The sequence below is a fragment of the Coregonus clupeaformis genome, chromosome 6 (genome assembly GCF_020615455.1).
Source record: "Coregonus clupeaformis isolate EN_2021a chromosome 6, ASM2061545v1, whole genome shotgun sequence".
Classification (NCBI taxonomy): Eukaryota; Metazoa; Chordata; class Actinopteri; order Salmoniformes; family Salmonidae; genus Coregonus; species Coregonus clupeaformis.
Genome location: NC_059197.1, coordinates 36,905,295 through 37,046,132, shown reverse-complemented (window position 1 = coordinate 37,046,132; position 140,838 = coordinate 36,905,295). Strand labels below are relative to the sequence as shown.

General features: G+C 44.3%; 10 protein-coding genes, 1 non-coding gene and 1 pseudogene across 24 annotated transcripts; 6 read left to right on the top strand and 6 right to left on the bottom strand.

The window, feature by feature from the left end:
* Positions 1–10,729: 10,729 nt before the first annotated feature.
* Positions 10,730–31,705, bottom strand: LOC121567883 (calpain-5). Of its 2 annotated transcripts, none has more exons than XM_045220329.1 (13): positions 31,286–31,705; positions 25,457–25,619; positions 23,364–23,495; positions 16,505–16,713; positions 16,194–16,386; positions 15,907–16,100; positions 14,651–14,728; positions 14,314–14,509; positions 12,245–12,367; positions 11,947–12,143; positions 11,741–11,862; positions 11,506–11,642; positions 10,730–11,360 (listed from the first exon to the last, which is right to left on the bottom strand). In XM_045220329.1, the coding sequence occupies exons 2-13, from the start codon at positions 25,610–25,612 to the stop codon at positions 11,181–11,183; spliced, it is 1,917 nt and encodes a 638-aa protein (XP_045076264.1). In that variant the 5' UTR covers positions 25,613–25,619; positions 31,286–31,705; the 3' UTR covers positions 10,730–11,180. The 2 variants fall into 2 exon arrangements, with proteins under 2 accessions (XP_045076264.1, XP_045076269.1); XM_045220334.1 differs by having other exon boundaries at positions 25,457–25,616.
* On the top strand, positions 18,762–20,083 carry ompa (olfactory marker protein a). The gene is made up of 2 exons (XM_041878239.2): positions 18,762–19,052; positions 19,552–20,083. Exons 1-2 carry the CDS (start codon positions 18,960–18,962, stop codon positions 19,978–19,980), a joined length of 522 nt encoding a protein of 173 aa, XP_041734173.2. The 5' UTR covers positions 18,762–18,959; the 3' UTR covers positions 19,981–20,083.
* An 11,196-nt stretch (positions 31,706–42,901) lies between the features above and the next one.
* Positions 42,902–52,517, bottom strand: LOC121567882 (DCN1-like protein 5). 5 transcript variants are annotated; one of them, XM_041878231.2, is made up of 11 exons: positions 52,381–52,467; positions 49,955–50,025; positions 49,795–49,837; positions 49,591–49,693; positions 48,810–48,901; positions 46,476–46,546; positions 44,414–44,505; positions 44,193–44,301; positions 43,896–44,000; positions 43,529–43,631; positions 42,902–43,424 (listed from the first exon to the last, which is right to left on the bottom strand). In XM_041878231.2, exons 4-11 carry the CDS (start codon positions 49,659–49,661, stop codon positions 43,366–43,368), a joined length of 702 nt encoding a protein of 233 aa, XP_041734165.1. In that variant the 5' UTR covers positions 49,662–49,693; positions 49,795–49,837; positions 49,955–50,025; positions 52,381–52,467; the 3' UTR covers positions 42,902–43,365. The 5 variants fall into 5 exon arrangements, with proteins under 5 accessions (XP_041734165.1, XP_041734167.1, XP_041734168.1 ...); XM_041878233.2 differs by having other exon boundaries at positions 49,979–50,025; XM_041878234.2 differs by lacking the exon at positions 49,955–50,025.
* A 12,268-nt stretch (positions 52,518–64,785) lies between these two features.
* LOC121567876 (cullin-5-like) lies at positions 64,786–76,269 on the bottom strand. 2 transcript variants are annotated; one of them, XM_041878225.2, is made up of 19 exons: positions 76,202–76,269; positions 74,842–74,951; positions 74,636–74,735; positions 74,231–74,407; positions 73,926–74,067; positions 73,669–73,814; positions 73,479–73,559; positions 73,263–73,356; positions 73,032–73,162; positions 72,666–72,773; positions 72,443–72,507; positions 71,968–72,100; positions 71,581–71,712; positions 71,367–71,490; positions 71,029–71,204; positions 70,680–70,841; positions 70,414–70,532; positions 68,231–68,354; positions 64,786–68,026 (listed from the first exon to the last, which is right to left on the bottom strand). In XM_041878225.2, the coding sequence occupies exons 1-19, from the start codon at positions 76,223–76,225 to the stop codon at positions 67,832–67,834; spliced, it is 2,343 nt and encodes a 780-aa protein (XP_041734159.2). In that variant the 5' UTR covers positions 76,226–76,269; the 3' UTR covers positions 64,786–67,831. The 2 variants fall into 2 exon arrangements, with proteins under 2 accessions (XP_041734159.2, XP_045076247.1); XM_045220312.1 differs by lacking the exon at positions 64,786–68,026 and having other exon boundaries at positions 68,236–68,354; positions 70,355–70,532.
* A 202-nt stretch (positions 76,270–76,471) lies between these two features.
* Positions 76,472–80,923, top strand: LOC121568366 (annotated as a pseudogene).
* Positions 80,924–81,315: 392 nt separating this feature from the next.
* Positions 81,316–87,645, top strand: kbtbd3 (kelch repeat and BTB (POZ) domain containing 3). Of its 2 annotated transcripts, none has more exons than XM_045220979.1 (10): positions 81,316–81,593; positions 84,063–84,321; positions 84,404–84,569; positions 84,789–84,971; positions 85,332–85,505; positions 85,591–85,881; positions 85,988–86,230; positions 86,296–86,368; positions 86,511–86,725; positions 87,182–87,645. In XM_045220979.1, exons 2-10 carry the CDS (start codon positions 84,077–84,079, stop codon positions 87,455–87,457), a joined length of 1,866 nt encoding a protein of 621 aa, XP_045076914.1. In that variant the 5' UTR covers positions 81,316–81,593; positions 84,063–84,076; the 3' UTR covers positions 87,458–87,645. The 2 variants fall into 2 exon arrangements, with proteins under 2 accessions (XP_045076914.1, XP_045076913.1); XM_045220978.1 differs by having other exon boundaries at positions 86,508–86,725.
* Positions 87,646–88,697: 1,052 nt separating this feature from the next.
* LOC121567875 (PHD finger protein 13) lies at positions 88,698–106,598 on the top strand. Its single transcript, XM_041878224.2, has 4 exons — positions 88,698–89,133; positions 103,663–103,749; positions 105,062–105,983; positions 106,259–106,598. Exons 1-4 carry the CDS (start codon positions 89,122–89,124, stop codon positions 106,486–106,488), a joined length of 1,251 nt encoding a protein of 416 aa, XP_041734158.2. The 5' UTR covers positions 88,698–89,121; the 3' UTR covers positions 106,489–106,598.
* Positions 106,599–108,731: 2,133 nt separating this feature from the next.
* On the bottom strand, positions 108,732–127,367 carry LOC123490118. Of its 3 annotated transcripts, none has more exons than XM_045220290.1 (4): positions 127,295–127,367; positions 110,274–111,003; positions 109,732–109,987; positions 108,732–109,574 (listed from the first exon to the last, which is right to left on the bottom strand). In XM_045220290.1, the coding sequence occupies exons 2-4, from the start codon at positions 110,969–110,971 to the stop codon at positions 109,326–109,328; spliced, it is 1,203 nt and encodes a 400-aa protein (XP_045076225.1). In that variant the 5' UTR covers positions 110,972–111,003; positions 127,295–127,367; the 3' UTR covers positions 108,732–109,325. The 3 variants fall into 3 exon arrangements, with proteins under 3 accessions (XP_045076225.1, XP_045076224.1, XP_045076223.1); XM_045220289.1 differs by lacking the exon at positions 127,295–127,367 and adding an exon at positions 127,017–127,105; XM_045220288.1 differs by lacking the exon at positions 127,295–127,367 and adding an exon at positions 125,286–125,417.
* On the top strand, positions 127,162–129,558 carry LOC121567873 (dual specificity protein phosphatase 14). 5 transcript variants are annotated; one of them, XM_045220295.1, is made up of 2 exons: positions 127,162–127,250; positions 128,635–129,558. In XM_045220295.1, the coding sequence occupies exons 1-2, from the start codon at positions 127,229–127,231 to the stop codon at positions 129,180–129,182; spliced, it is 570 nt and encodes a 189-aa protein (XP_045076230.1). In that variant the 5' UTR covers positions 127,162–127,228; the 3' UTR covers positions 129,183–129,558. The 5 variants fall into 5 exon arrangements, with proteins under 5 accessions (XP_045076230.1, XP_045076239.1, XP_045076240.1 ...); XM_045220304.1 differs by lacking the exon at positions 127,162–127,250 and adding an exon at positions 127,675–127,821; XM_045220305.1 differs by lacking the exon at positions 127,162–127,250 and adding an exon at positions 127,675–127,839.
* On the bottom strand, positions 129,550–131,218 carry LOC121567874 (DNA-directed RNA polymerase II subunit RPB4). Its single transcript, XM_041878221.2, has 4 exons — positions 130,913–131,218; positions 130,406–130,586; positions 130,174–130,269; positions 129,550–129,988 (listed from the first exon to the last, which is right to left on the bottom strand). The coding sequence occupies exons 1-4, from the start codon at positions 130,986–130,988 to the stop codon at positions 129,910–129,912; spliced, it is 432 nt and encodes a 143-aa protein (XP_041734155.2). The 5' UTR covers positions 130,989–131,218; the 3' UTR covers positions 129,550–129,909.
* Positions 131,219–131,226: 8 nt separating this feature from the next.
* On the top strand, positions 131,227–137,960 carry LOC121568155 (integrin-linked kinase-associated serine/threonine phosphatase 2C). The gene is given in 14 exon segments (XM_045220306.1): positions 131,227–131,616; positions 131,773–131,869; positions 132,297–132,443; positions 132,606–132,723; positions 132,974–133,080; positions 135,039–135,136; positions 136,173–136,256; positions 136,468–136,489; positions 136,492–136,540; positions 136,629–136,673; positions 136,851–136,973; positions 137,207–137,288; positions 137,393–137,468; positions 137,471–137,960. Coding segments are annotated over 14 exon segments (1,251 nt in total). The 5' UTR covers positions 131,227–131,460; the 3' UTR covers positions 137,518–137,960.
* Positions 131,508–131,579, bottom strand: trnag-ucc. The gene has a single exon. It is a non-coding gene; the product is annotated as a tRNA-Gly (tRNA).
* Positions 137,961–140,838: the final 2,878 nt, after the last annotated feature.

Genomic DNA, 140,838 nt, shown 5'->3' with positions numbered 1-140,838 from the left:
TGGGGATTTGGCTATTGTGTTCAGTAAGTCGAGGGCGACGCAGTTGCCTCCCCCCATAGGCAGGGAGATTGTGCGATAGACCTCCAGGCAGGAGCTGCGCTCCCACGGAGCCATGTGTATCCTCTGTCTCAGGAGGAGAAGAGAGCTATGGAGACGTACATAGACGAATCTCTGAGACAAGGATACATACGGCCCTCCACTTCCCCTGCGTCCTCGAGTTTCTTTTTTGTGAAGAAAAAGGATGGAGGATTACGCCCGTGCATTGATTACCGTGGTCTCAATCAGATCACGGTGAAGTACAGTTATCCACTCCCGCTGATTGCGACCATGACGGAGTCATTGCACGGGGCGCGTTTCTTCACTAAATTAGATCTCAGGAGCGCGTACAACTTGGTGCGCATTAGGGAGGGCGATGAATGGAAGACAGCCTTTAGTACCACCTCGGGCCATTACGAGTATCTTGTCATGCCATACGGGTTGATGAACGCTCCTTCAGTTTTCCAATCATTCGTGGATGAGATCTTCAGGGACATGCAGGGGCAGGGGGTGGTCGTGTACATCGATGACATTCTCGTGTACTCGCCTACCCGAGTCGAGCATGTGGCCCTGGTGCGCCGAGTGTTGCGGAGGCTGTTGGAGCACGACCTGTATGTCAAGGCAGAGAAGTGTCTGTTCTTCCAGGAGTCGGTCTCCTTTTTGGGTTATCAGTTGTCTGCGTCAGGGGTGAAGATGGAGGTAGACCGGGTGTCGGCCGTGCGTAATTGGCAAACGCCAACCACTGTGAAGGAGGTGCAGCAGTTTTTGGGGTTTGCGAATTATTACCGGAGGTTTATCCGGGGTTTTGGACAGGTGGCAGCTCCCATAACGTCTCTTTCTAAGGGGGGTCCGGTGCGTCTGCAGTGGTCAGCCGAGGCGGACAGGGCGTTTGGGAGGCTGAAGGACCTGTTTACCTCGTCTCCGGTGCTGGCGCATCCGGATCCCTCTTTGCCATTTCAGGTAGAGGTGGACGCGTCAGAGGCCGGTATAGGTGCCGTGCTGTCGCAACGGTCCGGCGCGCCACCTAAACTCCGCCCCTGTGCCTTCTATTCCAAGAAGCTCAGTCCGGCGGAGCGAAACTATGACGTGGGGGGACAGGGAGCTGTTAGCCGTAGTACAGGCCCTAAAGGTGTGGAGGCACTGGCTTGAGGGGGCTCAACACCCTTTCCTCATTTTGACGGACCACCGTAACCTGGAGTACATCCGGGCAGCGAGGAGGCTGAACCCTCGCCAGGCGAGGTGGAATATGTTTTTGACCCGGTTCACATTTAAGATCACGTACATCCCTGGGTCACAGAACGGTAAGGCAGACGCACTGTCTCGGCGGTATGACACGGAGGAGAGGTCCGTGGAGCCCACTCCCATACTGCCGGAGTCGTGTCTAGTGGCACCGGTAGTGTGGGAGGTCGATGCTGAACTCGAGCGGGCGTTACGCACCGACCCTAGTCCACCGCAATGCCCGGAGGGTCGGAAGTACGTTCCGCTCGAGGTTCGGGATCGATTGATCTATTGGGCTCACACGTCACCCTCCTCTGGACACCCTGGTATCGGCCGGACAGTGCACTGTCTTAGTGCCAAGTACTGGTGGCCCACGTTGGCGAGGGATGTGAGGGTTTATGTTTCCTCCTGCTCGGTGTGCGCCCAGTGTAAGGCGCCTAGACATCTGCCTAGGGGGTAAGTTACTACCCCTGCCCGTTCCACAACGACCATGGTCTCACCTCTCGGTGGATTTCCTCACTGACCTTCCTCCTTCACAGGGGAATACCACTATACTGGTCGTTGTGGACCGGTTTTCTAAGGCCTGTCGTTTGCTCCCTATGCCGGGCCTTCCTACTGCCCTGCAAACCGCCGAAGCACTATTCACCCATGTGTTCCGGCACTACGGGGTACCCGAGGATATTGTGTCTGATCGAGGTCCCCAATTTACCTCCAGAGTCTGGAGAGCTTTTATGGAGCGGTTGGGGGTCTCGGTGAGCCTCACCTCGGGTTACCACCCGGAGAGTAATGGGCAGGTGGAACGCGTGAACCAGGATGTGGGTAGGTTTCTTAGAACATACTGCCAGGATCGGCCGGAGGAGTGGGCAAGGTACGTTCCCTGGGCCGAAATGGCCCAAAATTCCCTACGCCATTCCTCCACTAATCTAACCCTTTTCCAATGTGTGTTAGGTTACCAGCCGGTTCTGGCACCTTGGCAGCAGAGCCAGATCGAGGCTCCTGCGGTGGATGAGTGGGTGCGGCGCTCGGAGGAGACATGGAACGCTGCACACGTCCACCTGCAGCGGGCCCTCCGTCGTCATAAAGCGAGCGCCGATCTCCACCGCAGTGAGGGACCGGTGTACGCACCTGGTGATCGAGTCTGGCTCTCTACCAGAAACCTGCCCCTCCGCCTGCCCTGTCGGAAACTGGGTCGGCGGTTTGTAGGGCCATTTAAAGTCCTGAGAAGGTTGAACGAGGTGTGTTACAAATTACAACTACCTGTTGAATATAAAAGTATTAACCCCTCGTTCCATGTGTCTCTTCTCAGGCCGGTGGTAGCTGGCCCACTCCAAGAAAGTGAGATCAGGGAGACTCCTCCGCCCCCATTGGACATCGAGGGGGCACCGGCGTACTCCGTGCGGTCCATCTTGGATTCGAGACGTCGGATGGGGGGTCTCCAATATCTAGTGGAGTGGGAGGGGTACGGTCCGGAGGAACGGTGCTGGGTGCCGAGGAGAGACATTTTGGACCCGTCTCTCCTGACGGAATTCCATCGTGGGCACCCGACGCACCCTGCTCCGCGTCAAGTCGGCGCACGTCTGGAGCCGCGCGTCAAGGGGGGGGTACTGTCACGGTTTCGGCCGAGGCTGCCTCTCTCCCTTGCTCGGGCAGGCTTCGGCGTTCGTCGTCTCCGGAATACTAGCTGCCACCGTTGCATGTTTCTATGTTCGTTTGCTTTTGTCTGTTTGTTGTGACACCTGTTATCGTTTAGTGTAATTAGTGTCCTATAAGTTCTCGTTGTGTTTGTCTAGTGTTGTGTGTGATTGTTTTCACTGTCTTGCGTATAGCTTATGTATTTTGCAGTCTGCCCGGTTGAGCTGCTCTCCATTCTGTGTTTGGAGTATTTTGTCGCACGTGTTTTGTGCGCCCGCTTTATTTCGCCTGCGTGCGGAGTTTCTCGCCTCAGGGCATTTGGTTTCGTGCTGTGTTTTGTTGCTAAACTACTAAAGTCTGTTGGACTTACTTTGTGCATCCTGCGCCTGATTCCACCACCACACCCACCTACAGCTACACTGACACTTAGTAATCTTTTGGAAAACGTAACAAGCTGATTGGTCGGCTATTTGAGCCAGTAAAGGGGGCTTTACTATTCTTGGGTAGCTGAATTACTTTTGCTTCCTTCCAGGCCTGAGGGCACACTTTCTAGTTGGCTTAGATTGAAGATATGGCAAATAGGAGTGGCAATATCGTCCGCTATTATCCTCAGTAATTTTCCATCCAAGTTGATAGACAACAATAATTTCTTCACCTCTTTACGGAATTCAGAATTAAAATACTTGTCTTTCATAATTTGATCAGTCATACTTGGATGTGTAGTGCCAGCGTTTGTTGCTAAGTTTGCTTATCTCGCCAATGAAAACGTCATTAAAGTAATTGGCAATATCAGTGGGTTTTGAGATGAATGAGCCATCTGACTCAATGAATGATGGAGCTGAGTTTGCCTTTATGCCCATTTAAGGTGCTCCAAAGCTTTTTACTATCATTCTTTGTATCCTTTATCTTTGTTTCATAGTGTAGTTTCTTCTTCTTTTTATTCAGTTTAGTCCCATGATTTCTCAATTTGCAGTACGTTTGCCAATTGGTTGTGCAGCCAGACTTATTTGCCTCATCCCTCTCAACCATACCATTTTCCAATTCCTCATCAATCCACGGGGATTTAACAGTTTTTACAGTCATTTTCTTAATGGGTGCATGCTTATTAGTAACTGGAATAAGCGATTTCATAAATGTGTCAAGTGCAGCGTCTGGTTGCTCCTCATTACACACCACAGACCAACAAATATTATTTACATCAACAACATAGGAATCACTACAAAACGTATTGTATGACCTCTTATACACTATATTAGGCCCAGCCATTGGAACTTTGGTTTTCCTAGATATGGCTACTATACTGTGATCACTACATCTGATGGATTTGGATACTGCTTTAAAGCAAATTACTGCAGCATTAGTTGAAGAGAGGGAGAGATGTTTGGGGGAGACAAGGAGGGTTGGGAGAGACTGAGGTTTAGGGGGAGGGGAGGGATGTTTGGGGGAGACAGGAAAATGCCATTCATTGGTTAGTTTCCTGCAGTATATAGATGTCAGCACTGTGCCCCCAAGCCTCTCTGATTAAACCACTGCTGAGAACAAACACACACACAGACAAACAAGTGCGGTAGGGTTAGAAAGGGTAACGGCTCTCCATCAATATTTTAGCATCTAATTACCACAGAAGAGGTCTGGGACAAAGGTTGCAGCCAGGGAGACCTAACGTATGTTGTGTGTATGTATGTGGTGAATATAAAAATACGGATATAGAACAGCAATTCTGGAAAACATGAATATGTACAGTTTATTGTACAACATACATACACACACACATAGAACATAGAGAGAAAGAGGGAGAAGGAGAGAAAGACAGATGAAAAAAAAATAGAGAGATAGAAGGAGAGAAAGAAGGAGATATAATCCTTTCCCTTCGTTCTCTGAGCGACGTCGGTCATTGTTGTTGATCACCTGAGTGTGGGCTTCTGAGAAACAGCCCGTCTGTAATTCCATCACCTCCACCAGCGAGGACCCAGACTTTTATTAGTCAGAGACGGAAAGAGAGGAAGAGAGAGAAAGAGAGACAGAGGAAGCGAGACAGAGAGACTGACTCTGGGCCCTCCTCCGCTGTACATACTGCCCCCCTGAGACCCTATACCTCCTGAAGTAACAAGGCAGAGAGAGAGAGAGAGAGAGAGAGAGAGACAGAGAGACAGAGACAGAGACAGAGAGACAGAGAGAGAGAGAGACAGAGAGACAGAGACAGAGAGACAGAGAGAGAGAGAGAGAGAGAGAGAGAGAGAGAGACAGAGAGAGAGACAGAGAGAGAGACAGAGAGAGACAGAGAGAGAGAGAGAGAGAGAGAGAGAGAGAGAGACAGAGACAGAGAGAGAGACAGAGAGAGACAGAGAGAGCGAGAGAGATGCACAGCATGAGAAAGGATACAGGATATTAGGCTAACCCCCATTGCCCCAATTAAAACTCAATTCTAATCAACACTCTCACGCAACACCAAAACTGTCAGACTCTGATAAATTGATAAACTGATAGAAGAGAGCGAGCGAGAGAGACAGAGAGAGAGATGTGTAGAGAGTGTATAATGATTAGCCAGGATCTGCTTACAATAAGGCTAATGGAATGAGTTTATGGTGATGTAAAACCTCTGATTTGAACTGATTTAAACTCCTGTAGCTAAGTTGGGGGGTAGTTAACTCTGGGATTGAATCAGAAACTCAGCATTTCTGAAGCGTTTCTGATGCAGGCTCACTACCCACTGTGCCAATACAGTTAACGGTAACACCTTACTTAGAGTAGTGACATGTAGTATTCATGTAGAATACATTTTTATGTCATGCATATAAAGGCTTCCTGTTTGCTACATATCACCAAAGTGAAAAGCAGTGGAGGCTGCTGAGGGGAGGACGGCTCATAATAATGGCTGGAACGGAGCAAATGGAATGGCATCAAACTCATGGAAACCATGTTTGATGTATTTAATGCCATTCCACTAATTCCATTCCAGTCATTACCACAAACCTGTCCTCCACAATTGAGGTGCCACCAACCTCCTATGGTAAAAAGTCTTACTGTGTTCTTAGGCAGACACACTACCCACTGTGCCAGTAGAGTTAACCCTCTGGGAGAGGTAGTAATGTAACTGTAGTTTACTGACGGTAGTAACAGCAGAGCCTATAAACACATTCCATGTTATCTGAATGTTATCTGAACATTATCTGAGCTGCTGCAGGAGCACATTTTTCTAAAAATAATTTATACAGTTGATAAAGCAACACTAGCTGTGCGAGTCCAAGGAAGGGCAGGAGAGACGGTAGAGCAGGACTGCCCAACCCTGTTCCTGGAGAGCTACCGTCCTGTAGGTTTTTGCTCCAACCCTAATCTAGCACACCTGATTCTAATAATTAGCAGGTTGATAAGAGGAATCAGGTTAGTAACACCTGGGGTTGGATTGAAAACCTACAGGAGGGCAGCTCTCCAGGAACAGGGTTGGGCAACCCTGTGGTCGAGGGTCTCTCTCTGTAACTAGTCAGTATCCTCAACCCGGAGCAGACAGGATGCTCTAAATGAGATACACTACATACAGGAAGTAGAGTAGCTAAAGTGTGCTCTATCAGTGCTGCTTACACACACAAGGCAGGTCTGCCTATGATTTAATGGTTAGTTAATCATTACTGTTTCTCCATGTGAACACCCTGAAACCACATACTAGGACTAGAGATACGGAGCAGAATAGAATGGACACCGTGTCAGATACAGACCAACATACTGTACTAACACACTCTTCCACAATCAGAAGAGCATGTCATATGGACAAACAAAAATAAGCCTTTTAACACACACATGAGGGAGACGTTAGCAAAAAAGTTGCTTTAAGAGCCAAAGCCTCCATATTCTTACCTCTGTGTACAGTCCTATTTCTATACCCCTCTCTCGTGTTCCGGATGGGTGTCCCAGGTCTATGTTCACTCAGATAAGTCCACAGAATGCAGTGGGGTGGAGGGATGAATGCAGGACGGAGAAAGAGAGGGGCTTCCTGAATCTCTCGCTCTCTCTTAGTGGATGGTCAGAGACCTGCTGCACTGTAGAGGTATTAGTGACTCCCTCACTCCTGCTCTCTCGCTCTGTGACGGTATTAGCTGTGACACACCAGCTCATTCACTGCCACTGATCCCACTTAGAGTTACTGGAGAGAGAGAGAGAGAGAGAGAGAGAGAGAGAGAGAGAGAGAGAGAGAGAGAGAGAGAGAGAGAGAGAGAGAGAGAGAGAGAGAGAGAGAGAGAGAGAGAGAGAGAGAGAGAGAGAGGAGAGAGAGAGAGAGAGAGAGAGAGAGAGAGAGAGAGAGAGAGAGAGAGAGAGAGAGAGAGAGAGAGAGAGAGAGAGAGAGAGAGAGGTGGGCAGGAAACCCAGTGGGGGGCAGTGAGGCACAATGTAGTGGTGGTCACACAAACACACATTCATGATGCACATAGAGAAAATAAATTGCTTCACATTTAAAAGACACACAGTACATACTGTATACACACACTACTAACAGGGTGCTTATTTCTGTCTTCTGATGGTGTCGCTGTATTAAAGGTCAGGCTGTTCTGAAAGAGACATTGATCAGTGTCCCTCACACCTCACTGAACCTAACAGCACACACACAGTCACACAGTCTCTCTCGCTCTACACAGCACGGTTGATAGTGGACACCAGCCAGGCAGACAGACAGTGTTTTAGCTATTTATTACAGTATACATTCAACTGAAACCAGCCAAAAGGTTTTAAAGAGAAAGAAACAGAGAAGTATAAAACTAATAAAATCATCCATTAAATAGCCTTTAATTCACCCTGCAGTACATTACAATAAAATAAACCTTTACTTATAAAGATATGAAACAAGCCTGCTCAGATGAACCAGTCTCTCTCTGACAAGGGCCCACTACCATGACAGAGACTGGCACTATGACTGTTTATGACACATGCTATGTCACTTATGACAGTGTTATGAAGCCCTCATGATGACGCGAATGTTATGGATAACTGTGATATGATTTGAAACATGATATACATGGCATTGTAGTAACTGGAGGTAATACAATATGATAGAGTAATACGGGTTATACACAGAGTGTGTGTGTGAGAAAGAAAGGCATGAAGGGGTTGAGTGTAGAGTCCAATGTAAGAGTGGCAGTATTGGTGTGAAACTGTAGCTTAAATCACTCTTCTCCTCTAGTGAATCTAGTCTGTCTGTCTGTCTACTAGTATTGGCAGTGGCGATTTTAGCATGTCAATCTTGGTGGGACAAACAGCAAACAAATTTAGATGGATGACAGCAAAGCCACTACACATCTCTAAACAATACATTAAATGCACTAGAACGGTGACAAACGGTGCCCACAAACTTTTAGGGTCTACATCAAGCTTTCCCGAGAGTGGAGCTTATGGCTGACTTGTTTAAATAAATATGGTTTCTACTGACTCCTTGTAGATTTCTGTAACTGGATAAGAACCGCATTCTCCTTCAATAATAGTGAATGTCGACATGAGTTTTGAACCATACACAAACATCATTAGATTTATGTTCAGTAAATTCACAATGTTTGTTCTTATATAATTAACACTTAGCTCTAAGTATAAGCAAGTGCAAGCAAACGAGCTGTGATGAGGTAGGCGTATTCGTTCTACAATTTCGAAATGGACAGCGATAGAAATTCAGATATATATTAGTTCAGATAAATTCAGCAAGATGTTGAGGCCTTAACATTACTCTTCTTTAAGTCACCACAGAGAGAGAAAGAGAGACCCAGACTCAGCAGTTAGCCTACCATTTGACATATTTTATTAGGCCTATGTGGTCTAAAAAGGAAGGACAATACAAATCACGAGGATCCACTTGTATAGACAATATACAGACGCACAACCCCCGCAATATGAACTGGAATTACATCGGTCTATTACTTAACTTTTTGTTGAACAAAAATATTTGAATGGGAAGAGACTGTCACTGGCAAACATGGTTACGAGGAGGGGATACTATAATTTAATGTTGTTGGCAGTGGCGACTTTAGCATGTAAATCTTGGTGGGGCAAAAAAAGTTAAAAAAAAGTGGAATGCATGCCAGCAAAGCTACTATACAACACTAAACAATACATTAATTGCACTATAACGGTGACAAACGGTGCCCACAAACTGTTAGGGCCTACATAAAGCTGTCCCAACATCTTACCACTGCTACACCTGGCTATCAGCGGAGCCTTTTCTGGCAGCGAAACAGTTCATTCAGCCTCAATTACTGCTTTAAGAAAAAACATGGTTTATATGGCTTACTTGCTAAAACAAATGTGGTTTCTAATGACAGTTGATATGTACAAACTATGGCATAAGGTGACGACAAGCAGGTAGCTTGGTGGTTAAGAGCGTTGTGCCAGTAACGGAAAGGTCGCTGGTTCTAATCCCCGAGCCGACTAGGTGAGAAATCTGTCGATGTGCCCTTGAGGAAGACACTTAACCCTAATTGCTCCTGTAAATCGCTGTGAATAAGATGACTAAAAAGTTAAATGAGGCAATCTGTAATTTCGATTAAGACATTGATGAGCGAGCTACGACGGACATAGTCAATATAACTGTTTAGCACTTTTGAAATGTACAGCGACAGAATTCAGAACATGGGCCGTTCTTACAGTGTTCTCCCTGTACACCAAGTCAGAACCGTAGGATGGGCACCACCAAATCAGAACAGTAGGCGAAATTAAGAGGGGTAAATAGACCAAATTATTAGAGTGAGGCACATGGGCTACTAACGGTTTACTACACAACATACACTTAGTATCACTTTCTTAGCTACATATCTCCCTGGCATATTACATAATTTATGCAGCAGCATACAATACATTTTTGGACTCACCTTGTTGTGCTGTGCCCACTTGAACAGGAAGGTGGCGTGGCGGTCCTTCGTGGCCAAATTGTGTCATCAAATTCTGTCATTCTCTGGAATTATGGTGAAAAACAAGGTCGAATCATGATGACGTCATCGATCAAGTTGTAGCTCAAGAAAGAGGCTGAGTTCCCGAGTTAACTTGACTTCAGTGAGTTCAAGACTTTGCAGTTCCGAGTTAACAGTTGTTTTGAGTGTGGCACAAATCATGCTTCATTGACAGCATGGCCAATGTTGAATGTTTATCAATTTAAACTTGGAAAAGAGACCCTTAATCCCAGATTTGGGACCACACAGCCACTCCACTGAATAGCAGGCTAGTGATTGCTTTTCAATGCTTACAGTTAGTCACTGTCACTGATTCCTTCCAAACCACTTATTGAATTTGCGATTTCCAACTTGTTGTGTAATGTTTATGTCTAATGGCCGATGAGCACCGATACGTTTTACCTATAATTTCTCTTCATATGACAAGGATTAAAAAGGATTTGCCAGTAGATTGTCGACTTGATTCATGATGATGTCTGCTAGCTAAGATTTTGAAAGTATGATGTTGACATGATCAGTCCAATCAAAGCTACTGTAGAGATATAACGTGATTTGACTTCATTTTATCTGTGGCCAATGGCCTTCTTGGATGGGCACTTCTAATGTAACTATGGCAGCACCCAAGTGTCTTGAATTTGAGCTCTCCCTGGCTGCCCCACCATCACAGAAAGCACTGAGCTAGGCTGAAACACCTGCATTTTGGAGCTGCCTTACTCAAGAAAAGCAAAAAAGAGACCATGCTTGTATGCGGCTTTATTAACTCCATATATTTGCTAAACTGATATGTGACACATATTAATGCTAAAATAACATGCAATAAAGGCTAAACAGGTGGGGCTGCCCTGAATGACGCGTCGCCACTGAGTATTGGGCCTCCCACTGGAAAATCTATGTGATACAAAGTAGAGCAACATAGACAGAAATCTCATTTTATTCAAGTTTAATAATAAAGTTATTAACAAAAATAAGTGTCTCTCCTAAAGACTAGAAATGTCAGCAGCTGCTCTTGGCACCCAGACCAACTCAGCTACTTGAGAGACTAGTTCAAAGCAGACTGAAATGTAAAACATGTAAATAAATGTAAACAGGACAACATATACTGCTGAAATACTGGACATGTATTTATATATCTGTAATGGCACAAGTTATAGTGGTTATAAGATGAGAAAGGAGAACAAGGAGATGATCGCCCCAATGTGGCCAGGGTTGGTACTACATTCAGTAAAAACAACACTATACTGTCTGGAAGGCTAACTTTGGTCCCTCAACAGATATGTTTTATGGCAAATTAATGTATATTTATGGCTCTTCTCTCCTATTGGACGGTGGGAGTAAGGCACTGATTGATAGATTGGTTGATTGATTGACGGTTAGTCAGATGTTAGTGAGAATGTTGCTGGTCACCATGGAGACAGTGAGCGTGCCCGGGAGGTCGTTGTCTTGGTGATTACCCTTGTCCCTCAGGTGGACGGTAACCTGCTGGGGGTCGCCGGGTTCAGAGGTCAAACTGACCTGACCCAGGAAGGAATCCATCAACACGTTGTTGTTATACACCTGGGGGATGAATAAAGTTGTATTGAATTTAATTGAGAGAACGGTTACTTATAGAAACAACCCAAATTGTGACGTTCACTCTAACTCCTCTTTAACCCACTGGCGCGCACACACAGACCCCACCCCCCCAGCCCAGTCTCCTCACCTCTATCAGTATTGGCTGGTTAGTTTTCTTCCTGTAGAATAGAGCCTTGGTGTCGAAGGTTGGGCTGCGAGTGTCTTTAAAGACGGGAGAACAAACCTTCTCCCCCTCACAACGAATGATCACGTATGGGTCTGAAGCTGCAACACACACATACAGACTGTCAAGAGGAGAAGAAGACCAGACCAGAGAAGAAAAGAGAACAGACGGAGAAGGGAGAGAAGAAAGGTTTGTATACCTCCATCAGAGTCTTGTCCAGCCAGTCCATCTGCTCTGTGGACATGGATCTGAGTGACCAGGGAAGGGAAACCACACAGTCCTGACCAACACGTCTGGGCTGGCTCATCTAGGGTTAACTCTCTATGGGGGGGGGGAGAGAGAGAGAGCGAGATAATGAGGAGAGTGAGTGTGTGAGTGTGTGAGTGTGTGAGTATATGTGTGTACCTGCAGTCGGCGGGGACGTCAGTGAAGATGCGTAACAAAAAGTCTCCTTCCAGAGCGGGGTCAAAGGTTGTGGGTATGACAACGTAACGACCCTCCTTCAAGGCATAGCGTAGGAACACACACCTGGAGTTGATGTACACACTCCCACACACCTTCTGCTGCCGAGTGTGCATACGGTACTGCCTGTTCAACTCCACCTACACACACACACACACATTTTAATTAACACATTAATACACACATTAATAACACTTCCACACACCATGAGGTGATAAACACGCGCACACACACTTCTCACCCTGTGTATCTCAAAGCCTATAGCCAGGTTTTCTCCCTTTCCCTCTTTAGGTCTGGCTCTCCTGTCTGTCTGCTGTAGACATACCAGCACCTCATCCTCTGGCTTCTTCACGTTGAACACATACTGCAGGGAGACACACACACGTCCTACAGTTGAGGTCGGAAGTTTACATACACTTAGGTTGGAGTCATTAAAACTCGTTTTTCAACCACTCCACAAATTTCTTGTTAACAAACTATAGTTTTGGCAAGTCGGTTAGGACATCTACTTTGTGCATGACACAAGTAATTTTTCCAACAATTGTTTACAGACAGATTATTTCACTTATAATTCACTGTATCACAATTCCAGTGGGTCAGATGTTTACATACACTAAGTTGACTGTGCCTTTAAACAGCTTGGAAAATTCCAGAAAATGATGTCATGGCTTTAGAAGCTTCTGATAGGCTAATTGACATAATTTGAGTCTATTGGAGGTGTACCTGTGGATGTATTTCAAGGCCTACCTTCAAACTCGGTGCCTCTTTGCTTGACATCATGGGAAAATCTAAAGAAATCAGGCAAGACCTCAGAAAAGAATTGTAGACCTCCACAAGTCTGGTTCATCCTTGGGAGCAATTTCCAAACGCCTGAAGGTACCACGTTCATCTGTACAAACAATAGTACGCAAGTATAAACACCATGGGACCACGCAGCCGTCATACCGCTCAGGAAGGAGACGCGTTCTGTCTCCTAGAGATGAACGTACTGTGGTGCGAAAAGTGCAAATCAATCCCAGAACAACAGCAAAGGACCTTGTGAAGATGCTGGAGGAAACAGGTACAAAAGTATCTATATCCACAGTAAAACAAGTCCTATATCGACATAACCTGAAAGGCCGCTCAGCAAGGAAGAAGCCACTGCTCCAAAACCGCCTTAAAAAAGCCAGACTACGGTTTGCAACTGCACATGGGGACAAAGATCGTACTTTTTAGAGAAATGTCCTCTGGTCTGATGAAACAAAAATAGAACTGTTTGGCCATAATGACCATCTTTATGTTTGGAGAAAAAAGTGGGAGGCTTGCAAGCCGAAGAACAGCATCCCAACCATGAAGCACGGGGGTGGCAGCATCATGCTGTGGGGGTGCTTTGCTGCACTTCACAAAATAGATGGCATCATGAGGAAGGAAAATTATGTGTATATATTGAAGCAAGACATCAAGACATCAGTCAGGAAGTTAAAGCTTGGTCACAAATGGGTCTTCCAAATGGACAATGACCCCAAGCATACTTCCAAAGTTGTGGCAAAATGGCTTAAGGACAACAAAGTCAAGGTATTGGAGTGGCCATCACAAAGCCCTGACCTCAATCCTATAGAAAATCTGTGGGCAGAACTGAAAAAGCGTGTGCGAGCAAAGAGGCCTACAAACCTGACTCAGTTACACCAGCTCTGTCAGAAGGAATGGGCCAAAATTCACCCAACTTATTGTGGGAAGCTTGTGGAAGGCTACCCGAAACGTTTGACCTAAGTTAAACAATTTAAAGGCAATGCTACCAAATACTAATTGAGTGTATGTAAACTTCTGACCCACTGGGAATGTGATTTAAGAAATAAAAGCTGAAATAAATCATTCTCTCTACTATTATTCTGACATTTCACATTCTTAAAATAAAGTGGTGATCCTAACTGACCTAAGACAGGGAATTTTTACTAGGATTAAATGTCAGGAATTGTGAAAAACTGAGTTTAAATGTATTTGGCTAAGGTGTATGTGAACTTACGACTTCAACTGTATACACTACCGATCAAAAGTTTTAGAACACCTACTCATTCAAGGGTTTTTCTTCATTTTTAAATGGTGTTCTCGGGGTGATGAGAGGTGTTCGGTTTGCGCCAGACATAGCGTTTTCCTTGATGGCCAAAAAGCTCAATTTTAGTCTCATCTGAGCAGAGTACCATCTGTGAAAAACTGAGTTTAAATGTATTTGGCTAAGGTGTATGTAAACTTCTGACTTCAACTGTATACATTAATACACACATAGATAAACACACACAAATGCCCCCCCCCCATCCCCACCCCCACTCCTACCTGAGGGTTCTGTAGGAAGGTGTGTTTGTTGTTGGTGCAGCCCCCGGCGCGGTTGCTGAGCGGGTTGTCATGGTTCTGCCAGGCGCCCTTTAGAGAGCCCTCCTCCCAGGTCTTGTGGAAAGACAGGTAGGAAGTGTTGATCAGACGACACATGATCAAATCACTGAAGTACTGACAGAAGTCATCAAATGTCATCCTGGAGGGGGGATGGATGAGGAATGGGGGGGGACAGGAAAAGGGATGTCATCAAGCTTCATCATCCTATGGCCATCCATTTTCTCAGCCGTATGGAGGAAAGGTTAGGGGTCATGGCTAGAGGTCATAGGTTAAAACTCACCAGAATTCTCCATCGTCCTGCACCGTCACTCCGATCTTCTCTCTTTCACTCTTACTCACCTTCCCCCACTCCTCTGAGCTGAGAGAGACAGAGGAGAGAGGAGAGAGAAGTTCTCTATCACTCAGTGTTTGTCTGAAGGGTTTGCTGTGTAGAGTGAAAGAATGCTAACCGAACAGAACTGATAGAGTAGGGGACTCAAGGTTCTGAGACATGGACACCAACAGTGGCTCAAATGCACAGTTTACCCAAGACCTTCTGCTGCCGAGATGCTTTTTTTGAATTTTCCTATGATACAGGATATAAATTAAACAAACATTCTAACAGGAATAAACAATCTGTGCTAAAGGTCTCCGGTTCCCTGTTGGCCTACACTACCTCTTTCCACCAGCAGAGGGAGCAGTGAGTAATGAACAGGCCTATATATACATACACACACACACCCAGTGACTTGGGGGTTCCTCCAAATATTAAATTATATATATATATATATATATATATATATATATAGAAGCTCATTTACTGCAATTCTACACAATTTAAAAACTCTCAAATGCAATTTGGAGAACAGCAAAAACAGGCAAAATGTACTCCAGCATTAGCTGCCTGCTATGCACTAGATCAGCACCGGTATTAAAACTTGTTTAGTTACATGTCTAGTCAAACAGCAGTTACCTAGCGAAACTAATCTACTACAGCCATCTTTACCTCTGCAATGTGTTGGAAAAAAGTCATGCTGTTCCCTGCAACTGCATTGATGTGCTTTCCACAGAGAGGAAGAGGTGAAGCGAGAGGTTTCACACTTGCAATGCGTTTCAATGGGCTTATTTTGGACATAAGCTTGTCGCCTCCTTTCCCGCCTTTGGGGCAACAAATCCCATTGTTAGGGCTTAGACACGAGCATCTCGTCATTATATACAGATCTCTGCTCTCCATAAAGCCAGCCAGCCATACAAACAGCGTTTCCTCCCGCTCCCAGGCATCCGCATCGTCCTAAAGTCAGACGACTAATGCCGCAAAACTGCATTTTCTTTTTAAATGGGATTTGAACGATTTTCGTTGCCTATTTTAAAATTGTTGGTGTTGAGCTAGCTAGGGTATGGCGACTCCCATACCCTGCCATACCCAATTGACACCCTGCACACATTCTCCTCCTCCCCCCTTCTACCAGGCTAGGTCTTCCTTGTGAAAGAGGTATTTTGACCTCAATGGGCCTTCTTGTATAACTAAAGGTAAATAACAAACATTTTAAAACCTACCTGTCGCTCCAAGCGCCGTTCCACTCTCGCTCTCCCCAGGGGTTTCGGAGTCGTATCATTGTGAGTTTGTCGGACTTGAAGTAAGCCATGAGGCCGTGGCCCAGCCGGACCTTTCTAACATCTGTCACAGCGTAGGCATGACCCTTCACCAGACCACAGGCCAGACGAGCCTCCATCTCCGCTGAACTGGCCGCCTGGAGGGAGTGGTGAACGGTCAGGACTATAGGTGTGTGTGTGTGTGTGTTTGTGTGTGTGTGTGTGTGCGCATCTGTGTGTGTGTGTTATACCCGTATGGAGGCGCTGATGAGGCCTCCTCTGCTGTGGACCTTGAGGACTCTGTCGAAAAGCACTGAGCGTTTCTCCTCGTCCGTACTCAACCCTTCCTCCACAAGGTCCAAGGGCTCCGAGATGCCACCCGTGAAATCCACCAATGCATCCGCTGTGTTGCCCCCGTCCAGTGCCTCGTAACACCCATACATCCTACACACACACACACTCAGCAAAACCAATACATCCTACACAAACACAACAGTCTACTATAGCACTAACTTGGCGTAAGCCTTCCTCACCAAATCATTGTGTGTGTGTGTGTACTAACTTGGCGTAGGCTTTCTCCACCAGGGCGCTCCAGAACTCATTGCTGTCATTGGAGTGACAATACACCAAGTTGCCGTTCGCCGTGGGCAACCGGTCGTCGATGACAACATCCACCCATTCTCCAAAGCGCCAGAAGCGGAAGTGGAAAATTCCGGCGTAAGATTCCGGCTTCTCCTCATTCCATTCCTGGTCGTTATGGTCCGGAATCACCTGGGAGGGAGAGAAGATGCTTAGAACACATCACAGCTGTATGCCCTGGCTGGTCTAGCGGTAATGCTGCAGCCTCCGGCACAAGTCTTCAGTATCGGCATAGGTTCGGATACGGCCTATTACACTTTGATACAATCTCCCTCCAACTTTCCCCACTGCCAGTCTCTCTCACTATCTGCTCAATACAAAATCTGAAAATACCTTAAAGATATATATTTAAAAGAACACGTCACAGGTCATGACATTTATTCAGCTGGTGATTGTCAAGCAAATAACTACTGGTCTCACGGTAATTGACCGTTAATTAACATAAACACATTTAGCAGGTCGAAGGAATTGTCCGTAAAGCTCAGAGACAGGATTGTGTCGAGGCACAGACCTCGGAAAGGGTACCAAACAATTTCTGCAGCATTGTAGGTCCCCAAGAACACAGTGGCCTCCATCATTCGTAAATGGAAGAAGTTTGGAACCACCAAGACTCTTCCTAGAGCTGGCCACCCGGCCAAACTGAGCAATCGGGGGAGAAGGGTCTTGGTCAGGGAGGTGACCAATAACCCGATGGTCACTCTGACCTACGGTGAAGCATGGTGGTGGCAGCATCATGCTGTGGGGATGTTTTTCAGCGGCAGGGACTGGGAGACTAGTCAGGATCGAGGCAAAGATGAACGGAGCAAAGTATATTTACATTTTAGTCATTTAGCAGACGCTCTTATCCTGAGCGACTTACAGTTATAGTGAGTGCATACATATATATATATATTTTTCATACTGGCCCCCCGTGGGACTCGAACCCACAACCCTGGCGTTGCAAACGTCATGCTCTACCAACTGAGCTACATAGGGCCCTAGTACAGAGAGATCCTTCATGAACCTGCTCCGGTGCTCAGGACCTCAGACTGGGGCGAAGATTCACCTTCCAACAGGACAACGACCCTAAGCACACAGCCAAGACAACGCAGGAGTGGCTTCGGGACAAGTCTCTGAATGTCCTTGAGTGGCCCAGCTAGAGTCCAGACTTGAACCCGATCGAACATCTCTGGAGAGACCTGAAAATAACTGTGCAGCCTCGCTCCCCATCCAACCTGACAGAGCTTGAGAGGATCTGCAGAGAAAAATTAGAGAAACTCCCCAAATACAGGTGTGCCAAGCTTGTAGCGTCATACCCAAGAAGACTCGAGGCTGTAATCGCTGCCAAAGGTGTATCAACAAAGTACTGAGTAAAGGGTCTGAATACTTATGTAAATGTAATATTTCAGTTTATTTTTAATAAATTAGCAAAAATTTATAAAAACCTGTTTTTGCTTTGTCATTATGGGGTATTGTCTGTAGATTGATGAAGGATTATTTTTTTTTTTATACATTTTAGAATAAGGCTGTACAAAATGTGGAAAAAGTCAAGGGGTCTGAATACTTTCCGAAGTATTCTCTTTTTAAGAGGCTGCAATAGAATAGAAATGTTGCGCAACATGAGCTCATGGGCTCTCATTAAGTATTTGATTACATTTTCAGTTAAATTTGCATTGATATCAGAGTGATTAGAGGGACAATAGAGTGCTGAGTACCAGGCAGTTAGCAAGTTTGGTAGGCTACTAATGACCAGCAGCAGCATCAGAGCTTGGAGAAGCCTAATTACTGTGACTAAACGGTCACATGGAATTTGACTGCCATCATGACTCGTGACCGCCGATGTGGCGATAATGCGGTCACCGTAACAGCCCTAATCACAGCTAACTAAAACAGAACAAAAAAAGCAACCTTCTAGTGCATCATAACAACCAAACTCCAACAATACACACATACACACCACAAACAGACATAGGCGCATACCCACACAAATAAACACACACACACACACACACACACACACACACACAGCCAGCTAGCCCTGTGTGTGTATTAATAACCAGCCCATCCAGCTATGATCAACCAGTTCCCAGAAGCCCTCAGGAAAATCCCTGGTTCCTCTTCTGATGTCATCACTTCCTGTTGCCTAGCGCCACCACACACACCCAGTCCTCACTTCTGTTCTCCATCCCTCCCTCCCTCACTGTACATGCCACACAATCAATAGTCCCAACCAGAGAACTAACCCAACCATACTACCCTCTGGGAAAGGGAGGGGAAGGGGAAAGAGATGGCATAAGAGACAGAGGGGGAGAGGAACACAGCAAAACTATCTGCAGGCACAGACACAGATATCCATCCAGAGAGACAAGCAGGCCTCACTCCCTCCCCAGCACAGAAAGATGAGCTCTCAGATTAACACAGACCTGTCCGCGGCCCCCTCGTCTGGCTCAGCCCTGGAGCTACGCTTTGCAGAGGACACCTCTCTCACTGAGGTAAAACTGTTCATGTGGTTGAGATGAGGTTGAGATGGTTGATGATTGAAATAGCACGATGGTTCAGTTGGATGTGAGTTTGATTCTTGCATGGGTCTGATATACTGCGTAATGTGTTTACTGTAAGTCACTTTTGCCTAAAGTATTTTCTAGTAGACATAAAAAATTCAAATTGGCTTCTGCTACGTGTAGTAGTTTGGTACCGTCTTAAATATGTGCTTATCTAGAACAAAGTAGCCTATTTAAATTCGGACCGACAAATGCTTGGACAGTTTTCAGGAGTCGACTTGTACTGAATGGTACCTGCGTCTGAGTATCCTGCACGTCCAGCATATTATAGTTATACTATTATAAAAGTATTATTATAGTATTATTATTCTACAATGTGATTCGTCTGGGTGTCCAGTCCCTTCAGTGGAGCGGTGGAGTGGCCAAAAGGCTAGTTATATTATATTATTATTCTATTAATTATGATTATGATTATTATTATTGTTGCTAGGTGATGCGGCTGCGTTTCCAGTCCCTGCAGCGGAGCGGTCAGAAGCGACAGGAGGGGGAACGGTTGCTCCTCCCCCACGAGGCCGTCTACCGTCTGGACTTCGCCAATCAGGAGCTGACGTTTGTCCACTGGTCAGTGTCTCTGATTGGCCATGGCAGAGTGACTGTCACGGGGATCTCCCAGCTCTGGACCCCTGACCTCACACACCTGATGACCCGGCAGCTTCTAGAACCCGTCGGAACATTCTGGCGGAACGCTGGCGACAAGGAGGACATGCCCCTCAAGTGTCTGGAGGCGGACATCCAGGAGTTTGGGGAGCGAATCGCGGAGCTGGCCAAGGTCCGCAAGGTCATGTACTTCCTGTTTGCCTTCAAGGAGGGGGCGGAGGCTGACAAGGTCAGCATCTCCATGGAGTTCAATCTGGCCTGACCTACAAACCTTAAAGGGATACTTTGTGATTTTGGCAATGAGGCCCTCTGGACACAGAAGTGTGTATTTCTCTGTGTCCAGTATGAAGGAAGATAGAGGTAGTTTTGGAGCCAATGCTAACTAGCATTAGGGCAATGACTGGAAGTCTATTGGTATCTGCTAGCATTGAAAAGCATGCTAGCAGATACCCATAGACTTCCAGTCATTGCGCTAACACTAGTTAGCATTGGCTCACGAAACTACATCTAACTTCCTTCATACTGGACACAGAGACATACAAATGGTCTCCACAAGTTCATCTGATTCTGGGGAAGTAGATAAAGGGCTTCATTGCCAAAATCCCAAAGTATCCCTTTAACTGCTTCCTCTTCCCTCTACTCCTCTAGTCTCCCTCTCTCCATTCTAAGGGAATGCCTTCTACTACAGCCATTCTAGGTTGGACCAGTCTACACTGCTCTCTCTTTCTACATCCCCCGCCCACACACACCCACCGAGTCCCATCTCATCTGTGTGTGTGTGCGCGTGTGCACACTTCCTTCCTGAACATCTATCTATTAGGGGTGTAACGATCCATCTACTACATCGATGTATCGATTTATATTCCTATGATCCAACTACATCGATCTGTGTTCGGCGAGTTGGCCTTTTGGACAACATATATCGATCTAACATCGTTTTAAAATGTAATAAATCGATTGTATCGATACTAGGAAATAACCCATTGGATTTAAGCACGTCAGACTTTATATGGATGTTTTTTCTTAGCACTTTTAATGATAAAGGCTTTAAACATTACTCGATTCAGTCTGCCTATCCGTGACGTCATCGCGCCAGCAGCAGCGCAAAGGCGCCAAGACAACAAAACATAGCATGGCGGACGACAGAGGAGAAGCCGACGAGCGAGAAATTATCAAGCCACCATTGCGGTCCTTACAAGAAACAGGAATCTAGGAAACTTCACCTGCACTGTCCAGTATCCAGGTATTTATTTCAGTCACACTGGTTGAATTTTTGGCTAAAAGGTTACTGAATCGATTTCAAGTCACTGAATCGTTTCGGATCGTATCGTTCTAAATGAACCAATATCGTCCTTGAATCGTATCGACAACCACGAATCGTGATACAAATCGAATCGTTGTTAAAACGAATCGTTACACCCCTACTATCTATGCATGTCACTCAACAACCTGCTAGAAACCATCTTCTGATAAAGGTACAGTAGTTACACAGTAGTAACAGTAGGCTGCAGAATCACTAATTTAGGAGTTTATAATCCTATAGATACAGGTAACTGCCAAAATAAAGGAAACACCAACACAAAGTCTCTTAATAGGGCGTTGGGCCACCACGAGCCAGAACAGCTTCAATGCACCTTGGCATATATTATACAAGTGTCTGGAACTCTATTGGAGGGATGCGACACTTTTCTTCCAGAAGAAATTCCATCATTTGGTGTTTTGTTGATGGTGGTGGAAAACGCAGTCTCAGCCGCTCCAGAACTCAGAATTTATACATGACCCTAAGTATGATGGGATGTTAATTGCTTAATTAACTCAGGAACCACACCTTTGTGGAAGCAGCTGCTTTCAATATACTTTGTATCCCTCATTTACTCAAGTGTTTCCATTATTTTGGCAGTTACCTGTACATTTATATTGAAAACCTGAATGATATGAATAGCTTGTTCTCATCCTTATTTATAGGAAATATTAGAGAACCAATGCTGCAATGTAACTCCAACTACCTACTGTACTATGACTCTAATCTACACTGTTTTACTCTCCTATTACGCTGCACTGATGTAGTAGTTACCATATTCACTTTGCATGAAATATCGCAACAGTATACTTTAAACTGGCCATGTCCTCTACTGCTGTCCAATAAAGAGCTGTAGGTACTCTGTCCTGCTGTGTGTGTGTTAATGGCCAGGACAGGGGACAGGATAGAGACGGCTTAGCCTCAGGCTACAGTAGCTACGGTTGCTGTTCATTCATAGGGCAATCAATACACTCTCTCTCTCTCTCGCTCACACACAATGGACAAGTGGTAGACTACATGCCAGAAGGCAAATGTAACACTTTCGAGACAGAGACAGACAAAGAGAGAGAGAGAGAAAGCGAGTGTGTTCATGTGAGTGATCTGGAGCAGATACTGCAGCACCCTCCCACTGGATTAATAACAGTGTGTGTGTGTGTGTGTGTGTGTGTGTGTTTGTTGGGGTAGAGGGGACAGTAGGAAGGTACAGTCTGGTCCAATTAATTCTACTGTGTGTGTTAACGAGCTGCTTCTAGAACACATCGTTGCTCTCTTGATAGAACATGTAATTAAACACCAGGACTAAGCAACAGGTAATTATGTCCAAAACACACACACACACACAAACCACTACTACTCATAACAACAAGATATTCCCTGGGAGCTAATAATATTGGTAAATACGGTGCAAGTGTAACAGGGGTAGTTTAGTGAAGACAAGTGACCTTGCCTGAGGCTTTAGCTCAGCAGACTAACACAGTCTTGTACCGGACACTCAGTTGGTCAACAATCCCAGCACGAGGGGAGAGAGCTTTATCCAGAGAGCCTGTGTTAAGAGGAAGACACACCAAAATGAACGTCGACACACCATAATGAACGTCGGTCGTGTGCAGTAGATCACCTTCTGGGTGTCGACTAACAGTGGCGATTCAACATGTAGAATAATCCGGGAAATGAACAGAAAATGCTTAGAACTCTTCATCGACCCGGTCTACTTAGGTCTCTCCTGCCAGCTCTGTCTCTGGGGTGAAATCAGCTCTCCAACCCAACAGCAGCTGTTCAGGAGGAACATAATAAACCTGCTCAGTTGTTTCAGATGAAAGATCAGTAATGATTTAGTGAGGTAGGGGTACGGCGTTAGATCACGCCAGTAAGATCACTCCACAGCTTGAAATATCATCAATGGCGCTGCCCAATTGGTACCTTTTCAGTGGTGCAGTCATGTGTGCTTGTAAAGCAAAGGACTACTATTTTGAGCCCTTGAACGGACAGGGACAATGGAGTGACGTCCTTCACACTAGGAGCTAGGGGTTAGGGGTAAGGAGCTAGGCAGAGCCTCTCTGAAGTGGTGGAAAGTTGAACACAAAAATGCTAATGATTCACTGTGAACTCAGTGGAAAAAATACACACTGACATCTCAGAAGGGCCACACCAACACATGCACAAACACAAGCCACTCTTCCAAATAGGAGTCGGAAACAATAATAAACTCCAAATCATTCCGTGTGTTTGTGGTGGGGGAAAAGTGTCAATCCTTCTCGATCAGGTCTCTAATCACATCCTCCTACTGCACGTCACACACCCAAGGCAAACACACGCATGACATGCACACAGCCAGGGAGTCTTACCTTTTGCCACAGACTTTCTCTGGATGCCAGGGAGGAGCAGGCAGCTACGAACCAACAGTTCCCCAGCTGGCCCTGGAGGAGGTCATGAGCACTGATACCATTCACAAACAACTTGGGGTTATCACACAGCTCCTATAGAGAAGGAGAGACAACATGGCGCTAAAGCTAGAATTACAATGCTAAGTAATGTCTCTTATACTGTATGTGAATTAGAGTTCAGAGCAGTCGGACTTCATGCCCTTGTATCAGATTGTAAATTAAAATGAAATTAACACACAGCTCCTATAGAGGGGGGAGGAGACAACATGGGGTTAACACAGAGGGGGAGGGTGGGAGGGAGAGAGAGACAGAGAGATAGATAGAAAGATGAAGAAGAGAGACGGTCTTGTTTCTGAGATGCTTATGAGTAGAAGCCAAGAGAACCATTAGTGATTAAGTTCTCTCTCTTCCTCTCCATCACTATATCCTCCATCATGTTAATTCATGGCACTCAGAGACTTTTTATGTGGCTGTGCTGCTCTCTCTGAGCTGACCACTAATGGAAGGCTTGGGTGGAGGGAGGGTTACCCAACAGTCTGGATGCGTCCCAACTGGCACCCTATTCCCTATAGTGCACTACATATGAACAGGGCCCAAAGCGCTCTGATCAGAAGTAGTGCACTGTGCAGGGAATAGGGTGCAAGTTGGGACCTCTAGAACCACAGATCATTAACTCCCTTCTCCACCCCTTCCTGCTCCATCCCTCAGCCTCAGCAGAGAGTAGCCTCTCTGGGCAGGGTGCGGTAGGACAGGCCCCGGAGCAGGAACAGGAGAGGATGAGGCAGAGGAAGAGGAAGAGAAGCAGACCACACTAAGCTACTCTTTGGGACTACACTGTACTAGACACTACTGTTAACAGGGGGATCAGAGGTATTGTGAAAGACATAGGTGATAAAAACCTCTGGTACACTCCCAAAGAAGATCAGTAAGTCTAACATACTGTAGGGTGGATCTGTTTCTCAACTCGTTCCATGGTTCGCTGCTCTAACCACACTCGCTCTTTCTCTGAACCAGGAGGCCCTCCTAAGGAATCTCACTGGGTGAGAAGTAACCTTTTGCCTTGGGCTTGATCAGCTGCTGTGTTGGAGCAAGGCTGGACAAAAACAGGAATACCATAGATATATTATTTACATTTACGTCATTTAGCAGACGCTCTTATCCAGAGCGACTTACAAATTGGTGCATTCACCTTATGATAGTTAGTGGGACATTTTTTATATTTTTCTAATTTTTATTTTAAGAGTATATTTTGTTAATTTTCATTTGTTTATATATTAGTACTGTTTTTACCATCCAGCTGGTCCTATTGCAAGAGGATAGTGATGACCACAGCAGTGGTTTTTATACTTTTCCTCATTAAATAAGATTAACTACTACCACTCCTGTTTGGTTGGTAATGGCGCAAAGGTTGGGGAAATGCACACACACACACACACATACATACCCCGATCGAAGGGTTCATAGAGAACCACATCTCTTCCGTTCTATTCTTGATTTATCCCCACTTTCTTTCTCATCCTCTCCACCTCTCTCTCTGAATAGCTGTGACATGACGTACCCAAACTGTCAGTCGGATGCTTATTCAAACACCTTAACTCTAGGGCTGCCACAATTACCGTTTAACCGACGGTTACGGATGAAGACTGTGAAAATAAAATAACCGTCATAATAAAATAAGGAACAGCTGACTGAAGACGGGACTGCCAGGCATTTGTGCGGTTGAGTCAGTTTCTGCGTTAACATGGACTCTTAAAAACGGTGATTTTCAAACACTATGAGATTCGTGGTGATGTGGTGAGCAAGAAAATACTCTCCCTCTGGCTAGAAACTCATTGCAAGTTTTGAAAATCACATGTTTTACTTTTAATCCTAACCTGTGATGTCACAGATAATATTTTGGGGACCTTACTTTTCTTTTTAACCACAGATCATAGAAACGCACTGTTTTCACATACGTAGACACTGGTTTGGTGCTGGAGATTATGAATATGAAGTCCCCCCCCACACACACACACACACACACCCCCCCCACCCCTCCCGTCAGTGTGTGGTACCTTAGGTCTCTTCCAGGTGATGGTTCCTATGCGGTTGGTCTTGTAGAACAGAGACTGGTCCGTAGCCGGAAACACAGAGTCTTCAAACAGGACTCGACGCTGCTGACACTCCCTACGCAGGGAGGAATAGCCCTGGTCTTCATATGGTACCACCATCACCCTGCTGGAACACACACGCACACAGTTACACACACTCCCTATGCAGGGCAGCGAAACACTGATTATTATACGGCACAACCATCCTCCTGGAATACGCAGTTACACACACAAACATACGACCAAACAGTGAAAAAATAAGAATTAAAAAATAATGATATACAGTGGGGAAAAAAAGTATTTAGTCAGCCACTAATTGTGCAAGTTCTCCCACTTAAAAAGATGAGAGACGCCTGTAATTTTCATCATAGGTACACGTCAACTATGACAGACAAAATGAGAAAAAAAATCCAGAAAATCACATTGTAGAATTTTTAATGAATTTATTTGCAAATTATGGTGGAAAATAAGTATTTGGTCAATAACAAAAGTTTCTCAATACTTTGTTATATACCCTTTGTTGGCAATGACACAGGTCAAACGTTTTCTGTAAGTCTTCACAAGGTTTTCACACACTGTTGCTGGTATTTTGGCCCATTCCTCCATGCAGATCTCCTCTAGAGCAGTGATGTTTTGGGGCTGTCGCTGGGCAACACAGACTTTCAACTCCCCTCTAAAGATTTTCTATGGGGTTGAGATCTGGAGACTGGCTAGGCCACTCCAGGACCTTGAAATGCTTCTTACGAAGCTACTCCTTCGTTGCCCGGGCGGTGTGTTTGGGATCATTGTCTTGCTGAAAGACCCAGCCACGTTTCATCTTCAATGCCCTTGCTGATGGAAGGAGGTTTTCACTCAAAATCTCACGATACATGGCCCCATTCATTCTTTCCTTTACACGGATCAGTCGTCCTGGTCCCTTTGCAGAAAAACAGCCCCAAAGCATGATGTTTCCACCCCCATGCTTCACAGTAGGTATGGTGTTCTTTGAATGCAACTCAGCATTCTTTGTCCTCCAAACACGACGAGTTGAGTTTTTACCAAAAAGTTCTATTTTGGTTTCATCTGACCATATGACATTCTCCCAATCCTCTTCTGGATCATCCAAATGCACTCTAGAAAACTTCAGACGGGCCTGGACATGTACTGGCTTAAGCAGGGTGACACGTCTGGAACTGCAGGATTTGAGTCCCTGGCGGCGTAGTGTGTTACTGATGGTAGGCTTTGTTACTTTGGTCCCAGCTCTCTGCAGGTCATTCACTAGGTCCCCCCGTGTGGTTCTGGGATTTTTGCTCACCGTTCTTGTGATCATTTTGACCCCAAGGGGTGAGATCTTGCGTGGAGCCCCAGATCGAGGGAGATTATCAGTGGTCTTGTATGTATTCCATTTCCTAATAATTGCTCCCACAGTTGATTTCTTCAAACCAAGCTGCTTACCTATTGCAGATTCATTCTTCCCAGCCTGGTGCAGGTCTACAATTTTGTTTCTGGTGTCCTTTGACAGCTCTTTGGTCTTGGCCATAGTGGAGTTTGGAGTGTGACTGTTTGAGGTTGTGGACAGGTGTCTTTTATACTGATAACAAGTTCAAACAGGTGCCATTAATACAGGTAATGAGTGGAGGACAGAGGAGCCTCTTAAAGAAGAAGTTACAGGTCTGAGAGAGCCAGAAATCTTGCTTGTTTGTAGGTGACCAAATACTTATTTTCCACCATAATTTACAAATAAATTCATTAAAAATCCTACAATGGGATTTTCTGGATTTTTTTTCCTCATTTTGTCTGTCATAGTTGACGTGTACCTATTATGAAAATTACAGGCCTCTCTCATCTTTTTAAGTGTGAGAACTTGCACAATTGGTGGCTGACTAAATACTTTTTTTCCCCACTGTACATTTTCGGGATGGAAAAACCCTTTTAGTGTAAACTTAAACAACAAAAACCAGACAAAGTATGTAGAAATTATAATGCAAATATAACGTTATATTTTTAAATAAGCGAGAACTAACAATCACCTAAATAAAAGCTAGACAATCAGGGAGAATTCAATTCCCAAAACAATTCATTTAGCAGTATTGACTGTTATTGTTTGAACAAAAGAACACTGCATTAGTAATGGAAAAATGCATAGAATTTAGGTAAATTAGCTTTAAAACTGGAACATTTTCTCTCAGTTCCATGGAGAAATGTGTAGAATTACAGGAAATTGGCTTAAAAATGTATCAATACCGCCAAGATGGGGGCCGTTGAGCCACGCCCCCTGCTACAACCACCACCTAAGTCCCTTTTGGATCCAGAAAAAACCCTGGTATCGGTAGCACAGGAGGTTGGTGGACGGGCTCATGGTAATGGCTGTAGCGGAATAGTATCAAATACATCAAACACATGTTTTGGATGGTTTCGCTCCGGCAATTATTATGAGCCGTCCTCCCCTCAGCAGCCTCCTGTGAGGAGGGGCAAGGAGAGGGATAAAGGGAGTGGTCGGTTCACAACAGCTAGAAGGACTAACTACACTGAACAAAAATACCTTAGCTTTAAGGCTACATTTTTGTGGTGGGGAGTCTATGAGATGTATGCCAAGAAGAGGGCAAAAAAGAGAAGGGTATTTGTGTGTGAGTGAGACAGAGTCCCATTATCTACTGACTCCTCCCATTGAAAGTAGAGAAAAATAAGCACTGTTGTTCAAGGATATCCTCTTTTTCAACACACACCATATGAGTCACACCCGAATAACATAATTCTCCAGTCACGTGACACATACAGACAACAGACACTCCTAGTTTACCCATGGATCACTGGGAGTAACCAGCCCCAACTCGAATACTAGATCAGAGGTTCCCAGATCTTTTAGCACAGTGTGCTTAGCATAGAGTCTGTCTGCTAAACACACACAAACTGCTGCTGTTCACTGCTCGGACAGTCAACAGGACTCCCTGGTAGTCATGGAGATGCTTATGGGACGTAGCCAGGCAGTCTGTAATCATGTTAGTGTTTGACAACCCTGTTAGAGAGAGAACATACACTACACAATGCAGACAAACACACTACACACACTAGCACACACACAGGGTTTACCATAGACCTATCCTGGAGAAGAGAGGAGGGGCAAGGAGAGGGATGAAGGGAGTGGTCGGTTCACAACAGCTAGAAGTTCTAACTACACTAAACAAAAATATAAACAGAACATGTAAAGTGTTGGTCCCATGTTTCATGAGCTGAAATAGAAAATCCCAGAAATGTTCCATATGCACAAAAAGCGTATTTCTCTCAAAATGTGTGTACAAATTTGTTTACATCCCTGTTAGTGAGCATTTCTCCTTTGACAAGATAATCCATCCACCTGACAGGTATTGCATATCAAGAAGCTGATTAAACAGCATGATCATTACACAGGTGCACCTTGTACAGGGGACAATAAAAAGCCACTCTAAAATATGCAGTTGTGTCACACAACACAATGCCACAGATGTCTCAAGGTTTGATGGAGCGTGCAATTGGCATGCTGACTGCAGGAATGTCCACCAGAGCTGTTGCCAGAGAATTGAATGTTAATTTCTCTACCATAAGCTGCCTCCAATGTCGTTTTAGAGGATTTAGCAGTACGTCCAACCGGCATCACAACTGCAGACCACGTGTAACCATGCCAGACCAGGACCTCCACATCTGGCTTCGTCACCTGGGATCATCTGAGGGGGGGTGGGGGTGCTGAGAAGTATTTCTGTCTGTAATAAAGCCCTTTTGTGGGGAAAAATTCATTCTGATTGGCTGGGCCTGGCTCCCCAGTGGGTGGGCCTGGCTCCTAAGTGGGTGGGCCTATGCCCTCCCAGGCCCACCCATGGCTGCGCCCCTGCCCAGTCATGTGAAATCCATACATTAGGGCCTAATGAATGTATTTCAATTGACTGATTTCCTTATATGAACTGTAACTCAGTAAAATATTTGAAATTGTTGCATTTATATTTTTGTTCAGTATATACTACTACAGGAATACTGTATGCAGTTCAGTCTAACACCACTACTGGTTGGACTTAGTCTACTGGAGGTCTAGATGGAGCTGTCACGGTTCTATCTGCACCCATCTATTTCTTACAGATCTGAGGGAGTAGGAGCTAGGGAAGGGGACTATAATAATGCTTACATATCTTGCATTACTCATCTTATATGTATATACTGTATTCTATACTATTCTACTGTATCTTAATCCATACCGCTCTGACATCGCTCGTCCATATATGTATATATTCTTGATTCATTCCTTACTTAGATTTGTGTGTATTGGATATATGTTGTGAAATTGTTAGATATTACTGCACTGTTGGAGCTAGAAGCGCAAGCATTTCGCTACACCCACAATAACATCTGCTAAACACGTGTATGTGACCAATAACATTTGATTTGACTAGGGGTATGAATGGAACGTGGCCAGCCTAGCTGTGGGTTCTGTCTGGGAAGGGGACTATTGGGTTCTGTCTGGCCTGACAGGAAACAGTGTCATCTCCACATCCATGTTTAGCCGAACCCAAAACGAAGATAGTATCACCAAGTATGAAAAATGTATGCACTCACTAACTGTAAGCTAAATGACTAAAATGTAAATTAAGGTTGGTCGAAAATTATCTGTGCTACGCCAAATAGTACCTATCCTGTAAAGGCTTATGGAGCATCACATTAGCCCATTACAATCTGCTAGCTACTCTAACCACAACACCAACCCAATGTTAGCGGAGGGTGTGGCTGGCATGGTGTGTGGGTGTTCGTCCGGCATAACACCGTAACAGATATGGCACAGACTGAAATGGCAGAGACAAACTATACTACAACCGTCGCTTTGTTCACAGTTCAATCCCCATTAACCATACTCAAGAGTATAGGACTCCATTGAACAGTTGAGTCCTACACGACTCATCAGGCTTTAGAACTTCTACTGAGAAATGAGGTGGGGGATGGAGAGAGAGAAAGTCAGGATTCATAACAGACCTCCGCAGCCTGGGCCAAAGGTAGTAGCTCTGCTCAGTAAGTCTAAACACTATTGAAGTTGTAAACACATTTTACAGAAGCTGCAGCTGCTGGGAGGAAACACTTACAAAAAAATATTGCAGTTTTGAAACTGCAGTAACTCCAGTCGACTGTGGTATTTTGGAAGCAGTAATAGTGCACTCTTAACTGCAGTTACACTGCAAAATTACTGCAGTAAAAAAAAACGTATTTTGGACGCAGCATACTGCAGTTATACTGCACTCTGACTGTAATCTTTTTTCGTATTCTGCTCTCCAGCGAGGGGATAGTCGGCTACTGAACTGAAATAACGACAAAACGTGTTTTATACTTGCTGATGACACAGCAGTTGGTAGCCAAGATAAACTCAACTCCACGGTGTACTGTACTTCACAACAACGGAGTTGCGCAACGACTAGTGTGGAAGGACTGGAGCTCCGACATCACATACAATTAACTTTTTATATAAAAAAAAAAAAGGTCCTGTCTAATTGTAGGCTATTGTTTGTGGAGTTCAATCAGTCGTTTTTGGAAAAAAAATCATTTTATGTGACGTCCGAGCTCCAGTCCGCCCACTCTCGTCTTCGCTCAACTCGGTTGACTTGAAGTAGGCCAACATCGTGGAATTTACTTGGCTGGCTGTTGGTAAAATCGTATGCTCTAGAAAAGTCCAGATACGTTCACACACACAGACAAAATGATACACATTTGCTGTTGGCTATGCTCTAGAAAAGTTTAAATAAGTTCATCCATCGTAATACATTTCCGTCAAACCGACTGGCTGCTTTAATTAGGCTAGTTTACCTTGGAAGGGTTTACTCCCTCGGTGACGTATTCGTTTCTCTACGGTCCTACTTGTGCTTCAGTCGGTGTGATCCCTGTTCTCTCTCGGAGGCTGCTCTTCTGATGCACGAGCTCCTCAGGGCTTTCTTGCTGTCTCTTTCGCGCTCTCTTTTTCTCTCTCGCTCTCACGCACAGGGGAGGGCTGAGTGTCTTACGGCTGGAGCTGAGCTCTAGCTACTCCGGTTCCCTGACTATGTTGATCAGAAACATATGGTGGTCTATTTTAGTGTCGACTAGACCTACTGCTCCACTGACATGATCAAGTTGAATCAAAGCTCTTGTAAAATATTAATTGGAGCCTACTGTTTTTCACATAAAACATTTGAGAATAAATCCACGTTTCTTTTGGAAAGTGGCTAGTACTGCTAATTTCCAAACAGTAGTCTATTTTTGCCTTGTCGTTTAAAAAAATGTGTGACGTTTATCTTATTTGGACAGCCGTTTCCGTTATGATTGTGGGCAAAACGCCTCTCACTCTTCATAAATAATTTTTTACTCCTAAAGCAACTTCGCAACCCAATATTGTATTTTTTCAGAATTAGGTCTAATTCGTTTCAAAACGCACAAAGAAATATAAAATATTGTCGTACAATGTTTTCGAAATGTATGCCTGCAAAGTGGGATGCGTTTAGGCTGCGTTCACATAGCTAGCCCAATTCTGATATTTTTTCACTAATTGGTCTTTTGACCAATCAGATCAGCTCTGAAAAAGATCTGATGTAAAAAGATCTGATGCGATTGGTCAAAAGAACAATTAGTGGAAAATATACAAGAATTGGGCTACCTGTGTGAACAAATCAAATTGCAGTCAGTATGCATTAGATCGGTCAATTTGCCAGTCTGGAAACAATGTAACACTTTCATGTGGAACTGTTAGATAGTACATGCTTGACATTACTGCACTGTCGGAACTAGAAGCACAAGCATTTCGCTACACTCGCAATAACATCTGCTAACCATGTGTATATGACCAATACATTTGATTTGATTTTGATTTGATCTAATCTACATCAGGTTAGAGTATATTTGGAAACAACATGTTTTTCGCGTCTCTGCTATTTACAGTACTGCAGCGTCCTCCTGTGGCCACCGGGTGAAAGGACAGAAGCGTAATGTACTGCGGAGTAGAGCCAGTGGCGGTGACCGAGGTCGCTCTGTGTCATTAATGTTTAACCCCAAGGGACCGGAGTCACCGGACATATGAAAAGTCATGTGAGAAACTTCACTTTACACTTTACTGAACTGAAGAAAGACAACATTAACATCCGACAACGGGGGAGATGGACATGAAACATCTAACTTGTTAGTTTAATTTAAGACGGTTTGTTGTATAATGAGATATACTCAGAGCAAACTACACAGTAAGTCATAATGATACTGTGATGATGATCAGTGTACTGAAATATTATTTTTCCCACAAAGCCATTACTTATTCACCCTGTGTGTTTTAATGAAGGAGTATGCCAGGAGAAAGTATGTCAAATACTTGATTGATTGGTTAATTGATTTATTGATTGGTTGATTGCTTTATTATTTCTCTGTGGAATATAAAAACATGTTACTCGAAATGGGTCCACATAAACTGAGGTATCTGTGGCATTCTGGGAAACATTGTCCTTACTGTGTGTGTAAAGTGGTGGGGATGGGGAGAATTCTGGGGTCTCTGATGCCAGCGGCTCTGCTGATTGGCTCAGCCCTCTGTATGGGTGTGGTCAGTCTAACCCTAAACCACACCTCCAGGGTGCGAGTTCACAAAGGGAGGAGCTTCACACTAACCTACATGAACACAACACATGCAGGTGAGATAACACACACACAAGACTACCTTTGTGGAATGTCCCCGTGCCCCTGTTATACTGGTGTGTGTGTAGGAGTGGTCCAGTACTGGCACACCCCGTTCGGTCGGGTCCAGAACAGCAGTCTTCATGCCAACCAGAAGGATGTGGTTGCTATGCAACGAGATGGTAGCCTGCAGATCCACATCGCCTCTCCTCACCACAGCGGCCTGTACTACTGCCTCCTACTGGCCGGAAGACAAACTACACTCACACCCTACCTGCTGTAAGTACTGTTGTAAGGCAGTCATGTTGTGTTAATACAGTAGCGCACTATATAATAGGGTGCCATTTGGGACTAACACATTCATTCACTCTTTACCTCCCTCAAGACTGCCAGCAGTCGACAGGACCATGCGGTCGAAGACAGGTGGGCGGTCAGGAGTGTTCTGGGTGGTTATGGAAAGGAGAGGGATGTTGCCGTGGTTTCTGACGATGTGTTTGCGGCGGCGGTGACGTTCCTGGTGGGGTTCAGCTCTGGAGCTCTGAGCAGGACTCTACTGGACAGGTACATGGCTTTATCTACCTATATTAAACATCTATTCACCTTTATTTTACATTCGATAAAGATGAAGTTCAGTATTTTACAACTTCATGTTAGATGGTTCCTTACCCTGAAAGTAGAATATGGGCCAGGAGAAACTAAATCATGGTTAGCTTAAACTTGTAGTGGTTGTTTAAAGAAAACCGAACCATGGATTAGTTTCTCTTGGCCCATAGACTGCTTTGAGTGACAGTAGTCTAGTTGTAAAACACTGAACTTCGCATTTAAACAGAATCAATATTAAATACAGATACATTTTACCACCACTCCTTCTCTAAGGTGTGTGAATTGGGTGTGGTCGCTATGACAGGGACGTCGTAACAATGGTGAAACAGTCAGCGTGGCATTTCGGAAGGATGTGGAACAAGAGGATGAGGATTACTCTGCCTCGACGACAAGCGTTACCATGGAGAATGTGTAGTGTCGAGTCAATGTTGCTAATAACGCTGTAACAAAGGAGTCCGCTTATACTGAACTTTGATCATAAGTTTTATTCATATCACAAGATTTCAGCATAAGTGTACAGGTGTCCAGATCACCCAGAGAGCATTGGTTCCCAAATTGCAATGTCTGCTCTGCTCTTCTTCGTTTAAACCCAGTATATATAATTTTCCCCAAAATATGGGTGGCTCCCTCTACTGTCCAATCCCCTGTCTACAACACACAGCCTTCTCTGTCCTATGTGGCGTCACACTAAAACAATTCCTTCTGACACTAAATAAACATCCTCTCAGGTTCCACTTGAAACCTTATCAAATCATAATCCTTAATACACTACATTCCCCCCTTCGAGACTAACTAAAAGTCTCGAAAACAAAAAGAATAGGATTATGACAAGTAACAATTTATCTTATTGAGTATCTTTAACAATAAACCAAAAACACTTTTCTCTGGAGTGTAAATACCTTTCTATGAAATATGAACAAATCTTTATGAAGTGTGAATACATTACTATGAAATATGAACAAATCTTTATGGAGTGTGAGAGCGAAAAACCTGTCTGGCAGCCTTCTTTCCAAATATCCATCCATCAATCAAGACAGTAAAATTCTCTCACGGCCCCTCTGCCCCAGGCAACCACCTAGGTACTCCAGATCAATTCATAAATCTTTATCAATGCATTTGAAACTATGATGCAATTAAATACACATGAAAGCCCCAGCAAACAAAATACTATCCAAAAAATGTCCACACTAAGGCTGGTCGACCCATCGGACCCCACAGTGGATCTCTATCCCTGCCTAGACTCCATGTCCCTAAGCATTCACGAAATAAACAAAAACATCTACGATCCCCACATGTATTCAATAACATCAAATATCATTCTACAAAAATTAATACAGAAAGAATATGACACAAATGATGTATTACACATGCAAATATGTCTATATTTCATTGCAGACACTGGAATGTAGTCCACTACACTTCATCTCCTCCGTAGTCTCGACTTCCAATGCATCGTTGATGATGGAATCGGAACATTTCCACACCTTCCTTGTTCCATCTCCTCCAGGCCCTTCATATTCTCCTTTCATATTGTCCCTTCATATTGTCCTTGTTTGAGTATTTCAATCTCTACATATTCCCCCAAATGCTTCTGGAAGAAAAGAAAAGACCAAACAGTATCTTTTGCAAAACAACACTTTCAAATTAAAACATCAATATCAACTAAGAATATAAAAATGATATAAAATGATATATGAATCAATATAAAAATGATATAAAATGATAGGATAATGTGATTCATTCATACATTTCCCCCCTTTGATTCATAACAAAATACTAAAATCACACTAATATTGAAAAACATTTGAAAAATGATCAAATAATCAAAAAGGATATTTATCCATCAATACTCCATCCAGTCCCACTTGTCCCTCTTCATTCAGATCAGGAACAGTCAACAACGGCATCTGAGTGTTGTCTCCAGGCATCACAACTCCAACCCATCTCAACATCATAGCTTTCGCAAAGGTCAGTAACAAATTACAAAAGAAAAACATCACACACAGTGCTATCAAAGCTGCTATTAAAATCTGAACCATCACTGCTCCCACTGGGCCTAACTAATCTTGCAACCAAGACTTCGCTGACCATCCAGCTCCTTCAGATCTACCAAATGCATCCCTTATATTCTTCAATGCATCTATAACACTAGTGATATTATCTGAACTATCTGGAATCAAAGTATAGCTAATATTATCAATATGATCTTCCCAAATTTTACACCATACCATGGAAAAATCCCCACTTCTCTCTTAGACTTATTCTCCAATGATAGGCTTCCCAGACTATGAAATTCCTCTAAAATTGGTGCTGGAGCTATCTGCTCAAATGTGATATATTTATGGCTTTAATAACTATCAATGTTGAAAGAGTTAAATTGCTTCCCACTGTTGTTATAATAGACTGAAGTGTTGATGTCCTTGTTGTTACTTCATCCATTCTCCCTAAGCTTTTAACTCCTTACTTGTATTTCCATCTATCACCACTAGTTCTCTCTCTCTTCCTACTAACATTGAAACTTAGCTTACTGTCCTAGAGTTCCTTCAACCCTAGTTCTCCTAATTTTTTTAATCTAATCTTTTCTCCTAACCTTTAAAAACTTCTTCCCACTGATTTATTCACAAAATCCCTTACCACCAATTTTTAGAATATGTGATTGGGTAATCCCCATCTGCTTCTGACTTCTTTACACACAGACTTGGCAAACGACTAAACATCTTTTAGCCTAGTTTGAAATCTCTTTCCCCTCTTGGTGTAGGAATGTAACCAAGAATAACAGTCACCCCTTTTAACTTTATTTTTCAGACAGATTGTCTAATAGGCAGTCTAATAGATTGTCATAGGAAGGAGGACATTATCTTTTCAAGCAAATATGATTCCCAAAAACCCTACTTATTTAAAATCTTCTACCAGACAGCCGTCTAGTGTACATCTTATTGTACAGTTCAATTTACACAATGCATCTCTTCCCAACAATGCAATAGGTATATGTTCTGATACCAGTATGTGTATTTTAATTTCTCTTTGATTTTTATAGCAGAGCTCAATTGGTTCCTTAAGAGTAATTAACTGTTTTACTCCCTCAAATCCCTATCCTAATTAGTTAATTTTACATAGTGAGATGTTTAACCTCTTTAGGCTCAACACAGATAAAAGCTTTTCCACTATTCACCATCACTTCTCATAGTCCTTTGTTTTCACTTCAATTGTTAGATATTTTTCTTCTTCTCCCTAAATCGGTGCTATCAGCTGACACCCCCCTTCGGATCTTCTAGGCACTCTAGAATCCTTGCTCCTTTAAGGGTTCACCTGGAGGACAGGTGATCTTCACTTGCTCCTTTATCTTCCTCAGAAATTTCCTCTGTTGTTTCCTCCTGGCCCATTGCAATCACAGGCAAAGTAACCAACCTGTCCACAATTATAACACGCTTCTGAAAGTTGCTGGAAGTGTAGCTGAAACCTTCCTCCTCCTTCTAAGCCTTCTCGTCCTCTTCCTCTCCAATTCTGTGTCTGTCCAGAAACTGGCTGTGGATATGGAACAACTGGTACCGCCATTGGTGGCTGGTACAATTGCATTTGACCTTGTTCAGTTGAAGCTATAGCAGTGATTGTTGATTTGATTCACTCTGATTCTTCATAACCAAAGCTTCTCTTCTCCTTCTTATTCTCCCCCAGCTGTATTTGATTGAGTAGAGTTTCTTGGTCCTGCTCTTTCTTGTTGTTGACATATCAGTATTCTTCAAAAGGTTATATTCTAAGTTCTGTCCTCGAAATATCATCTTCCATCATCTTCTTCTGTATCTTCAGCTTCTTGAGTTGTTCCTCCAGTTGTGTTACTTCTTCTAAACTATTCGCTTTATCCAGGCATGATACGCATCGGTCTATATCTCTTTCTATTTCTTCTTTGCTAGTCATTGTTGGATAAAATCCTCTTGAATATGAAGCACCTTTAATCTCCAAGTCTTCATCTTTGTCTTCATCTTTCCGAACCTCATTCTTCTCTTAGTTTCCAGACATCTCGTTTTTTCTTACTTCTGGAGATGGATTCATTTTTATGGTCGTTTCTGCTTGTCCTCTCTCTATTATTCAACCACTTTCATCATGTTGATGACGTCAGGGTTAAGATTCCCTCTACTAGCTATGGTTGTTCAATGTCAGGCCAACGTTTGTTCCATTTGCCGGATAACCTCGCAATACTTTAACTAAAGGATTACTATTTTGTACTATATCAACAGGTGTAATTACCTTCATAGTCCTGATATCCTTTTTCCCCATTGTAACAACTCTTTTATATTCCTTTAATGTGAATTATTTTATTACTATTTTAGAATATATAGCTTATAGTGCCCTCCCTTTAATTTTTAATATAAACTAAAAAAAAAAAAACATTGTTTTTTTGTAAATCTAAATAATAAAAATTAATCAATAAAAATATGAATATTCAAAAATAATTAATTTTTTTAAATTAATTTTTTCCAATTAAACAATTACTCAATACATTTATGAATAATCAAAAATATTTTTTTATTTCTATTTCCTATTTTACTAATTTATCAATTAGTGGCTATCTTACCACCTTCAATCAGGAAAAGTATGTATAATACCTATAATCCAGCAACACTACAGTACTCATAAACCCCATTGCTTAATAAGCATCCAATTATCTTAATTTTACAGAATAATGTCAGTACTCGATTTCCAACAGAACTCTAATCAAACCAACTCATGCACAAAAACTCCAAAATGCAATTTTTAATTGATCAGTCTTTTGCCAAATCTTTGTTAAATTGTCATAACATCAAATATCCTGTAGGGGAATGTTTTGTAAACAGAACAGCACTAGCCTGATTTTGACTCGATCCTCTGTCGCGTCACACCTGTCGCGTGATGTACACGTCAGCACCTCTCTTTCTCTCTCTCTCCTCGTTCCTCCTATCGTCTCTCATATGACAAAAGACAAAGAAACAGACAATAATTTAGCAGTTTATGCAGTCACTGAGTCACTTCAACCATTCAATATTCCTCCGTTCACATTCGCTCTAAGAATTAACTCAGGAATCGCATAAATAGCTCAATAACATTTTTATTTTATTTATTTACTTAATTATTTTTATTTTTAATCCGTCAACATCTCTCTCTCATTTATCAATTCAATAGGTCTCAAGAAAACAGTTTCATCTTCAAACAACAGCCGATGTAACAACCAGAATACACCCTTAGACTCTAAATGTCTAATTCTTTGTTCCTCCGTCTGTGTCTCCCCGCAGCACAGTGTAACAGAGGATTGACCTATTTACCCCTACGTCACTCTAGTGTCGTAAAATCACACGTGTCGTAATCTAGTGTCGTAAAATCACACGTGTCGTAATCTAGTGTCGTAAAATCACACGCATGCGCAGTACATTCACCAATACGATTTCACCGTGGAAGGGAGCCCTCTCAGCTCTCTCCCCAAGCCAAACAGAAAGTTAACAGTCCCGCTGTAACTCCGTTTTCTCCTCATAGTCAAACAACATTTAACAGAGCTCACAAAGCATAGAACTTAAATTCTACACACACAAACATAATTTAAGAGGCTTTATTCCATCGCGATGGCCCTCTAAGGTCACATGTTAGCATGTAGCATAATTAGCATTTAGCATTTGCATTTAGCATTAGCATGTATGTAACATGTGGCATGTAACATGTAGCAATGTAACCTACATTGCGCCTTAAATTCCTTTTCCTTTGTCCCTAACTTTATGCTGCCGTGAGTTATGGATATTCTATGAGAGGTTACATCAAACATATACCTCGTCAGATATAAGATGAGCAGTAACTTGCAATAGAATGTATATAACACTCTCCAGTCCCAGACTCACCTAAAACACATCTAACGCGTTATCAGGATTTTCGGCCCATCCTAGAGATCGCCTCCCTGAGGTCTTGCCAGATCCGCAATGCCCTAATTTGTATACATATCTTGGCCTTATTCACTTCCATCGATTGTTCTTGAATTCCTATTCAAGCCACATATCTCTATAGACACTCCATAGATACTCTCCCCCCTTTTGCGCTGTCTACCAGTGCAAACAAATTTATAATGGTTAGGCCAGACCCCCAGTTCTCAGCAATAAAGCAACACAAAGCACACATCGGTCCCCAACGGTACATCTCTCCAGCGCACACTCAAATAGCCTTCGAACTAACAAATGCCCAAAGTGGTGAGAAACTCACCCTTATCTGGCCATGACTTCGGAACGAGAGTCAGCTTGGCGCATGAATGGAACACAGGAGAGACGCAGACCGTCCCTTTTCGTGACGCCATTTTGTAGTGTCGAGTCAATGTTGCTAATAACGCTGTAACAAAGGAGTCCGCTTATACTGAACTTTGATCATAAGTTTTATTCATATCACAAGATTTCAGCATAAGTGTACAGGTGTCCAGATCACCCGGAGAGCAGTGGTTCCCAAATTGCAATGTCTGCTCTTCATCGTTTAAACCCAGTATATATAATCTTCCCCAAAATATGGGTGGCTCCCTCTACTGTCCAATCCCCTGTCTACAACACACAGCCTTCTCTGTCCTATGTGGCGTCACACTAAAACAATTCCCTCTGACACTAAATAAACATCCTCTCAGGTTCCACTTGAAACCTTATCAAATCATAATCCTTAATACACTACAAATGTCAGCCCATTTCCACCGGCCAAACCTCAGAAGCTTCAGGGGCAAACGTCATGAAGAGAACACTGCTTACCTGGAGGGCTGCGACCAGGGGAGAGGAGAGGAAGTGAGGGAGGGGGGAGGAAGGTGAGAGACAGCACAGATGGAAAAGAGAGGAGCAGGGAGGAGACGGGGAGGAAGAAAGGAGTGACAGTGAGGAAGGGAGAGAGGGAAAGGAGGGGAGGAATGAAAGTGACAGGGAGGAAGAAAGGGAGAGAGGGAAAGGAGGGGAGGACAGAGTGTAAGGAGAGAAGGACAGAGAGCGAGGGAGAGGTTGAAGAGGGAGGATCTAGAGGCGATAGTAGCAGTGATTCAGAACAAGGTTCTGTTGGGGCGAGAGAGGGGGGAGAGGAGAGGCAGTGGGGGAGAGGAGAGGCAGGGGGGGAGGGAGGAGGAGCGGGAGAAGAGAGGCGTTCTCCTCCCCGGCCAGCCAGATGGAGCCGTGTGAGTCGTCTGTACCAGTAGGATGAGGAGGGGCATCGCTATGGTCACCTCCCAAACCCCGCCCCCTAGGAACGTGACAAGATCTGGGCCTGTATTCATAAAGCGTCTCAGAGTAGGGCTGCTGATAAATGATCCGGTCCTAACCTGTCCATATAATCTTAATCATGATCTAAAAGGCAAACTGGTTCTAGATCAGCCCTCCTAGTCTTGATAGATGCAGCCCCTGAGCAGAAAGATCAGGGTCATGTTCAATAGGGCATACAGAGACATCGTACCAAAATGGTTTGAAACAGAAAACAAAAATGAGTGTTTCTTACTGGACAACTTTAACAGGTAGTGCCTCGCCATTTCACTCCATTGTAAAACATTTCCTCAATCACAAATTCTCACACACAATTTCCCAGACACATTTAAGATTTTGACTTGTCATCAAATCCAGTAGATTCCATGATTATTTTGTAAAAGCAATTGGAAATAAAACATTACAAGTAAATTTTAACTTTGGATGTGTTGTTAATTAAAAGTTTGTCCCAGTGTATTTAGTTCTAACCTTGTCCCCAGGTTATGATTGCGCATTGCACTAATAAGCCTGGGATAACAACAACTATAGTCTGGCCTATGTAGGAGTGCATTTTTTTGTTTTGTTTGTTTGTCATAATTATTTGACCTTAGCAAATCAAAGACTGCAAGACAGCGGTACACAAATTAGAGGTACACAATACAGGAGGAAGTGTTTGGAGGGAGGTGATTGATTAAATATAAAGCCGATGGCTATTGGCTCTGGACCTTTTCGTGTTCTATTGGGTTGAAGGCCCAGTGCAGTCAAAAACGTGATTTCCCTGTGTTTTATATACACTGAGTGTACAAAACATTGGGAACGCCTGCTCTTTCCATGTCATTAGACTGACCAGGCGAATGCAGGTGAAAGCTGTGATCCCTTATGGATGTCACTTGTGGTCCTATGTAGCTCAATTGGTAGAGCATGGCGCTTGTAACGCCAGGGTAGTGGGTTCAATCCCCGGGACCACCCATACGTAAAAATGACTGTAAGTCGCTTTGGATAAAAGCGTCTGCTAAATTGCATATTATATTATTATTATTATTATATGAAGGGAAGGAGACAGGTTAAAGATGGATTTTTAAGCCTTGAGACAATTGAGACATTGATTGTGAATGTGTGCCATTCAGAGCGTGAATGGGCAAGACAAAAGATGGTAGTAGGTGCCATGCGCACCAGTTTGAGTGTCAAGAACTGTAACACTGCTGGGTTTTTCACGCTCAACAGTTTCCCTTGTCAAGAATAGTCCACCACCCAAAGGACATCCAGCCAACTTGACACAACTGTGGGAAGTATTGAAGTCAACATGGGCCAGCATCCATCCCTGTGGAACGCTTTCGACACCTTGTAGAGTCCATGCCTGACAAATTTAGGCTGTTCTGAGGGCAAAAGGGGGTTCAACTCCATATTAGGAAGGTGTTCCTAATGCTTTGTACACTCAGTGTATATTTCCATACTGAGGTTGGAATAATACTGTGAAATTGTGAACATTTTTACGATGCCCTTTAAGTGTAAGAGCTGTTTGAAAAGACCGCCTGAAATTTCAGCCTGTTTTGGTGGGATGGAGTTTTGGCCTGTCTGGTGACATCACCAGGCAGTACATTTGTTAATAGATCAATAACATATTGTTTTCCCCTCCCCACTCAGACCACTCCCAGACAGTCCTAGCAAAAGTCTTGCTTGAGAAATTGCTATTTGCTAAGTTATTTTTGTTTCTTTTTGAGCATTTTAATTTAAAACAATCACAGTAAGGTACTTAACTGTTACACTGAATTGATTTTAAATTGACATAAAAACAGCTGCATTGGACCTTTAACGAAGGCCATGTTTGACATGTTGATCCACCAGACCATATGAGCATCGAGCAAAAGTGTCTGGTAAACAGGATTAATTTGGTAGTACCAATCACAGCCCTGTATATTTGGTTGTAGCAGTCAGAGGTTAGAAGCATGTTTGGTTATACCAATCAGAGTTTAGAAGCAGGTTTGGTACAATTCCATTCTTTATTCTTGTTCTGAAAACATACTATAAACAAGGTAAGACTCAAAAATGAAGGGAAAATTTTTTCAAGGAAACAGAAACAATCCCCAGTCGATCTTAACACTGGTGAAATATGAAAAATAGTTCTCCCTTTAGTTTATCTTTTTGTTTGTTTTATTTTCTTCTTGTTGAACTTGTTTAAATTAACACTGAAAAAGTCTCTTCAGAGAGAAAGAGAGGACTTCATTGTTTGGCCCACGAAGCACAGAGGCCGTCACTGGAAGTGTGTGTGCTCCGTGACACCGTATGCGTGTCTGTGTGCACAGTCCATGGAAGGTGTGTGTGTGCCGTTTCTGTATATTTCAAACGGAGGCAGAACATCCTCATGTGTGCTTCTCTCTTTCGCTCTCTCGCTTTCCTCCTGCTCCCTCTTTCTCCTCTTCTGTGGTTTGGTGAGTGTCCCCTCCGCTATAACGCTGCCAGCCGAGCTTTCTGCCACTCCACAAACTCATCCAATAACACCGGCCCTGCAGAGAGAGTAGTGTTAGTGTGAGAGGGACTGTGTATGTGTTTTTTAGTGTGTTTTTGTGTGTTTTAGTGTGTGTTTTAAAATGTGTGTGTGTGTACTCACAGGCTCCATCCTCGTCATAGTTACTGAGGTCTGTGCTGACTGTACGACTGAACTCCAAGACGTTATACCATTGGTCCTTATTCATCACCTTGTACTTGGACTGCTGCAGGGGGAGGAGAGAGAATAGAGGAGGAGAGTGTAGAGGAGAGGGGGAGGACAGAGAGAAGAGGAGGAGGAGGAGAGTGTAGAGGAGAGGGGGAGGACAGAGAGAGGAGGAGGAGGGGAGTGTAGAGGAGAGGGGGAGGACAGAGAGAATAGAGGAGAGTGTAGAGGAGAGGGGGAGGACAGAGAGAGAAGAGAAAGGAGATATTAGGAGCGAGTCAGTACAGGAACCACACAGCTGTGTTCAGCATAGGGTGTGTGTTACCTCCAGAAACTGGTTGAAGACAGGGAACAGTGGCCATGTTCTCCCCAGTAGCAACGCTAGCATGGACTTAGCTGTGTCCATGTCCAGACTCCTCTGGTCCTTATCCTGGGGGAGGGGGGAGGGAGGGGGAAGAGGAGGAGACGGGAAGGAGGGGAGGAGAGAACGGGGAGAGGCAGAGGGAGGGGTAAGAGAGATGATAAAGAGGGAGAGATGATGTAAGTACATCTGCCATCCAGACCCTCTCTTCTCAGGAAGTCAAACAATTTCCTGACTATGAACCAGTGATAGAGAACTCACCCTGGCAAAGTCGAAGGCGTATCTGTAGATGTTTTTAAAGATGATCGTGTCGTTGAGCTGATTGCGCAGGTAGTCTAGTTTCCCCTGTAACCTCTCTATGCAGTCACACCTATAGGGGGGTGTAGTGTCACAAACACACACACATGGTTTCCCAGTCACACCTATAGAGTCAGAAGCATCAGAAACATAGACATGTGATGTGGTAAATCAAGGTTACTCACTGTAGTAAAGTCATTCCCTTAAGCCACTCCTCCTTAGTGAAAAATCCCATATTTGGCGCTTCAAGTTTCCAGGCTAAAACTAACATGATTATCTGAAAAAGAGAAAGAGAGACAGAGAAGAGAGAGAGGAGAGGTGAAGGGGAGAGAGAGGAGAGGTGAAGGGGGGAAAGAGGAGAGGTGAAGGGGGAAAGAGGGGAGGTGAAGGGGGAAAGAGGGGAGGTGAAGGGGAAAGAGGGGGAGGGGGGGAGGGGAAAGAGGGGGAGGGGGGAGGGGAGAGGGGGGAGGGAGAGGGGAAATAGGGGGGAGGAGGGGAGGGAAAGAGGGGGAGGGAGAGAGGGGGGAGGGCAGGAGGGAGAGCAGAGGGGGGAGGGGGCAGGAGGGAGAGGGGGGGAGAGAGGAGAGGAGGAGGGAGAGGGGGGAAGGAGGAGGGAGAGGGGGAGGAGGGGAGGAGGGAGAGGGGGAGGAGAGAGGGGGGAGGGAGAGAGAAGGGGGGAGGGAAGGGGGAGGGAGGGAGAGAGGGGGGAGGGAGGGAGAGAGAGGGGGAGGGGAGGGAGAGAGAGGAGGGGGAAAAGAGAGGAGGGGAGGGGGAAAAGAGAGGAGGGGGAGGGGGAAAAGAGAGGAGGGAGGGGGAAAAAGGGGGAGGGGAGGGGGAAAAGAGGGAGGGGGAGGGGGAAAAGGGGGGGAGGGGGAGGGGGAAAAGAGAGGAGGGGGAGGGGGAAAAGAGAGGAGGGGGGAGGGGGGGAAAGAGAGGAGGGGGGAGGGGGAAAGAGAGGAGGAGGGGGAAAGAGAGGAGGAGGGGGAGGGGGAAAAGAGAGGAGGGGGGAGGGGGGAAAGAGAGGAGGAGGGGGAGGGGGAAAGAGAGGAGGAGGGGGGAGGGGGAAAGAGAGGAGGAGGGGGAGGGGGAAAGAGAGGAGGAGGGGGGGAGGGGGAAAAGAGAGGAGGGGGGAAAAAGAGAGGAGGGGGAGGGGAAAAGAGAGAGGGGGGAAGGAGGGGAAAGAGGGAGGAGGGGGGAAAGAGGGAGGAGGGGGGAAAGAGGGAGGAGGGGGGAAAGAGAGGGGGGAGAGAGGAGGAAAGAGAGTGGGGAGGGAGGAGAGAGAGGGGGAGGGAGGAGGAGGGGAAAGAGGGGGGAGGAGGGGAAAGAGGGGGGAGGAGGGGAAAGAGGGAGAGAGGGGTGGAAAAGAGGGAGGAGGGGTGAAAAGAGGGAGGAGGGGTGGAAAAGAGGGAGGAGGGGGGAAAAGAGGGAGGAGGGGGGGGAAAAGAGGGAGGAGGGGGGGAAAAGAGGGGGGAAAAGAGGGAGGAGGGGGGGGGAAAAGAGGGAGGAGGGGGGGAAAAGAGGGAGGAGGGGGGGGGAAAAGAGGGAGGAGGGGGGGAAAAGAGGGAGGAGGGGGGAGAGGGAGGAGGGGGAAAGAGGGAGGAGGGGGAAAGAGGGAGGAGGGGGGAAAGAGGGAGGAGGGGGGAAAGAGGGAGGAGGGGGGAAAGAGGAGGGGGAAGAGGGAGGAGGGGGAAAGGGGGGAAAGAGGGAGGAGAAGGGGGGGAAAGAGGGAGGAGGGGGGAAAGGGGGGGGAAAGAGGGAGGAGGGGGGGGGGGGAGAGAGGGGGAGGGGGGAAAGAGGGAGGAGGGGGAGGGGGGGGGGAAAGAGGGGAGGAGGGGGGGGGGAAAGAGGGAGGAGAGGGAGGGGGGAGAGAGAGGGGGAGGGGGGAGAGAGGAGGGGGAGGGGGAAAGAGAGGGGGGAGAGGGAGGGGGGAAAGAGAGGGGGGAGAGGAGGAGGGGGAAAGAGAGGAGGGGGGGGGAAAGGGGGGGGAAAGAGAGGAGGGGGAGAGGGGGGAAGAGAGGAGGGGGAAAGGGGGAAAGAGAGGAGGGGGAAAGAGAGAGGAGGGGGGAAAGGGGGGAAAGAGAGGAGGGGGGAGGGGGGAAAGAGAGGAGGGGAGAGAGGAGGGGGGGGGAGAGGAGGGGGGGAGAGAGGAGGGGGGGAGAGAGGAGAGGGGGTAAAGAGAGGGAACATACATCATAATTATCAACGATGGGTGGGTGGATGAAGAGAAAAGAGGAGAGGAAGACTAACGTTTTCTGGTTCCACTCCAATGTCTTCACAGAACTTCTCCATCCCCTCTGGACCCAACACCTCATCTGGACCTGGCACACACACACACAAAAATTGTATAAATGACTCAATACTTGGTGAACAATAATCAACTTCAGCTTTCCTTGCGACTTAAAGAGTTCTATCAGAGTGTGTATCAAAGTTAATAGGCCATCTTATTTTTTGTATCTATGATCATCATGATATGACATACAGTGCCTTCAGAAAGTATCACACCCCTTGACTTTTTCCACATTTTGTTGTGTAACAGCCTGAATTAGTCCCGTGTAGCTCAGTTGGTAGAGCATGGCGTTTGCAACGTCAGGGTTGTGGGTTCGATTCCCACGGGGGGCCAGAATGAAGAAAAAGGCGTCCTTCCTAACTCAATTGCCGGAGAGGAAGGAAGCTGCTCAGGGATTTCACCATGGTGACTTTAAAACAGTTACAGTTTAATGCCTGTGATAGGAGAAAACTGAGGATGGATCAACATCATCGTAGTTACTCCACAATACTAACCTAAATGGCAGAGTAAAAAGAAGGAAACCTGTACAGAATAAAAAAGATTCCAAAACATGCATCCTGTTTGCAATAAGGTACTAAAGTAAAATGGCAAAGAATTAGGCAAATAAATAAACTATGTCCTGAAAACAAACCATTATGTTTGGGGCAAATCCAACACAACACATCACTGAGTACCACTCTTCATATTTTCAAGCATGGTGGTGGCTGCATCATGTTATGAGTATGCTTGTCATCAGCAAGCAATAGGGAGTTTTTTAGGATAAAAATAAACTGAATAGAGCTAAGCACAGGCAAAATCCTAGAGGAAAATCTGGTTCAGTCTGCTTTCCAACAGACACTGAGAGACAAATTCACCTTTCAGCAGGACAATAACCTAAAACACAATACCAAATATACACTGGAGTTGCTTACCAAGATGACATTGAATGTTCTTGAGTGGCCGAGTTCGAGTTTTGACTTAAATTGGCTTGAAAATCTATGGCAAGACTTGAAAATGGCTGTCTAGCAATGATCAACAATCAACTTAACAGAGCTTGAAGATTTTTTTTATTTTTATAGAATAATGTGCAAATATTGTACATTCCAGGTATGCAAAGCTCTTATAGACTTACCCTGAAAGATTCACAGCCAATTTCCCTCTACTGTGCGAATTGTCATCGAATCAACACAATATTATCCCCTTTCAATACAACATACCGAAACAAAACGAACTACGCAATACATTTTCTTGTAGGCAGAGCACATTGGAGTAGGATTCTATTGCATTGACAGGCATGACTCAGGCCCATACTTTACAGCATGAGTGGTCGCGAGTAGATGTACTTGTTTTGAGATCAAAGCAAGAGCTGCATATAGCCAGGTGTGTACATTTGTTCATATTGTTTGCTAGTAAGTAAGTTATTAGCCCAGTTATAGTTAGTTTCTAGTCAGCAATGGGGGAGTGGTTGCTTCCTACAAGAGCACAAAACAGGTGCATTTCTAGCCATCTTTGAAAAGTAAGTCAGGTAAAGAGCTTTTTTTCTGTCTTTAAGGGGCAGTGTTGTATTTTGAGAGAGGCTTGAATAAGCTAAGTAGCCAATAGGCAGAGGGTAGCATAATTTGTCTGATTCTCTGTAATAATGGTAAGGGAATAATAATGAATTTTATTTTGTAAAGTGGATTCTTGCATCAAACACCACAACATTTTCAGTCACCTCCTTGTCTGAAGGACAAGTGGATAAACAGGTTAATCTCAATCCCTAAATGTTTTTTTCAAAAGTCTCATGGAATGTAGGTCTACATTGAACACCACACATTGGCTGCTACTGTAGGCTGAATGATAGAACAGCTATTCCATGCTAAAATGTTATGGGATACATTTTCTCCATTGTTTTTTATGGTATGCCACGCTGATAGGCCTACATTATGATCAAATAGCCACAGTAGCCTACTTGGCCACCGTTATAACTAACTTAAAGTAGGTACAGCCTCAGTGTTCCACGTAAACGCGTGCCACAAGTTGCACAGAATTTTCACAACATTCAAGTTTGCGCACAGCAGACCAGAAATTTGCTCAGTGCCGAACATTTTTTGAGGGAACATTGCTCAGAGCTGTAATCACTGCCAAAGGTGATTCTAACATGTATTGACTCAGGGGTGTGAATACTTATGTAAGTCAGATATTTCTGTATTTCATTTTCAGTAAATTTGATAATATTTCTAAAAACATGTTTTCACTTTGTCATTATGGGGTATTGTGTGTCGATGGGTGAGAAATAAGTCAAGGGGTATGAATACTTTCTGAAGGCACTGTACCTGTGTACTCGTAGAACCAGGCCAGACATTTCTTATTGGAGAACTGGTCCTCTGGGCTGATCAACCGGCCTGGAGCCTGGGGTCTGCAGAAACTACAACACAGGATAGAACAGTCAGAAACTACAACATACAGGATAGAACACAGTCAGAAACTACAACACAGGATAGAACACAGTCAGAAACTACAACACAGGATAGAACAGTCAGAAACTACAACATACAGGATAGAACAGTCAGAAACTACAACATACAGGATAGAACACAGTCAGAAACTACAACACAGGATAGAACACAGAAACTACAACACAGGATAGAACATAGTCACTAAACAGACTCGGACACATGCATGAGAGGAGTTCTCAGGATATTCAGTGTCACACACACTCCTCCCCCTCTCCTTTCCTGTGGACTGACTGAGGTCTGTGTTGCATAAGGGGACAAATATGTGCTGAGTGTTGAGTTCCTTTAGTCAAGCAGCCAGGCTCACTGCACAGAGAAAAGCCAGCAAGCAGCAGCTGCAACACACACGGTGGAATGGGTGAGGAGACGAAGGGTCTACAGTAGAAGGGTTGGGTGAGGCAGAGTTCCACTACAGCTCTAAACACAGCAGTATCTGGGGGGAGGGAAAAGACCAAACATCCAATAGTGGAGGATGGTCGGAGAAGTGAGGTGAGGAGCAGGGGAACAGGGGTGGTGGGTGAGGGGTGGTGAGGAGAAGGAGGGCGGGGATGGTGGGTGAGGAGCAGGGGTGAAGGGTAGTGGGTGAGGAGTGGTTCCTCACCAGGTGATTTTACACTTCCTGAGTCCCGGGTCATCTGACCCTGAAGACTTCCTCTTCTTCTTCACAGGCATCGCGGCGTCTCCACACGGGTTAACTAGCTGGGCTGGGTCCACACACACACACACACTGAATCTGTCAGCTCACCCAGCCGAGAGCCATACCATAAACAGTATACTATTTACAGATAGTATATAGGAGAAGTACCTATGTATTTCTGGTCTCCTTGTCCATTCAAATCTATAAGATTCTATAATAAAAACACAGTTTACAGTGAGAGACAAGACAGTATGGTCACATCACATAGCTAATCAACTCTCAGAATGCCCCTGCTCTGGCAGTGGCTCAACTAGCTTCACTCATTTACAAATCTGTCCAGCGTCTGTGATACCGTCTGTAGGTCTGCCTCCTCAGCCAGTCCGAACACTGTGTACTATCCTACAGCAACAGACAGAGAGAGAGCAGGAGGGAGAGGGGAGATGACATAGTAGCTAATATACTGGCAAGCTATCTTCGTCTTGTGTAAGTGGTTTTTGTGGTTGTGCGCCAGACAAGGCATAAACCACAGATCAGATAACTCCCATGTTTAATGTTAGCCAATTGGCTGTATATTGCATAAATTAGCTAGCCTAAACAAACAGATCTCATCCAATGCATGCATCGTTACTTGGCTAGCTGCTATCTGGTCAATAAGTTATGTGGACCTTAGCCCATTCAATAGACAGTAGCTGCAATGGTGTAGTGCTGCCTGAAGAAGTGGGTATACTCTAATTTCCTGACATGCTTTCAGGTTCTGCACTCCCAGGGTGCCACAATGCTGGGTGTGTGACAAAGCTCTAAGGGAGAGCTGACCAGCCAAAATTGGATGCTCTAAATCCACAACAATGCTTAAACCACATCAGGAGACAATTTTTTAGGTCTGGGGGGGGAAAAATTATGCAACTGAAAAAAAAGTGGGCACACTGCATATAGCCCCACTACACCACTGGGTAGATGGGTATACCCCCCTTGGGTTCTCGAGACCTATGTGGACCTTTCTTTTGGAAGCTGATAAACAAACGTGAATTAGCTGGCTACTGTAGAATCAGCGCTAGTGGCCAGATTTCATCCAAATTACTTTGATCATCTAGTTGGCCAACGTTACATTTCTACCGGATGCTTTAATGTACAGACAGCAGACACATCAATGATCGCTACTCTACTAGCCAACGTTAGTTACCTAGCTAGCTACCCAGTTCACGTACACAGAACTACAACAAATAACGATATGCATCGACACACATGCAGGAGTTTCTCCCAATTATTGTTGTAGGTGCAAGCTAACGTTAAACACTGGTCAGAATAACTGCGTCACCGTAATGCAGAATGGAGAGAAGCATTCATAAACCCATGGTACCTGGTAACTAGCTAGATAGCTTGTCTAAATATTAACTATAGTACATTGCCAAAGTACCGAAGAACGGTTGTAATCAAATCCAATTAAACAAATATTGACAAGATTTCGTTTGATAGGTCTAGCGAGTACTAACGTTAGCTAGCGGCTAGGCAACTTAACTGCGATTGCAAAGCCAAAGCAAAGGCTAACATGCATTGATTATCCAAATCAAATTTCATTTATCACACGAGCTGAATACAACTGATGTAGACTTTACAGCGAAATGCTTGCTTACGAACCATTCCCAACGATGCAGTTTAAAATGTCAAATTACCGGAACGACGTTACTTGGCAATCAATTACCTAGCTAGCTAAGTGAAACAAGCAATATTATTATCTTGATCTGGCTGAATCTATACATGTGATTAATAATCTAAACCACAAAAGTAACTAACTTTATCTGCATAACGATTACAAAAATACCTCCATGCATAACGATTTAAACAATACCCCCATGCATAACGATTACAACAATATCCCCATGCATAAAGATTACAACAACATCCCCATGCATAAAGATTCCAACAATACCCACATGCATAAAGATTACAATAATACGCCCATGCATAAAGATTACAATAATACCCCCATGCATAAAGATTACAATAATACCCCCATGCATAAAGATTACAACAATACCCCCATGCATAAAGATTACAACAATACCCCCCATGCATAGATTACAATAATACCCCCATGCATAAAGATTACAACAATATCTCCATGCATAAAGATTACAACAATACCCCCATGCATAAAGATTACAATAATATCCCCATGCATAAAGACTACAACAATACCCCCACGCATAAAGATTACAACAATACCCCCACGCATAAAGATTACAACAATACCCCCATGCATAAAGATTACAACAATACCCCCGTGCATAAAGATTACAACAATACCCCCACGACTAGTGGGGCTTTGCTTCTTTGTTGTTATCAAGATTAAGACATAGCTAGCTAGTTAGTTAGCTAAAAATGTAAGCTAATTAGTTCGCTAGCAAGCCAACTAACGCGTGTAGCTAACATCCAGCTACTTTAGTTAGCCAGTTCGCAGGTTAGTTCTGTCATGATGTTCAAAAGCCAACAGTCGAATACCAGCAAAACAAGCTGAATTTAACTACCATGTCTAGCTACCTAGAATACATGGGGTACAGAGATCAATCGAATTCGACCAAAACAATGGAAACGATTAGCTAGAATGCTAGCTAAATTAGTTTCTCAGAAGTCAGAAAACGTATTTAGCCGTTGTTGGCTAGCAAGCTAAATATTTGCCACAGGGTTACGTCAGTTCATCCACCAGTTACAACACCGTTTTTGATATAAAAAATTATGTGAATATTTTATGCAAACCTTGGATTCCAAGAGTTGTGTTTCTTTTTATGCGAGTAGATCATGTACTTTTACGGTTGCAATCTAGTGAGCTGATCACTTTCCAAGTGGTAAAAGCAAACTGCTTTCTTCCGGGGCAACAGAGAGCTATGGAACGTACCACATGATTTCAAGGGGTGCGCGATTGAGTCGTCCTAGCTATGGAAATAAATCAAATTACAGGTCGAATTATTCGAATATATATTTTACCATGCTTGATTTAAAATAATATCAAAAGCAAGAAATTGGAAAGAAATATAAAATAACTAAGGATTAGGTATAAATAAAATGCCCCCCTCCTCCCTACTTCAGAAATGACGAACACGACACTTGTATGGAACGCCGGTTGGGTCTTTGCATCTAAAAAAATATACATGTCAAATAAAACTATTTGACGCGTCAAATAAGCTTTTAATTTTACACGTCAAATAAAACAATTCCGTTATAGAATGTTGTGTGTGCTGAATTTGCATGTGCAAGCCAAGCGCCACCATTACGATCAGTAGCACTGGCAAAGCTGTACAACAAAAAGTCTGCAAACAAGCACACACCCGCCACCAACGAAATGGAAAGCCAAAAGGTTCAAATTGTCTTACCCGGAAGACGTCTTAACACTTGTAATTATCATTTTTCACTTGCTTATTTCAAGTGTCAAATGTCATTTTTACACGTGTTCGTTACACCTGTTTAGTGTGCATTTACAGGTGTAATGAATGCTTGTTATGGTCATTTTTACACGTGTTCATTACACCTGTTTAGTGTGCATTTACAGGTTTAACGAACGCTTGTTATGGTCATTTTTACATGTGTTTACTACACCTAATTTGACCTAGGACAACCCTGTGAAAACGTTGCTAATATCTACAACATATCAGCTTTCAAACAGCACAGATATTACTTTTGAATATCCTTTGAAATATTCATAGAAATGAACAACTTCAGATATAAACCAGGAACGTTAACGTTAGTACTATGGCACTGTTTGAACAGGAATCGCAGTCCCATGGTCTCTATTTTCACAAAACTGTCATCCTGCAGAATGGAAACCATGCAGAGGAGCCTTGAGTGGGCTAGGGGGAGGTTGATAAATGTTGCTTCAGCAGATGATCTAATTGAGTATCTCAGTTCATTCAGGAGATTCGTACCTCTGGCTGGCATGCACAACAAGGTAAGCAGTATTGTAGTGGGTGTGGTTGGGCTTACTGTTGAGCAATCAATACCAGGTCATGTTCATAGGCCGTTGATTTTCTTTCACTCTTCGATCTCCTGCTGCCCATTATATTTGTTCTTGGTCAACATTTCTATTTATGTCTTGGCTTTAAAATCCAATATAATAAAAACATTACTTGGCCACAATTTGTGACAGTTACTATCATTTAAAAGTGTTTTTGGAATGAGGGGGGCGGGCGGTGTCACAATACATTAAATAGCCTAAACACAGTGTTGTATTATTGTTACAGCCAGTTCCAGTTACCGGGCTTCTCAGACTTAAAGAGGAACTAGAGGTGCACCTTGTTATGCCATCACTCAAGAGCAACTGAGGTTTCTGATGTCCTGTGCTTTCAGTGTGCCTCAGATGGCAGATATTCTACATGTGTCCCGATCGACAGTCAAACGTCAGTTGTGCTTGGGAATAATGCTATAAACTACAAAGACTTTAGATGCATGGTTTCCAGTTTCTTACCAATCAAACAATTTAGAATGACTACAATCAAGACAGGACTTAAAAATTACTATGATGATATACATTACCTCATCCCTGGCCATTGTTAATCTTTTTTTCCCCAGACACTTCAATCAGTCACATGCACCATTATATTCTGACATGTCAGACTTGGCTCTGGATCAAAAGATTAAGGACTTGGTGGCTGGGAACAACAAACTTGGACCGGAGGCTGTTCGAGCACAATTAAGGGCATTGGGAATCCAGGTGCAGAGACTCAGAGTGCTTTGTGTTAACCCGAGGGCGGCTGCCCTCAGAGCCATGTCGCAGAGGCTGCATAGAAGGTCATACCGTGTTGCTGGACCAAACTCATTATGACACCTTGATGGAAACCACAAACTGATAAGGTAGATGTATCTTTGTGATAGACACAATTATCTATATCACTGGTGAGAAGTTGTACATTGTAACATCTCAAATTGTTCATCAACAACTTGTTAATTAACAGTTCAGTTTAGCAAGCAAAGGCCCTTGATACCATATGTCACTCATGTGGATAATAATTGTTTTATTGTGTTTCTGCTACTTCTGTGATTGATAAAATATTTTCCTGTTGAAAAACAAATGATAGTCCCACTAAGCCCAAACCAGATGGGATGGCGTATCGCTGCAGAATGCTGTGGTAGCCATGCTGGTTAAGTGTGCCCTGAATTCTAAATAAATCACAGACAGTGTCACCAGCAAAGCACCCCCACACAATAACACCTCCTCCTCCATGCTTTACGGTGAGAAATACACATGTGGAGATCATCCGTTCACCCACACCGTGTCTCACAAAGCCACGGCTGTTGGAACCAAAAATCTTAAGGCCAAATTTCTACCGGTCTAATGTCCATTGCTCGTGTTTCTTGACCCAAGCAGGTCTCTTCTTATTATTGGTGTCCTTTAGTAGTGGTTTCTTTGCAGCAATTCGACCATGAAGGCCTGATTCACACAGTCCCCTCTGAACAGTTGATATTGAGATGTGTCTGTGACTTGAACTCTGTGAAGCATTTATTTGGGCTGCAATTTCTGAGGCTGGTAACTCTAATGAATTTATCCTCTGTAGCAGAGGTAACTCTGGGTCTTCCATTCCTGTTGCGGTCCTCATGAGAGCCAGTTTCATCATAGTGCTTGATGTTTTTTGCGACTACACTTGAAGAAACTTTAAAAGTTCTTGAAATGTTCTGTATTGACTGACCTTCATGTCTTAAAGTAATGGTGGACTGTCATTTCTCTTTGCTTATTTGAGCTATTCTTGCCATTATATGGACTTGGTTTTTTACCAAATAGGGCTATCTTCTGTATACCTATCTTCTGTAGACGCAAAGTTCAGCTAAAAATAAAAACATTACTTGGATTGCTGTAGTCTACGCAGGTTTAACGATAATGGCTTCACAGTCGTAGGTATTATTATTATTTTTTTCTACAGGACGTTTTTGTGATGTTGGTACTATTGGATTGTTTAAGCATTAAATCCAAAAAGTCACCCAGATAAATTTTATTTAGTAGCTCTAGACGATTAGGGTTTGATAAAATCAAAGTTGATAAATACAAAAACTGTCATAGTTAATCTAATTCAAAAGTTTATAACCTTACCTGTCAACAAGGTTATCTTCTCCATGCTCCTGTGGTGTCTCCTCAAGCAAGCGATCAAATTGTGTATTTATTCGATCTCTCATTTCGCTTATACGTCTTCGGAATCGATCCGCCATCATTAGTTGTCAGTTGAAATGTGGATAATTGCACGAAACTATGGACCACTCTTGGGAAAATTGCACTTCCGGTATTAATTAAGGTTGTCAGAAATACTGAGTATTATTTATTAAAAACGATACTTAGAGATATATAAAAACATGAAAAGCGATATTAAAGACGAACATAAGTGGTTTTCATTAAGTCTTTCATGGGTTAGGACAACACACATTGGCGTGTTTGGATGTAACTTAGTAAAAGCAACTGGTCTTAAGGTAAAAACAAAATAAATGTTTCGTTTTCACTGTGTAAGGCAACCTCTGACAACACAAATATGTTATATTACACAATACAGCTTCAAATTTGCACAACACTTAATGGTAGTAACTAATCAAAATTGCAATAGGTATTCATTTTTTGGTCCACTAGATGTCAGTCTGAGTTGACTGTAGAATACACGGATACTCAGTGAAATAATAAAAAGCTTCAGTTATGTAGATAATTTCGGAACAGACAGCATTAGACAGCTATTCATGAAAATGTGCTTTTCAATTACCGCCATACCATGTTAGCCTGATGAATGGGTATACTTTATACTAGATAGGACTTCACTGCTCACTGAACTGTTACTAATTTCCTGCGCTGAGCAAAGACTGAATTAAAACATTTATAAAAAGTTATGGAATAAGAAAGCAACAATGTTGACATTTTCAAGATGTATTTTGTATGCATTGGCAAGAGGGAAAATAAATATTATATGCACAACAGTTATTGAACATTTGAGGACCCAAGGAAAGATATGACTTGTTGAAGAATGTCCATTCCTAGGCCTGCTCTGGAGCCTCCGAGGGGATTAATTTGCTCGACAAGTAGTTGCATGTGAGCATTGTCCAAAACAAACTGGTTTTGTGGGAAAGTCACTCTCTCTCTGGTCAGGCTACAACAGACTCTTCTGCTGTATAACGGTCTCCTGTCCCGGAAGCACCGCCGTCTCCTGTCCCGGAAGCACCGCCGTCTCCTGTCCCGGAAGGACCGCCGCCTTCTATCCCAGAAGGACTGCCGTCTCCTGTCCCAGAAGCACCTCCGCCTCCTGTCCCGGAAGCACCGCCGTCTCCTGTCCCGGAAGCACTGCCGCCTCCTGTCCCGGAAGCACCGCCGTCTCCTGTCCCGGAAGCACCGCCACCTTCTATCCCAGAAGGACCGCCGTCTCCTGTCCCGGAAGCACCTCCGCCTCCTGTCCGGGAAGCACCGCCGTCTCCTGTCCCGGAAGCACAGCCGTCTCCTATCCCGGAAGCACCGCCGTCTCCTGTCCCGGAAGCACCGCCGTCTCCTGTCCCGGAAGCACCTCCGCCTCCTGTCCGGGAAGCACCTCCGCCTCCTGTCCGGGAAGCACCGCCGTCTCCTATCCCGGAAGCACCGCCGTCTCCTGTCCCGGAAGCACCTCCGTCTCCTGTCCTGGAAGCACCGCCGTCTCCTGTCCCGGAAGCACCGCCGCCTCCTGCCCGGGAAGCACCGCCGTCTCCTGTCCCGGAAGCACCGCCGCCTCCTGTCCGGGAAGCACTGCCGTCTCCTGTCCCGGAAGCTCCTGTTGGTGTTGGTACTGTGCCTTCAACTTCTGAGGGTGTGGCAGCAAACAGGTCATGTATTGCAGTGTTTGCTGTGCAAGGCAACCCCTAACAAACATTTGCAGAGGGGACTGATGCATCTCAGCCCTCAAACCATGATGGTTCCACTGGTTGCAGAATTCTGTTAAGTCTCTATTGATTCTAGGCAGGTACACATAATGCAGAGCCCAGAGTTGCATTTCATTGTCCACATACACAATGCCCTCGCTCTCACACATTGGTCATACCACGCCACAGCTCACCCCATAGTCTCTCAATCCGCTGATTGTGCGTGCTCCTTCCTCTCAGAGCACTGCCTCTCCCAGAGCCTCTGAAAATGTTAATCTCGTTACCTGTATAAAAGACACCTGGGAGCCAGAAATCTTTCTGATTGAGAGGGGGTCAAATACTTATTTCCCTCATTAAAATGCAAATCAATTTATATTGCAAAAAAAAAAATCGGGATTTTTTTGTTGTTATTCTGTCTCTCACTGTTCAAATAAACCTACCATTAAAATTATAGACTGATCATTTCTTTGTCAGTGGGCAAACGTACAAAATCAGCAGGGGATCAAATACTTTTTTCCCTCACTGTATAACAAAGCAGCAGACCAAATATTAAATTAACATCCAAAATGTGGAACAATGTTAATTAACAATCTACCGCGGATCACAACTATAAGTACTTCCGTTAGCCCTCTAAAGGCTACAACAAGGGTTTGTTCTAGACTGTTTCTTGCAGCGGAAGATGTGTGATTACAATATCTACTTCAATTGGAAAAATAACCACGTTTATCTTGATGAGTCAAGAGGACAGACTCTCCTGTTGTTCACATTTAGGCACAAATACTTTGCTCCAACTGTTTTTACCTCCGTATGTCCTCAATATGAGCATGTTAATTAATTTCATGATGCAGACATTCTATAAATCACAAAAGTAGAAGAAACACAATAAAACAATTATTATCCACACAAGTGACATATGGTATCAAGGGCCATTGCTTGCTAAACTGAACTGTTAGTTGTTGATGAACAAGTTGTTGATGAACAAAGTCCATCTTTTCATCCAGAGCCAAGTCTGACGTGTCTGAATCTAACGGTGCAAGTGACAGATTGAAGTGTCTGGAAAAAAAGAGTAACAATGGCCAGGGATGAGGTAATGTATATCATCATAGTAATTTTTAAGTCCTGTCTTGATTGTAGTCATTCTAAATTGTTTGATTGGTAAGAAACTGGAAACCATGCATCTAAAGTCTTTGTAGTTTATAGCATTATTCCCAAGCACAACTGATGTTTGACTGTCGATCGGGACACATGTAGAATATCTGCCATCTGAGGCACACTGAAAGCACAGGACATCAGAAACCTCAGTTGCTCTTGAGTGATGGCATAACAAGGTGCACCTCTAGCTCCTCTCCAAGTCCGAGAAGCCCGGTAACCGGAACTGGCTGTAACAATAATACAACACTGTGTTTAGGCTATTTAATGTATTGTGACACGGCCCGCCCCCCTCATTCCAAAAACACTTTTAAATGATAGTAACTGTCACAAATTGTGGCCAAGTAATGTTTTTATAATATTGGATTTTAAAGCCAAGACATAAATAGAAATGTTGACCAAGAACGAATACAATGGGCAACAGGAGATCGAAGAGTAAAAGAAAATCAACGGCCTATGAACATTACATGGTTTGATTGCTCAACAGTAAGCCCAACCACACCCACTACAATGTTGCTTACCTTGTTGTGCATGCCAGCCAGAGGTATGAATCTCCTGAATGAACTGAGATACTCAATTAGGTCATCTGCTGAAGCAACATTTATCAACCTCCCCTAGCCCACTCAAGGCTCCTCTGCATGGTTTCCATTCTGCAAAATGACAGTTTTGTGAAAATAGAGACCATGGGACTGCGATTCCTGTTCAAACAGTGCCATAGTACTAACGTTAACGTTCCTGGTTTATGTCTGAAGTTGTTAATTTCTATGAATATTTCAAAGGGTATTCAAAAGTAATATCTGTGCTGTTTGAAAGCTGATATGTTGTAGATATTAGCAAAGTTTTTACAGGGTTGTCCTAGGTTAAATTAGCTTTATGTGAGCTTTGTAGCGCGGATAAGGCCAGGTGGCATTGAAATTATAGCTAGCCAGCCAGCCTGCCTGAAGTTTTAGACCTTCAGCTGTTGTTTTGCCTAAAAATACAAAAACAGATTTGACGTCAGTACTCCTCGATAATAAGTCACTTTTATGTAGCTAGTCTTAAGGCATAGCCATGTCATGTTTCAGTGGCTGTAAAAGTTAACAATGGACATGTTTTTTCGAGCAGGGCTGTAAATATGTCACAAGACGGCGCCATTCACTGCGGCTAAGTATGGCTGGGGTTTGAGGCTAAGGAACGTTAGCAAGCTAACTTGTAACTCATTTACCAATCCAGCCATTTAAATACCAGCATTCATTAAAAAAAATACATATATACTACATATACTAGCTATATATACAGTGGGGGAAAAAAGTATTTAGTCAGCCACCAATTGTGCAAGTTCTTCCACTTAAAAAGATGAGAGAGGCCTGTAATTTTCATCATAGGTACACGTTTACTATGACAGACAAATTGAGATTTTTTTTCTCCAGAAAATCACATTGTAGGATTTTTTATGAATTTATTTGCAAATTATGGTGGAAAATAAGTATTTGGTCACCTACAAACAAGCAAGATTTCTGGCTCTCACAGACCTGTAACTTCTTCTTTAAGAGGCTCCTCTGTCCTCCACTCGTTACCTGTATTAATGGCACCTGTTTGAACTTGTTATCAGTATAAAAGACACCTGTCCACAACCTCAAACAGTCACACTCCAAACTCCACTATGGCCAAGACCAAAGAGCTGTCAAAGGACACAAGAAACAAAATTGTAGACCTGCACCAGGCTGGGAAGACTGAATCTGCAATAGGTAAGCAGCTTGGTTTGAAGAAATCAACTGTGGGAGCAATTATTAGGAAATGGAAGACATACAAGACCACTGATAATCTCCCTCGATCTGGGGCTCCACGCAAGATCTCACCCCGTGGGGTCAAAATGATCACAAGAACGGTGAGCAAAAATCCCAGAACCACACGGGGGGACCTAGTGAATGACCTGCAGAGAGCTGGGACCAAAGTAACAAAGCCTACCATCAGTAACACACTACGCCGCCAGGGACTCAAATCCTGCAGTGCCAGACGTGTCCCCCCTGCTTAAGCCAGTACATGTCCAGGCCCGTCTGAAGTTTGCTAGAGTGCATTTGGATGATCCAGAAGAGGATTGGGAGAATGTCATATGGTCAGATGAAACCAAAATAGAACTTTTTGGTAAAAACTCAACTCGTCGTGTTTGGAGGACAAAGAATGCTGAGTTGCATCCAAAGAACACCATCCCTACTGTGAAGCATGGGGGTGGAAACATCATGCTTTGGGGCTGTTTTTCTGCAAAGGGACCAGGACGACTGATCCGTGTAAAGGAAAGAATGAATGGGGCCATGTATAGTGAGATTTTGAGTGAAAACCTCCTTCCATCAGCAAGGGCATTGAAGATGAAACGTGGCTGGTTCTTTCAGCATGACAATGATCCCAAACACACCGCCCGGGCAACGAAGGAGTGGCTTCATAAGAAGCATTTCAAGGTCCTGGAGTGGTCTAGCCAGTCTCCAGATCTCAACCCCATAGAAAATCTTTGGAGGGAGTTGAAAGTCTGTGTTGCCCAGCGACAGCCCCAAAACATCACTGCTCTAGAGGAGATCTGCATGGATGAATGGGCCAAAATACCAGCAACAGTGTGTGAAAACCTTGTGAAGACTTACAGAAAACGTTTGACCTGTGTCATTGCCAACAAAGGGTATATAACAAAGTATTGAGAAACTTTTGTTATTGACCAAATACTTATTTTCCACCATAATTTGCAAATAAATTCATTAAAAATCATACAATGTGATTTTCTGGATTTCTTTTGTCTGTCATAGTTGACGTGTACCTATGGTGAAAATTACAGGCCTCTCTCATCTTTTTAAGTGGGAGAACTTGCACAATTGGTGGCTGACTAAATACTTTTTTTCCCCAATGTATAAAATACTCCCTTGACCTAATCAGACTTACAATATTAACGACACATAGGCCTAAATTACTTCTGAGCCTCCAAAATACCTGCATAGCCATAAACATATCCGTCCTCTGTGTTAGCTAGTTGATCAACTTTATGATTAAGTAATAATAGTTTTTAAAATAATCAACCTTGTTAACATGGACTGAAGGGCATCAAGTCCAGGATTATCGGAGAGCAGAAGCCGAGTGCATCATTTAGGGTCTGTTTGCAGCGGATAAGGAAGTTCCTGCTCTACATCTTCAATTGTGGTGTTGTTGCTTCAAACTGACTGTACACCGATTAATGAAATCTGGTTGAAAGGAGGAGATAGGGAAATTGGCTGGTAAAATTTGCATATTAAAGAATGTGTTAAGTTAGCGTGTGTAGGTGTATATTTAGCAGCTGTAGCGTTAATTTGACGTGTGAAGGACCGCTTGCAGCCATTTATTTAGCACGTTGGACTGCCTGCAAGCATATTTGCACGCGCTTATTTGACGCGTGTAGGCATTAACTTAGCGCGTGAAAGTGTTGACTTAACGGGTGAACACGTTAACTTAACACGTGAATGCGTTAATTTAGCACCTGCACCTGCTTACTTTACACACGTAGCATTAAAAAGTTCGCATTTTGACCACGTGCTTTATGACCTGATCGGCGTTTCATACTGGACAGGTGTAAAGAACACATGTAAAAATGACCATAACAAGCGTTCTAATCACCTGTAAATGCACACTAAACAGGTGTAATGAACACGTGTACAAGTGACCATAACAAGCGTTCTAATCACCTGTAAATGCATACCAAACAGGTGTAATGAGCACGTCTAAAAATGACATTTGACACCTGAAAAAAGCAAGTGAAAAATGATCATAACAAGTGCTAACATCACCTGTAAATGCACACTGGACAGGTGAAAAAATCCCGTGTACAAAAAATGACATTTGACACTTAAAAAAAGCAAGTGAAAAATTATCATTACAAGCGTTCAAATCACCTGTAAACGCACACAGGACATTTAATGACATTTGAAAAAAGCAAGTGAAAAATGTGAATTACAAGTGTTACTACGTCTTCAGGGTAAGACGATCTGAACCTTTTGGCTTTCCATATCGTTCTGCCATATGAAATACGAGTGATCGTGTAATCAATGTGTAATAAATACGTTAAAAAATTATGAACGTGTTAAATTGTTATGTGTCATATTCAGGTCCTGATTGGTCAACAACCTTATTTGACACGTCAAATAGTGTTATTTGACGTGTATTTTTTGACACGCAAAGACCCAAACAGCGTTCAATACACTTGCCATGTCGTCTGCCCGTTTCTCTGCCTATCTCTTTCCCACATGTCCCTACGGTGTGAGGTATCTGCTATCATAGCAGGTCAATTAAACTTGGCCATTACTAATTATATATATGTCAATGGGCCATCATCACACTATCTTCTGTGCCATAAAGTTTCAGACCAATTGGAAGAGGCCATGGTATGCAAACATACAGGAAGGCTACTATCAAAGTACACTCAAATGTGGAATATATTGCCTGTCCTACACATGTTCATATGTGTTACACGCCATGTCTATAGATACAGTTGAAGTCGGAAGTTTACATACACTTAGGTTGGAGTCATTAAAACTCGTTTTTCAACCACTCCACAAATGTCCTTGTTAACAAACTATAGTTTTGTCAAGTCGGTTAGGACATCTACTTTGTGCATGACACAAGTAATTTTTCCAACAATTGTTTATAGACAGATTATTTCACTTATAATTCACTGTTTCACAATTCTAGTGGGTCAGAAGTTTACATACACTAAGTTGACTGTGCCTTTAAACAGCTTGGAAAATTCCAGAAAATGATGTCATGGCTTTAGAAGCTTCTGATAGGCTAATTGACATAATTTGAGTCAATTAGAGGTGTACCTGTGGATGCATTTCAAGGCCTACCTTCAAACTCAGTGCCTCTTTGCTTAACATCATGGGAAAATCAAAAGAAATCAGCCAAGACCTCAGAATTTTTTTTGTAGACCTCCACAAGTCTGGTTCATCCTGAAGGTACCACGCTCATCTGTACAAACAATAGTACGCAAGTATAAACACCACGGGACCATGCAGCCGTCATACCGCTCAGGAAGGAGACGCGTTCTGTCTCCTAGAGATTAATGTACTTTGGTGCGAAAAGTGAAAATCAATCCCAGAACAACAGCAAAGGACCTTGTGAAGATGCTGGAGGAAACAGGTACAAAAGTATATATATCCACAGTAAAACGAGTCCTATATCGACATAACCTGAAAGGCCGCTCAGCAAGGAAGAAGCCACTGCTCCAAAACCGCCATAAAAAAGCCAGACTACGGTTTGCAACTGCACATGGGGACAAAGATCGTACTTTTTGGAGAAATGTCCTTCGGTCTGATGAAACAAAAATAGAACTGTTTGGCCATAATGACCATCGTTATGTTTGGAGGAAAAAGGGGGTGCTTGCAAGCCCAAGAACACCATCCCAACCGTGAAGCACGGGGTTGGCAGCATCATGCTGTGGGGGTGCTTTGCTGCAGGAGGGTCTGGTGCACTTCACAAAATAGATGGCATCATGAGGAAGGAATATTATGTGGATATATTGAAGCAACATCTCAAGACATCAGTCAGGAAGTTAAAGCTTGGTCGCAAATGGGTCTTCCAAATGGACAATGACCCCAAGGATACTTCCAAAGTTGTGGCAAAATGGCTTAAGGACAACAAAGTGAAGGTATTGGAGTGGCCATCACAAAGCCCTGACCTCAATCCTATAGCACATTTGTGGGCAGAACTGAAAAAGCGTGTGCGAGCAAGGAGGCTTACTAACTTGATTCAGTTACACCAGCTCTGTCAGGAGGAATGGGCCAAAATTCACCCAACTTATTGTGGGAAGCTTGTGGAAGGCTACCCGAAACATTTGACCCAAGTTAAACAATTTAAAGGCAATGCTACCAAATACTAATTGAGTGTATGTAAACTTCTGACCCACTGGGAATGTGATGAAAGAAATAAAAGCTGAAATAAATCAATCATTCTCTCTACTATTATTCTGACATTTCACATTATTAAAATAAAGTAGTGTTCCTAACTGACCTAAGACAGGGAATTTTTACTAGGATTAAGTGTCAGGAATTGTGAAAAACTGAGTTTAAATGTATTTGGCTAAGGTGTATGTAAACTTCCGACTTCAACTGTAAGTACATTTCTGTCTATAGAAAACATCAGAAGACAAAGGAAACCAAGAGCAGTGGAGATGACTGACTCTCTCTTTACAATAGTTTTTATTTGCCAGGAAATAAATTAGACAACAAAAAAAAGAGTCACAAACAAAAAATAAAAAAAATAATGCAGCACATCAAAGTAGTTGAGTCCGACAGTCAGAATACTCCCATTCAAACAATGTACAGCATTATATCTGTACTCAAAGTAGGGACACACATTCATCTGGTAATGTTATGATTGATAAAACCTAGTTTTTCAAGTTTTCACTCAAGGCTCCAGATATGCAAGTAGGGAAGGAGAGGAAGAGGGAGGGAGAGATACATGTCTTATGATTACCCATCTGTCTACCATCATCATCACAACCACACTTAAACACATTCAACTGAAGCAAGATGTCAGTCTAGTCTCTTGACACAATAAGAGCTGCTCTATCTGACATTTCTGTGCAGAGAGAAAAACATGAATTGTTACAAGTAATTCAAGTCATAGTTTAATTAATACTGTTCATTTGTTGTTACTCATAGTGACCTAAATTGTGTCATCTTAAAACATTGTTGAACATGGCTAAAATCCAGAGAATAGCTAAGTGTATCAGAGTGAGTTATATTATCAGAGTAACGTAATGTACTTTATGTATCTTAAGAAGAATGCACTAATTGTAAGCCGCTCTGGATAAGAGCGTCTGCTAAATTATTTAAATGTAATAACACTTTGTCTACGTTCCAAATGACACCTTATTCCTTATATAGTGCACTACTTTTGACCAGAGCCCTATTGGCCCTGGTCAAAAGTAGTGCACTAAATAGGAAATAGGGTGTCATTTGGGGGACAGCCTTCTTCTCCAGGTTGTTTTGATGCAACAACTACAGCAGTGATGCGTAACCATTAATTTCAGATACCAGGGAAGGAAGACATGAAAAACAACAATGGTACTAAAACCTGTCTGCCTGCTGGACACATTGTCATTCAGTGGACGATATAACTGCATAAACTGTCAATGATGACATTAACACACACTATTTATTCACAAAGTGATAGATATCCTTCAGAGTAACTGTTCAAAAGTTGAATTAGTCAGTCTGTTGAGAAATGTAACTGGATCACGTGAAGGAGAGCCTCTTATTGCCAACAGTTGACAGGTAGTAGAAGAATTATCCACACATTACATTACCTGATAGAATAAACTATTAACTGTTTTGGCAATAGTCAATGTGTGTACGTGAGTTTCTCATAGGTGTCCTCCACTGTAGAACGGTGGACTATACGGTGCTGGGTAGGTATGTAGCGTGTATGAATTAAACATGGTAGGATTAAGTAAAGCCATGACATCATGACCAAACAATTCATAACTGCTAAATCCCAAGTAATATTTCCATCATCTGACAATCACTTTGTCTTGAGGTGTCTAAATTGATTCCAATGTGGTTGCATTCAATTCAGAGAAAAGAGGATATTGCCACCTAGGCTGCATCCCAAATGGCACCATATTCCCTACATAGGGGCTCTGCTCAAAAGTCGTGCACTATGGGCCCTGGTCAAAAAGAATGCACTATTTAGGGAATAGGGGGCCATTTGGGGCCACATTCATTTCCCACACTACAAAATTATCCCAATGCAAATAGTAAAATTCAAACTAAAAAAAGAGTCAAAGAGGGATAGTGTTATTCAGTCGTCTCATACATTTCATCATGTACCATTACTCCAAATCAATAAGTGACTATGTACACCTAGTAGCCTGCTACAGACCGGACCTATTTATCAAAAACTTGCATACAAACAAACCACATTCTGATACAAATTAAATAAATAAACAAGTCAACCCAACACGCCCCCAATACTTTTCTGCTTCTTCCATCCTCACCCCTCATATCATACTGCAACACACAGTCTTCTGTAAAAGGTGGTGTGTAGGGTACATTAATAGCAACACTGCAGTGCCGTTGCTTTAGCAACATGACCTCTCACCACAGGAAGTGCTCCAGTAGGAGGGGCTCCCTTGATATTGCACTGGAGGAATTTTACTGGGGCACCCTATTCCATATATAGGGAATATAAACAACTTTTTCCTATATAAGGAATTTTACCTACTTTTTGCCCCATAGGGTCAAAAGTAATGCAGTACCTAGGGAATATGGTGGCATTTGGGAAGAAACCTGGGTTATGAACATTCATGACACCCTCTCATGGTCTGACAACAATACACCTGTCATGTCCTGTCCTGCACTGGCTATGGGTGGGGGAGCGCGAGAGGGAGAAAGAAGAGGAAAGGTACAGGAGAATCAAAGATCGCTAGAGAGAATTTGTGACTTCGATCAATTGGACGACGCTGTGCAGCATTTAACAAACGATACACACAACACACAAGTGTTCACAAAAATAAAGATGAGCATTGAAAAGGAGAATGAAAGTGATATATCAAGACATTCAGACACACTGACCTACAAGGTAGGAAACAGAAAAGTGCTGATGTTCTCGTTTGTTCTCACCCAGCGACTGGCTGATATGTGAGGAGCCATGATCCTCTCTGAGAGGTGTGGCAGTTGGGGGGTGGGGGATGGATCTGGAGGGAAACGTGACACACACACACACACACACACACACGTGACGGGTCGTCAGGTGATTGCAAGACTTCCACAGAGCAGCAAGATGTCGTGGTGCAGACACACATACACACACACATTACATTTGGCAAAATACACTCCTCTCCGTGTCCACTCCATAATGATATAGACTACTAGTCCGTTAGCCCTCCTGTCTGTCTGTGTGCGGACTGCGTAAGGAGGGAGAGTTTATTTAGTTAATAATGTCACTACTGTGATACTGAGACCGTCAGTCAGCCCCACTGTCCTCCTCCTCCAGGCCCCCGGGGGGCGCCACAGTCTGAAGACTACACCATCTATCTCGTACAACCAACCAACCGGCCCGGCCCACCCCCTCCGGCCACAGAGAGACAGCCTCCTTCTTCTGAAACAACCACTCCTCCCTTCCTCCTCTTCTTGTGTTTCCTCTTCCTCCTGCAGCAGCGAGGGTTCAGCCAGGTCAAGCAGTAGGTAGGTAAGTAGGTGGTTCCAGTCCAGGTAAGGGGGTTCTATGCCATGTAGATAAAGGTGTTGATGTCAGTCTCGTCCCGTTTGATGTATTTGTGTTCGATGAGCCACTCGATCTGTTCCTTGATCATCTTCTTCTGGGGCAGGAACATGTTCTTGAGGATCTCTACCAGCTCTGTCTGTAGCTGGGCATTACTGATCCTCTTCCTCATTTTCATAATCTGGATGATGGCCTCCTGGAGAGGGGTGGGTGGGTCAAACAACGTACAGCATTATATCTTTACTCAACGTTGCCACACATTCAACTGGTATGGTTATGATTGATAAAACCTAGTTTTTCATGTTCTCACTCAAGGCTTAGTGCTCCATTCAAGTATTTGGGGAAAAAAGTGCTGAAACTTCAGGTTCCTCAAGTTGGACCTTTAAATGTGTAACGTTACCTGGGTTCTTAATATTCTCAGCTGGACGATGCCCTCGTTCTCCTCCTCTCTCATTCGCTCCGTGGTCAGCTGCAGTCGACCAATCAGATTAATCTTGCCTCTTTTCTGGACCTTGGAGTTTTTACTAAGAAACAGAGAGACTAAAGAACTCAATATCCCATCAGCAATCACACCTGAAACTGCTCCTCAACATTCCATCCTGGTCCCTAAGTAGGAAACCATGACAACAAAGCTTTCATCAACATTCAAACTTCCCCAAAATGACTGATGAGTTAGAATACATACAGTTACATTAACTAAATAGAACATAGTAAGTCAACAGCGGTTGCAGTGAGGTGCAATTAAGGTTGCAAAACTCTGCCATCTTTCCCAAAAATCCCAGGTTTTTCAGAAATTCCAGATTCCTAGAATCAGGATGGAATAAGCAGGAAAGTCTGGAATGCTCCAATTAGTAATTTTTAGAAATCCTGGGAATGTGGGGAAAGTTACCAGAATTTTGCAACCCTATGTGCATTCAATGCCTTTATTTACAATGAGGGAAAAAAGTATTTGATCCCCTGCTGATTTTGTACGTTTGACCACTGACAAAGACATGATCAGTCTATAATTTTAATGGTAGGTTTATTTGAACAGTGAGAGACAGAATAACAACAACAAAATCCAGAAAAACGCATGTCAAAAATTGATTTGCATTTTAAATGAGGGAAATAAGTATTTGACCCCTCTGCAAAACATGACTTAGTACTTGGTGGCAAAACCCTTGTTGGCAATCAGAGGTCAGACGTTTCTTGTAGTTGGCCACCAGGTTTGCACACACCTCAGGAGGGATTTTGTCCCACTCCTCTTTGCAGATCTTCTCCAAGTCATTATGGTTTCGAGGCTGATGTTTGGCAACTCGAACCTTCAGCTCCTTCCACAGATTTTCTATGGGATTAAGGTCTGGAGACTGGCTAGGCCACTCCAGGACCTTAATGTGCTTCTTCTTGAGCCACTCCTTTGTTGCCTTGGCCGTGTGTTTTGGGTCATTGTCATGCTGGAATACCCATCCACGACCCATTTTCAATGCCCTGGCTGAGGAAAGGAGGTTCTCACCCAAGATTTGACGGTACATGGCCCCGTCCATCGTCCCTTTGATGCGGTGAAGTTGTCCTGTCCCCTTAGCAGAAAAACACCCCCAAAGCATAATGTTTCCACCTCCATGTTTGACAGTGGGGATGGTGTTCTTGGGGTCATAGGCAGCATTCCTCCTCCTCCAAACACGGCGAGTTGAGTTGATGCCAAAGAGCTCCATTTTGGTCTCATCTGACCACAACACTTTCACCCAGTTCTCCTCTGAATCATTCAGATGTTCATTGGCAAACTTCAGACGGGCCTGTATATGTGCTTTCTTGAGCAGGGGGACCTTGCGGGCGCTGCAGGATTTCAGTCCTTCACAGCGTAGTGTGTTACCAATTGTTTTCTTGGTGACTATGGTCCCAGCTGCCTTGAGATCATTGACAAGATCCTCCCGTGTAGTTCTAGGCTGATTCCTCACCGTTATCATGATCATTGCAACTCCACGAGGTGAGATCTTGCATGGAGCCCCAGGCCGAGGGAGATTGACAGTTATTTTGTGTTTATTCCATTTGCAAATAATCGCACCAACTGTTGTCACCTTCTCACCAAGCTGCTTGGTGATGGTCTTGTAGCCCATTCCAGCCTTGTGTAGGTCTACAATCTTGTCCCTGACATCCTTGGAGAGCTCTTTGGTCTTGGCCATGGTGGAGAGTTTGGAATCTGATTGATTGATTGCTTCTGTGGACAGGTGTCTTTTATACAGGTAACAAGCTGAGATTAGGAGCACTCCCTTTAAGAGTGTGCTCCTAATCTCAGCTCGTTACCTATATAAAAGACACCTGGGAGCCAGAAATCTTTCTGATTGAGAGGGGGTCAAATACTTATTTCCCTCATTAAAATGCAAATCAATTTATAACATTTTTGACATGCGTTTTTCTGGATTTTTTTGTTGTTATTCTGTATCTCACTGTTCAAATAAACCTACCATTAAAATTATAGACTGATCATTTCTTTGTCAGTGGGCAAACGTACAAAATCAGCAGGGTATCAAATACTTTTTTCCCTCACTGTAGCTCAGGGGGCTAACACAGTGTTGTGGGTTCAAAGCTAATGTTTTCGCTATGTACATGAGAGAGAAGTCCTGGTTGACATAGAACAGGGTGCTGTCTGTGAAGTCTTTAGGGGAGGAGACTGAAGGCTCATAGGACAACACCTGTCTCTTCAGCTTAGGGAACGCTACCAGAGACTAGAGACAGAGAAGAGACAGCAGAGAGAGGGAGAGAAAGAGAGGTAATTAGTTTGTTCTCTCAGTCTCTTCTCTGTGTATGAACTGCGTTTATATTGTAATGTTTGCTTTCATTTTTCAATCCCAGAGAGAGTGTGTGTGTGTTACCCAGAGTGTGCGTCGTAGCTCAGCATCGGGCAGCTCAGTGGCCAATTTAAGGTTCTCAAAGCTGATTCGCTCCCGCGGCCGCTGGTTCCAGGCGAATAGGACTGCCAGCTGAAAGGTTGTGACCTCAAGGTCATAATGACCCATTTCGTTCTTGAAGGTGATCTAAACATACATGCCCACACACACAAACACACACACACACACCCCCACACACACAGGGGAGAGGAGGGAGATCACTATGCCGTTGGACATGAGGTGATAGTAGTTTTTCCACTGATTATGTTTCTGAGTGTGTGTGCACTGTGTCTGTCTGTCTGTCTGTCTGTCTGTCTGTGTATCTTCCACTCACGATGCCATTGGACATGAGGTGGTGCCAGTGTAGTTTCCTCCCGCTGTGGTTCCTCTTGTAGAAGTCTTCTACCTCTGGGATCAGATCCTCCAGCTCAGTAGGCAGAGACACAAACACCTTCTCACTGCTCCTCGACCACGCCCCTGCATTCAGGATCTTTATATTCACACTGTCAGCTGAGAGAGAGAGAGAGAGACAGACAGACAGAGCGTATTAGTGCATTACTATGATACACCAGCAGGAGGAATATTGAGGCTGTGGTTAATAATCACACAAGCTCAGGCCATAGGGTCTGTGTGTTTGTTACCTCGTAGAGCGAGTGTGTGAGTGTCTGTTACCTGGTAGAGCCAGCTTGTTGTGTTTGTGCATTTCCTTGAAGACCTGGTTGAGATCGTCCGATACTTTAATGTCCTGGAACATCCTGGCCAGCTTATTCACATAGTCTGCAGGCATCCCCACCTCCTACCCACACACAGACGACCCAGGGGAAAAAAATAAATCAAAAAGGGGTATAGAGAGAGAGAAAGCATCTGTCTGTGTGTGTGCTCTTACCCTGAGCCACTCCACCATGTTCTCTTCGATCTCGCTGTCGGCTGAGATATCCAGAATCAGTCTTCTGGTCAGGTGGGCTTTATGGTACCTCATAAACACATCCTTATTCTGAACATACTTCAATACCAGCAACTGGGGGGGGAGAGAGAGCGAAAGAACACATCCTTATTCTGAACATACTTCAACACCAGCAGCTAGAAGGGTTCAGGATGAACAGGATAGAAGACTACGGCTGCATCCCAATTCTACACCCTTCTCCGAAAGTGCCGACTTCCCGTCATGGATTTCACAACAGCCAATGCTTACAACAATCCCAATGCTTTAAAATCCATGAATAAGAGTTTGAGAATCGGGGCTCATTCTACAGTACTAGGTGAGAGTCTTCACCACTTCTTTGAGTTTGAGTTCTATCTCCTCTGAGGTGAGTTTCTTGCTTAGGGTGGTTTTCCTCAGCAGCATGTCACAGTAGTTAGCTAGGAGCTCTGGACACTTAGACTCTGGCTGGGTCTTCAGACCTACCCTGTAGAGAGACACACAGATGAATAGCACATATATAAATATAATTGCTAAAACAGGCATCTACATTCAAGTCACTGGCTGTGTCCCGATTCTCCACCCTTTTTCCGAAGTCTACATGTGCACACTTTCTTGCATGGATTTTACAGTAATGGAAACTACCTCCAGCCAATGGTTACACAAATCATATGCTTTTAAATCCATGATGGGGAGTGTGAAAATGCACCCGTCAGGAAAAGGATGGAGAATCAGGATGCAGCTAATGTTCCGTGATGGGTGGACCAGCAGCCATATTGACACATAACCAAGGAATATAATATAAACATAAAACTCAGGTTTGTCTCACCCTTTCTGTTTGAGTGGCAGCTCTAGTTTAAAGATGGTGGCATCGTTCACTACAGCTTTGTAGGCCTGGAGAGAAACACAGAACTGTCAAACCTCCCGCTCTCCTCTCTCCCCTCACTTTTTTTCTCCTCCTCCATCCATCCCCACCCCCCTTTTCTCTCCACCCCTCCATTCCATCTCCTCCCTTCACCCCCTTTTCTCTCGCTGTATGTGTGTGTGTGTACCTTGTCTCTGGCGGTGAGGAATCGAGGGTCGTCCTGAAAAGCCTCCTTCACCAGTTTACTGAAACGGTTAAACAACATCAGCAGCTGCTCCACGTACTTCTCAGAGTCCTACACACACAGGAATAACAAGAGAAATACAGATATACTAGCTGATTTTGAGTGTGTACATGTTTTACTATACTTGTGAGTACCAGAAGTCCTCACAAGAATAGTAAACCAACTCAAATTCAGAGAAGTGAGGACATTTTAGGCTTAGGGGTTAGAATTAGGGTTAAGGGAAATAGGATTTTCAATGGGAATCAATTGTTGGTCGCCAAAAAGTCCTCACAAGTATAGTAAGACAGATCTGTGTGTGTGTGTACATACAGAAGTGATAGTCTCTGCAGCAGCCACCATATCAGCCAGCCCAGCATTCATGATGTGATCCTCCAGGTCTTTCAGCATGGGCTCTATCCCACTAGGAACCTTATCCATCAGGGAAAACATCAGGTGGAGCTCTGAAGGGGGAAGGACATTAACGTTACACAAAGAAGGACCCTCTTCTACAAACGGTCCCAAGGTTGGTGGGTTACAGTAGTAATGTAACGTGTTACTCACTGTCTGTCTCGTTGCGTTTGATCATGCCAGGACATTCGGCCAGGATGGTTTCTTTAAACGACGTCACCAGAGCGTTCACACAACATTCCATCAGCTGGAGAGAGACATCAGAGACTAACATTGATCTACATAACATCTACATCATCATCTGTTGACTGTGAATATGAGTTAAAACCAGTCTATACAGCCTCATGGGTAAACAGTCTGTCTACTCACTGCTTGGACAGAGTTACATTCACGACGAGTCTCGAGGTATCGAACTGCCCTCTTCTCCTCTTCCCTTAGCTTTGTGTCTGCCTGCAAGACACACGCGATCAGTGAATGTATACACACCCACTGAGATATTGTCACAACAACAACACACTGACACACACACACACACAGACAGAGAGAGAGCAGTCCTTACATATTTCATGTAGTTCTGGACTCCGTTCTGCTGTAGGTATGATGGGGCCTGTGTTCTGTAGAACCTCTCAGTTGAGTCCAGGTAGGCCTTCTCAAAGTTATCTCTGTAGATCTGGAGCTTGTCTTCAGGGTTGGAGCACAGGTTGACTACACACACACACACACACACAGTCAACATACCGAAAACGTACCATGCTTCACCATAACTTCCCATATAAAATGTGTGGATGTTAGCCACTCAGTGTGTGTGTGTCCTACCATATGATTCTCGTACTCCTATAACCAGCTGTGAGTCAAAAGCCTCTCCCAGCCTCTCAGCGTGAACCAGCTTCATAGCACTGTCCTGAAGACGGCTCTTTATGTTGGAGAAGATCGACTCGTTCCATGTGTCCAACATCAACTAGAGGAGATTCAGAGGGGGACAGAGAGAGGAAAAGAGAGAGAGTGAGTAAGCAGGATGAGACAATTGATGCATACTATCAAAAAGATGAGCATTGTCCATCTCTCCCCTCCCTCATCTTTTCCTTTCCTCCCCCTTTCTCCTCTCATCCCCCTCTCCTCACCTTGCGTACGATGCTGTCCTCAACGTTAGACTTCTTGTTGCTGCCCTGCTTCCCCATCAGTGTGATCTCCAGCTGACAGAAGGGTTTGGGCAGGATGTCACACTGCGTGAAGAACTTCCTCCACTCCACAATGTAGGCCTTCAGTAACGCTGTGTCATCCTGGTGACTCAACACACGCTGCCATGGAAACACAGGTCAGAGGTTAGGTCAGAGACAGGTTGCATAGGTAGAGGTCGGGAGTTTAAGAGTAGCCTCTTGCCTGGAACTGTCATCACTGTACTGGAAAGGTGTGTGTGTGTGTGTGCACGCATGTGCATGTGTGTGTGAAGAACAGCACATTCCAAACTCAAATGTGATTCAAACCCTTACCAAAACCCTTCCCCTGTAACCCACAGTCACACTTACGTTCTGAGCTTGTTTGATGAAGTCTAGAATGTCTTCTTTGAGGGCCTGGTGGATCTTAGCTGGGCCCTTATCATCCCATAGACACACAGCATGGACGTCTCTGCAACACACAATAATAAGCATAGGGTTTTGTGTGTGTGTGTCTGCGGTGCAGTATGTGTCTGTTGTGCAGTTTGGTGTGGTGTGATGCAGTGTGTGTGTCTTACGAGAAGAGGTCGAACCACTGCTGCTTGGTGACAGCCTCCTGTCTCAGCAGCTTGAGAACGATGGGCCTCATCAGGTCCCACTTGTCCTCAAACTGCAAGGAGCCTTTATTCTGGAGAGAGATGATACTACTGTTACTACTCACTACAACTATACTGTTACTACTCAGGGTCATATTCATTAGTGCACACTGTAGAAAATGTTTTGCAACAGAAAATGAAAACAAGCGTTTATTTTTTGGACAATTTCAAGTAGTCACTCTCTGTTTCGGCATGTTTGCTTCTGTTTCGTACCTAGTGAATATGACCCAGTACGCACTACAACTGTCAAACTGCAACGGAGCATTATTCTGGAAAGAAACTGAAACAAATACTGTTACTACCTATTACTTAGTATCTCAGACTACAGAGAGCCTTTATTCTGCAGAGAGATGACACTACTCACCACCACACTACCTAGAGCCATTCATTCTGGAGAGAGACCGAGAACGAATACTGTTCCTACTTACTAACCCATTACTCAGTAACATGCTACTGTCTAACGCTGTTCAGAATTAAATTATATGTTCACTAGTAGGTTTTTATTCTTTTAAAACATACGTTACAATGGTTCAGTTCGCTAAAATAAATCCTGCTTCAACTAAAACCTTAGCTACATTGTCAACAGTGTAGTTCAGGGTTCTTCAATTCCGGTCCTGGAGGGCCGAAACACTTCTGTTTTTTATTTCTACCTGGTAGTTAATTGCACTCACCTGGTGTCCCAGGTCTGAATTAGCCCCTGATTAGAAGGAGAGGATGAAAAACAGAGGTGTTTCGGCCCTCCAGGACCGGAATTGAAGAACCCTGGTGTAGTTGCACCCAACTCTGATCAATCTGAAGCAGTCAAGACCGTATGTACAGTTAGTTAGCTAGCTAGCTAGTAACACTACCTTGCTGGAGAGCTGTCAAACAGAGCTAATGTTAGCTTGCCAATTCAGCTGATTGTTCCACCACCTGGACAAGCCTGCTACATATTCTCTTGCAGTTTGATGTTGACAGACAACTGTTACTACAATGAACTGTGTATGATATTATTGATGAACTGTCCATTTAAAAGACGAAATGCTTATGCCGGTGACAACTGTATTGCACGTTAGCCAGATGGCTGGCTAGCTAGCTAGCTAGCTAGCTTGTCTTAGCATCCCTTGCTAGCAAGAGAGACATTTCTGTAACCTTAAGTGCAAATAAAACCTGACAAACAGTGTCCGTGGTCGGATTTGTTTTTAACTCCTTCATTAACTTATTTACATCCAGACTATAGGCATCGGGGCGCATAATTAAGTCTTCAAATTCGGATAAAATGCTGACGTGAAGAGACTCTTACCTTTAACAAATTAGACGTCGCCATGTTTCCTCCAATTTGTGCCCTCCTCGCGCAGTCTCGCGAGTGTGTGGTTGGAGGGGATTAGGTAATGTAGCTTTCTATTTAGCACAATAAAAATAGACATATAGATAAAAAAGGCTAGATAATTGTCCAGTTTAGAGTATTGTGTCATGAAATGTTAACTGCATTTTTATGTGCTGCTCTTTGCACTTAAGACACTGCACCAACTAGGATCTTGCAGGTGTTGGAAAATAAATAGAGTAGGCCACAGTTGCCTTGGCTGGGACAGTGCTAAACTTAGCTTTTGACTGCCATGGAACCACTGAGTTTTATTACAGGTCAGTGCATGGTATGTACGTTAGCTATGTGACTGGGAGACAAGTGAGCAACATAGAGAAGGGATATGGGCCCTGTTCGAATCCACACAGCCTTCCCTCCTTCCTTAATTAATTAATTCATTCATTCTTTAATTCACCTACCATCTGAAAGCACTAAGTGGTCTTTGCACTTTGATTAGAGAAACTGTTAATCATTCAGCCCAGGCAGCACAGAAGAAATGTAAAAGCCTCAGTACAGGCAGCACACAGCAGTGTATTCCCCATCCCAGGACCCCACTGTTACAGTGAGACAACATGGCTGAGAAGGACCCAGAGGGGATTATAGCTACAGACCCCAGCGACAATGATGATAGAAAATGTGTTATTATACGGAAGCTTCTGAAGTTCAACCCTAAAGAAGTGTTTACATGGTGAGTCTGTGGGGGGAGAAAACTCAACTCTAAAGAGAGAGAGATGTTATATCAGTGATGATCTGGATCCCATATGGCACCCTATCCTTTATATAGTGCACTACTTTTAACCAGCTCCCTATGGGCTCTGATCGAAAGTAGAGCACTATATAGGGAATATGGTGCCATTTGGGACACATAGTGACATAGTGGAGATGTCCAAAAATGTGTCCACTGTCCAGTAGCCTAGTCTGAGTTGTGTATGTCCCTGGCAGCTAGCATACAGTAGCTTGGACTGAGTTGTGTTGAAACCCTAATGAAGGATATAGGGCCGAAACATGTTGGTTTTACCAATAAAGACGCAGCTTTGTCAACGTCCACTGTCTTCCAAGAGTTGCTGAATTTCCTCTTCACTTATGCTTTGTCCTAACAGGCAGCTGGTGAAGACAGTAGCCATGGGTCAGGGTTTGGCTGCTCTCATCTGCGGCACAGCAGTAACATCCCAGTACCTGGCTTCAGACTACCACGTGGATGCGCCCATGCTCCAGAGCTTTATAAGCTACACACTGCTCTGTCTCACCTACACCACCGCTCTGCTGTTCAGAACAGGTACACACACACACACACACACACACACACACACACACACACACAATATGCTGCTTTGAAGAACAGGCAGTCTCTCTCTCTCTCTCTCTCAAACACATACACACACACACACACACCACCCCAGGGCGCTCCTCGTCAGAATAGTACAGTTGTCAACTCTATAAAATGTTATAATTGTGTAGCAGTGCAATAACCTCCAGGCTACCCCCCTCTCCTAACGTACTGTAGGGGATGGCAATATGTTTCCGATTTTGAAGAAGAGGTGGTGGAAGTATCTCCTACTAGGCTTGGTGGACGTCGAGGCTAACTACACAGTGGTTAAAGCTTACCAGTACACTACACTCACCAGTATACAGGTCAGAACTACGAGAGGGTGTGTGTGTGTATGTCTGTCTGTATGTATGTTTTTGTGTGTGTGCGAGCTTGCGTGCATGTGTGTATGTGTGTGTGCTGAGTTATGTCCATGTATGTGACGATTCTGGTGTGTCTCACAGCTGCTGGACTGTATTGTGATCCCTGTGTTGATGATACTGTCCTGCTGGTTCCTGAATACGTGCTACAGACCCATCCACTACGTCTCTGTGTGTGTCTGTCTGCTGGGGGTGGGGGCCATGGTGGGAGCTGATCTACTGGCTGGACGAGACCTAGGATCCAGTAAGAACCCACTCCATTCATTCATTCATTCATTCAATCTCTCAGTTCATATCATAATAAATAGTAACATCTCTTTCCTCATCCTCCTCTCCTCCCTCTCTCCTCCCTCTCTCCTAGCCTCAGACGTTCTGCTAGGTGATGGCTTGGTCCTGCTCAGTGCCAGTCTATATGCTGTGTCTAACGTTGTGTCAGGAGTACACCGTCAAACACCTCAGCAGAGTGGAGTTCCTAGGCATGGTCGGCCTTTTCGGCACACTCATCAGTGGCATACAGCTGTAAGTGTGTGTGTTTACGTGTGTGCGTGCGCGTGTGGATGTGTGTTGTGTGTGCATGTTCAGGAGAAGGTAGTAGAACGGGAATGTAGTTGATTTGAGTGGTCTGCTGTGCTGCTACAGGGGTGTTCTGGAGCATAACAACGTGGCAAACATCCAATGGGACTGGAGAATCGGTTAGTACCACATAAAACTAAATATATAGGTAGCTGCCAAAATCAAGGAAACGCTTGAGTAAATTAGGGATTCAAAGTATATTGAAAGCAGGTGCTTCCACACGTGTGGCTCCTAAGTTAATTAAGCAATTAACTTTCCATCATGCTTAGGGTCATGTATAAAAATGCCCAGTTGCCCATTGTTTTGGCTACCATGACTATAAGAAGAGATTTCAGTGACTTTGAGAGAGGGTTCTCAACGGTGCATAGGAGGTTTAAAGGGTGTGGATGTCTCTTATGGGAGATTCTGGAACGGCACCTAACACAGCGTTTTCCACCACCATCACCAAAACACCAAATGATGGAATTTCTCATGGAAGAATGGTGTCGCATCCCTCCAATATAGGTCCAGACACTTGTATAATATATGCTAAGGTGCACTGAAGCTATTGTGGCAGCTCATGGTGGCCCAACGCCCTATTAAGACACTTTATGTTGGTGTTTCCTTTATTTTGGCAGTTACCTGTATATTTGTTGATATCTTTGTATGATTTTTTTATTGAACAGATAGGACAGTGTGGAAGAAGGAAAGTAAGGAAAGGGTTTGTTACAAAGTAGCTGTGGGTCCGGGATTCGGTAGTGTTAACCACTAGACCACCCCAGGCCACCGGTTATTACCTCTCTCTTAGGGTTACAGAAGTGGTGGTGGCAAGGTTACAGAGAGTACAGAATGGATGCTGTGTCAGCTTGCACAAGTACAGTTTCCACATACAGCTGTTTGCTGCTCTATATCTTGTGTTTTATGGGAGCTGCAACAGTTGATCTTCCTTGTTAATAATACTTTCTGCCCTGTATAATGATTGTATGTGTTTTCTGTTCAGGCCTATTGTTCTCTGACTACACCCAGTACAGCTGTATGTATGACTAGAGAGAGTAGAAGAGATCAGTACTTTGTTGATTCCAACTTGGGAAATTGTTTGATCACCACAAGCATCATCAACGATTACAAAAGACAAGACAAGGATCAATAATATTCAGATATGAACACATAATAAAATATTAAAAAGACAGATGCACCTTAGGAGCGATAAGAAAAAAACATTAGAAATGCTGTTGTCTATCATACTCTGGGAAAACAAGCAACAACAATGCATAGTATAGTATGTTCATTTTATCATGTATAATTCTCCTCTCCCCAGGCCTGCTGTTTTCTGGCTATGCCCTGTGTATGTACACCCTCTACAGCTGTATGCCCATAGTGGTCAAGAAGACCAGTGCTATAGCAGTCAACCTCTCCCTGCTCACTGCAGACCTCCTCAGCCTCTTCTGTGGCCTGTTTCTCTTTCAATACACGGTTAGTACACACACACACACACACACACACACACACACACACACACACACAGCACACACACTGGGGATAGTAGGTACAGTAGGTTGAGCCATTTGACAGCTCAGTTACTGATTGTGTTTCTGAATAGATAAAGAGATGAGTTAATCAATGATTTGATGACTCCAATGATGGATGATATATTAATTGATTGCTGCTATACTATGTCTGTAATCTCTGTCAAACTAGTATAATCTAATCTCTGTGAGATCAAGGAGACAGTAGTGATAAGATCAGTCCCCAGAAACAGAGATAGGAGGATCCATCCCACTAGAGCTGTCCTGATCACAGGACACATCTGTCCTTATCTTAAAACATCTTAGTCCTGAAGAGAAATCCCCTGGTCACCATGACCCTGTTCAGTGTGTTGATGATTGTTTTTAATGTGTAATCTCCTATGTCCTCATATAGCTCATCTGGTGTGTGTGTGTGTGTGTGTGTGTGTGTGTGTGTGTGTGTGTGTGTGTGTGTGTGTGTGTGTGTGTGTGTGTGTGTGTGTGTGTGTGTGTAGTTCTCAGGTCTGTACATGGTGTGTCTGGTGGTCATCCTGGTGGGCTTCGTCTCCTTCAACGCTGTGGCAACGACCCCTGACCCTGCAGACCCCATCGCCCTCTCCATGGGCTGGGAGGAGGGCAGCTACGAGAACCCTGATGACATCATCAAAGAAGAAGTGGTGGTGGCGGTCTTGGAAGAGAAGGAGGATCAGGAAGAGGAAGAGGGTGAACGCCCATGGGTGTCATGGAATCAGAGAACACAGAATGAGGAGGTACCGGCAGGGGGACAGAGTACCAAGATGTGATCTGATCTACTAGACGAGCACTTCCCAACAGTCTATAGCTGTTAATCTCCTTGTCTCCTTTCTTTAATTTGTACCATTCTAACAGATCTACAGATTCACAGGTGTATATATGTACAGTATAGGTGTTTGTATTAGTTGTAATATTTGTCCACTAGTTGACTTGGCAGGAAGAATAATAAATACATGTTTTATTCCACATTCATTGTGGGGTGTGTCAAGTTAATGAGTGAGTCTTCATTGATATCAAACCTGGTTGGAGCATAAACCCAATTAAGCAAGATATTTTCACATGAAGAATGTTATGTGCAGGGCTCAATGCCTGCAACATTACCTGATTAAATTATTATTATTTGAGACAACAAAACAAAAAACAATCGAAGAATGGGTCCCTCCTTTTTTTAATGAAGACAGTTGAAATACTTGATACTTGAAATCTTTGGAATGAGGTCGCAAGTTGAGTATTTTCACGTCATATCCTCGCGTGGCTTCAATCTTCCGGTAGGTAGAGAGCTGTCCGTGGTGCTGAAACCGTTAGTAGCACACGCACAACATTGTTTACAAACATCGGATCTGATCAGCTCATCAAATCTATGGACAGAAAACGTTTGTTTTTCCCGAGCTAGTGCTAGTCAAATACTTTATTATTAACAGTTAGCGAACTAATAGTCTGCTTTGTGATTCACTATGTCTATGATGCTAAACAAGGCACGGAAGCAATGCTACTGAACTGCTTTGCGACAGAAAATAACTGATATGTAGACACCTCCTCCGTGTGTTTACAGACAGGTGAGATATAACAAGGTAGACTGCATGCAATAGTTTTTCTTAACCTTCTCCCTCTGTCAATCTTCCATCTCTTTCCCTGACTCCTAAACTGTCAAACCAGCTCCACAGTAATGATCTATACACAGACTACTAGGCTATAAAGCTTTCACAGGCCCCATATGGAAAATAATTATGAAAATCAAATAAGAATCTTGTACAGCAGAATAACATAATTTGTACAAACATCTACGAATTACTCTAATAAGGATCTGGTAAGATTTTGTATGTTTTTCCTTATATGTCAGTGCTGTATTTGTATATGTGTTAACTTAAATGCATTTTATGACATACACCACAATAATGTATTCAATTGTGTATTTCCTAAAAAGATATGGTAAGACATACAGTACCAGTCAAAAGTTTGGACATACCTACTCAATCAAGGGTTTTTCTTTATTTTTTACATTTTTTGACATTGTAGAATAATAGTGAAGACATCACAACTATGAAATAACACATATGGAATCATGTAGTAACCAAAACAGTGTTCAACAAATCAAAATATATTTTATATTTGAGATTCTTCAAATAGTCACCCTTTGACTTGAAGACAGCTTTGCACACTCTTGGCATTTTCTCAACCAGCTTCATGGGGTAGTCACCTGGAATGCATTTCAATTAACAGGTGTGCCTTCTTAAAAGTTAATTTGTGGAATTTCTTTCCTTCTTAATGCGTTTGAGCCAGTCAGTTGTGTTGTGACAAGGTAGGGGGGTATACAGGTATACTATTTGGTAAAAGACCAAGTCCATATTATGGCAAGAACAGCTCAAATAAGCAAAGAGAAAGGACAGTCCATCATTACTTTAAGACATGAAGGTCAGTCAATACGGAACATTTCAAGAACTTTGAACGTTTCTTCAAGTGCAGTCGCAAAAACCATCAAGTGCTATGATGAAATTGGCTCTCATGAGGACCGCCACAGGAATGGAAGACCCAGAGTTACCTCTGCTGCAGAGGATAAGTTCATTAGAGTTACCAGCTTCAGAAATTGCAGCCCAAATAAATGCTTCACAGCGTTCAAGTCACAGACACATCTCAACATCAACTGTTCAGAGGGGACTGTGTGAATCAGGCCTTTGTGGTCGAATTGCTGCAAAGAAACCACTACATAAGGACACCAATAATAAGAAGAGACCTGCTTGGGCCAAGAAACACGAGCAATGGACATTAGACCGGTGGAAATGTGTTCTTTGGTCTGGAATCCAAATTGGAGATTTTTGGTTCCAACCGCCGTGTCTTTGTGAGACACGGTGTGGGTGAACGGATGATCTCCGCATGTGTATTTCCCACTGTAAAGCATGGAGGAGGAGGTGTTATGGTTTGGGGGTGTTTTGCTGGTGATTTATTTAGAATTCAAGGCACACTTAACCAGCATGGCTACCACAGCATTCTGCAGCGATACGCCTTCCCATCTGGTTTGGGCTTAGTGGACTATCATTTGTTTTTCAACAGGACAATGACCCGACACACCTCCAGCCTGTGTAAGGACTATTTTACCAAGAAGGAGAGTGATGGAGTGCTGCATCAGATGACCTGGCCTCCACAATCCCCCGACCTCAACCCAATTGAGATGGTTTGGGATGAGTCGGACCGCAGAGTGAAGGAAAAGCAGCCAACAAGTGCTCAGCACTCCTTCAAGACTGTTGGAAAAGCATTCCTCATGAAGCTGGTTGAGAGAATGCCAAGAGTGTGCAAAGCTGTTGTCAAGGCAAAGGGTGACTATTGGAAGAATCTCAAATATAAAATATATTCTGATTTGTTTAACAATGTTTTGGTTACCACATTATTCCATATGTGTTATTTCATAGTTTTGATGTCTTCACTATTATTCTACAATGTAGAAAATAGTTTTAAAAAATAAAGAAAAACCCTTGAATGAGTAGGTATGTCCAAACTTTTGACTGGTACTGTATTTGCGACAAATTATATGAATTATGTTCTGAGAATGTAACCTCTACAAAGTAAACTTTTTTCTTATAGGTTTCTCACTGTTTTTTATAAGTAAACATATAAAGACCATGACAATTACTATAAGAAAAATACAGTATTTGTAGATAAATGTTCAGGTATGAGTTTCCATGGTTAAGGCTGGGCAGAACCTCCTACTGGACAGTTGATTTATCTACAGCTATGCCTTTGGTCTCCCATCCAGGATTTTAGCCAAACACAGCCCTGCTTAGCTTTGATATTTGTCACTGACTACTACCAATGTGCTATCATGAGAATGCTTGTTGTGAGATCTCCACTTAATAACTAAATATGACTCACTGCTGCTATCAAAGTCATTCCTCCTCAACCTCCTCCTCCTCTCCTCCTCCTCATCCTCCACCTGTTCTCATCTTCTCTCACTCAGTTGATGCCCCTAGTTTGCATAATATACAACCTTAGAACATAAAACTGATAATAAGGTTTTCCTGATTCTGTCCCAGACTCTGGAGCGATCATGGACCCACGGTCTGAGGGATCCGACCCCCGGGCCGAGGGAACTGACTACGTTCCCAACAGTATTCCCTATGTTCCGGAGCAAAGGTCTGAGCTGTGTGTGTCGGAGGCTCACAGCCAGCAGCTACTGGGCATGCTCAGATCGTTCAGAGAGAGAGGCCTGCTTTTTGACTTCACTATAACAGTCCAGGACCAGACCTTCCCCTGTCACCGCTGTGTCCTGGCGGCCTGCAGTGACTTCTTCAGGTTGGTGTGTGTGTGTATATGTGTGTGTGTGCGTGCGTGCATGTGTGCGTGTGTGTGTGCTCTAACGGTTCTCTGTCTGCAGGGCCATGTTTGAGTTGGACATGCGTGAGTGTGGTGATGGGATGGTAACCCTGGGTAACCAGTCTCCGGAAGCCGTGCGCTGCTTCCTGGACTTCTGTTACTCTGGAGAGATGGTCGTCACCCATGAAAACGTAGACATGCTGTTCCAGCTCGCCTCTTTCCTACAGGTACACTACATCAGGGGTAGCCCTTACCCTAAACCAAATCACACCCTACCCCTATGCCCTACATAGTGCACTACTTTTGACCAAAGCCCTATGGACCATGGTCAAAAGTATTGCACTATAAAGGGAATAGGGTGCAATTTGGAAAAAACACTAGATCTGGGTCAGATACATAAACTTGAGAGGTGATGTTGATATATTGACTGGTGTTCCGTTTCCCAGGTGTCTGTACTCTTCAGAGCATGCAGTGACTTCCTGATCGGAACCCTGGAGCTCTCCAACTGCCTGATGCTATTGGCTCTCGCCGAGGGATACGGCTCCGCCTCCCTCCTCCAGCAGGCCAATGAGTTTGTAGTTCAGAACTTCCACGACCTCTCAATGACTCCAGACTTCCTGGATATGCCGGTGAGGAGCCACTCTGATAGGTTCCCATTGTCATTTATTGAGACTCACAAAAATATATTTGTGCATTGAAATAAAAGGGCCCTAGCACTAGCACACCTGATTCAACATATCAACTCATCATCAAGTTGAATCAGGTGTGTTGGTGCTAGAGCAAATACACCCCTCTGGGTCCCCCGGATCAGGATTGGGAAACACTGAAGTAGATAGTTACTCCTTTTAGCTTTGAGAAAGTCACTATGTGAGCCATGTAAAAGTGTGCATGGGTCCACTCCCCCTGAAGGATTTAAAAGGATTTAAAAGCATTGGATTGCTTTTAAATACTAACATTGGGAAACACTGATCTACTTCCTGTCCTCCCAGTTGGGCGTGCTTGAGTTATGTCTGGGGTCGGACAGTCTGAGCGTGCCCAGTGAGGAGGTGGCGGTGAGGTCATCGCTGAGGTGGACAAGTCACGACCTCCAGACCAGACAGAGGCTGTTGCCACGGCTACTCGCACTGCTACGGCTTTACCACGTACCCACACACACCCTGCAGGTACACACACACGCACACCCACCCACACACACGTATGCATGGGTCTTTTTACCAGTCAAAATGTATTGTGTATGTGTGTGTTCAGGCCCTGGCCCGGACTGAGAATCTCCTCTCAGAGGACCAACTCTGTGTTAGTCTGGTCAGTGATGCAGTGAGTAGACAGACACAGCTCAGTGGTCTACTGCCAGATGCCAGACCAGCCACCACACAGTCTTACATCTACATCCACAAGACAGAGGAGAACGGAGAGATACACCACAGCTTCTGTTACTGCCTGGACACAGACCAATGGAGAGAGCTGCCTCAGGGCCAGGGGGCGGGTTTTAGGATGACCCCTGACCCCCCAGGCTCCTCCCTCACCAGCTACGCCGAGAAGGTATACAAACAAACACACACACACATACACACACACACCCAGGCAGTAGCGCACAATTGAATTTACGCTTTGATCAACTATCATCATTTTTTATCTCCTCTCTAAGTTGTTTGTGACAGGTGGTTGTCGGGGCAACTGTTGCCGCACGGTGCGTCTTCACGTGGCAGAGCCATTCCATGATGCGACAGCGGAGGTTTGGTGCTACTGCCCCATCACACACACCTGCACCCCTGCCCCGGACATGGGGAAACCCCGTACCATGCACACAGCTGTCACCACCCTGGGCAGACTGTATGTGCTAGGAGGGAGGACCGGAGGAGAGAGGGATGGGGCTCCTAGCCTAATGGAGGTGAGGATGAGGATGATGATAATTATGATGATGATAGTTGTAATGATGATGATGATCATCTGTAGGTGGAGTACTATGACCCCCTGGCCAAAACCTGGACATCCGTCAGCTCTCTGCCCACGGCTATCTACTACCCAGGTAAGGAACACACACACACACACACACAGAGAAACATACATGCACAAATGCACACAGACACACACAGAAATACAGAAACCCCCACACACATACACACACATACCTCTAACCCTCCCCGTGGCCTCGTATTACCACCCAGAAGCTAGTGCGTGCGGCAGCATCATCTACACATTGGGGTCGTCAGTGGAGATATCGGACTCCTTCAACCCTTCGCTGGACTGTTTCCTGCGCTACGATGCTGTTTCTGACCAGTGGAGCCACCTGGTGGCAGAGTTTGGTCAGTTTTTCCATGCCACCCTGGTCAAGGCTGTGTCTGTCAACAACACTCTACACCTCTGTGACTTGTCTACATATAAGGTGACTGACTTGTTGATTGACTGGTTGATTGATTGATTGACTGATTATTTGATTGATTGATGTCTCCATCTATAAGTTTGAACTCACTGCTTGTACTGCAAGGAGCATACGCACAGCTCTTTTTTTTGTAGTCCCGTGTAGCTCAGTTGGTAGAGCATGGCGTTTGCAATGTCAGGGTTGTGGGTTCAATTCCCATGGGGGGCCAGTATGAAAATGTATGCACTCACTAACTGTAAGTCGCTCTGGATAAGAGCGTCTGCTAAATTACTAAAATGTAAAATGTAAATAAGTCTATTTGTATTTCTTTATCCTTCATTTAATCAGGCAGGTCCTATTGACATAGAAACAGTACATAGATAGGGACTTTGTCATTAAAACAAACTTGACAACTATTTTACGAAACACCAACTCACCACACCTGACCAGTCTGAATCCTGTGTTCTGTGTTCTGTCCAGGTATACAGTTTCTGTCCGGAGACGTGTGTGTGGCAAGGGGAGGGGTCGTTCGAGTGTGCCGGGTTCAACGCAGGCGCCGTGGGTGTGGCCAACCGAATCTACATCCTGGGAGGAGACTACTCACCTGATGAGATCACTGACGAAGTCCAGGTGTACCACAGTGGGCGGGGCCAGTGGGAGGAAGTGACGCCAATGCCACGCCCCCTGACAGAGTTTCACTGTCAGGTCATCAGCTTCAACAGATACAGAGACCCCTGGGGAGGGAGGGACACATAACACACACACACACAAGCATGTGTGCACACACACAAACCCTGGGATTAAAAGCTGCACACCGCATCAATGAAATAAATTATGTTTTGTCATATCTAATTTTTATCACATTTTATGTTATATATTTATTTATAAACTGGGGGATTCGAGCCCTGAATGCTGATTGGCTGACAGCCATGGTATATCAGATCGTATACCACAGGTATGACAAAACATTTATTTTTACTGCTCTATTTACGTTGGTAACCAGTTTGTAATAGCAATAAGGCACCTCTGGGGTTTGTGGTATATGGCCAATATATCACGGCTAAGGGCTGTATCCAGGCACTCTGCGTTGCATCGTACATAAGAACAGCCCTTAGCCGTGGTATACTGGCCATATACCACACCCCCTCGGGTCTTATTGCTTAATTAAAACATTTTCTATTCCCAAGAATGCTATTTGGGTTCAAAGCCACAGTAGAGGTTTCTGAGTCTTCTGGTCCAAGGACTTGTCTTGGTTGTTTCTGGACATATCTGATCACCTAAGGCTGTTGCAGCTGACATGACATCTATCATGGTGCAGGATCTATTAAAGAACTCTGGAATGGCATTTTTCTGTGTGCAGGTTTTCTGTCTTTATTTTCAGTGTAACTGGACTGGGCCTGCCTTCACTATTTAAAAGTGAGACAGTAAGAGACTACTGTTCCAGGTAACACGTGTTACAACACTCTCTACTTTGGAATGTTTTTGTGCCAGAGTAGGCTTGTCTAGCCAAACACCACGTTGTAATGCTGAAATATTTGTAAACACTTGCGCAGAGGGCTAACCATTTGACACAAACATAATTAAGTGTTGATTCTACATAGCTCACATTGTGACTTTCTCAAAGCAAAAAACAATGAGCTTGAAATCAGTTGAAATTGAATGCGGGCACCTGTGCTCTATGATCTATTGCCGACTTTTCGCGGGAGATATGATAACGTATTCTACTGTTCAGCGCTTCAGGCTACTAGATTTCGGACGGACTCAACCATCTGACTGGATAGGGGTGTTCCACAATAGGATACGCTGTATGTAGTACGTTTTGTTTTTAGTTGTGTCATGCAAATGTGTTATAGCATTATAATATTCTGCTACAATCTATAACGCATATTTATTATACCTCAATGGTTATTTTAGATAGTATTCGTTCATCCATCTACGAAACGGGAGTTACCCTCCTCTTTTGAGTTAAAGCGGTCCTGTCCTGCTCGGGGAGTGATGTCACTGATAGAATGTGATCATTTCGCGAATCAGTGTACTTCTCGTTGCTTTTTTTAATCATAAGACAGCTTGTGCGGCATCGACAGACGATTGTTCGTAGAGAGACTATCAAAGAAAAGTACATTTTCGGTCTTAGTCTGCCTTCTAGGACAGCTACTCAATGGTTTATTATTAAACCTTTTGTGGATCAAACAACGTAGTTGGCTACATTTCAACTGGGTGACAATGCTAGAATGTTTTGTAGCTAAATGTTGTCTGTTTTGACGAACGTTTTGCTGTAAACTAGAACGTCGAGAGTTATTTTCCTAAAAGACCCAATTTCGTCGATTGAAGATCATCAGGACAGGGCTACAGCCGAGCAAGGAGGACAAGATATCACCCTCAGCATTTTGTTTCCAGTTGATCTACAGCGACATACAACAATGTTAACCCAGGTATGTATGGTTTATTACATTCTTATTAGCCTACATTCTTGGTACATTCTTTCCAAAGTGGTAAGAACAAACAAGGTTCCGTGCAGGCTACTAGCCGCTTGTTGTTGTGTGTGGTGTGTCCAGGGCGCGTGTCTTGGACTTGGACACGACAATGTTCTTTCCGGGTAGCCTAATGAATCAAACCCCTCAAATGATGGTCAATGAAAAAAAGCATCGACAACGATGGATGCTCTTTTATTTGCACTTCGTGTGAAACGTGTCCTCTAGTTTGTGTGTCCAGAAAATGTTGACACAACTTATTTTTTTCCTGCGCAGCATCGAGTGTGTGTAGCCTAGGCTAGACAGAAGCCATGTCAGGAGGAATTCTATTGTGTCGCTGAAATATTTGGCACTCCGCTCATTGATTTGCAATCGCAACTTTATGTTACTGACAAATTAGATCCGTGAGTAGACTAGACTAGGATGCCATCTGATCAAGCTCTCGAATTTAGAGAAACTATTTGAAGAAGCGAAGGCTACATTTTATTAACCTACCTCAACAGTCTAACCCACTGTCATTTTTCTCCGATGACCGCCCAGCAATCAGGTTACGATGAAGTGACATCTTCGTCGCCATTTTTAGATAAAATTACTTTTAAGGACCGGAGAGTATCATTTTAGTGATTTTGGGCACGGTGTTTGTCTCGTTATGCGTTGATCAGTTCCTGTGCAGACGACCCCTGTGTAGAGACAGACATGAAGTAGATTTTTTCCTGATTGTCAAATCTCGGATGGGATGATAATGACAATAAGACTAGCCAGCTTATACACGAAAAGTTGTGTATTGTTGAAATGACGACCAGGCTACATTTGGCGCTCCGAGAAACCATCGAGACCGGCTTCGTTGTCAGTGTTTCTGTCATACATGCACCTACAGTCTTTCAGCCCTCGTTTCCTCCCATCCCCCATTAGCCCTTCCGCTCCGGCTTTACACACTCCGAAACAATGTTGCCATTAAGTGATACATAATGTCCAATCGAGTTACAAGTTGCAACAGTGTTGCAATAGCCTCTGTATATCAACACATGTCTGCAATATTCACGAGTCGTTCTTGGGCTATAGGATACGTTTTCATGCGTTGTAGGCTATTTGGGTACACGTTTTTGAAGGGCTGTTCATTTTGTGTAATGCCAGTGTGAGGCCTTTCTTAGCCTAAAGTTGTGGGTTCTTTCAAAGCACAACTCTATATTTCTTGCATACTCATATTATTGTTATTGTTATTATTATTCCACCCGCTCTATTGCTTAAAATGATTAAGCTATTAACACTCAGCGCGCCGGAAATCTATAACTACTAGAATGGCCATGACGGTCAGTTGTTATTTCAACTGTGTAAATATTCCATAATCAGTGGCGACACGTCATTCAGGGGAGGGGGGGCAGAGCCTGTTTTTGCCTGTTTTGCATGTTCTTTTGCCATTAATACGTGTCACATATCAGTTTGCAAACAATGTAAAAAAAATATATATATATATAATATTGAGTTAATAAAGCACATACAAACATGGTCTCTTTTTTGCTTTCTTGAATAAGGCAGCTCCAAAATGCAGGTGTTTCAGCCTAGCTCAGTGCTTTCTGTGGTGGTGGGGCAGCCAGCGGAAAATACAGAGCATAGGGGTTGGTAATGTTCTCTATTTGCGCCGTGATTGGCTCAGTGTTCTGTCACTCATGGGTACACTACACCACTGCAAATTCTACAGGGAGAGCTAGAAAATTCAAGCCCCTTGGGTCCTGCCATAGAGTTACATTAGAAGTGCCCATCCAAGAAGGCTCAAGGTCATTGGCCACAGATAAAAATGTCAAATCACGTTTTATCTACCCTAGCTTTGATTGGACTGATCATGTCAACATCATACTTTCAAAATCTTAGCTAGACAAGCAGTCATCATCATGAATCAAGTCGACAATCTACTGGCAAGTCCTTTTCAATCCTTGTCATATGAAGAGAAATTATAGATAAAAGGTATCGGTGCTCATCGGCCATTGGACATAAACATTACACAAGTCGGAAATCGCAAATTCAACAATGAGTGGTTTGGAAGGAAGCAGTGGCTAACTGCAAGCATCTCTGTAGCTCAATTGGTAGAGCATGGTGCTTGTAATGCCAGGGTTGTGGGTTCGATCCCCGGGACCACCCATACGTAAAAATGTATGCACACATGACTGTAAGTCGCTTTGGATAAAAGCGTCTGCTAAATGGCATATTATTATTATTATTATTATATCTCAAAGCAATCACTATTTTGCTTCCCATGCCTGCTATTCAATGGAGAGGGTGTGTGGTCCAAGTCTGGGTTTAAGGATTTAAAACATAATAATATAATATAAAACCTAATATTAGATAAAGGGAACATACGTGAACAATTAACACAACAATTACATATTTATTTCATAAACAAAGTTATGCAACACCCAATTCCCCAGTGTGAAAAAGTAATTGCCGCCTTACACTCAATAACTGGTTGTGCCACCATTAGCTGCAATGACTCCAACCAAATGCTTCCTGTAGTTGTTGATCAGTCTCTCACGTCGCTGTGGAGGAAATTTGGGCCACTCTTCCATGCAGAACTGCTTTAACTCAGTGACGTGTGGGTTTTCAAGCATGAACTGCTCGTTTCAAGTCCTGCCACATCTCAATTGGGATTAGGTCTGGACTTTGACTAGGCCATTCCAAAACTTCCAATTTGTTGCTTTTTAACCATTTTCATGTAGACTTGATTGTGTGTTTTGGATCATTGTCTTGCTGCATGACCCAGCTGCGCTTCAGCTTCAGCTCACAGATGGATGGTCTGACATTCTCCTGTAGAATTCTCTGATACAGAGCAGAATTCATGGTTCCTTCTATTAAGGCAAGTCGTCCAGGTCCTGAGGCAGCAAAGCATCCCCAAACCATCACACCACCACCACCATGCTTGACCTTTGGTATGATGTTCTTACTGTGGAATGCAGTGTTTGGTTTTCGCCAGGCATAATGGGACCCATCTTGTCCAAAAAGTTGACTCAAGTTTGCCAAAAAGCACCTGGATGATCATCAAGACTCTTGGAAGAATGTTTTATGGACAGATGATTCAAAAGTATAACTTTTTGGACGACATGGTTCCAGTAATGCCTGGCGAAAACCAAACTCTGCATTCCACAGTAAGAACATCATACCAAAGGTCAAGTGTGGTGGTGTGATGGTTTGGGGATGCTTTGCTGCCTCAGGACCTGGACGACTTGCCTTAATAGAAGGAACCATGAATTCTGCTCTGTATCAGATAATTCTACAGGAGCATGTCAGACCATCTGTCTGTGAACTGAATCTAAATCTTCAGCAACTTTGTGCAGGGAGAGTGAGAGTGCTTAAAGTGTTTTTTGCAGACCTATCCTCGTTTTCCACCTTTTTCACGGGCTCATCCAAAAGACTCTCCGCTCTTGCGGAATCAACGAACAGACGGGTCCCCAGGCCACCGGGTACACAATGGAACTTCAAAAGCAGAACTGTCAATGCAGTGTGGGAGGACCATGAGGCACTGGCCCAATGCATGGAGGACATCCACACGCAGCCTGGATGGGATGAGATCACCATCAGCAAGGCTTATGGCCTGTCCATGAAACTCAACGATCCCACATTTCTGCAACTGCTCAAGTTATTTTCCTTGGTAATGCAGCGGTGGATGTTTTGTACAACATAATGCAGAAACAAACCATTGGTGCAGCAGGAATCGTCGGAGCAATCAACAACTTCAAGGCGAACGTTCAAAACATTCGCGAGCAAACTAATGCACTGACCAAAGGACATGTTGATGCCACTGAACCAAGGCAGAGAAACCTTAACACTGCACCCATGATGAATGAGGCATGCGAAACAATCGCTGCTCATGTGCAAGAAAGGTTTTCTGAAAGTGACCAGTTAATTGCAGCAAAGTTGGACAGCTCATTTCCCCCCCAGTATGGACATTCCTTTCCGACCGCAGAACTCCAGTGTGCTACCAAGCAATGGCCTGTGGGCAACCAGGAGAAGTTGAAAAACTGAGATGTCCCCTCTCTACCGGCATTCCTGAACTGCACACTGGAAAGAGAGCACTTTCTTTATTGAAATCACTCTACGAGAACAACCTGCAGGAGGCCTTGTCTGAGACGGTCTCTCTTCTCAAAATCATCATCACCACTCCGATGACAACCGCAGAGTCAGAAAGAAAAGGTTCCACCCTTAAAAGGATAAAAACCTTCACACGTAACTCCATGGGCCAGAAAAGGTTAAATGCATTGGCCATGCTGTCAATCCAGTATGACTTCATCCAGAGAGTGCCAGACTTTGATGATAAAGTAATTGAGAAGTTTTCCCACAAGAAGGACCGCCGTGCCAACTTCCTGTTCAAGTGAGCACAGCACAACAATATGTCTAGTATGCTGCTGCATAAGTGATGTAATATGCCAGGGAGATGTGTATACTGTAGCTAAGAAAGTAATACTAAGTGTATGTTGTGTAGTAAGCAGTTAGTAGCCTATGTGTCTCACTCACCCTAAGAATGTGGTCCCTTTCCCCCTTAGAACTTAGCCTACTGTTCTGACTTGGTGGTGCACATGCAGCCTATAGCCTGTTTTAGAGAAATGTCATCATCAAATATTGTAAGAGCTTTCATTGTCTGCTTATGTGCCCCCATTATTGATCCTACGGTTCTGACTTGGTGTACAGGGAGAACACTGTAAGAACGGCCCATGTTCTGAATTATGTCGCTGTCCATTTCAAAATTGCTGAACGAATAGGCAGCATATAGGCTACATCCGTCTCAGCTCGCTCATGTCTTAATCGAAATTACGGCTTGCCTCTTAACCGCTTATCGTCATATATGCCATAGTTTGGACATCTGCATTGTTATATTGCTTATATAGGTCTCTCATTAGTATCTTATTAATAATTTTAGGCAATGTTAGAATTATGCATTTAATTGTTTTTCTTACTTTGTGTGTTATAATTAGCTCTGGTGCTTTTCTCCACGAGGAGGGTGGTAAGTTACAGACCCAACAACATTAAATTATAGTATCCCCTCCTCGTAACCATGTTTGCCAGTGACAGTCTCTTCCCATTCAAATATTTTTGTTCAACAAAAAGTTCAGTAATAGACCGATGTAATTCCAGTTCATATTGTGAGGGTTATTTTGTTTGCACAATGCGTAGTCAGTGCGTCTGTATATTGTCTATACAAGTGGATCCTCGTGATTTGTATTGTCCTTCCTTTTTAGACCACATAGGCCTAATAAAATATGTCAAATGGTAGGCTAACTGCTGAGTCTGGGTCTCTCTTTCTCTCTCTGTGGTGACTTAAAGAAGAGTAATGTTAAGGCCTCAACATCTTGCTGAATTTCTGTCGCTGCCCTTTTCGAAATTGCTGAACGAATACGCCTACCTCATCGCAGCTCGTTTGCTTGCACTTGCTTATACTTAGAGCTAAGTGTTAATTATATAAGAACAAACATTATGAATTTACTGAACATCAATGTAATAATGTTTGTGTATGGTTCAAAAGTCAAAACTCATGTGGACATTCATTATTATTGAAGGACAATGCGGTTCTTATCCAGTTACACAAATCCACAACGAGTCAGTAGAAACCATATTTATTTAAGCAAGTCAGCCATAAGCTTCACTCTCGGGAAAGCTTGATGTAGACCCTAAAAGTTTGTGGGCACCGTTTGTCACCATTATAGTGCATTTCATGTATTGTTTAGAGTTGTGTAGTGACTTCGCTGGCATGCATCTAAAGAAATTGGTTGTTTGCCCCACCAAGATTGACACGCTAAAATCGCCACTGTCCATAATAAATAATAAATTGCTAAATGAATGCTTTTATTGTGTTAAAATAGGTCATAAGAAACCTCAGGACACCAAATGTACATTGTAATCAGTCAGAAAATGTATTGATTGATCCAGAAGTGCATAGACTTGAGTGTATTTTCTGACTTTAAGACAACAGTTGCCTGCCCATCTAGCCCGTCCAAACTACACCGAAACTATATTGAAACTAATTTCACACATATTATAATAATAACAGATGTGGCCTAAAGAAAATATTAAATTGACAATAGTCTGATGGGTTACAATATTATCAATTGAGAATGAAGAGACTGATGACCAGTGCACCAGCACATTGTGCATTGACAAACGCACCAGTGCATTGGAAAAGAAGGGACCAGAGCTTACAAAATAGCACCTTCCATATCAGTCTACAGAGGTCCATGCAGGCCAGACGTTTTGATTGCTATACACTATCGGAAAGAGCAGATTCCAAGGTTTCTAATTAAACTATTTTTGCCAAACAACTCTACAAATTGTGCACACTGTCTCTGTTTCAAAGTATTACTTTTTCCTAGAACAACCGAGGCTCCATACACATGCGTTCCTCATGTGAGTACTGGCGACAATCAGCAATAACCATTTGGGAAAAATATCCTTTCTATTTTCTAATGTATATTCCATTACATCTTTACTGTAAAATATATGTTTTGACTGTGTTAGGGAAGGGGAATATACAGTGGGGAAAAAAAGTATTTAGTCAGCCACCAATTGTGCAAGTTCTCCCACTTAAAAAGATGAGAGGCCTGTAATTTTCATCATAGGTACACGTCAACTATGACAGACAATCCAGAAAATCACATTGTAGGATTTTTTATGAATTTATTTGCAAATTATGGTGGAAAATAAGTATTTGGTCAATAACAAAAGTTTCTCAATACTTTGTTATATACCCTTTGTTGGCAATGACACAGGTCAAACGTTTTCTGTAAGTCTTCACAAGGTTTTCACACACTGTTGCTGGTATTTTGGCCCATTCCTCCATGCAGATCTCCTCTAGAGCAGTGATGTTTTGGGGCTGTCGCTGGGCAACACGGACTTTCAACTCCCTCCAAAGATTTTCTATGGGGTTGAGATCTGGAGACTGGCTAGGCCACTCCAGGACCTTGAAATGCTTCTTACGAAGCCACTCCTTCGTTGCCCGGGCGGTGTGTTTGGGATCATTGTCATGCTGAAAGACCCAGACACGTTTCATCTTCAATGCCCTTGCTGATGGAAGGAGGTTTTCACTCAAAATCTCACGATACATGGCCCCATTCATTCTTTCCTTTACACGGATCAGTCGTCCTGGTCCCTTTGCAGAAAAACAGCCCCAAAGCATGATGTTTCCACCCCCATGCTTCACAGTAGGTATGGTGTTCTTCGGATGCAACTCAGCATTCTTTGTCCTCCAAACACGACTGAGTTGAGTTTTTACCAAAAAGTTATATTTTGGTTTCATCTGACCATATGACATTCTCCCAATCCTCTTCTGGATCATTCAAATGCACTCTAGCAAACTTCAGACGGGCATGGGCATGTACTGGCTTAAGCAGGGGGACACGTCTGGCACTGCAGGATTTGAGTCCCTGGCGGCGTAGTGTGTTACTGATGGTAGGCTTTGTTACTTTGGTCCCAGCTCTCTGCAGGTCATTCACTAGGTCCCCCCGTGGGGTTCTGGGATTTTTGCTCACCGTTCTTGTGATCATTTTGACCCCACGGGGTGAGATCTTGCGTGGAGCCCCAGATCGAGGGAGATTATCAGTGGTCTTGTATGTCTTCCATTTCCTAATAATTGCTCCCACAGTTGATTTCTTCAAACCAAGCTGCTTACCTATTGCAGATTCAGTCTTCCCAGCCTGATGCAGGTCTACAATTTTGTTTCTGGTGTCCTTTGACAGCTCTTTGGTCTTGGCCATAGTGGAGTTTGGAGTGTGACTGTTTGAGGTTGTGGACAGGTGTCTTTTATACTGATAACAAGTTCAAACAGGTGCCATTAATACAGGTAACGAGTGGAGGACAGAGGAGCCTCTTAAAGAAGAAGTTACAGGTCTGTGAGAGCCAGAAATCTTGCTTGTTTGTAGGTGACCAAATACTTATTTTCCACCATAATTTGCAAATAAATTCATTAAAAATCCTACAATGTGATTTTCTGGATATTTTTTTCTCAATTTGTCTGTCATAGTTGATGTCACGCGTGCTGTAGGTGGGTGTAGTGGTGGAATCGAACGCAGAACACCGAAGGATAGTCCAAACAACTTTAGTAAATCTCCAAACAGGAAAAATGACAACACTTGCCCGAAGGCAAAAATACGCACAAAGGCGAATAAGCAAAAAGCGCACTAACAGGTGCGTAACGCTCCAACGCAGTGGAGGAAAGCTCAACCGAGGCGAAAAGTAAGCCCAACACACGACAGACCAAAATCAATAACACACAACACTAGACAAACACAACGAGAAACTTATAGGACACTAATTACGCTAATGTAGAACAGGTGTGACAACAGCAGACAAAAGCAAACAAACATGAAATACAACGGTGGCAGCTAGTATTCGGAGACAACGAAGCGAAGCCTGCCCGAACAAGGGAGAAGGCAGCCTCGCGGAAACCGTGACAGTACCCCCTTGACCGGCGTCCAGACGTGCGCCGACTCAGGCCTCGGGACGCCGGAGAGCGTCGAGCAGGGTGCGTCGGGTCACGATGGAATTCCGTCAGGAGAAGGCGGGTCAAAATGTCTCTCCTCGGCACCCAGCACCGCTCCTCCGGACCGTACCCCTCCCACTCCACTAGATACTGAGACCCCCCATCCGGCGTCTCCGAATCCAAGATGGACCTCACGCGAGTACGCCGGTGCCCCCTCGATGTCCAATGGGGGCGGAGGAGTCTCCCTGATCTCACTTTCTTGGAGTGGGCCAGCTACCACCGGCCTGAGAAGGGACACATGGAGACGAGGGGTTAATACTTTTATATTCAACAGGTAGTTGTAATTTATAACACACCTCGTTCAACCTTCCCAGGACTTTAAATGGCCCTACAAACCACCCAGTTTCCGACAGGGCAGGCGGAGGGGCAGGTTCTGGTAGAGAGCCAGACTCGATCACCAGGTGCGTACACCGGTCCCTCACTGCGGTGGAGATCGGCGCTCTTATGAGCGTCGGAGGGCCCGCTGCAGGTGGGCGTGTGCAGCGTTCCATGTCTCCTCCGAGCGCCGCGCCCACTCATCCACCGCAGGAGCCTCGATCTGGCTCTGCTCCAAGGTGCCAGAACCGGCTGGTACCTTAACACACATTGGAAAGGGGTTAGGTTAGTGGAGGAATGGCGTAGGGAATTCTGGGCTATTTCGGCCCAGGAACGTACTTGCCCACTCCTCCGGCCGGTCCTGGCAGTATGTTCTAAGAAACCTACCCACATCCTGGTTCCACACGTTCCACCTGCCCATTACTCTCCGGGTGGTAACCCGAGGTGAGGCTCACGAGACCCAACCGCTCCATAGAAAGCTCTCCAGACTCTGGAGGTAAATTGGGGACCTCGATCAGACACAATATCCTCGGGTACGTAGTGCCGGAACACATGGGTGAATAGGGCTTGGCAGTTTGCAGGGGCGGTGGGAAGGCCCGGCATGGGGAGCAAACGACGGCCTTAGAAAACCGGTCCACACAACGACCAGTATAGTGGTATTCCCCTGTGAAGGGAGGGAAGGTCAGTAAGGAAATCCACCGAGAGGGTGGGACCATGGTCGTTGTGGGCAGGCGTGAGTAACTTACCCCTAGGCAGATGTCTAGGCGCCTTACACTGGGCGCACACCGAGCAGGAGGAAACATAAACCCTCACATCCCTTGCCAGCGTTGGGCCACCAGTACTTGGCACTAAGACAGTGCACTGTCCGGCCGATACCCGGGTGTCCAGAGGAGGGTGACGTGTGAGCCCAATAGATCAATCGATCCCGAACCTCGAGCTGAACATACTTCCGACTCCTCCGGGCATTGTGGTGGACTAGGGTCGAGGTGCGTAACGCCGCTCGAGCTCAGCATCGACCTCCCACACTACCGGTGCCACCAGACACGACTCCGGCAGTATGGGAGTGGGCTCCACGGACCTCTCCTCCGTGTCATACCGCGAGACAGCGCATCTGCCTTACCTTCTGTGACCCAGGGATGTACGTGATCTTAAATGTAAACCGGGTCAAGAACATATTCCATCTAGCCTGCCGAGGGTTTAGCCTCTCGCTGCCCGGATGTACTCCAGGTTACGGTGGTCCGTCAAATGAGAAAGGGTGTTGAGCCCCCCTCAAGCCAGTGCCTCCACACCTTTGAGGCCTGTACCACGGCTAACAGCTCCCTGTCCCCCTACGTCATAGTTTCGCTCCGCCGGACTGAGCTTCTTGGAATAGAAGGCACAGGGGCGGAGTTTAGGTGCGCGCGCCTGACCGTTGTGAAAGCACGGCTCCACACCGGCCTCGGACGCGTCCACCTCTACCTGAAATGGTAAGAGGGGATCCGGATGCGCCAGCACTGGGCCGAGTGCAAACAGGTCCTTCAGCCTCCCAAATGCCCTGTCCGCCTCTGGCAGACCACTGCAGACGCACCTTGGGCCCCCTTCACAGAGATGTGATGGGAGCTGCCACCTGTCCAAAACCCCGGATAAACCTCCGGTGTAGATTTGCAAACCCCAAAAACTGCTGCACCTCCTTCACAGTGGTTGGTGTTTGCCAATTACGCTACGGCTGACACCCGTCTTACCCTCCATCTTCACCCCCTGACGCAGACAACTGATACCCCCAAAAAGGAGACCGACTCCTGGAAAAACAGACACTTCTCTGCCTTAACATACAGGTCGTGCTCCACCAGCCTCCCGCAACACTCTGCGCACCAGGGCCACATGCTTCGTGACACGGGTAGGCGAGTACCACCGAGAATGTCATCTATGTACACCACGACCCCCTGCCCCTGCATGTCCCTGAAGATCTCATCCATGAATGATTGGAAAACTGACGGAGCGTTCATCAACCCGTATGGCATGACAAGATACTCGTAATGGCCCGAGGTGGTACTAAAGGCTGTCTTCCATTCATCGCCCTCCCTGATGCGTACCAAGTTGTACGCGCTCCTGAGATCTAATTTAGTGAAGAAACACGCCCCATGCAAGGACTCAGTCATGGTCGCAATCAGCGGGAGTGGATAACTGGACTTCACCATGATCTAATTGAGACCACGGTAATCGATGCACGGGCGTAAACCACCATCCTTCTTCTTCACAAAAAAGAAACTCGAGGACGCAGGGGAAGTGGAAGGCCGTATGTATCCTTGTCTCAGAGATTCGTCTATGTAAGCCTCCATAGCTTTCTTCTCCTCCTGAGACAGAGGATACACATGGCTCCGTGGGAGCGCAGCTCCTGCCTGGAGGTCTATCGCACAATCTCCCCTGCCTATGGGCGGCAACTGTCGCCCTCGACTTCACTAAACGCAATAGCCAAATCCCCACTACTCAGGGAGGACGTGCAATGCGGGCACCTGGTTTGGACTCTCCACCGAGGTAGCCCCTCACGAAACACCTAAACATCTACCCACACACTGGGCAGACCACTCCATCAGAGCCCTCTCCTGCCACGGAAATAGATGGGTTATGGGTACTCAACCAGGGCATGCCCAGCACCACCGGATACGCAGGAGAGTCAATCAGAAATAGCTGAATCATCTCCCTGATGACCCCCTCACACATCCTAAGTGGCGCAGTGACCTCCTGATCAAGCCCGCACCCAACGGACGGCTATCTAGGGCATGAACGGGAAAGGGACATCAACAGGAAGAAGGGGAATCCCTAAAGCTAAACAAAACTTCTTATCAATAAAATTCCCAGCCGCGCCTGAATCTACCAGCGCCTTATGCTGGGAATGAGGTGCTACCTGTGGAAAACTCACAGGCATACAGAAATGTGCAACAGAGTGCTCTGGGTGAGTGGGGCGCCTACTCACCTGGAAGAATCCCCAGTGCGGGACCTGTCGTCCTCTCCCCTGGGAGGCCATCCCCAGCACCTAGCCGCGGTGTGTCCTCCCCCGACCACAGTTGGTGCAGGGGATGGACCCCAGTAAGCCGACCCCCTCCTCTCTCTGCGCCAGCGCCCCGAGCTCCATGGGACACGGCTCGGAGGCGCTGGAGGGTGAAATGGACGGACCCCCTCGGGACGTCCGCGGGTAGCTAGTAGGTTATCCAGCCTGATGGACATGTCGACCAACTGGTCGAACGAGGCTGGTGTCCCTACAAGCCAGCTCCCGACGGACGTCCCTCGTAGACTACATCTGTAGCTGATCGACGAGAGCGATCATTCCACCCTGCATCTGCCGCTAGAGCACGAATTCGAGGGCGAACTCTTGGGCACTCCTCCTCCCCCTGCCGGAGGAAGACCAGACGCTCCCCGCCGCTTTCCCTCCGGGAGGATGAGTCAAACACCGCCCTGGGCGGCGGGAGAACTCGTCGTACGTGATGGTGTCCGCGTCGATCCTCCTCCACTCCGCGTTGGCCCATTCCCAATGCCTTCCGGAAAGGCAGGAGATCAGGGCGGACACGCTCTCATGTCCCGGCGCCGGGTGCACGGTGGCCAGGTACAGCTCCACCTGGAGAAGGAATCCTGACACCCGGCCGCGGTTCCATCGTAGGCCCTCGGGAGCGAGAGTCGGACTCCTCGGGGTTCCGATGCGGGGAATGGGCGGACTGGCTGATGGTGCTGCGCAGGGAGGGGTGGCGGTGGGCGTTCCCCAGCCTCGGATGGTGGTGATCACCTCCTGCAGTCAGCGGTCCCCATCTGCAGGATCTGGTCCCGTTGTTCCCGGACCTGGTCCTCCAGCTCTGGGCTGCTGCGCTCCTGCTGATTCCATTATTGGTGTGTTATTCTGTCACCGCGTGCTGTAGGTGGGTGTAGTGGTGGAATCAAACGCAGAACACCGAAGGATAGTCCAAACAACTTTAGTAAATCTCCAAACAGGAAAATGACAACACTTGCCCGAAGGCAAAATACGCACAAAGGCGAATAAGCAAAAAGCGACACTAACAGGTGCGTAACGGCTCCAACGCAGTGGAGGAAAGCTCAACCCCGATCGAAAAAGGCAAAATAAGCCCAACACGCGACAGACCAAAATCAATAACACACAACACTAGACAAACACAACGAGAAACTTATAGGACACTAATTACGCTAAACGAGAACAGGTGTGACAACAAACAGACAAAAGCAAACGAACATGAAACATACAACGGTGGCAGCTAGTATTCCGGAGACAACGAACGCCGAAGCCTGCCCGAACAAGGGAGAGAGGCAGCCTCGGCCGAAACCGTGACAGTTGACGTGTACCTATGATGAAAATTACAGGCCTCTCTCATCTTTTTAAGTGGGAGAACTTGCACAATTGGTGGCTGACTAAATACTTTTTTCCCCACTGTAAGTCTGCTAAATGAACAATTTGATTTCGTAGCCTTTGCTATAAAACACAGATAAATACAACTCAAAACATGCTATTCTCTTCTGTTCTTTTGAAATAAATTGTCTTTTATCATGTTTTTTTTAAATGAACTTCCTAAACAGAATATTAATGGCTTTTTATAATATTTATACTTTTTCACCTATAACCATTTAACGTTTGCATAAATTAACATTGGTTTGAATGAGAACCATAGGACTACAGAGGTAGCTATTCAAAATGGTCCTGCTCCTTTGCCAATTAAGCTATAAGACCAAATAAAAAATGTTCAGGCTATCCTAATTCTTTAAAATCCTTATCAACTATAACTATAAATGTGCATAAATTAGCATAAAATAACTCACCAACAGTAACTCTTGAGACGTTCAAGCTAGATACGCCAAACCAAATTTCTCATGTTCAGGCTATCCTAATTTTAAATTCTTTAAAATCTTTTTCATTTATAACTATTCACTTTTGCATAAATTAGCATAACCTATCCCACCAACAGTAACTATTTAACCGATCAAGCTAGAGACACCAAACCAACTTTCACATGTTCAGGCTATCATATCTTATCCTATCAATCATTCAATCAGTCTTTCCATCTACCTACATTTTCAACTATAACCATTTCCACTACTATAACCATAAATACTTTAAAACAAGCTAGCAAGCACACCACATTTTCTTCAGGAAATGTATTTTTCTAGTTTAGCTTGAGCTTGATCACTTCTAGGATATATATAGCTGTTTTTGCAGCATAGGTATCTCTCTTGGCCACACCGAGTCAGTCCCACCATCGATCCAGGTTAATAATGTTTACATTTCAAAAGGCGTGGGCCCTGACATTCTAAAGCAGTAGTCGGTAATCGTTGTATCTTTATCGTGACGCCTGCTTTCACACACTGGGATTGTCTGTTACATAACTGGCTCGATGTTGTCGACTGAATGAAGTCTAGGCTAGCCTACAACCGATTGGTTGGTCGGTGTGACAGCGCCTCCCACGCTTGGTTCACGGCAGTTTACTATTGCACTTTGTTTCAGTTCGCCGGGTGCACCGAGTAGGCGGAGTTTGCTTTCAAGGCCAATGGAATGGTCTCAAATGCACACACTCTGCCTACCCAGCGTTACGGGCCAGCTGCATAGATGGGAGGGACTCAGCATATGTTGTAATGTGGTTATTAATGGTCTATAATAACAAGGTGTTCATTTGTTTCCGCAGAGAAAGAGAAAACGCACTGTGGAAGACTTCAACCAGTTTTGCACCTTTGTGTTGGCCTATGCTGGATACATCCCTTATCAAACAGAGGTAGGTTGATAAAACACTGTTTTTTCCTGTTCAAGTAAGACTGAGATGTAGCTTATTAACACCAAATTGCTCTTGTAATTAATTGATGTCTTATTGTTTCTACACTTAAAAAATATATAAACGCAACATGTAAAGTGTTGGTCCCATGTTTCATGAGCTGAAATAAAAGATCCCAGAAATGTTCCATACGCACAAAAAGCTAATTTCTCTCAAATTTTGTGCACAAATTTGTTTAAATCCCTGTTAGTGATAATTTCTCCTTTGCCAAGATAATCCATCCACCTGACAGGTGTGGCATATCAAGAATCTGATTAAACAGCATGATCATTACACAGGTGCACCTTGTACTGGGGACAATAAAATGCCACTCTAAAATGAGCAGTTTTGTCACACAACACAATGCCACACATGTTTTGAGGGAGCGTGCAATTGGCATGCTGACTGCAGGAATGTCCACCAGAGCTGTTGCCAGAGAATTCAAAGTTCATTTCTATACGTCGTTTTAGAGAATTTGGCAGTGCGTCCAACCGGCCTCACAACCGCAGACCTCGTGTATGGCGTCATGTTTGCGAGCAGTTTGCTGATGTGAACGTTGTGAACAGAGTGCCCCATGGTGCCGGTGGGTTATGGTATGGGCAGGCATAAGCTACGACGAACACAATTGCATTTTATCAATGGCAATTTGAATGCACAGGGATTCCGTGACGAGATCCTGAGGCCCATGGTTGTGCCACTCATCCGCTGCCATCACCTCATGTTTCAGCATGATAATGCACAGCCCCATGTCGCAAGGATCTGTACACAATTCCTGGAAACGGAAAATGTCCCAGTTCTTCTATGGCCTGCATACTCACCCATTGATCACGTTTGGGATGCTCTGGGTCAACGTGTACAACAGTGTGTTCCCGCCAATATCCAGCAACTTCGCACAGCCATTGAAGAGGAGTGGGACAACATTCCACGGGCCACAATCAACAGCCTGATCAACTCTATGCGAAGGAGATGTGTTGCGCTGCATGAGGCAAATGGTGGTCACACCAGATACTGACTGGTTTTCTTATCCACGCCCCTACCATTTTTGTAAGGTATCTGTGACCAACAGATGCATGTCTGTATGCCCAGTCATGTGAAATCCATAGATGAGGGCCTAATCAATTTATTTCAATTGACTGATTTCCTTATATGAACTGTAACTCAGTAAAATCTTTGAAATTGTTGCATGTTGCGTTTTATATTTTTGTTCAGTATATTTCTGTTGAATAAGGTCTCCAGTTCTGCTGTTGTGTTTACATGGTGATGTATCCCCTTGTAGGAGTGGTGGTGTAGTGAAAGCAAGCCCAGTGACAGCAACCCCTGCAGCACCAGCCACAGTACCAGTCCATGGAGCTACCAGTCCTCTCCTAACTCAGACTGTGGCTCCTCCGCTCAGAGCCAGAAGGAGAAAGGGAAGGAGGTGAAGAGGAGGAGGTCAGACAAGAAACCAGCCGGGCCTGGCCAGGGGGAGAAGAAGCCTAGAGGAGGAAGTGCCAAAAAGTCTCCCAATACGAAACAGACTGCCCCTAGATCAACAGTCAGCAGAACGCCAGAGCTCCATGAGCAGCACCAGCCCCAGTCTGGACGGACCAACCACAACAGCTGTCCGACTGACAACAAAACACATACTCTGACAGTTCCCAAACGTGACCATGACTGTAAACTTCCCCAATCTTCCCTGACTCAACTCTTCCCTGATGCCACCCCCAGCAGCTCTCTGTCTGTCCACAGGCACAAGACCAACACCGGTCAGACAGACACACCAGACCCCAACGGGTCAGCTGGGAAGACGAGTGACGCTACAACCCTTCAGAAGACAGGAAGTGACGAACTTGAACAGGAAGTGACAGAGCAGCCTGTTGACATGACAACAACAAGCTATGAGACGGAGAGGAGCAGTCCTCACAGGCCAGGAGACAGAGAAAAGAAGAGAAGAAAGGAAGAGGAGAATGGGGCGAGGGAGAGCTGGGAGGGGTCTGGGAGTGAAGGAGGGATAGACAGGGGTCAGAGGTCAGATATCCTGAGGATGGTGATGGACAGGAGGTTGAGAGATCAGCTAGCTGAAGACCAGGAGACAGGCTACCACACAGAGGAGGGCAGCAGCCCCGACCAGGACCAGGACCATGGAGGGAGCCACTACCAGACAGACCAGGGAGGGAGCGATGGAGAGGACACATCTGCAGACAACAGCAAGATGGAGGGTGAGTAAAGAGGAACCCCACCTGAGACTTAAGATGCATCCCAAATGGCACGCTCTCCTCTGTATCACTAATTTTGACCAGGGCCCATATTCCCTATATAGTGAACTACTTTTGACCAGGACCCTAGTAGGGCTCTAGTCAAAAGTAATAGGGAACAGCGAGCCGTTTTGGTCGCAGCTCACTCATTACCTCATCACTATCTACAACCATCATTGCTAGTTTAAAACAGAGGCTGTGTTTAATATAACATCTCTCTTCTATTTTTCTCTTCTCAGATGAGGACGACTCATGGGACCTGATCACCTGTTTCTGCCTGAAGCCGTTCGCGGGTCGGCCCATGATAGAGTGTAGTGAGTGTGGCACCTGGGTGCACCTGTCTTGCGCTAAGATCCGCCGCACCCACGTTCCTGAAGTCTTCACCTGCCAGCCCTGCCGAGATGCCAAGACCAACATCAGACGCTCCAACCGGGCGCGGATCGCCCCCCGCAAACGCTTCAGCGACTAGAGAGCAACAGCTGGTTCATTGGCTGCGTCCCAACTGGCGGCAGGTAGCCTAGCGGCTAAGAGCATTGGGCCAGTAACCAAAAGGTCACTGGTTCAAATCCCCAAGGTGGAAAAATCCCCAACAACAACTGCTCCCCGGGCACTGATGATGTTGATTAAGGCAGCCGCCCGCACCTCTCTGATTCAGAGGGGTTGGGTTAAATGCAGAAGACACATTTCGGTTGAATGCATTCAGTGTAACTGACTAGGTATCCCCTTTCCTATTCCGTATATAGTGAACTACTTTTGACCAGAGCCATATGTAGGGAATAGGGTGCCATTTGGGACGTTGACCACTAGTGAGCATCAAGTTCTTTGCTGGTCCATTCTGCCACTCTGCACAAACCACCTCCAGCCACCAGGGTTGTGTTCAGTAAGACACACAGTAAACGTAAATTAACTTTTGTTATTGAATAAGTCCAGGTAGTCCTCCCTGTTTCAGTCATTTTTCTTCCGTTTTGTGCCTAATGAACACGACCCAGGACACTGCCATCAGCAACCAAGCCATGAGTCTACGGTCGTGTTCCCCTGCTCAGACGTTGCATTCATCAACGAATGGTTGCGTGCCACATCCTCAACTGTGCCGTCGGCAACAATTGTTATAACATATGATGTGGCTAGCTAATACTTAAAATACCTATACAGGCATTGTAAGATCCAATCACTCTCTCCAGAACAGTACAATGTCCATGCATTCACAGACAATCATGTCTTCTCAGGAAGGAATGAGGGGCTACAGGAGAGAGAAAGAGGGAATGGGCGGGATGGAGTGAGGGCAGGGGTGAAAGAGGGATGTGGTTGGTAAGTCTGCTGTTACTGTTGTGGTGAGAACATAACATCTTCTCACATGCTAATCTCATTTACCCCCACCCCTCCCTTCATCCATCCCTTTTATCCCTCCAGGCTCCATCCACCCCTCCCTTCATCCATCCCTTTATCCCTCCAGGATCCATCCATCCATCCCCTTATCCCTCCAGGCTCCATCCACCCCTCCCTTCATCCATCCCCTTATCCCTCCAGGCTCCATCCACCCCTCCCTCCCTTCATCCATCCCTTTATCCCTCCAGGCTCCATCCACCCCTCCCTTCATCCATCTCTCCCTCCCTCCATCCACCCCCTCCCTTCATCCATCCCTTTATCCCTCCAGGCTCCATCCACCCCTCCCTTCATCCATCTCTTCCTCCCTCCCTCCATCCACGCCTCCCTTCATCCATCCCTTTATCCCTCCAGGCTCCATCCACCCCTCCCTTCATCCATCTCTTCCTCCCTCCCTCCATCCTCCCATCTCTTCCTCCCTCCATCCACCCATCTCTTCATTGGTACATCACTGAACCTAAGGGCTTGCCTTGGCTGATCTACACTAGTATGTTCAATTCACTACTTAGGATTGTACTATGTAAGGAATAGGGTGCCATTTGAGACACATGGACAGGTTTCTGGGGACTGCTTTCTCAAAATATGCATTTTTAGTTTGTTCCACAGTTGTCATTTAAGATGTAAAAGATTGTCTCTTCCAAACACGTTATGTATGTACACTGAGTGTACAAAGCATTAAGAACACTTTCCTAATATTGAGTTGCCTCAATTCATCAGGGTATGGACTCTACAGGGTGTCGAAAGCGTTCCACAGGGATGCTGGCCCATGTTCACTCCAAAGCTTCCCACAGTTGTGTCAAGTTGGCTGGATGTCCTTTGGGTGGTGGACCATTCTTGATACACACGGGAAACTGTTGAGCGTGAAAACCCAGCAGTGTTGCAGTTCTTGACACAAATCGGTGCGCCGGCACCTACTATCATACCCAATTCAAAAGCACTTACAGCTTTAGTTTTTCCCCGTTCACCCTCTGAATGGCACACATACACAATCCAGGCATAAAAAATAATTATTTAACCTGTCTCCTCCCCTTCATCTACACCAGGGTTCTTCAATTCCGGTCCTGGAGGGCCGAAACACCTCTGTTTTTCATCCTCTCCTTCTAATCAGGGGCTTATTCAGACCTGGGACACCAGGTGGGTGCAATTAACTACCAGGTAGAAATAAAAAACAGAAGTGTTTCGGCCCTCTAGGACCGGAATTGAAGAACCTTGATCTACACTGATTGAAGTGGATTTAACAAGTGACATTAATAAGGAATCATGAGCAGGTGTTCATAATGCTTTGTACACTGTATATCAGATGGTAAACCTTTAGTAAGATGTAAATAGTTTGCTTTTTTTAGGAGTTGTTTATTATGTGACACATGCAGTAATAAAGGTCAAGGACTAACTCCTTAGTCTCATCGTTGTTCTGTACTGTTTACATAATTACATTATTTTCACAAGTACCTTGTACACAACATCAGTCACCAGACCAAATAATGTGGTTTTGTCTTGTTTTAATGGAGCAAAGCATCACCATCATTAAGCATGTATTCTTCCAGTGTCTATTTAAGCAACCGATCTCTAGCACAACTACACTATGTTCCTGTCAGCTGCCACACTACTGTTGATCATATAGGTTGATCTCTGCACACATGAAATCAGCTCCAGGTATCTGAGATGTCTTAAGGCAGGCATGGTTTATTTACATTCAAATATTTGACAGTAAAGTAATAGGTTCAAATCTCCAAGCCTGCCTGTCAAAAGCAGAAGGTTCCTCTACCACTTATCTATGCAGTCGCCATAGCCCTTTACCACTTACCCTACCCTACCCAGACCTTCACCACAGACACAACCACAGTTTGTCTCGGGACTTCTATATCTGACATCCTGAACCAGCTAGCCACTCCCCTGTTTGTTAACAGTGTCCAGGCATGCTAGCTACTTCTCCGGCCTCATGGCTGGTATGTCCAGTCTGTTGTCTCTGACGTAGGGCAGGACAGCGTCGGTGTAGAACATCTCCAGCTTGGCCAGGGTGTCGTCCCAGAACGCAGGGTCAAAGGTCACAGGGATGATGGCTGTTTCCTTCAGGGTGAACACCACTAGGTCAGCCTGGGTTAACCCCGTCACCGCCAGCTGGCACTGGATCTGGGTGTAGTAGCTGTGTTTCGGTTTCAGATGGTACCTCACCTGTAGAGAAAATAAGAAAAAATAATTGGGAAGCGCTGCTAGAATACACTAGTAGATAGATCTTTGTAGATTGAAGGTGCTCTTTGGTTAAGGGGTTAACTGGTCATCAAAAAATATTGGCGTACAATGATACAACAAACATCATGTCCTAACTAACCTGTCCCACCTCCTCCCCCTGGTCCTGTATCGTCAGGCAGAAGGCTGGGTCCTCTCTACAGGCCTGGGCTACAGTGTTCTGACGGTGCTTGTAGGGACACTTGACCTCCAGGCAGAGCAGCCGTTGGCCGGTCCTCTTGTCCTCTACGATGCCGTCAGGGCTGCCTGCTAGCCAGGGGTGCTGGGGGTCGATGAACAGGCCACACTCCTGCACCCTCACCACCCGGCCCAGGGCCTTGCTCTTGAGGCTCTGATATCTGAGAATAGATGAGATGAGATTGTAATTTATTAATCTCTGAGGGGAAATGAGTTTGTCATCTTTACAGCCATAGAAAACACAGGTGGTTGGTGGACCTTAATTGGGGAGGACGGGCTTGTGGTAATGACTGGAGTGGAATGGGTGGATTGATATGAAATACATCAGACATGGTTTGATGCCATTCCGTTTGATGCCATTCCATTTGCTCTGTTCCAGCCATTTATGAGCCGTCCTCCCTATTTAAAACAATTGCAGGACAATTACAGTAAATACATAAATGGTACCTCCGCACGGCCTCGGCCTCCTGCTCGATGCCCCAGGTCATGGCGCGGGTTTTGATGTTGGGGCCGCAGCCGGTGATGGCGGCCAGATAGGAAGCGGGTGGGGTCTGGCTCTGGCCGGTGACGAAGCGGCTGTGGGCGAGGCGGTGAGCCACGGACGCTGTGATGCGGTTTTTACGCCAGGAGAACCAGCTGGGGTTCTCTCTCTGGCCCCGGGTCTGGAGCTCCACCGCCTCCACAACACCACCCTCCATCTTCTGCCCTAACCCCAGGGGCAGGGCTTCGGGCCTGGGGGGAGAGACCATGGAGCTCCCCCCAACCTGGTTGGTCCTGGGGGGAGAGACCACAGGCTTACCCCTGACCTGGCTGCACTTGACAGGGCTATGACTATGCTGATGGGCCTCAGGTTTCTTCTCTGAAATGTCAGGATGATATCTGACAGTAGGGATGTTCTTTTTGGCGTAACGTGTATCTGTGGTCTTTGCTCCTGCTCCCCTGGTCTGACTGGCTGTGGCTCTGGTGGTCCCTGAGCCTGGGGTCTTCACAGTGGCTGACCACCCTGCTGAGTCCCCTGAGCCATCAGAGGGGGTTAGGGTGGAACCTTTGTTGATATGCATCTGTGTTGGGGGGCTCTTTGAGGCAGAAGCAACCACTGAGCTGTCAGGGTGAGAGCCATCCTGGCTTGTCTTGGTGGTAGTCATTGTTCCGCGAGTTTCAACAAGTTAGAAGGATTCTGTAAATTTAAAACAAAATAGAGCAGTAAGATACTTTTGCATATAAAACATGTATATGTCCTATTCCTAAAGCTGTGTGTGTGTACCTAAAATCCCAACAAGGATAGTAAAACAAGGAAAATTCTCCCTCGTGGAGACATTTCCCACATCCCCATGAGGACAAAGGCTATTTTAATCTTAGGGGTTAGGTTTAAGGTTACAATTACAGTTAGAATTTGGGTTTGGGTAAGGGGTTAGTGCTTAGGTTTGGGTTACAGGTTAGGGTAAAGGTTAGGTTTAGGGAAAATTGGATTTTGAATGGAAATTAATTTTAGGTCCCCACGAGGATAGAAGAACATACAGTGTGTGTGTGTGGCACGGGCTAGCAGGTGTGTTGGTGGTTTACTGTTCTTACTAACAGATTACAGTCTGTCTGTAACTAATGATACCCATTTAAATCTGTCTCCTGCTACCTCTCTCTCGCCCTCTCCCTCCCTCCTTCTGAGTCTGTATGTGGTGACTGAGTAATCCATTTACAACGTAAAGTGCTTGTGAACCTCTTTTACAGTGCCCCTCCACTGCCCAGTTCACAGATCAGTAAATGTCCCGTAGCAGGTGGTGTACAGTGGGGGTTAAACTAGGGCTATGTAATGGGGAATGCATTCCCTGAACTGAACAGTTCTGCAGGTCAGGGATCAGGGTTCACATCACCGTCGGCACGTGAGGAGACTACTGGTAGGCTGTGTCCCAACTGGCACCCTACTCCCTTTATAGTGCACTACTTTTGATCAGGGCCTATAGGGCTCTGGTCAAAATTAGTGCACTATAACATTATAGGGTGCCACTTGGGACGCAAAGAAGAATTTCTGCAGTTGAGGGGCTGACTCTCGAGTCCTGATGGCTCCAATCTAAACCGAAACTACCAAACAAGCAACAAACCTACTTCTATGCAAGGTAGGTAATGGACATGAGACACTCACCCTATAGCAAGCTGGCCAGACATGAGAGGTATGCACGGAGGTACCGAGAGAGTCAATCTACATCTGCATACTGAGTAATTCTGAGTTGAGAGAACATGGAGATCACAACGGAGGTATTTAAACCCCCTATCCTGTGACTTCAGCTGTCCTCAGAACAACAGTGTATTAGGAGGCCAACCCCTAACAGAGGCTGTGTCCCAAATGGCACCCTATTCCCAATATAGAGGGCCCTGGTCAAAAGTAGTGCACTACGTTAGAGAATAGGGTGCCATTTGGAACACACCCAGAAACTGGGAGGATTTGCTCTATCCCTGATAGAGAACAAGATTATGGGAGGGGTTTGGAGGGTCTTTGTTGACATACTCCAAATGTCTGTGTTTGTTTGATCATTACGAGCCTCATTGACTTTATCTTCTGTTCAACTGTCTGTTTGCTGCTCTAATGGTCTTCTGTTTTTGCTTAGCTCCCCCCGCCCACTAAACATAAAACTTACTGGATAGTATTTCTGAAGTGTTTGAGAGAAGGGTAAGGGTCCTTCAGTGAGGGTTCAGAAGCAGACGTACAAACGAACCCTACTAAAAACATGACCAAAGTCTAACATTAAGACACTGTTTACAGGATCATCTAGGGACTAATAGGGGTAGCAGGTTTTGAATATAGTATAGACTGAGTAGTAGTAGACTTAGTGGAGTTAATTTCCTGGGAGTGATCTTTCAGATTTCATCCGAAATGGCACCCTATTCCCTTTATAACGCTCTACTTTTTGACTAGAGCCCTTTGTAGGTAATAGGGTGCCATTTGGGACACAACCATATTTGATCCCTTCCCCCTATGTAGTTGTCCAGACCAGGCAGGGGAGCCGGTGAGGCAAAATCATGTGTGGAGTTAGACTAATAATAACTAAGAGACACACACCGAGTAGCACAGGGGCTTAGGCCACGTTCACGTCGTCATGGAGGAACGACTTGGAGCGTTCACGTGCTCAGAGCTTTGGAAGGAACGCAATAACTATTCTCACCATTGACAGCCGAAATCCCGGCCATGTTTGTTGCCTCTTTCAGTGGTGCATGACGTCAGAGTTCAGCATGTGGGAAAGATCGGGGTCCAGAGGTCATCCCTAAGTTTCCTAGTTGTAATTACAAGTTGGAAGTGCGTTCGCGTGCATTTTTCCCAGTAGGAAGGTCGTATTTACGAGTTCCCAACATGACGTGAACATGGCATTAGGCTGCCTGCCACACACACACACACCGTGTGAGCTGTTGGTCAGCTCAACTCTCTCCTTCTCCGGACTAGCTCAGCTCACCCATCCACTCAAGCTCTTACATCAAATGCGGACCGCATTACCTCCCGTGAGAATTTTCTTTGGTTATTGTCACTGATGTGTATATCTGCCCCCAAGCAGACACCGTGACGGCTCTTACGGAACTACACTGGACTTTGTGCAAACTAGAAACCGCATATCCTGAGGCCGCATTTATTGTACCTGGGGACATTAATAAAGGAAATATGAGGAAAACGCTCCCAAAATTCTATCAACACATCTCCTGTGCTACATGCAGGGAGAACATGCTTGACCATTGTCACTTTCCCTTCCGGGATGGCTACAAGGCCCTCCCCTGCCTTCCCTTCGGCAAATCAGATCACGCCTCCATCCTGCTCCTCCCCGCCTATAGGCAGAAACTTAAGCAGGAAGCACCCGTGGTAAGGACTGTTCAATGTTGGTCTGACCAATCGCAATCTATGCTTGAAGACTATTTTGATCACGCGGACAGGTAAATGTTATGTTCCTACTGTGACAATTAGAACGTATCCAAACCAAAAACTGAAAGCACGAACCACCGCATTTAACCACGTCAAGGTGACTGAACATGGAAGTGTACAAACAGACCAGCTATGACCTCCATAAGGCAATCAGAGGCAAAACGACAGTACGGGGACAAAGTGGAGTCGCAATTCAACGGCTCAGACACGAGACATATATAGTAGGGAAAACCAGCCATATCACGAACACCGACGCCTCGCTCCCGGACAAGCTAAAAACCATCTTCGCCACTTCGAAGAAGGTGGGACCCATGTTGTCCATGTCACCCAAAAAGGTATACTTTTGACTCATCTGTCCATAGAACATTCTTCCAAGTGTCTTTATGATCATCCAGGTGTTTCCAGGTGCATTTTGGCAAGCTTGAGTCCACTTTTTGGATGAGATGGGTCTCATTATGTCTGGCAAAAACCAAACACTGCATTCCACAGTAAGAACCAAATACCAACAGTCAAGCATGGTGGTGGTAGTGTGATGGTTAGGGGATGCTTTGCTGCCTCAGGACCTGGACGACTTGCCTTAATAGAAGGAACAATGAATTCTGCTCTGTATCAGAGAATTCTACAGGAAAATGTCAGGCCATTCGTCTGTGAGCGGAAGCTGAAGTGCAGCTTGGTCATGCAGCAAGACGATGATCCAAAACACACAATCAAGTCTACATGAAAATTAAAAGCAACAAATTTGAAGTTTTGGCCTAGTCAAAGTCCAGACCTAATCAAAATTGAGATGTTGTGGCAGGACTTGAAATGAGCAGTTCATGCTTGAAAACCCACAAATGTCACTGAGTTAAAGCAGTTCTGTATGCAAGAGTGGGCCAAAATTACTCCACAGCGATGTGAGAGACTGATCAACAACTACAGGAATCATTTGGTTGCAGTCATTGCAGCTAAAAGGTGGCACAACCAGTTATTGAGTGTAAGGCGGCAATTACTTTTTCACACAGGGGAATTGGGTGTTGCATAACTTTGTTAATGAAATAAATAAGTATATATATTTTTGGTATTTGTACACTCAGGTTCCCTTTTTTTAGGGGATAGATCAGCTTTAATATTGCAGATAGATTGTAGCTTCCATCAATGTAATTGTCTGCATCATTTCCAATCCCCCATATCTTAAAGAAATTATATATATATATATATATATATATATATATATATATATATATATATATATATACACACAGTACCAGTCAAAAGTTTGGACACACCTACTCATTCCAGGGTTTTTCTTTATTTTTACTATTTTCTACATTGTAGAATAATAGTGAAGATATCTAAACTATGAAATTACACTTATGGAATTATGTAGTAACCAGAAAAGTGTTAAACAAACCAAAATATATTTGAGATTTTTCAAAGTAGCCACCCTTTGCCTTGACAGCTTTGCAGACTCTTGGCATTCTCTCAACCAGCTTCATGATGTAGTCACCTGGAATGCATTTCAATTAACAGGTGTGCCTTGTTAAAAGTTAATTTGTGGAATTTCTTTCCTTCTTAATGCGTTTGAGCCAGTCAGTTGTGTTGTGACAAGGTAGGGGGGGTATACAGAAGATAGCACTATATGGTAAAAGACCAAGTCCATATTATGGCAAGAACAGCTCAAATAAGCAAAGAGAAAGGACAGTCCATCATTACTTTAAGACATGAAGGTCAGTCAATACGGAACATTTCAAGAACTTTGAAAGTTTCTTCAAGTGCAGTCGCAAAAACCATCAAGCGCTATGATGAAACTGGCTCTCATGAGGACCGCCACAGGAATGGAAGACCCAGAGTTACCTCTGCTGCAGAGGATAAATTCATTAGAGTGACCAGCTTCAGAAATTGCAGCCCAAATAAATGCTTCACAGAGTTCAAGTCACAGACACATCTCAACATCAACTGTTCAAAGGGGACTGTGTGAATCAGGCCTTTGTGGTCGAATTGCTGCAAAGAAACCACTACAACCAATAAGAAGTAGAGACTTGCTTGGCCAAGAAACACGAGCAATGGACATTAGACCGGTGGAAATCTGTCCTTTGGTCGGATGAGTCCAAATTTGAGATTTTGGGTTCCAACCACTGTGTCTTTGTGAGACGCAGAGTAGGTGAACGGATGATCACGGCATGTGTGGTTCCCACCGTGAAGCATGGAGGAGGAGGTGTTATGGTGTGGGGGTGCTTTGCTGGTGACACTTTCCGTGATTTATTTAGAATTCAAAAGGCACACTTAACCAGCATGGCTACCACAGCATTCTGCAGCGATACGCCATCCCTTCTGGTTTAGGCTTAGTGGGACTATAATTTGCTTTTCAACAAGACAATGACCCAACACACCTCCAGGCTGTGTAAGGGCTATTTTACCAAGAAGGAGAGTGATGGAGTGCTGCATCAGATGACCTGGCCTCCACAATCACCCGACCTCAACCCAATTGAGATGGTTTGGGATGAGTTGGACTGCAGAGTTGTTACGGATACAGGTATCCTGTGTCCTGTGTTTTTCTCTCCTTCTGCCCTAATCACAGGTGTCCTGTATGTTCCTGATTGGTGGTCGTTGAGATGTCTGCTGATTGCTAAGGTGGACCAATCAGTGAACATTCCTCTGCATTTCACCACCTGTTGCTGGGTTTTCAATCACACATCCCATTATATAAAAACCAGTCAGTTATGTTTGTTGATAGAGAGAGACTATTTCCGTATGTGAGTATGGACACTGTGGTGTCCTGTTTTTGTTTACTCACTAAGTTGCTGGTTACTCTGGTTGGTAATTTTGTTAGACTATTTTTTTGTATGTGAGTAATGGATACTGTGATGTCCTGTGTTTAGAGTACTCATTAATTTGCTGGTTACTCTGTTTGGTAACTTTGTGTGTTTCTGGGAAAAGGGGAAGTTAAGCAAGCTGCCCTTGGGCATACATTTCCCGTAGAAAGAACTGTCTATAAACACTAGTTAGACCTGAGCGGACCACCCACTGTATTTTTTTATGAGTAGCAGTAGCTTAGCGGTTCTTGAGGCAGGCAAGATCAGTTTAGGGGTGTTTTACACTATTGTTTCATTTCTTGGGTCCTGCTCAGCCCTTTTTCCCAAACCTTTACCGTGTGTTCAGCAATAAACCATTTATGTTTGACGGTAGTTCATGGTTGTTGTGTAGTTTTTGTTCTCACTGCTCCATGTCACACTCCTAATTTGCATGAATTATGTTACGGGTCTCATGTCCATCCACCCTAGACGTTTAGAGCCACGGGGTTCGTAACATAAAGTGGGGGCTCATCCGGGATCTATCCCATGCTACTCATGCAAATTAGTAAGTGTCTGGTTCAGTGTTGAGCTTGGCAGCTGTACTACCTGTTTTTTTTGTGTGTTCAGTAGTCGACGGCTCGTGTTGCTAGTTTAGGATGGCTACTTTTGAGTTGGATGCATTTTTGGAAAACCCTACGTGGGAGGTTTTTGAGAATTGCCGTAGAGTGGATCTACAGGCTTTGGCTGACCACTTTTCTGTACCCATACCGAGGGGTTTAGTGAAAGCAGAAGTTAGGAGTAGTGCTAGCGATATTGTTGAACGAGCGAGTGCTTGAGTTACCGCCGCCTGAGTCTGCTGCTCCTGTAGGGGATGTGGTTGCTGTTCCTGTAAGCCCATCAGTGTCTGAGGACGAGGCTAAGGCTCCAGCCACATTGCCCCGTTATGACCCACTCTCCCCACTGACTGACAGTGATGCCAGGATGGATGTCCGCTCGACACGGCTCCAAATGGAGGCGGAAGAGCGGGCACAAATCAGGCTAGACAAGCTGGAAACGCGTAGGCTTGATCAGGAACTGGAGACGCGTAAGATGGAACTGGAGACGCGTAGGCTTGATCAAGAACTGGAGACGCGTAGGCTTGATCAAGAACTGGAGACGCGTAAGATGGAACTGGAGGTGCGTAAAATGGAACTGGAGGCAGAAACAGCGAGGTTAGTCTCTGCTCATACTATGCCTGCTAGTGAGCCATCCTCACCAGCTGTGTCGTCTACTACTTTTGATATTAGTAGGCAGATCACCTTGGTACCTGTGTTCAGGGAGTCAGAGGTTGATTCCTATTTCAGTGTTTTTGAACGTATAGCGGTAGCATTGAAATGGCCCGAAGAGGTATGGTGCCTATTACTTCAGTGTAAACTAACAGGTAAAGCCCAAGAGGTTCTGGCAGCGCTACCTCTTGAAGACAGTTTGAATTATGACGTGGTCAAAGCTACTGTTCTTCGTGCCTATGAGCTTGTTCCTGAGGCATATCGACAGAGATTTAGGTCTCATAAAAAGTCTCCTACTCAGACTTATGTGGAGTTTGCTAGAGACAAAGGAAATCTGTTTGACAAATGGCACAGTGCTAGTAAAGTAACTGATTTTAACTCTCTACGGGAGTTAATCTTGTTAGAAGAGTTTAAAAATTGCTTACCCGAACGCATTGTAGTTTATCTGAACGAACAGAAAGTATCCTCACTGTCGGAAGCGTCTGTATTGGCAGACGAGTTTGTGTTGACGCATAAGAGCGTGTTTTCGGCTCGTACGGAGGGCAGGGCTGCGGAGTTGCTAACTTTTAGTCCTAGTCGACCAGCAGTACATCCAGCACGCCCAAAATATGTGCGTCACTGTTTCTATTGTCATAAGGTGGGACATATGGTTAATGATTGCTTTCTGCTAAAACGCAAACCGGGGATGCCTCAGCACGCCAGGCCGCTAACGGGTGTTGGGCTGATTCGCATGCGGTTGTAAGGCCAGAATCAAGACAGAGGCCTCATAGTGAATGTGGTTTGAAAGTCCCTGTCCCAGATCACAGTTATGAACCGTTCATTTTTGAGGGGTTTGTTTCTATATCAGATGACGAAGCGTCTCAGCGTCCAGTTAGAATCCTCAGAGATACTGGTGCGGCGCAGTCGTTCATACTAGCTGATGTGTTGCCCTTGTCTAATAATACATATTGTGGTTCCAGTGTGTTAGTACAAGGAATTGAAATGGGATTTGTCCCAGTGCCATTGCACTTTGTGAACGTACACTCTGAGTTAGTCAGTGGATTGTTCAGAGTGGGCGTACGTCCTATGTTGCCAGTAAAAGGTGTGACGTTTATAATGGGCAACGATATTGCCGGAGGAAAGGTGATACCCGTATTGGAGGTATTGGATAAAAGTGACCAGTCTCTCTCCGAGGAGCTGGCACAGGGTTATCCAGATGTGTTCCCCGCTTGTGCTGTCACACGTGCTCAAGCACGACAAGTGGGTGAAGTGATAGATTTGTCGAACACAATTCTATTCAGAGAGGGTGACCCAGAGGATAGTTTGGGTGCTACCTCTGGTAAGCTGGTGCAGTCTGACCAACAGTCCAGAGAAAGGAAGAAGGATGTGGAACTTGTTGCTGAGGCAATACAGTTACCAGTCACTCGTGAGCAGCTGATCGCTAACCAAAAGGTTGACATTAGCCTGGCTAAATGTTTTTCTAGTGTTGTCTCAGAGGAGGAGCTAAAGAAGAAAAACATGGCATACTTTATTGATGGTAATCTCCTCATGCGTAAATGGACATCCCATGTTGACGCTGGCGGAGATTGGAATGCTGTTTACCAAATAGTGATTCCTACAGCCTTTCGACAAAATGTTTTATCCCTCGCTCATGATCACCAGTGGTCCGGACATCTGGGAGTCACCAAGACTTATGATCGAGTTTTGCGACATTTCTTTTGGCCTGGTTTAAAACAAGATGTGGCTCAGTTCTGTCGGACTTGCCACACCTGTCAAGTAATTGGGAAACCGAACCAGGTTATTTCCCCCGCGCCTCTTTGTCCCATACCGGCCATAGGTGAACCCTTCGAACATGTGATGGTTGATTGTGTTGGACCATTACCAAAAACAAAATCTGGTAACCAGTTTATGTTGACAATTATGTGTGTTGCCACCAGGTACCCAGAGGCCATTCCTCTGCGAAGGATTACTGCTCCGGTGGTGAGTAAAGCGTTGATCAAATTCTTCTCAACTTTTGGGTTACCTAAGGTGATACAAACTGATCAGGGTACGAATTTCCTTTCTAAACTTTTCAAACAAGTGTTAAAATCCTTGTCAGTTACACACCGTGTGTCAAGCGCATATCACCCAGAGTCTCAGGGTGCGCTTGAACGTTGGCATCAGACACTGAAGTCTATGCTCCGTAAATATTGCTTGGAATCTGAGAAAGATTGGGATGAGGGAGTTCCTCTAGTTTTGTTTGCTGTCCGTGAGACAGTACAGGAATCCCTAGGGTTCAGCCCAGCTGAACTGGTGTTTGGACACACCATGAGAGGACCTATGAAAGTCCTTAAGGATCAGTTTTTGTCACAAGAGTTGTGTGTGAAAGAAAGTGTGTTGGACTACGTTAGTCGCTTTCGTGAGCGCCTACATGGTGCCTGTGCTCTAGCAAAGGAAGCGCTGTCTTCCTCACAGAAACGGATGAAACGACACTATGACACACAGGCTGTTTCTCGTTCACTGCAGCCAGGTGACCAAGTTCTTGTATTGTTGCCTGTGCCAGGAGCGTCATTGTCAGCACGTTTCTCTGGTCCTTATGTCATTGAAAAGAAACTAAGTGAAACTGACTACGTGATACAGACTCCTGATAGAAAACGCCAATCTCGTGTGTGCCACGTTAACATGTTGAAGACATACCACACCAGACCCGTCACTCAGATAGACAGTCCAGAGAAACTGGCTGAGTCGGCTGTCTCTATTGCTGCTACGGCTGTAGTGGGAGGTCATGTTAATGATGTGGACGGAGATGGTTTGGAGTTGCGCAATACTCAGCAGCAGTGTGCTAGATTGCCCAATTCAGAGATGCTGCTGTCTGTCCCGTCAAGCCTGATTCATTTAACGGACAGACAGTCAGATAATATTGTGAGACTATTACACAGCTTTCCATGTCTTTTTAATGATGTTCCTACGTGCACAAATGTGTTAGAACATGACATTAATGTTGGAAACGCTGCACCTATCAAGCAACATGCTTATCGTGTCAACGTCTCTAAAAGAAAGATAATGAGGGATGAGGTCGGTTATTTGCTGGAGAATAACCTGGCTATGCCAAGTTCAAGTCCTTGGAGTTCTCCGTGCATTCTGGTTCCTAAACCTGATGGGACATCCAGATTATGTACGGACTATCGGAAGGTCAATGCTGTCACAGTGCCCGACTCGTTCCCGTTACCCAGACTGGATGACTGTATTGATACTGTTGGTGCTGCTACTTATGTAACCAAACTAGATCTTCTAAAAGGTTACTGGCAGGTGCCGTTAACCCCACGTGCCTCCGACATCTCTGCCTTTGTGACCCCAGATCACTTCCTACAATATGCTGTCATGGCATTTGGGATGCGGAACGCACCAGCCACTTTCCAACGCCTGGTTAACACAGTATTGGCTGGAGTTCCTAATTGTAGTGCTTACCTTGATGATCTGGTAATTTATTCAACTGAGTGGTCTGATCATGTTAAAACTCTAAGGGTAGTGTGTGAACGTCTAGCCACCGCTTCTCTAACCCTGAACTTAGCAAAGTGCGAGTTTGGGAAGGCCACTGTTACTTATCTCGGTAAACAGGTCGGCCATGGTCAGGTGCGCCCTGTAGATGCCAAGGTCTCAGCTATAAATGCATTTCCCGCACCTACCACCAGAAGAGAGCTACGCCGCTTTTTAGGGATGGTTGGCTACTACTGTAGTTTCTGTAAAAATTTCTCTGCGGTAGTTGCTCCATTAACGGATTTGCTCAGTCCGGCGAGAAAATTTGTATGGTCTGAAGATTGTCGTACTGCTTTCAACACTGCTAAAGCACTCTTATGTAGAACTCCTGTTCTTGCTGCGCCAGATTTTGAACGACCGTTTAAACTGGAGGTAGATGCAAGTGCCAGAGGTGCTGGGGCTGTTCTACTGCAGCAAGACCAGAGTGGAGTGGACCATCCTGTCTGTTATTTTTCACGGAAATTTAACAAATGTCAGACAAACTATTCCACCATTGAACAAGAAGCTCTAGCTTTGTTGTTAGCTCTGCAGTACTTTGAAGTTTATGTTGGTTCCAGTGCATTACCAGTGATAGTGTATACTGACCATAACCCCTTAGTTTTTCTCCACCGGATGTACAACCAGAACCAACGCCTTTATGCGTTGGGCACTTGTCGTGCAAAATTATAATTTGGAGATCCGCCACAAAAAGGGGTTGGATAATGTGTTGGCAGATGCTTTGTCTCGTGTGTAATGATCTAGGTTTTTTTTTGTTATCCCGGCAGGATGATTTGTGAATTTGGGTGTTGTGATAGTACGTGTGTCGCAAACCACTGTGGTTTGCTCTTTTAAGGGTGGGAGTGTTACGGATACAGGTATCCTGTGTCCTGTGTTTTTCTCTCCTTCTGCCCTAATCACAGGTGTCCTGTATGTTCCTGATTGGTGGTCGTTGAGATGTCTGTTGATTGCTAAGGTGGACCAATCAGTGAACATTCCTCTGCATTTCACCACCTGTTGCTGGGTTTTCAATCACACATCCCATTATATAAAAACCAGTCAGTTATGTTTGTTGATAGAGAGAGACTATTTCCGTATGTGAGTATGGACACTGTGGTGTCCTGGTTTTGTTTACTCACTAAGTTGCTGGTTACTCTGGTTGGTAATTTTGTTAGACTATTTTTTTTGTATGTGAGTAATGGATACTGTGATGTCCTGTGTTTAGAGTACTCATTAATTTGCTGGTTACTCTGTTTGGTAACTTTGTGTGTTTCTGGGAAAAGGGGAGGTTAAGCAAGCTGCCCTTGGGCATACATTTCCCGTAGAAAGAACTGTCTATAAACACTAGTTAGACCTGAGCGGACCACCCACTGTATTTTTTTATGAGTAGCAGTAGCTTAGCGGTTCTTGAGGCAGGCAAGATCAGTTTAGGGGTGTTTTACACTATTGTTTCATTTCTTGGGTCCTGCTCAGCCCTTTTTCCCAAACCTTTACCGTGTGTTCAGCAATAAACCATTTGTTTGACGGTAGTTTATGGTTGTCGTGTAGTTTTTGTTCTCACTGCTCCATGTCACACTCCTAATTTGCATGAATTATGTTACGGGTCTCATGTCCATCCACCCTAGACGTTTAGAGCCACGGGGTTCGTAACAAGAGTGAAGGAAAAGCAGCCAACATGAAGCTGGTTGAGAGAATGCCAAGAGTGTGCAAAGCTGTCATCAAGGCAAAAGGTGGCTACTTTGAAGAATATAAAATATATTTTGATTTGTTTAACACTTTTTTGGTTACTACATGATTCCATATGTGTTATTTCATAGTTTTGATATCTTCAATATAGAAAATAGTAAAAATAAAGAAAAACCCTTGAATGAGTAGGTGTGTCCAAACTTTTGACTGGTACTGTATATATAAAATATTATTTTCCCCTAACCCTACCCCTAATTGGAGTAAACTAATGGACAACAACTCTTAGGCTTCTACTTCCAGCTTATACATACTATATACATTTTACAGACAAAGTATATTTTACAATAGTTACAGTTGAAGTCGGAAGTTTACATACACCTTAGCCAAATACATTTCAACTCAGTTTTTCACAATTCCTGACATTTAATCCTAGTACAAATGCCCTGTCTTAGGTCAGTTAGGATCACCACTTTATTTTAAGAATGTGAAATCTCACAATAATAGTAGAGAGTGATTTATTTCAGCTTTTATTTCTTTCATCACATTCCCAGTGGGTCAGAAATTTACATACACTCAATTAGTAATTGGTAGCACTGCCTTTAAATTGTTTAACTTGGGTCAAACGTGTCGGGTAGCCTTCCACAAGCTTCCCACAATAAGTTGGGTGAATTTTGGACCATTCCTCCTGACAGAGCTGGTGTAACTGAGTCAGGTTTGTAGGCCTCCTTGCTCACACATGCTTTTTCCGTTCTGCCCACACATTTTCTATAGGATTGAGGTCAGGGCTTTGTGATGGCCACTCCAATACCTTGACTTTGTTGTCCTTAAGCCATTTTGCCACAACTTTGGAAGTATGCTTGGGGTCATTGTCCATTTGGAAGACCCATTTGCGACCAAGCTTTAACTTCCTGACTGATGTCTTGAGATGTTGCTTCAATATATCCACATAATTGTCCTTCCTCATGATGCCATCTATTTTGTGAAGTGCACCAGTCCCTCCTGCAGCAAAGCACCCCCACAGCATGATGCTGCCACCCCCGTGCTTCACGGTTGGGATGGTGTTCTTGGGCTTGCAAGCCACCCCCTTTTTCCTCCAAACATAACGATGGTCATTATGGCCAAACAGTTATATTTTTGTACAGAATAAAAAATATTCCAAAACATGCATCGTGTTTGCAACAATGCACTAAAGTAATACAGCAAAAAAGGTGGCAAAGCAATTCACTTTTAGACCTGAATACAAAGTATTATGTTTTGGGCTAATCCAATACAACATATTCCTGAGTACCACTCTCCATATTTTCAAGCATAGTGGTGCTGCGTCATATTATGGGTATGCTTGTAATCATTAAGGACTGGGGAGTTTTTCTGGATAAAATAGAAACGGAATGGAGCTAAGCACAGGCAAAATCGTAGAGAAAACCCTGGTTCAGTCTGCTTTCCACCAGACACTGGGAGATGAATTCACTTTTCAGCAGGACAATAACCTAAAACACAAGGGCAAATCTACACTGGAGTTGCTTACCAAGAAGACAGTAAATGTTCCTGAGAGGCCGAGTTACATTTTTGACTTAAATATACTTAAATCTATGGCAAGACCTGAAAATGGTTGTCTAGCAAAGACCAAAAAACAATTTGAAAGAGCTTGAATAATTGTTTTAAGAATAATGGGAAAATGTTGCACAATCCAGGTATGGAAAGCTCTTAAGAGACTTACCCAGAAAGACTCAGCTGTAATCGCTGCCAAAGTTGCTTCAACAAAGTATTGACTCAGGGGAGTGAATACTTAAGTAAATGAGATATTTCTGTATTTCATTTTCAATACATTTGAAAAAATGTCTACAAACAGGTTTTCACTTTGTCATTATGGGGTATTGTGTGTAGATGGGTGAGAAAAAAATCGATTTAATCCATTTTGAATTCAAACTGTAACACAACGAAATGTGGAATAAATCAAGGGGTATGAATACTTTCTGAAGGCACTGTAGGGTTTTACATAGAACCCAAAAGAGTTCTACCTGGAACCAAAACGTTTCTTCAAAGGGTTCTCCTATGGGAACAGCCGAAGAACCTTTAAGTTATAGATAGCACCCTTTTTTCTAAGAGTGTAAGAGGCGAGGAACAGAAACTATACACATATTGCATTCTGTTCCCTTTTCGATCGCCAGGTGAGCTAAATGGTCTTGATTTATCTGGCGTGATCTGATAGAATAATCCCAGCTAACCGTATGTTTTAAAGGTGTGTTTGGCCGTTTCAAACTAATAGTTTTAGAAAGAATACAGCAGACCTATGTCATCATTGTCCTACTCTACTTTTCTATTAAATTACAGGAAGAATAGTATTCCACAAAATATATTTTTTGCTTACCCGATGAAGTTCTGTCTAGTCGCGAGTTATGTATGAAAGTAAAACTGGTACAAAGGCGGAATTGAAGATCTACTACATGAGTCACTATCTCATGACAAACACGTCAGATTCATCCTATTGGCTTGCTGCTGCTGTGTGTGAGTGCGTTTGTGTGTATCCGACATGTCCTGAACATGTCCAGTGTCAGTTTCGCGTTAAAAACACCTGGGAACTCGGAAATCTCAGTGCGTTAAAGAAAAAAACGAGCTCCGACTGGGAAAAATAGTTTTGACTGGTCTTTCAACTCGACATTTCAAGTCGGAAACTCGGGCATATTACTAGAGCTCCGACTTTCCGAAGTAATTATTTGAGCTTCTTTTTTTCCTGAGTTCCCAGTTGTCTTGAAAGCACCAAGTGAGACAAAATACATAGGCCTTTGTAAATCGGTATTATCCTATACATATTTATTACACTATAATAACCATATTACCGCATATCTTAACCCATCTATGAATAACAGGATTAAAAACAATTACTCTTCCTGAATAAATGGTATAAAAACACGTTTTTCAGGGCTGCCAACTTTTGAAGAAAGCTTGGATTGAGATTTGCTTTGTGAATTTCATTGCCCCCTGGCACAATCCCTAGACTGGGGATCCTCTTCCAGGAAGATTTTACTGTTTTAAAGCAAATTTCCTGCAATTCTATGTATTTTGAGGCCTATGACCAGGGTGTAAAAGTAGGTGTATTCAGGATACTTTGACCATTAAATGAGCACTCAAAATTAGATGACTTTGTTACTTTGAGATTTTGGGGGTATGAAATGTAAAGTATAGTAATATTTTTTTAAACATTTTTTTCGGTGGTTTGACAAATTATTCAGACAGTAATTAAATGAGATAGGGAGACAGGCATTTGCTAGAAACAGTGGGAAGGTTGGAAGCAGGGAATGATCCCTGTTCTCAGGTGGAAAGTTGTATGCGACAGGTACCTGGGAGTGTTACCACTACACTAAGGCTCTGCACAGTAATTACCCTATAGTTTAGCCCATTGTTAAGAATGAGAATTGTTCCACTGATCAGACTAAATAAAGTAAATAGCTAATAAAATCTGCTGAATCAAATATTACATAATAATACATTTTATATGTATTGTACCCCATCTAGAACCAAATTTACACTTTTGGGTTCACAATTTGTTTGACAAAATGATTTTTCATAGTTACAAATCAGGTCCCACTACCCAATTTCCCTACTAAAACATATTGTAGGTCTGTCTGCTGCCTTTTCGTTGTCACAGCGTAAATGCCAATCACCAAATTATTGCATTCTGCAATAGGGACAGGAGTAACCGCAGCCTAATTTTGTTCACAATATTGTACATAAAACTGCGCTACCGTACTGCTGTTTTTACATTTTTATAAACTCCGTGGAGAACGATCTCTCCATTCAACTCCACTCTAATCCTGAGGGGCGTTTCATCAAAGACTAGACCAACCATATCCTTAAATGTGCCGCGATTTACAGTGATGTGGCAAGACATTGATAGAGATTCCCGTTCGTGATGTTAAATGCTCCGATTTCAAAACGATTTGGAGCACAGTTGAAAAATTAACGCGCGGACTATCCAACGGACTAATAAAATCAGTACTTTTCAATGCGTGAGACATAAGAGGTGTGAGATTTGGCAGCTCTGGTTTTTAGTTCAAGGCTCCGTTCCAAACACGTAAAAGACACACCCTCCTCCACTTACCCTCGCCCTTGGGGGAATCCCAGCAGCCATCTTTGCCGTCGGTCCAAACAGTTAGCCAAGCAAGGGAGGTTGGCAAGTAAGCCCCCCAGCCCTCGTTTGTGATCGAGTGTACAATTTTGTTCACTCTGGGGTCTGAAACGCCCCATAATTCAATTCGCGATGATTGTAAATAGGCTAAGAAAAGTCAGCCAAAACTTAAAACCAACATCAATATGGAAAAGTCAACATACAAGTGTAAGTACAAACAAATGTCAATAAATTACAAATTGTGCTACTACCGGTGGTTCCATGATTGATAACACAACTGTCGGACGAACGAGTTACGAATTTCCAGGCAAGGGCGGTCCATTTAATTTAATATATTCCTCCCTTGCCCTGCAACTGTCAACTCATGAAACGTCATCAGAAGTGTAAACTTAATTTGAGGGCTAAGGGGAGAGGGTGTGTTTTTTACGTGTTTGGAATGCAGCCCAAGAGATAATCAAAATGGGCATGTGTTCAGTACGTTTTTACGTTCTGGAACGTTCAATTGAACAGAAACGGTGCTGTACTGAACAACCAGTTGAAAAACGGGGAGGGGTTGGGTTGTGGGCATATATACAGTCATTGGGCGCCTTCAAGCGGATCAATTTTGTCAAGTCGATGGTCACCGCCTTTCAAAGTGTGTTGCATTCTGGGGATAAAAATTGTCAAACTTGCACCTACATGTCTACTGCATAAACTTTATAACAATCGTGATCAAAGGTCAGGAAGTTTTGATTGCTAGTTTCAGCAGTTGCTCTTCACCAACATTGGTTAAGGACTTGTAAGTAAACATTTCATGGTAAGGTCTACACCTGTTGTATTCGGCGCATGTGACAAATACAATTTGATTTGATTTTGATCATCCTGCAGCCATCTCCTGCATTGTGGGAGGCTCTATTGTCAACCAATCATTAAGGTGTTTTGTTTGACCCACACTAACATGACCAAAGATATGACTGAAACGGGTACCAATTTGTGATTTATGTGTACTGTGGATATACAGTATACAAATAAATGTGATATTTGAGGCTCTCTCACTAATTGATTGTACACTGTGTACACACATGATATTGTATTATGATTTCAGTGTGTGATATGGGGGTTAGATACATATTTATTTCGACATCATAAAGAAAACCTTTTAGAGTAAAACGGCAACACGGCCATGTTGTTCTGAGCCTTGCTGTTGGAAAACCACATTAGTGTCTGACTTTTGGCCTCCCCTCGACTTTCGTCTACAGTCGGTTGTTTTGGCAAGAACGTACAAGAACGTTTTGGGAAAACGTGTCGTTCAGTATAAACCGTCCCGCAACGTAGCAAACGTTCAAGCGAACTGAACGCACATCTGACAATTCAGTCACGTGACCGATCGCGGATCATGACGTACAAATCTATGCGACAGAAAAAAAGGCCACTGTAAACAGAAAATAAAAATACACAGTAAGTTCAAAGATTATCTATATTAGCTTCGCCTCTTCTTTTCTGGTAAGTCTAGGCACATCACAATTAAGTACAGATATTCACGTTTGTGCTGTACTGACCTAAAGACTGTTTGTGCATCTTTTTACAATGTCATTTTGGTTCTCTGTTGCAGTGAGTCAGCCGGACAGCTGTGAATGTCCATTCCCCATGTCATTCTCCCAGATCACCCAGTCTCTGTATCTGGGTGGTGTGGACGCAATCTTCAAGCGCACCGGCCTCTCCAGTAGGAACATAACTCTGATAGTCAATGCCACAGCAGAGCACCCCTGTCCTCAGTACGAGGGTGTGGAGTGTTTCCAGGTACCCGTACTGGACCAGCCTCACGCCCCCCTGGCCTGCTACTTCGATGCTGTTGCAGAACGTATCCATAACAACCAGTCAGGTAGTACACTGGTCCACTGCACTGCAGGCCGGAGCCGTTCTCCTACCCTGATCATGGCTTACCTGATGAGGTATGAGGGGGTATCACTGCGCCAGGCCCATGAGTGGGTCCTGAAGTACAGACCTCATATCCGACCCAATGCTGGGTTCTGGAGGCAGCTGATGGAGTATGAGAGGAGGCTCTATGGGAAGAATACTTTGAGGATGGCTGCTACCTCCTGTGGTGTGCTGCCTGAGGCTCTGGATGGACAGGAGACTATTTACTATGTGAATGGCTGATGGAATGAGTCCCAAATGGCACCCTATTCCTTATATAGTGCACTACTTTTGACCAGAGCCTAAAGGGAATAAGGTGCCATTTGGGACAGAATGCTTTCTTCAATGTCTGAGAAAGTCATGAGTGCAAGTAGACCCGACTGACATGTCCTGACTGTGAAATTATCTGTGGCTTCGCTGAGACTCTTCATGCAATGTTTCTCTACCAGCAATAGTCAACTGTATGTACCGTTTTTATACAGTGGCATTCATTTGAGACAATTGTTGATTGCATTTGACAAGATGAAGTGATCAACCACATTTGTATAGCAGCAAATTGTATTATTGATAGATTTTTCATAGATGTATTTGAGAAAATAAAACAAATAGCTATAAAACATTTCAGATGTTTATTTGAAAATTATTTACATTTATGAATGTATGTATTCATCCTAGCTTGGTATGGTCTTCAAAATGGATCTGTATCATCTTTGCAATTAATGTACAGATCTGTGGTGCCTGATGCACCCCTCGGCTGTCGATACACCCCCCCCAGTCCAATTTGGAGGTACCCATCCTGTCGAGAACGGTCAGTGTCAGGTTTCATCCCAAACTGCACCCTATTCACTACATAGGGAATAGGGTGTCATTTGGGATGCACAGTGTCCTTCTGGGTGGGTAGCAGAGCCCAGTATATTCTGACATAACGATGGGTTTAGGATAGAACAGGCCAGAGGAGGAGGAATTGTCTTCAGTACTGGAAACTTCTCTTGGTCTGGATGTCATCAAGGATCTGCTGCAGCTCCTCGTCCTCAAACCGCCCCTCCAGACTGCAGACAGAACAAACAGGCTTCAGTACACAACAGCAAAACTACTGTCACTACATTTTAATCTATACCAAATATTTACGCCTGGTTTCCTGGTCAAGAGCCGGCTGCTACCCAACTAGAGACAAGGTTAGGGTTAGATGACTGAGTATGGTGATATGTGAGGAGGCAGTAACAGCAGGTCTTACCTAGGGATGAGGGCTTTGGCCTCCTCCGCTGCTTCTGGACACAGGTTGGCCAAACTGGCCAACTCAAATTTATGCAGCTTCTTCTGTAAGAGCAAGCTGTAGGATACAGGGCAATCATTTCAGTAATCCCGAAAAGTTAATGGACACATTAACCACCATATAAATATATATTGTATTTTATACGGTACTGACATTGGTTTTTGGTTGTGATAGTGACAACAGCTACACTGACCTGCGGACACTGGCTATAGTTTCTCTGTTTTTGAACCGGCTGAAACGTGCAGTATAATTCAGAGTTTTCATGAAGACCTCCGATAGCTCTTGTTCGTCCTCTGCACTCTCGTTCTGCTGCTTGCGATGCTCCAGAAGCATGTGTACCTCGGAGTTTAGAAGTGTCTCCGCGTTCTCGAACTCTGAAGAACACAGGTGTGTTTTAATGTTGGATATAGTTAGCTAGCTAAATACCTTAACCCTCCCGTTGTCCTAGGGTCAAAATGACCCGCCACTGTGTTGAACCAACTTTATTTAATTTTTATATTTTTGGGATCATTTGTGAGAAGGAGGCAGTGATTCTTTCTTTAAAGTCTCACTGCCTCCTTCTCACAAATGATCCCAAAAATATAAAAATTAAATAAAGTTGGTTCAACACAGTGGCGGGTCATTTTGACCCTAGGAAAACGGGAGGGTTAAGTGAATCGTTATATTCAAGCTAGTTAACATAAATAAGCTGGATACGCACCTTTGGGGAACAGTAGCTGAGAAGCGTCCTCCTCAATATCTCCGACAGTTGTTGTTGAACCGCCTCCGGACGCCATGCTGCTTGTCACACTGAATTAATGAACCTTCCTAGCTAACGTTACAGTAAAAGAAAAAGCCACAGAGCTGATATCCAGTTGCTTGCTCTGAACCAAATGTTCTCTATAACGGCGCCTTATAATTGTTTTGTCATTACAAAAACAGCAAGACGAATCTCCAAATTCATCAAGGAAAGAAGCTGATACCTAACAAAAAAACAAAAATCAGCTTCTCATCGCAACACAAAAAAGGTACTTCCGGGTCACGGTATTTCGAATTTTAATTTGAAGGCAAAATCCGAAAACCGGATATCTTAATGTTGCTGCGGTGACGCTTATAAAACAAAGCTTGATATAGCTTCGGATTTCGACTAGAGACCAAAGTCTCGGGCGTTGCCAGTTGGTTGAAGCTTACATTACAACACTGACCATTTCCATTCAGTGCTGCATTGGCACTTTTGTGCCAGTTCATTGTTCGGGAAAAAATATGTAAATGCATGTTCCAAAGAATGCAGGCTCCGACAGTAGTACAAAACGGTTTGCGTTGGCCGGGAATCGAACCCGGGTCAACTGCTTGGAAGGCAGCTATGCTCACCACTATACCACCAACGCTGACAGAAAATGTAGGAGAAACATGACCAATTTCAAAGTAACAACTGTGATCTTTTCCATAATTATCTGACAAATTCAGTATCGGTTATTTTTATTTTGCCATATACATATCAGACTAGCTAATTAGCTAAATGTTCATAGAAAATAGGTCACGGTTAAATAATACAGATGTGCTAATGTTGCTTGTTCATAGCTAACGTTCCTAGTAGCTACTTGCGAGCGCCCCTGCGAGTGCCCCTTCTTCAAGATGGATTTATTTGACGATCTTCCAGAACCAACCCAAAGCGCAGGTAGCTAACTTGATATGTCACATTAAACATGTTTCATCAATTACACATTAAACATGTTTCAAGGTGTCGTAATCAAATAACCTTAGCTTGCTAATCCAGCTAGCTATTCCCTGCTAAACCAGTTATGTAAAGTTAGCTAACTAGCTAGCCTTGTTTTGGTTAGCAAGTCAACTGCCAATTTAGCTAGTTAGCTTGCAAAGAGAGAGAGAGAGAGAGCTACCAAATCTAGCTAGCTAGCTAACCTTACCTGAACAAATATTATCTAACAGTTTTTGTTTCTCAGAATAGCAAGTCATTAGTAGGCTCAGTGCAGTGGGTTTCCCGACTAGCTAGCTACTTGTTAGCCAAGCTGGAACAGCTAGCTAGTTAGTTTAACAGTTAGCAGTGAATGCATTAATGAATAGCTCTCTTTTCCTATTCTTGTCAGCCCCGGTCTGCCCTGCTTCAGGTGGTACAGAAGACATGTCCACCACTGCTGGAGAACAGGGGGCCAAGAGGAAAAGAGAGGCACCCGATGATGAGGAGGTGGTGGTGGTGGACGAACAAAAACTAGAAGAAAATAAAGTTTGTAAAGGTTTTCGACATTTCCATATGAATGTGCAGTATGTCACCTATTTTATATGTGTGTTTGTCTGTCTGTGTCTGGGTGTAGAGTTAACTACTAGCTATGAGAGATCACTCTGTGTCTCCAGATGATCAATCTCTGAGTCAAAGTGATCACTCTCTGTGTCCCCAGGTGTGCCTACGTTGAAGGGGTATGTAGCCACTCAGAGGGGAGAGAGAGAGGAGATGCAGGACGCTCACGTTCTCCTACCTGACACGAAAGCCTGCCTGTCCACCCTTCCAACTACAGTGTAAGTCACCTCTGACTCAGAGCAGTGTCAGGAAGCATCCCAAATGGTACCCTATTCCCTATCATATGTAGTGCCCTACTTTTGACCAGACCTTCCATAGGGTTCCAAAAGTAGTGCACTATATAGGTAAGAAGGTGTCATTTGGGACACATCCTAAGTCCCCTTCTTTATAACATAGGGGAGTGTCAGTCTGCTAGGACCTGGATGATGTGCTCCAGTGAAGTGACGTACACTACTGTCTGTGTTGAAGGTCTCGTCTGGCCTACTTCGCTGTGTTCGACGGCCATGGAGGAGCTAGAGCTTCTCACTTCACTGCAGAACATCTTCACCACACTCTGGCCTCGAAGTTCCCCAAAGGTGAGTGGAGAGACTCAGATCCCCTATTCACTGTCAAGATATTGGGCTGCATTTATTTATTGTATCTCTTCACATATTCAATATACATCAGTTAATGCTAGACTCAGACCACATGTCTATTCATCCTCAATAAACTTGCCTTTCATTTCTAGTGGTATTACAGTGCATTCGTAAAGTATTCAGACCCCTTGACTTTTTCCACATTTTGTTACGTTACAGCCTTATTCTAAAATGGATTACACACAATACCCCATAATGACAAAGCGATTTTTTAAAACAACAGAAATACCTTATTTACATAAGTATTCAGACCTTTTGCTATGATACTCTAAATTGAGCTCAGGTGCATCCTGTTTACATTGATCATCGTTGAGATGTTTCTACAACTTGATTGGAGTCCACCTGTGGTAAATTCAATTGATTGGACATGATTTGGAAAGGCACACACCTGTCTATATAAGGTCCCACAGTTGACAGTGCATGTCAGAGCAAAAACCAAGCCAGGAGGTCGAAGGAATTGTCTGTAGAGCTCCGAGACAGGATTGGGGTCAAGGCACAGATCTGGGGAAGGGTACCAAAAAATGTCTGCAGTATTGAAGGTACCCAAGAACACAGTGGCCTCCATCATTATAAATGGAAGACGTTTGGAACCACAAAGACTCTTCCTAGAGCTAGTCGCCCGGCCAAACTGAGCAATCGGGGGAGAAGGGCCTTGGTCAGGGAGGTGACCAAGAACCTGATGGTCACTCTGACAGAGATCCAGAGTTCCTCTGTGGAGATGAGAGAACCTTCCAGAAGGACAACCATCTCTGCAGCACTCCACCAATCAGGCCTTTATGGTAGAGTGGCCAGATGGAAACCACTCCTCAGTAAAAGGCACATGGTAGCCCACTTGGAGTTTGCCAAAAGGCACCTAAAGACTCAGACCATGAGAAACAAGATTCTCTGGTCTGATGAAACCAAGATTGAACTCTTTGGCCTGAATGCCGAGCGTCACGTCTGGAGGAAACCTGGCACCATCCCTACGGTGAAGCATGGTGGTGGCAGCATCATGCTGTGGGATATGTTTTTCAGTGGCAGGGACTGGGAGACTAGCCAGGATCAGTAAGTACAGAGATGTCCTTGGTGAAAACCTGCTCCAGAGCGCTCAGGACCTCAGACTGGGGCGAAGGTTCACCTTCCAACAAGACAACGACCCTAAGCACACAGCCAAGACAACTCAGGAGTGGCTTGGGGACAAGTCTCTGAATGTCCTTGAGTGACCCAACCAGAGCCCAGACTTGAATCCGATTGAACATCTCTGGAGAGACCTGAAAATAGTTGTGCAGCGACGTTCCCCATCCAACCTGACAGAGCTTGAGAGGATCTGCAGAGAAGAATGGTCCTCTGTAGCTCAGCTGGTAGAGCACGGCGTTTGTAACGCCAAGGTAGTGGGTTCTCCGACCACAAAAAAAAAAATTATGCACGCATGACTGTAAGTCGCTTTGATAAAGCTTTTTAAATGGAGAAACTCCCCAAATAGAGGTGTGCCAAGCTTGTAGCGTCATACCCAAGAAGACTCCAGGCTGTAATTGCTGCCAAAGGTGCTTCAACAAAGTACTGAGTAAAGGGTCTGAATACTTATGTAGGCCGTCATTGTAAATAAGAATTTGTTTTTAACTGACTTGCCTAGTTAAATAAAGGTAAAAAAAAAAAGGGTGATATTTCAGTTTTTTATTTGTAATACATTTTCAGAAACATTTCTAAAAACCAGTTTTTGCTTTGTCATTATGGGGTATTGTGTGTAGATTGATGAAGGAAAAACACAATCTAATCAATTTTAGAATAAGGCTGTAACGTAACAAAATGTGGAAAAGGTCAAGGGGTCTGAATACTTTACGAATGCACTGTTTCTCTTCACAATATTCTAGAACATCCATCAATATCTAATGCATATTGTGTATCTCCTCCTCCCACAGTAGAAACGGAGAACCTGGACAAACTGGTGAAGAAGTGCCTACTAGACACCTTCCGACAGACAGATGAAGACTTCCTGAAAAAAGCCTCCAGCCAATAAGTGCTTAGTCTCGTAAACCCGACCCTAGGCAACAGCAGTGACTAGGTTCTGGTAGATATGATGGACTCTCTTGGTAACTTCGACAAGGGAAAACAATTTGTTCCGGGGTGGGTCCTCTCCCAATAAATCACGAGGCAGACATGCCAGAACGTCGTGATTCGAAACCAAAGTTTGTGGTTTCAGTGAAGGTAGTTGATGTAAACTAGCCACTTTCGAAATACACTCATTAAAAATAACCTCTGTGTTGGGCTTCCCGAGTGGCATAGCGATCTAAGGCACTGCATCGCAGTGCTTGAGGCGAGGCGTCACTACAGACCCAGGCTGTGTCACAACCGGCCGTGACCGGGAGTCCCATAGGGTGGCGCACAATTGGCCCAGCGTCGTCCGGGTTAGGGGAGGGTTTGGCTGGGGGGGGCTTTACTTGGCTCATTGCGCTCTAGCGAGTCCTTGTGGTGGGCCGGGTGCCTGCAGGCTGACTTTGTTTGTCAGTTGTACAGTGTTTCCTCCAACACATTGGAGCAGGTGTTAAGGAGCGTGGTTTGGCGGGTCATGTTTTGGAGGACGCATGACTCGACCTTTGTCTCTCCCGAGCCCGTTGGGGAGTTGCAGTGATGACACAAGATACAAATTTAAAAAGGGTGTAAAATATAAAAAATAAATAAATAACCTCTGTGATCTCCATCTTGCTAGCTACTATTTCATATCTTATTCAAGCGGATAAGGCAGTGACGTAGGTATTGACGTAGTTCCTCTATGCCAAACTGACGTTCTGTTAACTGACATGTTAAGCTGGAACATTGAAACATTGTGGGAGGCAACACGGATGTCTAGTAAGTGTTTTGAATGTCTGAGCATTACTATGGTTGAGTCCCAAATGACACCCTATTCCCTACATAGCTGTGTGTCCCAAATGGGCCCTGGTCAAAGGTAGTGGGAGTATTTTAGAAGCCCTTTAAATTGATGAGTTAAATTTGTTCTACATTAATGACTGTATGAAGCGATGTGTACAGTGTGTCTGATCTGGTCCCACAGGAAGCCTGCCTGGATGGATGGCTTTACAGCCACCTGTATGTTAGTGGTGGATGACATGGTGTATGTGGCCAACCTGGGAGACAGCAGGGTAAGGCGCTGCTCTGCTCTCACATGGGCCCTGGTCAAAAGTAGTGCACTAGGGAGTAGGGAATAGGCTGCAATTTTATATGTAACCGTAGTTTCAACCTGTTTATTTAGCCATCATCAATTATGATATTGCTATAGGAAGCTGCTGTTTGATTCCATTGTGTTGTAGTAACCTTCCTCACTTGTAACATTGTGCCTCTGTCTCTCTGTAGGCAGTTTTCTGTCAGATGGAACAGGAAATGCAGGGCAGGGCATACTGGCGCTCAGTAAGGAACACAACCCCACCATCAGTATGAAAAATGTATGCACTCACTAACTGTTAAGTCGCTCTGGATAAGAGCGTCTGCTAAATGACTAAAATGTAATAATGTAAAATATACGAGGAGCGCATGAGGATCCAGCGGGCTGGTGGCACAGTCAGATACTTGGCTTTCACTGGGCTTTCATATCTTTTCTCTGTATATCTGTGCCTGGAAAAAAACATCAACAACAAAAATACTCTTTGATAAGTACTAGTGATATCCTTGACCTGCTCTGTGAGGAGGAATAACTTTTATCAACTCTTTATCCATGGTTGCTGCTGTGTGTGTTGCTCCAGGGGTGGGCGAGTCCTTGGGGTGCTGGAAGTGTCCAAGTCTATAGGAGATGGACAGTACAAACGCATTGGAGTCATATCCACACCCGACCTCAGGCGCTGTCAGCTTACACCCAATGACAGGTAAGACACTGACTGTTTCAACCAATGACCGTTAAGACATGTACAGTTTCAACCAATGACAGGTAACACTACGCCAGGTACTCCCAGCCAGGCCCTGTTCCAATACTTTGTAAATGCATTCTCTTTTCCTCCCTTCCTTGAAGTAGTCACTGAACTGACATGAGTTGGACTTGGAAAGGCACATTGAATTTGTTGGTGGATTGATGGGTGATCTCTCTCTCTCTCTCTCTCAGGTTCATTATCCTGGGCTGTGATGGTCTGTTTAAAGTGTTCTCTGCAGAGGAAGCTGTTAAATACGTTCTCAACGTCCTGCAGGTATACATCATGTTCACAATGTGTGTTTATTTAAAAAATATATGTCTCAGAGAGTGTGTGTGTGTATGCTGTGGTGTGTGACACTGTCTTGTGGGTATTTTCAGAATGGGAGTGTTGAGAGGAAGGAGGGGCAGACAGAGGAGGAGGGCCGCTATGAAGCAGCATGTCAGAGACTGGCCAATGTTGTGCCGACAACGTTACCGTCATACTGGTGTCTGTTAGCTTCTGAACAACAGACACCCGATCTTGCCCGTCATTGATGTGTCTGTCATTGCGTGCCTCTGAGAGCTATGTCCACCGTGGCTCCAGACCTTAAAACATGAACAGATCCCACTGCTGCCAGCAACAGACAAACATCAGACATGTTGGTCAACCATTCATTTTAAAAGAGGTGTTCTAATCTCTAACTCAATGTGAACTGTATACCCTACGCATGTATGCAATGCAATTGCTAATTGCTTGTGTTGCGTACTTGCGTAGGGTGTAAATTAGGCTTAATCCTCTGTACTGCCCTGTACTGCTTATCCTGATGACTACTGATGATTTAAATGGGCTTTGTTTTCTGTCTAATACATTGTCTTGTCTAATTTGTGCACATGTTGTTTTATTGCCTTCAATGTTAAATTTGTATTTTTCTTTGGGTTACTTTTAATAAAGTATTTCAGAACAGAATTTCAGAGATTGTCCCATAAAATTCAACACATGTACACAACCCTGTATGATCCAATCGGAAGCTGTTCTAGATTTAATGGACTCCTATCTTCCTCCCTGTCCCCTCCACCCTGGATAATACAGATGTATGTCTGTCCCTTCCCTCTCTGTCCCAAGTCTCCTACAAGTTCATATCATGAACATACATTAGGATTTTCTTTATTGTATCCAATCAGAAATTTAAGAAGAATTCGTGTTGTATTGCATTACTGTCTGCAAAACATGGAGGGCAATGCCTACTCATAATTGGTTAAAATCACATGATGCACACCAGATGATGTCCCTCTTTATCAAGACAAATTTCCCCTCATGGACAATAAAGTAAATTCTATCCATTTGTAGGACACCTGGGATACACTTGGAAACCCCATCTTTAACAATAGCCTATTATTTTTCTCCCACAGTAATGAATGGGTTTGGCCATTAGATGGTGCTATCAAACCGTTTCTCAACCTCACACAAGATGAAGGCCTGTAACGGGCGAGACAGAGAGTTATGCCATCAGACAGAGCTACACATCTTCAGCTTGTCTTGGTATGTATGCCCCAGGAGATTTACACTGTACAAAAATATAAATGCAACATGTAAAGTGTTGGTCCCATGTTTCATGAGCTGAAATAAAAGATCCCAGAAATTTTCCATACGCACAAAATGCTTATTTCTGTCAAATGTTGTGCACAAATTTGTTCACAGCCCTGTTAGTGAGCATTTCTCCTTTGACAAGATAATCCATCCACCTGACAGGTGTGGCATATCAAGAAGCTGATTAAACAGCATGATCATTACACAAGTGGACCTTGTGCTGGGGACAATAAAAGGCTACTCTAAAATGTGCACTTTTGTCACACAACACAATTCCACAGATGTCTCAAGTTTTGAGGGAACGTGCAATTGGCATGCTGACTGCAGGAATGTCCACCAGAGAATTGAATTATTCATTTCTCTGCCATAAACCGCCTCCAACGTCGTTTTAGAGAATTTGGCAGTACGTCCAACCGGCCTCACAACTGCAGACCACGTGTATGGCATTGTGTGGGGGAGTGGTTTGCTGATGTCAACGTGAACAGTGGCGGTGGGGTTATGGTATGGGCAGGCATAAGCTACGGACAACAAACACAATTGCATTTTATCTATGGCAATTTGAACGCACAGAGATACCGTGACGAGATCCTGAGGCCCATTGTCATACCATTCATCCGCCGTCATCACCTCATGTTTTAGCATGATAATGCACAGCTCCATGTTGCAAGGATCTGTACACAATTCCTGGAAGCTGAAAATGTCCCAGTTCTTCCATGGCCTGCATACTCACCAGACATGCCACCCATTGAGCATGTTTGGGAGGCTCTGGATTAACGTGTACGACAGCGTGTCCGATCCACTCTCCATGCGCACCTTCCTCACCCGCGTCGTCCACGTCTCTTCCGACTGAGGCCCAGATGAAGGGTTGAGCAGTGGAGAAACAATGTTCAGATCCAGGGGGGAAACAAGTCAGTAGTCAGGTCACCTCTTGCCACCCCCAGTCGTATTATAGGCCTACAGCCTGTTCATAAATGGCATGTCATATTGATATAGAAAACAGGGCTGTTTTAGAGTATTTGGGAATATGTGTAGGTTTGCAGACAGTGTATCCAAGGTTTGCAGACAATGTATCCATGGTGTGTACCCTGACAGAACGGTCTGGGATCCTTAGGATATCCCTACCCTAACCATAACCCTTAACGTAACCATTTTACATTTCAATTTAAATCGGGTAGGGACGTCCCAGGGATACCGAATAGCACAGACCCTAACAGAACAGTTGTTCTTCCTGTTATCTGTGTTCCTCCTGAAGCAGTGATGTGTTTATGGAACAGGCTGAATGTTCTAATAGCTTGCCTCAGGCTGTTGATTTAAATCACCATATCATTCTTTAGATAACTCTGCTGTTATATCATCACCAGCCAGCCAGCCTGACTGAGAGCTGCATCTGTTAGAGCAGGCTGCAGGATTCCTCTCTCTCTCTCTCTCCCTCTCTCTCTCTCTCTCTCTCTCTCTCTCTCTCTCTCTCTCTCTCTGTGTTTCTCTCTGCCCCCCTCTCTGTGTGTTTCTCTCTGCCCCCCTCTCTCTCTTCTCTCTCTCTCTCTCTCTCTCTCTGTGTTTCTCTCTGCCCCCCTCTCTGTGTGTTTCTCTCTGCCCCCCTCTCTCTCTCTCTCTCTCTCTCTCTGTGTCTCTTCCTCAATTCAATTCAATTCAAGGGGCGTTATTGGTAAGGAAACATGTTTACATTGCCAAAGCAAGTGAAATAGATAATAAACAAAAGTGAAATAAACAATTAAAAAAGAACAGTAAACATTACATAAAAGTTCCAAAAGAATAAAGACATTTCAAATGTCTTATTATGTCTATATACATTGTTGTAATGATGTGCAAATAGTTAAACTACAGAAGGGAAAATAAATAAACATAAATATTGGTTGTATTTACAATTATTTGTTCTTAACAGGTTGACCTTTTCTTTTGGCAACAGGTCACAAATCTTGCTGCTGTGAATGCACACTGTGGTATTTCACCCAATAGATATGGGACTTTATCAAAATTGGATTTGTTTTCAAATTCTTTGTGGGTCTGTGTAATCTGAGGGAGATATGTGTCTCTAATATGGTCATACATTTGGCAGGAGGTTAGGAAATGCAGCTCAGTTTCCACCTCGTTCTGTGGGCAGTGTGCACATAGCCTGTCTACTCTTGAGAGCCAGGTCTGCCTACGGCGGTCTTTCTCAATAGCAAGGCTATGCTCACTGAGTCTGTACATAGTCAAAGCGTTCCTTAATTTTGGGTCAGTCACAGTGGTCAGGTAT

What these genes read in the sequence shown, in the direction of transcription:
- ompa (XM_041878239.2), top strand. Translation starts at nt 18,960, where the DNA reads ATGAGCTCTCAGATTAACACAGACCTGTCCGCGGCCCCCTCGTCTGGC. An exon ending in AGGACACCTCTCTCACTGAG is followed by an intron (nt 19,053 to 19,551) that starts GTAAAACTGTTC and finishes TATTGTTGCTAG; the next exon opens with GTGATGCGGCTGCGTTTCCA.
- LOC121567883 (XM_045220329.1), bottom strand. Translation starts at nt 25,612, where the DNA reads ATGGTGGTACCATATGAAGACCAGGGCTATTCCTCCCTGCGTAGGGAG. An exon ending in TCACCTGGAAGAGACCTAAG is followed by an intron (nt 23,496 to 25,456) that starts GTACCACACACT and finishes CCTTCTCTATAG; the next exon opens with GAGCTGTGTGATAACCCCAA. An exon ending in TAGGCTTTGAGATACACAGG is followed by an intron (nt 12,144 to 12,244) that starts GTGAGAAGTGTG and finishes GTGTGTGTGTAG; the next exon opens with GTGGAGTTGAACAGGCAGTA.
- LOC121567882 (XM_041878231.2), bottom strand. Translation starts at nt 49,661, where the DNA reads ATGCCTGTGAAGAAGAAGAGGAAGTCTTCAGGGTCAGATGACCCGGGA. An exon ending in TTGGAGTGGAACCAGAAAAC is followed by an intron (nt 44,506 to 46,475) that starts GTTAGTCTTCCT and finishes TCTCTTTTTCAG; the next exon opens with ATAATCATGTTAGTTTTAGC. An exon ending in ACGCCTTCGACTTTGCCAGG is followed by an intron (nt 44,001 to 44,192) that starts GTGAGTTCTCTA and finishes CCCCTCCCCCAG; the next exon opens with GATAAGGACCAGAGGAGTCT.
- LOC121567876 (XM_041878225.2), bottom strand. Translation starts at nt 76,225, where the DNA reads ATGGCGACGTCTAATTTGTTAAAG. An exon ending in AGGAGTACGAGAATCATATG is followed by an intron (nt 73,815 to 73,925) that starts GTAGGACACACA and finishes GTGTGTGTGTAG; the next exon opens with TCAACCTGTGCTCCAACCCT. An exon ending in TCCAGAACTACATGAAATAT is followed by an intron (nt 73,560 to 73,668) that starts GTAAGGACTGCT and finishes TGTGTCTTGCAG; the next exon opens with GCAGACACAAAGCTAAGGGA.
- kbtbd3 (XM_045220978.1), top strand. Translation starts at nt 84,077, where the DNA reads ATGGACCCACGGTCTGAGGGATCCGACCCCCGGGCCGAGGGAACTGAC. An exon ending in TACCCACACACACCCTGCAG is followed by an intron (nt 85,506 to 85,590) that starts GTACACACACAC and finishes GTGTGTGTTCAG; the next exon opens with GCCCTGGCCCGGACTGAGAA. An exon ending in TCACCAGCTACGCCGAGAAG is followed by an intron (nt 85,882 to 85,987) that starts GTATACAAACAA and finishes CTCCTCTCTAAG; the next exon opens with TTGTTTGTGACAGGTGGTTG.
- LOC121567875 (XM_041878224.2), top strand. An exon ending in ACATCCCTTATCAAACAGAG is followed by an intron (nt 103,750 to 105,061) that starts GTAGGTTGATAA and finishes ATCCCCTTGTAG; the next exon opens with GAGTGGTGGTGTAGTGAAAG. An exon ending in AGACAACAGCAAGATGGAGG is followed by an intron (nt 105,984 to 106,258) that starts GTGAGTAAAGAG and finishes TTCTCTTCTCAG; the next exon opens with ATGAGGACGACTCATGGGAC.
- LOC123490118 (XM_045220290.1), bottom strand. Translation starts at nt 110,971, where the DNA reads ATGACTACCACCAAGACAAGCCAGGATGGCTCTCACCCTGACAGCTCA. An exon ending in GAGGCCGAGGCCGTGCGGAG is followed by an intron (nt 109,988 to 110,273) that starts GTACCATTTATG and finishes ATCTATTCTCAG; the next exon opens with ATATCAGAGCCTCAAGAGCA. An exon ending in AGGGGGAGGAGGTGGGACAG is followed by an intron (nt 109,575 to 109,731) that starts GTTAGTTAGGAC and finishes TTTTCTCTACAG; the next exon opens with GTGAGGTACCATCTGAAACC.
- LOC121567873 (XM_045220295.1), top strand. Translation starts at nt 127,229, where the DNA reads ATGGAAAAGTCAACATACAAGT. An exon ending in GGAAAAGTCAACATACAAGT is followed by an intron (nt 127,251 to 128,634) that starts GTAAGTACAAAC and finishes TCTCTGTTGCAG; the next exon opens with TGAGTCAGCCGGACAGCTGT.
- LOC121567874 (XM_041878221.2), bottom strand. Translation starts at nt 130,988, where the DNA reads ATGGCGTCCGGAGGCGGTTCAACAACAACTGTCGGAGATATTGAGGAG. An exon ending in TCAGCTACTGTTCCCCAAAG is followed by an intron (nt 130,587 to 130,912) that starts GTGCGTATCCAG and finishes TGTGTTCTTCAG; the next exon opens with AGTTCGAGAACGCGGAGACA. An exon ending in ACTATAGCCAGTGTCCGCAG is followed by an intron (nt 130,270 to 130,405) that starts GTCAGTGTAGCT and finishes TGTATCCTACAG; the next exon opens with CTTGCTCTTACAGAAGAAGC.